Source organism: Neomonachus schauinslandi, chromosome 4 (assembly GCF_002201575.2).
Source record: "Neomonachus schauinslandi chromosome 4, ASM220157v2, whole genome shotgun sequence".
NCBI classification, from domain to species: domain Eukaryota; kingdom Metazoa; phylum Chordata; class Mammalia; order Carnivora; family Phocidae; genus Neomonachus; species Neomonachus schauinslandi.
Genome location: NC_058406.1, coordinates 75,266,784 through 75,410,962, shown reverse-complemented (window position 1 = coordinate 75,410,962; position 144,179 = coordinate 75,266,784). Strand labels below are relative to the sequence as shown.

General features: G+C 36.0%; 1 protein-coding gene across 1 annotated transcript; it reads left to right on the top strand.

Moving 5' to 3' along the window:
- The first annotated feature begins 30,715 nt into the window (after window positions 1–30,715).
- HFM1 (helicase for meiosis 1) lies at window positions 30,716–140,702 on the top strand. Its single transcript, XM_021690122.1, has 38 exons — window positions 30,716–30,799; window positions 34,569–34,681; window positions 35,922–36,234; window positions 43,406–43,671; window positions 44,260–44,307; window positions 51,200–51,270; window positions 51,747–51,879; window positions 52,531–52,682; window positions 53,248–53,325; window positions 53,541–53,699; window positions 57,679–57,879; window positions 57,963–58,051; window positions 61,626–61,669; window positions 61,777–61,878; window positions 62,279–62,424; window positions 63,337–63,431; window positions 64,068–64,201; window positions 65,434–65,481; window positions 68,435–68,515; window positions 82,127–82,218; window positions 83,627–83,733; window positions 83,833–83,880; window positions 93,864–93,961; window positions 94,044–94,175; window positions 96,689–96,774; window positions 97,005–97,088; window positions 97,238–97,395; window positions 98,849–98,952; window positions 100,419–100,565; window positions 121,612–121,692; window positions 122,004–122,119; window positions 124,956–125,035; window positions 126,044–126,147; window positions 132,652–132,765; window positions 134,214–134,304; window positions 138,873–138,984; window positions 139,079–139,233; window positions 140,585–140,702. The coding sequence occupies exons 1-38, from the start codon at window positions 30,729–30,731 to the stop codon at window positions 140,652–140,654; spliced, it is 4,323 nt and encodes a 1,440-aa protein (XP_021545797.1). The 5' UTR covers window positions 30,716–30,728; the 3' UTR covers window positions 140,655–140,702.
- The last annotated feature ends 3,477 nt before the right edge of the window (window positions 140,703–144,179 follow it).

Sequence of the window (144,179 nt, the reverse complement as noted above, 5' to 3'; positions counted from 1 at the left end):
CTTTGGCCAGGAAGCATGTGCCTTCGGCTGGGAAGGAACCAATCAAAAGGATTCAAAGAAACAGGGCTAGGAATAATGCCCATGCCCCACCAATAAGACAGGAAAACCTCAAGGTTTAAAGGGGACTAGAGAGTATATAAAAGCTATTTGCTTTAATAGTGGGGCATAATTAGCTCTAAACTCAACACTACTCTGCTTCTGTCTACCAATCTTATAAGCAGGACACAAAAAGATTAAATTGTTTCCAAGTAATTTAGCCTGTGTCCTAGAACAAAGCCCAGCAATATTATGGAAATACAAAAATATCTAGCATCCAAAAAGTTAAAATTCACAATACACCCAATCTAATATTACCAGCTATATAGAGAAGCAGGAAGATATGGCCTATAATAGGGAGAAAAGTAATCAATTGAAACTGACCCAGAGCTGACAAAATTAGAATTAGCAGACAAAGACATTAGAACAATTGTTATAATTGTATTCCACATCATCAAAAAGTAAAATGGAGACCCTGAAGATACAAAAAGGCCCAACTCTAACTTCTAGAGATGAAACAGTATGTAAAATAAAAATATACTGGATGGAATTACAGTGGATTAGGCAGGCCCTGCGAAGAAGAAATTAGTGAACTCAAAGATAGTAACAGAAACCATCTGAAATGAAACAAAAAGAAAAGAAAATTTTAAAAAGTCCATCAGGAAGTCTAATATACATGTAATTAGAGTTCTGAAGGATAAGAGAGTGAGGAACAGAAAAAATATTTGAAGAAATAACAACCAAAAAATTTTCAAATTTGATGAAATGTATTAACCGACAGAACCAAGAAGCCCAGTGAAGTCAAAGTACAAGTAACAAAGAAAATTACACAGAGGACCATCATATTCAAACTGCTCAATCCCAGTGACAAAGAGAAAAATCAAGAAGGAGCCAAAGCCGAAAAAAAAAGATACCTTACGTACAAAGAAACAAAGACAAAGATTACAGCAGACTTCTCACTGGAAACAGTACAAAAGAGAACACGCTGGAGCAACATCTGTAAAAGGGGAAAAAACTATGATCCAGAATTCTATACCCAGTGAAAATATCTTTCAAAAACAAAGGCAAAACGAGAACTTTTTTAGACAGACCAAAGCTGGAAGAATTCATCACCAGCAGACCTTCACTGCAAGAACTGCTCAAGGAAGTTCTGTAGGCAGAAGGTCAAAGCTACAGCTGGGAAATACAGATCTGCACAAAAGAATGTAGAGCAGGCGGAAAGGGCATCTCCCCTGGAAAATATATGTTTTTTTCCTTATTATTTGACCTCTTTAAAAGATAATTGCTATGCAAAAATAATAATATATCATGGTGACTATAAAATAAGTAGCAATAAAATAATGGCAGCAAAAGCACAAAGGCTGGGAGGGGAGAGGTGGAAATACAATATTCAAAGTCTCTTACACTGTGTGAAATGCCAAAATATTGCTTGAAGGCAGACTGTGACATGTTAAAGATGTACACTATAAACCCCAAAGCAACCCTAAAATAACAAAAGACAACCAATAAGCTAACAAAGAGGTAAATTGTAATAATATAACATGTGCAATTAATACAAAAGAAGGCAGAAGGGGAGGGTAAAGGGAACAAAAAATAGATGGAAGAAATAGAAAACAAATAGCAAGATGATAGATTTGAACCTTATCATATCAATAATTACATTGTAATTTCTTACTTGTTATGACAAAAATCTTAAATAATATGGTGATTTTCTGCTGTATATCCTGCGAGGAAAAATAAGGAAGGATTGAGTTAAGTCCGTCTATCTAAGTGAGGAAGAAAATTAGGGGAGATTTTAAGCAATGATGTTCTGAGTTGATGTTCAATAAGGAGCTCTAGAGAAAACAGGGCAGAAGTTAAAAGCAAGGCAGCTGCAGAATGGTGCAAGAAAAAGAGGAAGTGGTGAAGATTTTTTTCTAAAAAAAGTAACTTGGGATGGGGTAAGTTTAATTACAAGTAAGAAAGAAAGAGCCAAGAGTCAGTATATTAAAATTTCTAGATAATATTGTAAGGGTAAGCTGGGATAGTGCTTATCATTGACATGTAAGATTTTTTTTTCTAACTTGTCCTTTGCTTTACTCTGGTTTTATAGCCTTGTTAGGCTGATTCATTTCATTTAATTATCAAATTTATAGAATATCATTAAAATAAAGAGTATTAAAAAGTGTGATATGACCTTCATTTGGCTCTTTCCAGTAGATAACTTATTACCTCTGATGACAGCAAAATGCATTACAGAGTAAAATTTAAAAGCCAGAGGAAAAATTAAACTATTGTTGTTTAATCCAGAACCTTAGAAGGATTGAGTGGATATTACATAAAGTCTCAGGATTTTTGTTTGTTTGTTTTTGCATTTCCCCTCCCAGTGCTAGTCCTGGTTCCATATATGTGTAAATATACAATAAATTATTTTTGATAATTTAATGTTGAAATCTGATGCTTCCGTATATTCTCTAGAAAATGACAGGTTTCTCATGTTCTTCATATCACATGTAAAAATGCTAACTTAGTATAGACACAGAAGTTACACCTTTATAAATATATTAACACTTAAGTTTTGTTCTTCTCCTCTGACACTTCAGACACTTGAAAATAATGGTAACAACAATACTGTTACTGAGCTTTCCCACTGCAAGTTACTGAACCAAGCTCTATGTAGGTGATCTCATTTCTTCACCGACACTTTTTAGAGGTAGATATTACTTCTTCCATTTATAGGTGAGGAGAGAGAGGCACAGGGAGGGGCAGTGATTCATCTGGGTGCACTTGGTGCGCACACAGGTCTGGGTAACAGCAAAGCCCATGCTCCTCGCCAAACCCCATGCTCCTCGCCAAACCCCATGCTCTTCTCTGCCCCTCTCCCAGTAAGAAGTACAATGACGAGTTTGAAAGTCCAATTTCAGAGTATAGTAAGTAAAGAAATCAGATGCTCATTAAGCAGAATTATTTCAGGTCTGTGAGAGTTTCAAGGATTACTTCGGCATAATAATAATTCTGTGGGTAGAAGAAGGAAGAACCTCCTGATGGCCTCAAAAGAAAGTAATTGATGTGAATCTGGCAAGCTCCTACTATGCTCAAACCTTGTAAAACACTATTGCAAGTTACAGTTTTTCCACAACGTAGCTGAGTCTATTTAACTTTAATTTGTAAGAAACCCCCAAACTATGAACTTTTCAGTCACCAAGATTATGGATTTTCAAAGCTTTTCTGTTGTATTGCTTAGGCCAAAACTAAGCTATAATAAGGTTTCTGCTTATTTTTCATTCACTTTCAATAAGAAAAAAAAGGTTGAGGATTTATAAGAAAATTATTTTAAAACCCAGGATAGAACAAAGAAGCACATTCAGAGAAAATCTGCTTTACCCCTAAATCCAACAGCTTGTCAGAAGTATACAGAAATCTCAGCAGGCAAATGTGAAATGTTTTTGCCATACCCAGCAGACCATGTGCTGAAACCCTGAGACATAAAGTAACTCATCAAAGCAGGAATCATCGAGAGAGAGGAAAATAACCAGTATATCACTTAAGGCATTGGGTTTAAAATATTAAAGATGAGGCAATACTTTAGAAAGGACTCTGTGGCTATTGTTAAAATGGAATTTGCTCGGGGACTGTGGTTTAGTATTCCAAAGGAGCTAGTTCCCTGAAGCTGTTCTAGTCTATCCCCACTCTTCTTCTTCTGTTCCAGGAGCACTATGATTAAAGGGCTGCAGAATCACAGAGAACTTTGGACCCTGTTTATTTCTCTTAACCCTTGAAGTTCTATTTCCAGTGAGCATCACAGTATACTATGGCCAGGCAAAAAAAACAAAACAAAACTTTTGCAGCATTAATGATACACATTTTGGTGGTTTTTAATTTTGAATTGAATAAACAAGTGTTATTACCGAATTCTTAATTATACTTAACAAGGACAGTAATTTACCCACACATTGTTATGAAACATTTAGTTGATTGATATGATGTGACGCGTTTTTCTTTTTTTTTCCTTTTTTTTATTCTTATGTTAATCCCCTACATTACATCATTAGTTTTAGATGTAGTGTTCCATGATTCGTTGTTTGTGCATAACACCCAGTGCTCCATGCAGAACGTGCCCTCCTCAATACCCACCACCAGGCTAACCCATCCTCCCACCCCCCTCCCCTCTAGAACCCTCAGTTTGTTTTTCAGAGTCCATCGTCTCTCAGGGTTCGTCTACCCCTCCGATTTCGCGTTTTTCTTTTCTATTATTCGGCATTGGAATTATGTTTACTCTTTTTTTCTTAATGATAATAAGATTTCATATTCATTTCAGATTATAAAAATGACGAAGAAGATATGCATACTTTTCATATGTGAAGAAGTTAATGTCTTCTATCAGGAATTAATAAACACACTTTTGGAAAGGCATTGTATTCTTCCCTCTATCACTAATAAGTCTTGCAGTGTAATAATACATCCTGTGGCTCTGGGTCTGGCCAGAAGTAGCAGGAAGTTTAGAACTCATTTCCTCTCCACTGGTTTGAGCAGAAGGGATGTCAAATCTTTCTGCGAACTGTTATCAATTCAAAATACTGATTGTTCCTTGTTTAAAACTAAAAGGTAACCTTTCATCTGTGATAAGAGTGTTTTGATTTCTTCTGACATGTTTGCTAAGCTTTTGAATGTTCTTTGCTATTTGTCAAACTTTTACCTATTTCAGTATTCTGTCATCAATCCTCAAATGACGTATCAGGCTTTTAAAAATATTTAAACTTAAATTTCAGGGCGCCTGGGTGGCTCAGTCGGTTAAGCATCTGCCTCCAGCTCAGATCATGATACTGGAGTACAGGGATGGAGCCCTCCCTGCTCCCCCAAGTCAGGCTCCCTGCTCAGTGGGGAGTCCGCTTCTCCCTCTCCCCCTGCTCCTTTTCTCTCTCTCTCTCAAATAAATAAATAAAATCTTTAAAAAAAATTAAATTTCAGCATTTCACCTGTGATGTGATTGTTTTCTTTACATTCGGATTCCTTTGCATCCTTTTGAACATAATTTTTACTTTTATAGTCTTAAGATATTGTGGTTATTCTTCTATCTGACTCATTGGCATACTGGTCTGTGTTAGATGATAGATTCAGTGCCGAGATCAAGACCCAGATCAACAATGGCTTAACAAAGGCAGACATTTGTTTCTTCATTTCTTCTTATGAAACAGTCTGGCTGTTGGTGTTCTAGGTCTAGAAGAGTAGCTTTGCTCTATGAGGTTGTCCGGGAATCCAGACTTCTATCGCCACAAGGTATTTCCCATGTACATATTGTCCCAAATTACCTAGTGTAAGTATCACTTTTACATTCCGGTTGGCACAAAAGTGTATGGAGGGCATTCCCTTACCTTTTAAGTCCAGCCCAAGAGGTGTGTTTATTACTATCCCAATTCCATGCGTTAGAAGTCAGTAGAGTGACTACGCCTAGCTGCTCAGCAGACTGAGAAATGTAACTTTTATTGTGAGCAGCTAAAAATCAAAGGTTTCAGTACAAAGTGAGGAAGGGGAGAATGGATACTGGATAACAAGCCTCTACCAAACAGCCTTAATTGCATGTTTCTAGGCATTGGTAACCAAAATACTTCCACTTCATACTGATGAAGTCATTCTGGATCATTTCTAAGCAATTTCATCTTCAGGGTTGACGTAAATCAGATTTGGGGCTCTCGGTTGTATTTAGGGAAAATGGGAAAAGGATGTGGCTATTGTTCACGTTTCAGTGAAAGCCCAGTTTCTAAGATGCACGAAATCTGGGCATGGTGTGGCACTAAGGAAACTCAAGTTGCCATTGGAGCACACTCTGATATTCTGCTATTCTCATCTGCTCAAATCCTGATGAGCTTGGGAAAACATTTTAATAAAGAAGGGTCATTGTTTTCAAGGCTCCTCTAAGGATTTCTCCCTCTTCCCCCCCCACCTCTTTTTTCTCCTCTTTCTCCTTCTTCTTCCCATACTAACAGTTATCACTAGAGATGTGGATTATCCTGCCCTGAAAATCTTTCCTAGAAGCTCAACAGCCTTTTGATTGAGTTGGCTTAGACATAGTTGATTTAGTAAAATATGAAGAGGGTCAGTATGAAATACAAATAAAAGACTTCCCATCTAAGTTCTGGAGATGGTGGCAACAGGGAAACCTTACTTAAAGAGGAGTCCAGACTACAGCTGAATGTTTTCTAATGAAAACAAGATACTCATTTTTAGAAAGATAGGACTCCTTCATAGATAAGGGTCAACTTTTCTTAAAAATAAAACAGGGTCAGAGGTCAGAATTCTTTAATAGTGAAAGATTATTTAAAAGAACACTTCTTTAAAAAGACTTATTTATTTGGGGCACCTGGGTGGCTCAGTCATTAAGTGTCTGCCTTCAGCTCAGGTCATGATCCCAGGGTCCTGGGATCAAGCCCCGCATCGGGCTCGCTGCTCAGTGGGGAGCCTGCTTCTCCCTCTCCCACTCCCCCTGTTTGTGTTCCCTCTCTCTCTGTGTGTCTCTCTGTCAAATAAATAAATAAAATCTTAAAAAAAAAGAGAAAGATTTATTTATTTATTTTAGAGAGAGCGCAGGAGGGAGGGGCAGAGGGAGATAGAGAGAGAATCTCAAGCAGACTCCCTGCTGAGCGCAGAGCCTGACCTGGGGCTCCATCTCATGACTTTGAGACCATGACTTGAGCCGAAATAGAATTGGATGCTCAACCAAACTGAGCCACCCAAGCACCCCTAAAAGAAAACTTTCAACTGAATATGCCCCCTGACTATCTTATCTATATTTGATGATGTTGGGGAAAGGAAGTGTTTTCCCAGAAGGAAAACAACAATATTATCATCAAATATTACTTTAGAAACATCCCCATGTACACATATCGGTGTCCAAAATACAAAATAGAGTGTGTTCAACAGAATTAGATCCTGCCTTCTAGGAATTTAAATGTCGACAATGGTATTATTGACTCAAACTAACAAGTAAACCTAAAAAAGAGTATCCTACACATTATCAGAATAAATTGCAAAATATTTATAGTTTGCATAAGTTCAGTGACCAACTTTGAGCTTTGTGGTCTGGAAATAAGCCATATTTTTCTGACTCCCACACTGGAGTCTCTTCACAGAGAATTAGCTCGTATTTTTAAGACTGTGATGTCTTAAAAGCTTTAAAAAATAGCTACATTTGTATAACCTCAACTCCAAGCCGTTAAACTATCTTGAGCTGAAGGCAGACGCATAGCGACTGACCCACCCAGGCGCCCCGAGGCTAGAGTTCTTACATGAAACTAAGAGTAATAGAATTAAGAAATGTTGGCTGAAACTTTACAAATAATGTGGCTCTGCTACAGCTGTCTCTCAATAAAGAGTTTTATGAAATATATTTTAGAATAAAAGAGACATTCAAATTGCAAGTTTTAAAAAGGGATGTGCTTGCAAAAGAAGTTTGAAGTACAATGTAGATGACATGAGTTATATTTTAGATTTACTCATGATTGCTTTGAAAATGGTTTTCTTATATGAAAATTATAAGTAATATTAGTTTTTTCTGTTTCTGTGAAATTATAGTGAAGAGTTGATCAATTAAATATTCATTTGCTCCTCTCTGTGCCAAGGACTATACTATGAAATGACACAATTCCTTCAAGGGGCAGATATGTAAGCAAATGATAACTGTACCGTATGGGATGCTACAAGCTAGCAGAGAAGTATGTGTGGGCTGCTAGGGGAACAGAAAGGAGGGAAAGCCCCTTAACTCAAGAAGGTGGAGTCGTGGGAGGCATTGCAGAAGAAGCCTTCCCAGAAGTGGTGAAGAATATTAAAGAGGAAAGAATATTGAGGAGAAATTATTTACCAATAACTAGGGGAGAAAGGGGCATTTAGCCAGAGGATTCAGGTAGTGTAAGAGCTTGGGACCTTAGCTCTCATGGCGAGTATGAAGAAATAAGTGATGAGTATGGCTGGGCTAAAGAAGCTCTATACTGAGAAGTTGGTGATTGATTCCATTTTGTCCCTCATCCTCCACATCTACATTTATCAACAAGTCCCCTAGTTTATACCTCAAAAATATCTCTGGAATATGGTTAATATCTCTAATTCTATCTCTACTGCTCCAGCTCAATCCAAGCCACTATTATCTCCAACCTGGACTGTTACAGTAGCTTCCTTAACAGGTGTTTCTGCTACAACTTTTACTCCCACTAAGAATAATCTTAAAAAAAAATAAAATCAGATGGAATTACTTCTTACCCTGGATCTGGTAAGTGTGGCTTCTGTTGGTCTACTGTTTGTGTTCTTCTTAACATTTATCTTAATTATCTTAATTGATTAGTTAGTTAAATTTTCATTTTCAGTTTTTCTCTCTAGATTTTTTTAAGGAAAAGCCAAGCTTATTTATATGCCTAATGTTTAGCACAGAGAAGAAACAAATAAATAAGAAAAGAAGAAAGGAAAAGGAAAAGGAAAAGAAAGGGAAAGAGATAAAAACAAGAGAGAGGGTGACTAAATAATATGGTATGCTGAGTGAAATCCTGGAACAGAAAATAGGCAAAACAGGAAATCCAAATAAAGAATGGGCTTCAGTTGTTAACAATGTATCAGGGCACCTGGGTGGCTCAGTTGGTTAAGCAATGACTCTTGATTTTGGCTCAGGTCTTGATCTCAAGGTTGTGGGATCGAGCCTCGTGTTGGGCTCACTGCTCAGTAGGGAGTCTGCTTGAGGTTCTCTCCCTCTCCCTCTGCCCCTTCCCCTGCTTGCACTCTCTCTCTCAAGTAAATAAATAAGTCTTTTACTTGATAGAAAGAGAGAGAGAGCACGTGCGCGAGTGAGAGAGAACACGAGTTGGGGTAGGGGCAGAGGAAGAAGCAGGCTCCTGGCTGAGCAGGGAGCCAGATGCCGGGCTCCATCCAAGGACCCCGGGATCATGACCTGAGCCAAAGGCAGACACTTAACTGACTGAGCCACCCAGGTGCCACAATAAATAAATCTTTTATAAAAAATAATGTATCAATATTGATTTGTGAACTGTGACAACTGTACCATACTAATGTAAAATATCAATAAATAAGAGAGTAAGTTTTCACTGGGATCAGAGTATGTGGGAACCCACTATACTATCTTTGTAATTATTCTGTAAATTTAAAAATATTCTAAAACTAAAAGTTTATTTTAAAAAATGTAGGAGGAAAGAAAGAGGAAAAGTAGGCCATATGCAGCTGCAGAAGTAGGCGGGGTTAGTTAAGAAGTTCCTCATATATTGTGCTATAAGATTAGCACAGAAAGCTCAAAAATGTTAAAAGATTTTACCCTGCAGCCAGAAATGCAATGTATGTGACATTTTGAAGTCAGAGAAGACAATGGTTAGCCATTGGTTTATTTCTTAGAAGGAATAAAACAGCACTAGAAAGGATGTCCTTTCCCATTAAATACCTCAGGGTGTAAATAGTGCCCCCCATCTTGTAAAGAGGGGGATGATGGCGTGCCTGGCTGGCTCAGTGGGTGGAGTATGAGATTCTTGATCTCAGAGTTGTTCGAACCCCACATTGGGTGTAGAAATTACTTAAAAATAAAATCCTAAAAAAAAAAAAAAAAGAGTTGGATGATTGAGGTTATCAATTATAGTTAATGTGCATACATCCATTTATAGTTCACAAAGTTCTGACATGATACATCATGTCATTTGATTCTCACAACATTTCTGAGGTGAGGAGGGCAGGTATTATTATTATATCTGAAGTAAGAAGTTAATTCAGTGTCATACAGACAGCAAATTTTGGTTTCCCAGTTCAAAATTCCCTAAATCTTGGGCTATTTCCTTTTCACTGTCTCTGAAGTTGGATCAGAGAGCCGTGACAGTGTGTGGCCCCTGCAGCTGGGGCGGTCAGCATGACCAGAAAGATAAAGATGAGATTAATGAAGTTCTTAATTAGGCAGCCAGGGTGGCCTTACAGTGGTCCTTGGAGGGCAGATGGCCAAAGAGAAAATATGGCCTTGAGAGCAAAAGCAGAACACAGCATGGGCAGAGATGATAAGAGTAACTGGACCCAGAGCAGTGTGAAGAAAACTGTGGCGTGCAAAGAGATAAAGCAGCCATGTCATGAATGTTGTCCAAGGGAGTAGGCGCCAAACTCACCAGTGCAACAGTTACTTGCAGAATTTGTTAGCAATGCAGCTTCTCCAGTTCCAACTTAGGAGTCTTCTGATTCAACCATTCTGGGACAGGGGGCCACGAAGGACCCCCCCTCACAACTCCAAGAAGTCTGGTGGAGGATGTCCACCAAATAATCCAGAGGATAAAAGCAGCAGAAAACATCTGGAGAGATTTTTGATGTTAGGATAGCAAAGTGTTGGCAAGATAATAATTTCTATTTTTAAGAAACAGAAGAGAGAGTTTGGGCCTCTTTTAGAAAATAGTGTAATAATTTTTTTGATGCTGGCCTTGTGCACAGTACCAGGCCAGGTACTGGGGGAATAGAAGTGAGTAAGAAATTCAGATATGCTTGGTCCTTGTCCTCACAGAGCTTACATTCTAAATGGGAGACCGATATCAAATAATATATAATATTGCATAGTAATTAGTATTATTGTATAATAGTAAGTAGGTAAATGTTAAAAAAGAAGTGCAGGATTTCATAACGGGGGACAGTTAACAGGGGAGCCTGACCCACGCTGAGAGATCAGAGAAGGTTCCCTTGAGGAAATGGCATATGATTTCAGATCTGAAGGATAAGTTGAATTGACCAAGAAAATGGAGAGAGGAGGATAACAAAGCCATTCTCAGTAGAACATTAATTAGCTTCCTTCAAAAAATATTTATTGAGAACCTACAGTGTGCCAGGTATTCTTCTAAACTCTGGGATATGGCAGAGTTTATATCTCATGGAGTTTATATCCCAGTTTATGAGACAAAGAGCATTTAAAAATAAATTGATAAACAGGAAGTCATCTGATAATAACAATATCGTGGGGCACTTTGGTGGTTCAGTTGGTTAAGCATCTGACTTCGGATTAGGTTGTGATCTCGGGGTCCTGGGATCAAGCCCTGAGTCGGGCTCCCCACTCACTGGGGAGTTTGCTTGTCCCTCTCCTTCTCCCTCTGCCCCTCCCTCTTCTCATGCTCTCTCACAAATAAATAAAATCTTAAAAAAAAATAACAATATTGTAAGAATTCAGTTCTCTCCACATCAATCTATTGATTCGATGCAAGGCCAATCAAACTCCCAGCAAGATTTTTTGGTAGAATTTGACAAGCCAGATACCATTAAGAGGGTGAAAAGGTAAGTCATAGAGTGGGAGAAAATATTTGCAATATATGTAACTGACAAAGGACTCATGTCTGTAGTGTATAAAGAATGCCTACACATCAGTAAGAAAGGTGGGTAAAAAACTGGTACAGGCATTTCATATACATGCACACACACAGAAGATCATATAAATGGCCATTAAAAATATGAAAAGAGGGTGCTTGGGTGGCTCAGTTGTTTAAGTGACCGCCTTCGGCTCAGGTCGTGATCCTGGAGTCCTGGGATCAAGTCCCACGTTGGGCTTCCTGCTCAGCAGGGAGTCTGCTTCTCCTTCTGACTCTCCCCCCTCTCATGCTCTCTTTCTATCATTATCTCTCTCAATAAATAAATTTTTTTTAAATCTTAAAAAAATATGAAAAGATGCTGAGACTCCTTAGTAATAAGAGAAATACAAATTAAAACTACAGTGGGATAATACTTTACACCTGTCAGAATGGTTGACATTAAAAAAATTAGCAATACCAAGAATTATCTAGGATGTGGAGCAATTGGTGGGATTGTAAATTGGTACAACCACTTTGAAAAATGGCTTGGCAGTACCTACTAAGATGGAACATGTGCATACTGTATGGCCCAGAGATTCCACTCCTAGTTATGTGCCAAATGGAGATACATTCATAAGTACATCAAGAGACATGCATATGAGTGTTCATAGCAACACTATTTGTAACAGCCCCAAATAGAAACAAACAAAATGTCTGTTAGTCTTTTCAGGCTACCATAATGAAATACCATTGACTGAGTGGCTTATAAATAACAAACATGTACTTCTCATACTTGTGGAGGCTGAGAGTCCAAAATCTAGGTGCTGGCACATTTTATGACTGGGGGTGAGGGCCAATTCCTGGTTCAATGTCCATCAACAGAAAGATGCTTAAATAGATTCGGTGTATTCTTTTTGTGTGTTTTTTTTTAGATTTTATTTATTTATTTATTTGTGGGGGAGGAGTAGTGGGGGAGGGGGAGGGGGGGGAAAGAAGCTCAAGCAGACTCTGCATTGAATGTGGAGCTGACGCAGAGTTCAATCTCACTACCCTGAGATCATGACCTGAGCTGAAACCAAGAGTTGGTTGCTTAACTGACTGAACCAACCAGGTGCCCCCTAGACTTGGTGTATTCTTAAAATGGAATACAAATCTACTATATGCAACAACACGGATGAATCTCATAAACCTGGGCGCCTGGGTGGCTCAGTCGGTTAAGCGACTGCCTTCGGCTCAGGTCATGATCCTGGAGTCCCGGGATCGAGTCCCGCATCGGGCTCCCTGCTCAGCAGGGGGTCTGCTTCTCCCTCTGACCCTCTTCCCTCTCGTGCTCTCTGTCTCTCATTCTCTCTCTCAAATAAATAAATAAAATCTTAAAAAAAAAAAAAGAATCTCATAAACCTAATATTGGGCAAAAGAACTCAGTCACATAAGAATGCATATTATATGACTCCATTTATTTGAAGTTCGGGTATAGGCAACACTAATCTACAGAAGTTACATTTGAAAGGAGATAATTATATAATTTCTTGATCAGGGGTTGGTAATGCAGGTGTTCACTCTGTAAAAATCATGAAGCTGTATAGTTAGGAGTTTTGTATTTTTCTGTATGTATGTATGTATGTTATAGTTCAATTAAAACATTTACTTAAAGAATTGAAAACATCCTAATATCTTTTTCTTTTTCTCTTTACTGGGAAAATATTGGTGGTTACAATCTGAAGAGCAACCTACTAAGAAAAATTAATAGTAGAAATTACTAAAGTTAAATATTTCATAAAAAGTGCTTAAAATTTATCTGTTGTATGATTTAGTTATTTTCATATAATTACTTTGATTTTAAAGTCTTAATTAGAGGATATTCAGGTACAACTGAGGAAAAATTACTTGGTTTATTAGGATAGGTTCTGCTATGACATAATAACAATGTTCCTCCCCCTCCCACATTCCCAAATCTCAGTGGCTTAAAATAACAAAAGTTTGTTTCTTGCTCCATGAGTCTAATTAGATGTTTGGCAGGTGATGTTTCAGGGACCCAGGCTCCTTCTGTCTACTGGCTCTGCTTTCCTCTAAGATCTTGAGTTCCTCCTGAACCCTCTCCATCTGACCAGCCAAGGAACAAAGAGAAAGACTGCAGAGAAGGCATACTGTCTCTTTAACCCTCTTGGCCCTGAGATTCCTTCTAATTACATAATGAGAGTTAGTCACTTGGTCCTATAAAATACAGTGTGGCTGGGAAATGTAGGATGCTCTGTGCTAAGGAAGAAGAAACTATTTTAGTTATGCTGCAGCCATCTCTGAGACCTGGGGCCCAAGACAGATCATAGGTCACTATAGAAGTGCTCAGAAAGGAGCTGCTGGGGAATGGGACTTCTAACAGGAAGAGTTACAAAGTGGCATCTTAATCAGGAATCCTATTTCATTCAAAGATACAAAAATAAAATTGGAAAAAGAAATATCCTTTCATGATTTTAGAGAAAGAGGTTGTTGTAAGAGAGGTATCAATTAGAGGAAAAATTAAAATGGAAACACTATTGCATTGGAGGAAGGTATGTATCGAAGTTAAGTATTGGAAATAGACTCTGGGAGTTTAGTCAGTTCGGAAGATATTGTACAGGTCAGTGGGTCTTTAAGATGAGACAGACAACACAGGGAGACAAAGCAGGCAGTACTATGGAATATTTTGCATTCTTTTGTTCTCAAGTGTAAGCTAAGCCAAGAACATGGTACAAATTTAATCAAGAAGAATTCAATTCTCACAAGGGAAGCCGAAACTTAACAGCCATCTCTCTCTTTCTTTTTTTCCTTGAAGAAAGGCAGGCTGCCACGTGCAGCGCCTCATTTGGATGTGTCTGGAGTCTTGGAAGCTTGACTACCCTACCTTCTCCTACAAATGGACCTTGAGAGCTTGTTTGGAGGTTCTAGCAGGGGAACGCAGCTGCTCATATACCCTTGACGGAAGAACGGTCCTCCTCTATCGGGGAAGGTCGTCCTCTTCGACCAAGCGCGCAGCTTCGGGAGGGACGCTCAATGGAGCGGTGAGGGAAGAAGGGGACACCCGCCTAGCCAGCCAGACCAGCCGAATCAACCCTGGCAATCAATGGGGTGACAGATGTCGCAGCCAGATCGCCCTCCCATCCTTTACAGCCATCTCTTAATGTCCTAAGCATTGGGACCTGAACTTCATGGTAGTAACATCATAATAGGGAAAAAACACTTGTAGGAAACAGTAGTTAGATTCTGATATGAATGGCAGCTTCTGGGGTTGTTGAAAATGCTGCTCCTGAGCCTCTTAGCTTTACTTTGGGAGAAGTCTGGGGAGAGATTGGGCAGGTTCCTGCCAGAGACAAAGAATGAGGTCAGGAGGGGAAGAATGTGAGTTATTTTAAGATAGTTAATTTTAGCTCTCTTATTTAAGAGAGCTTCTGGGAATGAAGCATGTCTGTTATTTCTTATGTTGACCTTGGTCAAATTTCTGTAGACAATAACTTCTGGCTACATTGTTCTACTGCCTAATTAGCTGGCATAGCTGCCTGGAAAGAGTCTCATGCTTGGAATGACAGGTGCTCTTTCTTCTCGTGCCTTGTGTAAAAGGGAGGAGGGCAGAGCAATTGTAGAATCTGCTGCTTCGACTGTTCTCCCTACCTATACTATTACCTAGAAGACTTGAGACCAAATCCAGAGCATATTAATTAGGAAAGACTGACCTATTGAAACAAAGACACCTAACATTAATTCATTTTCTTAAAGAAGCTAAACATTTACTCCTCTCTCATGTAACAGTCTGCTTTGAGTGTTCCAGGTTGGCAGACAGCCTTCTGGTTGTGATCATTTAGGGACGCGTGTTCTACCGACCATATTGTGCTATCATCCTGTGGCATTGTTGCCATCTGCATGGTCAAAATTGGGTCACTCTGGGTTCTAGCTGATGGGAAAGAGAGTGTATCTTAAGGTTTGAGTCAGAAGTGACACACTTGACTTGCATCACATTTCACTGGTAGAACCTCAGTCATGTGGCTACATTTAACTACAAGTGGGAGTCACCAATGTTGTCCCTAGCTAGATAAGCCCAGTTATAATTTTGTTTGTATGGAAGATAGGAAAAATGGATCTTGGTAGGCATGAAGCAGTATCCATCTAGGGAGAGTGGAGGTAATAAAACAGAACCAATAAAATTATTTTACATATAGTATTAAAACAACATATATGTGAACTTTGTTCATATCAGAGTTACATATATCATTTGTTGTAAAATATCCTCAAATTCTGAAAATAACAATTGTTTTGAAACTACCAATGTACACTTTCAGAGTTTTATTCCCATTTCTGACTTATCTTTAAATAGCTAAGGTTTTTAAATCTATATCTTTAAAATTTTTTTGCCCCTTCCTTTCCAAATTCAAATTGTTAGTCATAAATAAGCAAATACTTTGAATGTTAGAAGAGGTGTAGTTATTATTAAAAGAATGAAGGTAGGAGTTCCTTTTTAGAATAACTCTCTAATGCAATCATCATGAAAATTTTGTTTTGAAACTTCACATTAATATACCAAAAGTGTGAGAGTGTTAGTATAGAATGTGAGATTTTTGTGATTTGAAGTACATAGAGTAGCTACAGAAAAATAATCTTACTATCTGGCTTTGGGTTGTCATTAACTATATCCTAAGAAAGTTTTAAACAAATCTCAGTGTATGCAAGGAAATAACATATTTGGGCCCAATATTTTAGTCATCTGCAAGATTTAAAATGGTACGTCCTGGTTTGCTTCTGGTATAGAGAAGTTGAGTATCTAACGAACCAATCCTCTCACAAGTAACAGTGTAAAATTGGACAGGATACAGAAAAGCATGACTACCTGAGGATTCTGGAGACTGAACAAAGGCAGAAAGATTTTGGAGGCAAAATTCGGACCATGCAACTAGAACAAACTTTTCATTCATTAATTCATTCATTTATTTATTCTCAGCTTTATTGAGATACAATTGACATATAACATTGTATAAGTTTATGGTGTATGACATGTTGATTTGATACATTTATATATTGCAAAGTGATTACCACCATGGCATTAGCTAACACTCCATCCTATCACATGATTACCATTTCTTTTTTGTGGTGAGAATATTTAAGATCTACTTTTTAAACAACGTTCAACTATACAACACAGTATTATTAGCTACAATCACCAGAATGTGTTTATCTTATAACTGGAATAAACGTCTCCATATTTTTGATGCTTTATTCCAAGGCCCATGCAGTCACAGTGTAGGCAGATGGTATAGAAGTGGCTAAAACTTCCTTAGAAAATCTTCCATCTCTCTGGCTAGAGAATTCAGGATAGGGATCCTGAGGTAACTAGGGCTATAGTAGAGAAAGGTGTCACAGCCACGAGAATGCATTTCATAGACAAGTTGCTACATCTTGCATCCCCTACCATTGCTATTGCCAACTTAAGGAGATTCTTATTAGATACAGAATTACAAGCTTCTAGTTCTTTTCTTTCAGCACCTGAAAAATTTTATGACACTTATTTTTGGCCTCCATTGGTTTTGATAGGAAATCTGCCGTCATTCACATTGTTTTCCATCTATTGATTATATGATGTTCCTTTCTGGCTGCCTTTAAGATTTTCTTTCTTTGTCTTTAGTTTTCAGAAGTTTGATTATGATGTGTCTTGGAGGGGATTTATCCTATCTGGGATTTTCTCAGTTTCTGGAATATGTAGGTTTATGTCTTTTGCTAAATTTGAGAATATTTCAGCCAGTATTTCTTTGACTACTTTTTCATCTCTGCCTACTTTCACCTCTCTTTCTGGTACTCTGATGACTTAAATACAAGATCTATTATAGTTCCCCAGGGTCCTCAGGCTCTTTTTTCTTTTCTTTTTTTTTTTTTTTTAATATATTTTCTCTCTGTTCTGGTTGCTTAATTCTATTGTTCTATCTTCCAGTTCACAGTTTCTTTCTTTTTTCCATTCATTTTGCTGTTTAGACCATCCATTGAGTTTTTTATTTCAGTTATTTTATTTTTCAGCTCTAAAATTTCTCTTTGTTTCTTCTTTATCTTATATTTCTTTGATGAGAATTTCTATTTTTTCATTTGTTTGCGTTCCTTCACCTCTTGTTCTATTTGGGTGGATTGAATGATGCCTGACCACATTGGTGAAGATAGCTCTTCTTTACTCAGACTACTGAATCAAATGCTAATCTCTTCCATAAACACTCTCACAGACACTAAAATAAGTTTTACCAGTTACCTGAGCATCCCTTAGCCCAGTCAAGTTGACACATAAAATTAACCACCACAATGGATATATTAGAATGGAGATGACAGAAGAGTAAGTAAACTAGAAGATAAGCCAACAGAAATTATTAAATCTGAAGAAGAAAGAGAGAAAAAAAAAGATTGAAAAAGGCTGAACAAAATCTCAGGGACCTGTGGAACAAAAACAAAAGTTCTGATATACATTAATTTGAGTCCAAAAATAGAGGAGATAAGTAATGGGGCAGAAAAACATATTTGAAGAAATAATAACAGAAAACTGCTCAAGTGTGAAGAAAGACATGAATTTATAGATTCAAGGAGTTTAGTGAACCTTAAACAGGATAAATTTGAAGAAATCTAAGTCTAAACACATCATGGTCAAACTGCAGAAAACCAAAGATAAGGGGAAAATCTTAATGCCAGAAAACAATGACATGTTACATACAAGAGAACGATGATTCAAATGATTACAAACTTATCAGCAGACACCATGGTGGCCATATTTAATGTAGTAGCATCTTCAAAGTGCTGAAAAAAACCTTGCAAACCCAAAATTCTATATCTATTGAAAATATTCTTGGGGTGCCTGGGTGGCTCAGTCAGTTAAGCATCTGCCTTCAGCTCAGGTCATGATCCCAGGGTCCTGGAATTAAGCCCTACATTGGGCTCCCCGCTCAGCGGAGAGCCTGCTTCTCCTTCTCCCTCTGTTGCTCCCCCTGCTTATGCTCTGTCTCTGTCAAATAAGTAAATAAAATCTTGAAAAAAAATTCTTGAAAAATAAAGGTAGAACAAAGCTATTTTGAGATACAGAAACCTAAGAGAATTTGTCCCCAACAGACCCGTAGTGCAAGAAATGCTGAAAGAATTTCTTCAAGTCGAAAGAAAATGATGCCAGAGGGAAATTTGGCTCTTTAGGAAGAAATGAGGAGCATGAGAAAAGCTCAATATACAGGTAAATGTAAAAAACTATTTTTATGTTAATTTCTTTAAATTCTATATGACTTCAGAGGCACTTGGGTGGCTCAGTTGGTTAAGGGTCCAACTCTTGATTTCGCCTCAGGTCAAGATCTCAGAGTTGTGAAATCAAGCCCTGCAATGCTCCGCACTGGGCATGGAGCTTGCTTAAGATTCTCTTCCTCCCTCTCCCTTTGCCTCATGCCCTGCTCACCCGCATGTTCTCTCTCTCTTAAAAAAAAAAGTCTACTAAAAATCATTAAAAAAATAAACTATATATGACTTTTAAAAGCAAAAATTAGGGGCACCTGGGTGGCTCAGTCAGTTAAGCATCTGACTCTTGGTTTTGGCTCAGGTCATGATCTCAGGGTCATAAGATGGAGCCCCTCATGGGGCTCCACACTCAGTGCAGAGTCTGCTTGAGATTCTCTCTCTTTCCCTCCTCCATTGCCCCTCCCCCCACTTGCACACTCACTCTCTTAAATAAATAAATAAAATCTTTCAAAAAATAATAAAAAATAAAAGCAAAAATTAGAACATTGTCTTGAGAAGTTTAAAATATATGTAGAAGTAATACATAGAACAATCATAACATAAAGAATGGTAAGGATAAGAGTAAATGGACCTATATAGCTGTAGGATATTATATTAACTCTAAGTGGACTGTGAAAAGTTTAATATATATTGTAATACCTAAAGCAACCACTAAAAATTTAAAAGGTATAGTTAAAAAGCCAAGACACAAGTTAAATGAACATCTCAAAAACATTCAAATAATCCAAAAGAAGGCAGGAAAGGAAGCACAGAGAAACAAAAAATTGGGATGACAACAGACTACTAATAAAATAGTAAACCTAAATCCAACTATAACAATAATTACATTAATTTACTAAACACTCCAATGAAGAAACAAAGATTGTCAGAATGGCTTCTAAAGCAGACCTAACCATCTGCTAATTACAAAACCTGCACTTTAAATATAAAGATGCATTGAAAATAACATATAGATAAGATAGAAATACAGATAAATACATTAATGGAATTAGAGAATCCATAAATAGAACCACACATATATATGATAAACAATTTTCAGCAAAGTTGCCAAAGCAATTCAATGGGGAAAGGAAAATCAACAAACATTGCTGGAAAACATGGATATCCATGTGAGAAAAAAAGAACATCAACTCTTACCTCACATAATTCTCCAAATTAACTCAAATGCATCAGAGGCTTAAAGCTAAAACTGTAAAACTATCTGGCTTAGAGTGGACAAAGATTTCTTAGGACACAAAAAGCATGAATCATAAAAGAAAAAAATTATAAATTGGACTTTATCAACGTGAAATATTTTCTCTTTTGAAAGACACTATTAAGGGGGCTCCTGGGTGGCTCAGTCGTTAAGCATCTGCCTTCGGCTCAAGTCATGATCCCAGGGTCCTGGGGTTGAGCCCCACATCAGGCTCTCTGCTCTGTGGGAAACCTGCTTCTCCCTCTCCCACTCCCCCTGCTTGTGTTCCTTCTCTCGCTGTCTCTCTCTCTGTCAAATAAATAAATAAAATCTTAAAAAAAAAAAAAGACACTATTAAGAAAACAAAAAAGCAAGCCACAGAATGGGAGAAAATATTCTCTATCAAATATCTGATAAAAGACTGACTGGTATTTAGAATAGATAAAGACCTCTTCATCTCAATGATAAGGAGATAACTCAGTAACACCTCATGGAAGATATTTTGTGTACATGAAAAGCCACTCAAACTTAATAGTCACCAGGGAAATGCAAATTAAAACCATAGCACGATACCATTATACCCATTATAGGGGGTAAAATGAAAAAGACCAACAATAACAAGTGTTGGTGAGGATGTAGATTAACTGGAACTCTTATACACTGCTGGTGGGAACATAAAATGGTACAGCTACTTTGGAACACAATATGGAACTTTCTTAAAAAGTTAAACATACATCTACCATATAATCTATTCATTCTACTTTTACATATAACTCAAGAGAAATGAAAAAACATGTCCACATAAAAACTTTTACTTAACTGTTCATAGCAACTCTATTCATAATAATCTAAAAGTGGAATCAACCCAAAAGTTCATCAGCTGGTGAATGGAAACAGATGTGGTGCATCCATACAATGGAATACTATTCAGCACGTAAGAAAAATGAACTATTCATATACAAAACAGTAAGGACAAATCTGAAAATTATTAGGCTGAGTAAAAAAAAAAAAAACAGACATAAAAGAATACATGATATATGATGCCATTTATCTAAAATATGAACTACTATAAAGTAATAAAATGCGTATCAGTGGTTGCTTGTGGCCAAAGGCAGAGGGAGAGAGATTGGCTATAATGGGGAGGAATCTTGGGAGTTTTGGAATGTTTTGTATTTTTATTAAGATGGTAATTTCACAGATGTATACAACTGTTGTAACTCATTGAACTGTGTATTTTAAATGGATGTAGTTTACTGTATGTAAGTCATTTATCAATACATTTGATAAAAAATGGAAAGGCCTTTTCTGTATTACTCTTCTACCCTAATTCTGTGGTCCTGGTTCTGCCCAATGAAACCATGCCTAGAAAATTGTGAACAAATTATTTATTCCACTACAAGAGTCCCTCAAATACTTGAACACAGCCTGTGTATTCCTCTTAGTCTTTTCCCCCCATATTATATATTATTCCTGTCCAACCTCCACCCCTTGCCTGTTTCTTTAGATACTCTTTAAGTCCTAGGCTTTTTAACCTTTCTGTTTTTCCATTTTTGAACAAAGTTTAGTTTGTAAACTTTCCTAATAAAACGAATCATCCAAAACTGAATGGAACACTCTATGAGTAATCTGTTGTCTTATTCAAGGGAGAAAATACACTTTGTGGAAAGAGCAGGGGACCAGGGATAGGGAAATATGAGTTCTCTGGATCTGCCAGTGAATGACTAGCATTTTGATCTTAAGCAAAGCAGTCATTGTAGATTTCTCAGTATAATGAAGGAGCTGGAATTATTTATTTGGCCTATGATTTTTATTCATTTTTAGCATCCAGAAATGAAAGCACAGGTAAAAATCTCCGAGAAACTTTCTCAATTAGGGGAAATATAAATCAACTGAGACACTCTGCTTACAAATGACTGAGGCTTAAAAAAATGTTTTGTGACTTGAAAAGAATTGTTTAGTTTTGTATCAGATTTGTGTTTGGAGGTTTGTACATTTTTCCATTTGCGCATGGATCAATGACCCCTAACTTCTGATGTTAGAGATTTTCCAGTCATGTGCTTTAGATCATGCAGTTTTGTGACTTGCTATGTAATCTCTGTGAGTTGGAAAAATTCGAAACATATGGCAGCTCAGATGTTAGCTTGGGAGAAATTAAAAATTTAAAAGTTTCAGAGCCTCCTAGAAGATGCATTGCTATAAACCTATATTTTATGTGATTTGTATATCTGAATATGTTGAGAAAGATGCCATTTGGGAATGAAATCTAAGGAAAGATATATCTTCTTTATATTTTAAGTCTGCTCTAGTTTACAACAGATGTTGCAAACAAAATGGGAATTTGTTCAAAGCCAAAGGGAGTTGCTGCTCCCTCCGTGGGAATGAGTCTTCCTTGGAGTGCCCAGATTTAAAAAATATACATTTTCTAATTGCAACATTTATACAACAACAACAACATCAACAAAAATCAGCAACAATTGCTGTTCAGAGGAAATAGTATGGTTTGTAGAAAGAGCCAGGGACCAGGTGTAGGAAAATGCAGGCAAAATTACTTCACCATGTTGGATATGAAATACTAATTTCTAGGCTATTTCCTGATTTGGGGAAATTTTCAGCTAAATTGTGCAAACAGTATTTTTATCTAGGAAAAAAATAATTTCTTTTTCTTTTTTTTTTGGAAAAAAATAATTTCTAATTCTTCAGTATTATAGGTCAGGGCCTACAAAATAACTTATTTAGTCAAAACTTCCTCAAATGACTTGTGATACAAAGCATCTTGCTGGAAAAAGCAATTTCCTACTGGTTACTTGCCCATTTCTATACACGTGGTTGGAAGAGGAAGTGTGAACACAGGCTGTGGGGTTTGGCAGGACTTCTCTTGAGAGTTAACTCTGTAATTTTTTTCCCCTAGAAGAGCATATTTTAAGTGTTCTGTTAATCAGGAAATACATAAAATAGGTGAATAAAGTTCCTAATGTTCAATGAGAACTTACAGTTTGACGGCTGCTTTATTCCACGGGTATCTGAAAAGGTTCTAACAGTACACGTCAGCTCATTTCACTTTCACATTTATCACTCTCTTATCTGACTTGGTGTTTCCTAGGCTGAGGGTTTTAATTTCCTTCCCAGCCTCCACGTATTTTCTTAAATCCATAGCCTTCACCTTTTGGGGTATGTTCCCGGCCAGAATGGTTTCACTTGGCCTTGTTTCAACCCACATGTCTCTATTGACTAGGGTAAGGATAATATTCCTTCCACTTAAAAATATAATTTATTTTCCATCTACTTGGTTCTACTCCCCTCCCCATAACACACACATGCAATGCATCTACTCTCTTACCCATTCACTCAGGCACGTACACACACCGTTTGTATGAATTCTCAGACATTTCCCCCCTCCAATTAAATGAATAAATATTTGTAAACTGTAGAGTGCTATGTAAAGTTTGTTGTGACACTGGTGTTTTCACAGGTCACTAATCTGAATTAGACAAAGCAAAGTAACGATGTATGTAACTCTTCCCCCACCAAAGACAACAAAACACATTATTGCTCTGAAATGATGTCCCCTCATTGTTGGAATCCAGCTTCTCTGACAATCCCCACCCAACAGTCTCCAGATGACAATTGGAGGGCGTGGCTTTATAAACTCCCCTAGCTTTTGCAATCAGTCTTATTAACCCTCACAGTTAGCGTATACTTTTCATAAGCCAGGCTCACTGTCCTGGCTGATTTCACAGCTCCTACTTTAGAGTTGCCTACTTTAGAGTGGTCACAGTTCTGCCGCTCATATCACAGCCTCTGCCTGGGCAATGCGTTGTTCTGAGGCCAGCAGATCTCTCCCAAGGCAGGACCTTTCACTCTGGAAGGCTTAGTGGGGGCCAGACCCTGTGAGCTTTGCTTAGCTGCCTCTCCTCTACAGCCTAGTCCCTGTGGCTACTCCTGCGGCTTCTTGCTGAGTTTGCTGCTCCCTCCGTGGGAATGAGTCTTCCTTGGAGTGCCCAGCACTGGTGCTGAGGGGGGCCCTAACCTCAGCACGGAGCTACTTTTGTCCCTTGTGTACTTCAACATGCCTACTCTTCCTCCAGAAATCTATCTTGTATTCCCAGAACTGGCAGGAGCCATGAACAGCCAGGATTTCTAGAGAATATCTTCAGATTTAGTTTCTTTCCTTCTCTGGCAATTATTAATGATGGTAGCTGTTGTGAGAAAATGGACTCGCCTATTTCTCTTTGCAGTGACTTCAGATTTTGGCCAGACATGGACACAACACTCTCAACTTTGTTCCAGGGATCATCCAAAATGTTAAAATACATGCTATTATGTGCGCTGTGCTTTCTCAGTGCTTTGACATACTTAAACATGAGATTAACCCAGGCTTCAATGCATCATAACTTGACATATATCACAAATGAATAATTATGTGCCAGTTGCTATAGCATCTCTTACCAATTCCCCCAACACATTCCCTTTTTGGAAGGGATTCTAGGCAGATGCGTTATTCCTGTTTCCTCATGGTGTTTCTTATTTAATTCTGTCCATACCCCAGATCTGTCCAGTATCTTAACTGATTACTTGTATCATTGTAAATCTCTTTATTAACTACAAAATTATATCACCTCTAGAAACTATCTTATTTTTAAACAACATATAAACAATATTAATCTTTGATCACATTCCTACAAGATCTTGCCAATTATTTTTTTGTCTTTAGATAAAAAAAACAAAACAGAGGGCCGCCTGGCTGACTCAATCAGAAGAGCGTGCAACTCTTGATCTTGGGGTTGTGAGTTTGAACCCCACATTGGGCATAGGGATGACTTCAAAATAAAACCTTAAAAAACAAAAAAACAAAGAATGCCTGTTCTTAAAATTGGTTTTATACTCTGATTCCTGACATTTAAATATCTTTAAAAATGTTACAATGGCTTTTAAAAATTCCTTCAAATAATCTTTTTGCAGGTATAATGTATCCCATGTTTCATTAAGGTAATATAAGATTCTGGATGCCAGAACCTTGATTATAACAGTCAGGTAAAGTCTACCACATTCAGATACTAACCATTTGAAGGAACGTGTTAATTCCTATTTACCTGGAGACTTTATAATGGCAGATTAAACCTAGGACATACTGCAAGAAAAAGTATGTATACAGTTTATTATGCAAATTTAAATACAACTACTCATAGAGACTATACACTGGTTACCATCTTCCACTTACTCCTCCTGAAGTAACTGGTATTAATTTTAATTAGGAAATCATTCTATTCCAGTGTGGAATACTGCTCGTTGTCCCTAAGTTTCTGTGCTGAGATGGTCACTTCTTACTTCAGGGATCATGTTACCATATTTTAGACACTATGGTGCAATTACATAAAAAACAATTATTGGATACTGAATCTTTATCAACTGATTTCTATGGAAGGCTAATATTCTTTGTAATAATACTCTCTGGCTGGACGTGTCAATGGGATGCTTTGGTTCAGGGTCTAATTGGAGCACCCTGCCTGACAGTCCCATTAGAATCAATAGTCTTGGCTTGGAGAACCAAAGATATTTTAAATTCATTTTAGCTGGATGAGTCAATTTCTGCTGAAAAACAAACAAATCTGAAATACGGGTACTAGGGTCTTGTACATCATCATTAAACATACTCCTTAGCAGCTGCAGTCAAGGAATTATTCTTTTTTTTAATTAAAAAAAAATTTAATATTTTATTTATTTGAGAGAGAAAGAGAGAGAGAGATTGAGAGAACAAGTGGGAGGAAGGGCAGAGGGAGAAGCAGACTCCTTGCAGGGCAGGGAGCCCAATGCGGGACTTGATCCCAGGACCCTGGGAACATGACCTGAGTCGAAGGCAGATACTTAACCAACGAGCCACCCAGGCACAAAAGGAATTACTTTCTAATCAATTTATGTTTACTATTTTCTTGGTTACACTGAGACTTAATAAATCTTTCCCTAAAGAGCAATTATCCATCGATTTGGTCTTCATTCATTTATCATTTTGCTAGTTATGCACCTACTAAATGCATAGATAGCATTGGATTCTCCTATACAGAATTGTGCATGACTCCCTAACGTTTTCTTTCTCCCCAAGGATACCATCATACCAGACTACATTTGTTTCCTTTCTTCCCCTACCTCTCTCTTCCCTTCCCTTCTCTTTCCTTTTCTCAGACATTAATTCTACAATTTTCAGATTCTCCCAAATGATCTCTTTACCTCCTTTTCCAAGTCTGACAATAGCACAACACATTTCTGGCTGTCACCCAGAGAAAAATAGTCCTGAAACATTTCTTGGTTCCACCTGCTCTAGAGCCATAAGTACTGACTTTTCAAAATCAATTCCTCTTGATCAGAATTTAAACAGAGTGGAGGTTACAAAGTAGAAAAAAAATTGGTTATGGTAATTTTTGAGCCAGAACCAATGGCATCAGTTGTATTAGCAGAAATATATTTTGTTCTTGTGTTATGAACACCTATTATTTGTCTCTCAAGTTCTTCCAGTCTTTCTGGAAACTATGTCCCCCCTCAACTCTTTTATTTGAAATGGGCCCCTCTAGTAACCCTAATCCACATGAATAAAATTTGTTGGTCTATTGGACCAAAATGGATCAAAGACCTAAACTTAAGAGCTAAACCTATAAAACTCTTAGAAGAAAACATTGCAGAAAATCTTTATGGCATAGGATTTGGCAATGACTTCATGGATATAACACCAAAAGCACAGGCAGCAAAAGAAAAAAAATTGGTAAGAATTTTTGTGCGTCAAAGGATACTATCAAGAGAACAAAAAGACAACCTACTAAATGGGAGAAAATGTTTGCAAATCTTATGTCTGATAAGGGACAAATACCCATAACATATATATATTTAAAACTCCTACAATTCAATAATAAAAAGATACATAACAAAAAATTGGCACAGGATTTGAATAGATATTTCTCCAAAGAAGATACTCAAAATGGCCATTAAGCACATTAAAAGATATCATTAGTCTTTAGGGAAATGAAAACCAAAACCACAATGAGATGTTACTTCACATCTAATAGGATGGCTATAATTTTTTTAAAAATGGAAAATAACTTGCTGGCAAGGATGTGGAGAAATTTGGGCCCTCTTGCATTAATTAGTGGGAGTGCAAAGTGATACAGCAGCTGTGAAAAACTGGTGGTTTTTCAAAAGGTTTAACTTAGAATTACCATATAACTCAGCAATTGCACTCCTACGTATATATCTAAAGAACTGAAAGCAGGGACTCAGATATTTGTACCTCACTGTTTATTTCAACACAAATGTCTATCCACAGACAAATGGCTAAACAAAATGTAGTACATACACACAATGGAATATTCAACTTTAAAAAAGAATGAAATTCAAATATATGCTACTAATGATGAACTTTGAAGACATGCTGAATGAAATAAGCCAGACACAGGACAAATACTGTATGATTCCACTTACATGAGTAACCTGGAATAGGCAAATTCATAGGGCAAGTAGCATAGAAGTTACCAGGCGCTAGGGGAAGATTAAGGGCTTTATTTAATGAGAATAGGCCACAGTATACTGGGAAAGCAATACATTCAAACCTAATTAGCAACTTTTGGAGGAAAAAAGGTGAAGCGGGAAGGGAGAGGTCGGAGACCCCGCCGATCCATTGCTTGGAGCTCGCTTAGCCAGGCTGGGGGGGTGGGGAGTGGTGTCCTCGGAGGGGCCGGTGAATAGGCGCTCCGCTCCGAGAACTAGGAGTCCCGCTGCCGGGTGAGGAGGGGGGCCGGGCCGGACGTCTAGTGGGGGGAAGTTGGGACCGGAGACCGGGGATCCCGCGGGGAGGCGGGGACAGCCGACCTTCCGGGCGGTGGTCGAGCTTCGGCGCTGAGCTGCGGTCGGGAGGGCGGACGGGCGCGGTGAGTTGAGGACAGCTCGCCCCGGCCCGTGCCGCGCGGGTCCTCAGAGCGTTTCTGTCAGAAGCGGGGCGAGGCCTGAGGCGCTCGGGGCGGGGCGGCCGCTCGCGCGGGTGGGGCTGGCGGGAGGACGGCGGCCCGCGGAGCTGACGGAGCTGGCTGACTCGGGTTTTGTTTTTGGCCGTTCCCGGACCCCTTGTGTTTATTTCTAGGTGTGTCGGGCTCTCTGAGCGATTGCAGGTGGGGCGTGCGTGTACCGTAACCACGTTGTTTTCCAGCGGTGGGAACGAGATGTCAGGGGAGGAGCGACCGGCCCAGCGCTCGGGGCGCGGGCCACATGCGGGTCCTGAAGGCTTCTCCCTTGCTCCTGGGAGTGTGGGGTGGGTTTTGCTTGGAATTCGGGTATTCCCCAGGAAGCCGGAGGGTATTTTTGCCTCAGGCCCTGATTCGGTTCCCGGCTTGCCCCGGGGTACCCTAGGGAAGGCGATGGAGATAGGCCCCCCCCCCCCCCCCCCCGGGGCCCCCCCCCCCCCCCCCCCGCGTCCGAAGCTCGGAGACTAGGGGTAATTTGCTTATTTATTCTCTTACCGTGTCAAATTCCCTGCGGTCTTTGTGATGGTTTTTCGAGTGAATGTTGGTCTCGGCTTCCACTCACTACCGATTTCTGGCAAATCAATACTTTATATCTGGGTTTCGGCACTTTTGAAATTTGGAGTTTATTTCTGAGAGTACAAGTCGTAAGGAAGGACTAATAGATCAGAAAAATTTATATAATAAACATCATAGAAGATAAGAAAATGCTAAATTGTCACTAAGATAATTAGATAAAGCGCAGGCCATCTCAACAGACAAGAAATTATGTAGTCACACAGTTTTCTACTTAAATTCTGAGGTAGCAAAGCCATATAAAAGTGGTCCAGGGGCGCCTGGGTGGCTCAGTTGGTTAAGCGACTGCCTTCGGCTCAGGTCATGATCCTGGAGTCCCGGGATCGAGTCCCGCATCGGGCTCCCTGCTCGGCAGGGAGTCTGCTTCTCCCTCTGACCCTCCCCACTCTCATGTGCTCTCTCTCATTCTCTCTCTCTCAAATAAATAAATAAAATCTTAAAAAAAAAAAGTGGTCCAATGAGTTTTAATTTTGAAAACTGTCTTTGTTGCTTAAAATTATAGTTTTCCTAAGATGAGGAAGGGAACATTTTGTTTGTTACTTTTTAAAAAGTGATTTATTTATTTTGAGAGAGAGCCCCTGCCAGTGAAGGAAGGGGGGATAATGGAGGGGCAGAGAGAGAATCTCAAGCCGACTCCTCGCTGAGTGCGGAACACCCACCACCTTCCATCTCAGGACCCTGAGATCAGGAGTCCAAATCAAGAGTCAGCGGCTTAGCCTACTACTGAGCCACCCAGGTGCCCCTATTTGTTACTTTTTGGATAGTATAGCAACATGATTAGCATTTTCATTTATACTTTATCAGGTAATTATTTTCAAGTTCTGAAATTGTTTACTTAGATAAAGATGTTAAAGACTCCTTTAGCATATTTCTGAATGGCTCCCTTCTGTCTCTCACCCTGTTATGTTAGGTTTCTATTATTTAGTATAGTCAATTGTTTTAGACATTTATAGAACCATGCTAATATGTTTCAATTTCACCATTTCTTTTTGTTGGTGACTAAGTGATTGATAAATTAAAAAAAAAAAAGAGGGCAATTAAGTTAAACAGATGGAAGGGAGAAAAACTCAATAACTAAAACAATGAAAATTCCTACAGCGTCTGGATAACTAAGAACAGTCCTAAGATATACATAGATCCAGCCCTCTTACCAGTAGTATTTTGTCAAGGGGTGCATGTAGAAACATTCCTCCCTCCCCCACATACTTCCACGTGTATCTCATCCCCACATCAGGGAGGACTCAAAATTGAAGGGACATAATCTGACTTGATAGTATGGATTTCTCCACAAGATGGCACTCATATAGTTTCTTTCATTTTAGTTTCTATCCTAAGGAAAGATTTGCAATGTATTAACTATCACAGAATAAATAGAAATGTGACTTATGTTTTATGATTTGTGCATCTATTTCTTGTTTTGTCATATAGAATTTTTTATCATGTTTCAGAATTTAGAAAAAAAATTGGGATGTAGTGTTGTTATGCAAGGGAAAGAATGGCAATGTGAATGGAACAATGTATGTGTCTGTAGAAATGGTTCTTCAGTCTCCTGTCAAACTTGAGGCTTTGTTCAGCCCTAGAATTTTATTATATTCTCATATGGCCAATGCTGAATGTTTTTATCCTTTATATTTAGATACCATCTATGAATGTAAAAACTGTCTTTTTAAAAAGGAATGTAAGCATTTCTATATACATGTTATGTAATATGAATGTAAACACACATATATATGTTAAACTTGCAAAATTTTTTTATTTTGGAAAAGTTCAAACATATATACAAAATTGACAGGACATTATAATGAACTCCATGTACCTATTATATAGCTTTAGCAATTATCAACTCATTGCCAGTCTTGTTTCATCAGTATCCCTTTACCTGTCTCCATTTATTTTGAAGCAAACCTCTGTATATGTATCTGACATATTGTTAGAGACACACACATTCGTGATAAAATGCATTATCCTAAATCAAAAATAATGGTATGAACAAAGTATTAAGAGCCCAAAAGGAGTGATTAATTCTGCCTTGGAGAACAGGACAAACTCAGAGAAGCCTTTGAAGAAGAAATGACATTTGACCTATACATGAAGGATGTGTAGGGATCTGTCAGGTAGAGAATAAATGGAAGAAAACACATTCTAAGCAATGGTGCAGTATGAAGAGAGGGGTACAGATGTGAATATGCATGATTTAGTGGAGAAAAGAGAATAATGTATTTGAATATTGAGGCACTTTGGAGGAAGCTGCAGAAGATGCAGCTGGAAAGATAGTCTGTGGTTATTCTGGGAAATTAATGATTATAGTTTATGTATCCAGAAATATTTTTCTACAGCTTTATGAATAAAATATGAACTACTTTTTCTGTATTTTGGTAGATTTATGACACAATCCAGTCTTTAACAATGCTGAAATCAAATGACTCCTTGTTTTCTTTGGATACTTTGTTTTTTGAAAAACAAGATGAAGCTGAAAAGTAAGTCTGCCTTAAAGAATGATAACAGAGTATATTGTTTTAGAGATTTTTTATTTTTAAGGAGTTTTAATTTTCTCTCTAGAAATATACAAATAAAAAATGAGGGATCAACAAAATGATGTTTCAGGTATATAGCTGGTAAACATGGAATTCAGATACGAGGGAGTAACTGAAGTTTAACATGTTAAATGTTATAACTTAAAAAATAGAGTAGACTCTTGCTTATTTGGCTTTCATTTATTTACGTTTCTGGTTTGTTCAAATTATTTTTGGCCAAGGTAAATACTTGAAGTAATGGTCAAACAGTAGCCATGGACAAGGAGTGATGGCACCTTTTGGAAACAGAATGGGCAGTGTGCCAAACACCGAGTGTGATGGGCAGATTCATTGTAGGCAGGAAGTAGGGGTGGAAATAAAGATGCGGCACCAGAGGAAGTAAGAACAGAGAATAATCCATTAAATACAGGTTTTTGGATTTTCACATGTAAATTGTTCTCAATTCTAAGTTTTCTATGTATTCTATTGTATTATCTTTTTTTTTTAAGATTTTATTTTTAAGTAATCTCTACACCCAATGTGGGGCTCCAACTCACAAGCCCAGCTGGCAACCCTGTATTATCCTTTTTTTAAAAAAGGAAGCATTGAGTAAAATATTTATTGCTTCATTAATTTTTTCATTCATTCAAATATTAATTCAGATATTGATTGAATGCATAAAGGGATATAAGAAGGATGAAACAGACTTTTACTTCAAAAGAACTTAAAATCTATTTGAGGAGATTAAGCACACATATGGAAAGGTCATTAATAAATAACATAATTATGTAATTAATCATCCAGACTTGGATACTTTGAGAGTGAAAGAGTGCATCCAATTTGCACAACATGTGTTAATCAGGACTGGCCTGGGCAAATTGCAACATATGGTTGCCTTTCTAACAATACGGAGTTGAAAAAAGGTGTGAAGGGAATGATAAGCATACATTCATGCAATCAAATTTCAGATTTGGAGGGAGACCTGGTACAGACTGATCAGGTTAGGCTTTATGGTAGTGGGGAGAGAGACTTCAGGAGACTTTGAAGGATATGATAATTTTAATAAGCAAAGAGAAGAGGCCATTTGAAGGCAGAGTTTAACAGCAAGAAAAAAGAATGGAGGTGGGACAATTCGCAGTACTTGTAGGAGATAGTATATAGAGACGTTTCCTGGAATAGAAGATTCATAAAGGAGAAACAGTGGGACATAAAATTAGAAAAGTAAACTGAGGATAGATTGTGGTGGATGTTGAGTGCCAGAATAAGGATCTTGGACGTGACTATGTGTTAAAAGCCATAGAACTGAATCAACAAACATTTATTGACTAATATGTCTAATTATGTAAAGCACTGTGCTAAGTATTATAGATATGAATGGAACTGGAAACAAACCCTTATGTGTTTATGATCTGGGGATGGTAGCAGACTGATCTATCATCAGTCTATTATCTATATGTAATATATAATATATACATATTATCTACATACAGACACACAGTATAAGAGAACTGTGATAAATATTATAGGTTCAAATAGTACTTAAGAAGAGGGAAGGATTTAAGCTTGATTTTGAATGAACATAAGCTCTAGTGGCTAGAACAGTTCCTGGAAAATAGTTCTCAGTAAATAATTGTTGAATAGATTAATGAAGGAATGAAACAGTGGAACTTCTATAGGTAGATATAGGATAGGGTCATGTACAGTGGCAATCAGAGTAAAGGAAATATTTTTGAACAAAGATGAGGAGGGACAGAATGTATTATATATTTGGTATGCAAGTAGTTCACTTTGGCCTGGACTGTAAGGTAAGTAGTGTAGGAGAGTTAAAACTGTAAGGTAACCTAAGGCCATTTGGACGTTTGACATTGTTTGGAAGCCACTGAAGTATTTTGAATGGAATATAATTATGATGAAAACAATTCTAAATTAATGTGATAGGAGTGTGTAAAATATATTAGAGAAAGCCAGAGGCAGTGAGGCCAGTTAAGATGCTATTGTTCTTAACCAGACATAAATTGATTAGAGCTTTGATTGGAATAGTGACAGTGGAAATACAAGGAAATGAATTCAAGAATCATTATAAAGAAGATGCAGTAAGACCTGGTATATGTCTGGATATAGTAGGTAAAAGATTATGCTATAATTTGAATTCTAGATGGCTGAGAGAATGATGACACCTCTGGAAAATAGGAAAATCGTAAGGGAGATTTGATTTTATGGGGATGCTGAATAATAGAATTAGATGTGTGCTTTTTGTATCTTTTTTAGATTTCCTGAAATAGTCTCTGTGTAGAAGAGTTAATACGTCAGGCCTAAACTGCTGTTCTCGAAAAGGCCTGGCTTGTAAGAATGGCCCCTGGCTGGAGTGAGAACTTTAGGAAAGTTCCCACCATTAACTGATAGGAATGGCCCACTGCCTTAACTGTTTATACAGATAATATGGTTTATGCTGAATATCTGCTTTTCTTTTGGGAATCTAGAATTTAGTTATGTGCTAGACAGGGGATGCCTACATGATTAGTCCCCAGTAACAACCCTGGGCATTGAGTCTCTAATGAGCTCCCTCATTGACAACACTTCACACATGTTGTTACAGCTTGTTGCTGAGGGAATTAAAGATGTCCTGTGTTACTGTACTGGGAGAGGAAGTTTTGGAAGCTTGTGCCTGGTTTCCCCTGGACATTGCCTCATAGTCACAAATAGGACTATATGTTGAGTCCTTTGAATCAGCCCAGGGAATCATCAGCTCTGGGGGTGATCTTGGGGACCCTTTGACAGTCCCAAATTTCAAATGCTTTGGCCTATTATCAGACAGTCTGTCAGACATTGTCAAATAATGTGTTGTAGATTTTTGATTTGAAAAACATAGCTGTAGTAGCTATGAGTTATGTGCTACGAAAGGCAGTAAAGTAAAAGACTGGGTCTCTCACTTTCCAGAGTTTAAAATCTTAGATGAAGAGATTAAAAAACAAATCATAAAATCCTTGCCACTTGGCATAGACAGTATATGTGGGGCTCTTCTTAAGTTTACTTCCTGTCACCTAATACTTATCTTTTTGTTCTAATGAAGGGCAAATCAATTTTCATTGAAAAGGAAACATTATAACATTATATGTTAATAGGATCATAGCTGAAAGATAAGGAGAGGTAGTTCACAATGCCAACAGGGTGGCAAAATTCTCAACAACTACTGTAAGTTTACAAAGTGTCAGTTTCAACTGGTTTCTTGGATTTTCTGTGGTTTGTAGGTGGTTCTGGATCAAGAGTATTTGGGTTAGGACATTAATTTGTAATAATGTTTTAGGAATACTCTAGAGAATACCAGTAGTGGTGTCATTTACACACTGATGACCCATGATTAGTTGTGAGATGTGTCATAAGTAATTTGTTACTTGTGATAGTAAAGATGCTAACGTTTCAGAATGATTTACTATCTTTTTTTATATTGGAGCAGATTTAAGATTCTTGTCACAAGTGTTTGAATTGGAGAAAAAGAGACGGAGTTATAGCCATTATTTAGGTAGCATATCTCACATAGCAGTGTCATTAATCCTATGACACACAAGGGAAAAAAGATTGAGAACACTGCTGTGTAGGGAGATACATCAAAGTCACCATAGAAAATTAATTTATAGGATGTTTATCTAAGAGTCTATAATTGAGTAATGTTTAATTAATATTTTCTGTTGTAACTTTATTAACATATATATTCACCCTTTTATATTTTATATAGCTATCCAGACAATGAAAAATCATTGGATTGGTTTCTCCCACCTGCTCCGTTGATTTCAGAAATTCCAGATACTCAGGCATTAGAGGAGGAAATAGGAAGTCATAAACTGTTAGGTAAGCTATCACATATTTGTTATGAAGTTAAACCCGTGCAGCTCATGTTAATGTAAAAAATCTAGTAACACATTAAAGTGTTAATTCCTTTATTTTAATGGAATAAAATGATAGAGATTTATTTTACTCAAAATAGTGCTCACCAAATCTTAAAATCAAAAACATTTTTCCTCTCCATACATACATACACATACATAAGCATACTGTATGTATACAGTACACTATTACAAACACGTTCTATTGTTGTATGAATTTGTTTCCTCTTATTATTAAAATTGTCATTGCCATTTAGTTTTTGTCTTGCCTTTTACTAAAGATAGGATCCCCTGGCTTAGGAAACCACATTCCTAAAAAAAAACAAGGGGCAGAATATTATATATAGTTTGGTACCATTTTTATGAAGTTAAAGACAAGCACATTCAAACAATCTATGTGATCTTATGTGATATTGTTGATAAAATTTTGATTTTTAAATTTGGTGGTAATTCATGTATGTTATCTTATTAAACTTTGTAATTTGTATGTATTTTATTCATAAAAATATGCATTATTTATATTCTCGTATATACTAATAATATATAGAATACACAAGCTTATATACACAATATATATATATGTATATACATAGATGGTAAAACAAATTTAAGCCCTAACAAGAGCTCCAGATTCCTCCCAACCTCTCAAAGATGCTTATAAAGTCTCTGTAAAGAAACCTTTAAAATTTTGTCACCCTGATGAAAGCATTTTTTTATCTTGATTTTAGAAGCAATATTATAAAGTTAAAAGCTTTGTATCATATATTTTAATACTGAATCAAATTGAGTAACATTTTGTATGATTGGTCATTGTATTTCTGTGTGTAAATTGGTTATATAAATTTTCAAATCCTCCTAATTGTATAATTATATCATTTGTAGTAGATAAAATACTTAAAAGGTATGATTATGGTTATTTCTGTGGGTCAGAAATTAAACCTATTTTATGATGTAGGTTTTATATAAATTTCAATAATTCTTAATTAATTTGAGTGCCCTTCACTGATATAATGTACAATAGCAGTACCAATCACCTATAGTTCAAAATCGTATATGGTGTTACAGATCATTTTGTTATTGTATGAATAACTTTCATGTTTACCTAGGTAAACTGTTTTGAAAATTTTTATTAAATTTTTCATGGTCATTTTGAAAATTTATTTTCATGGAGAATATATATTAATTAATATATTCCATTTTTGTAGGTCAGGAAGAGAGGCCAAAAATGTTACCATCAAATTTAAAGATAACTAATGAAAACACAAATTATATTTCACGAACACAAAAATTCCAATTTGCCTTTTCCTCAAATAAATATGAAGCAGGTGATCTGAATTTAGGAGGAGCAGGTAACAATGACTTATCACATGTTCCTGGCAAGCTGACATATGGTTCTTCTCAGAAATACAAAAATCACATTGGCAGTGAGATAGCACCTGAGAACAGTATTCCAGATAATACAAAATTAGTTAATTTTGCAGAAGATAAAGGAGAGAGCATATCAGCCTTCCGAAAAAGGTAATTAATTAAATGAAATACAGAATATTCAGTGATAAAGTTGAATATTTATGGTATGTCTAACTGTATGAAGTATGATAGAATCTAATGAGAAAAACATCAACAACAAATAAGGTTTACTATATACCAGATGCTCTGTTAACTCTGGGATTCTAGTCATAGGTTCTTGCCTTCAGAGAGCTACAACTTAATGGGGGAAAGACAACTAAAAATAATTGATTAAATACTTTATAGTACAACAATTATTTTGATGAAGTATATAGTTAGAGCAAAGGGTCTCAAACTTTTCAAACTTTTTATTGTCAGAACCCTTTACACTTAAAAATTATTGAGGATTCCCAACAGTTTTTGTATATGTGGGTTATGTCTATCAATATTAGAAATCAAAACTGAGGGGCACCTGCGTGGCTCAGTGGATTAAGCGTCTTCCTTCAGCTCAGGTCATGATCCCAGGGTCTTGGGATCGAGCCCCACGTCAGGCTCTCTGCTCGACAGAGAGCCTGCTTCTCCCTCTCCCTCTGCTTCTCCCTTTGCTTGTGCTCTTTATCTCTCTCTGTCAAATAAATAAATAAAATCTTAAAAAAAATAAAAACTGAAAAAATTTAGAAAGCAAACAATGCTTTAGTAATATTATGAAAATTGTTTTGATCCTACGAACTCTCTGAAAGAGTCTCAACCATCCTTTGAGAATTGCTATTACAACATATCACATGGGGACCTAATCTGTTCTGGAGCATCAGGGAGGGCTTTCCTGAAGAAATGGTATTTAAACTTAGCCTTGGGGCGCCTGGGGTCTGCCTTCAGTTCAGGTCATGATCCCAGCATCCCAGGATCGAGTCCTGCATCAGGCTCCCTGCTCAGTGGGGAGTTTGCTTCTCTCTGACCCTCCACCCTCTTGTGCTTTTTCTCTCTCATGCTCTTTCTCTCACAAATAAATAAATAAAATCTTTAAAAAAAAAAAAAAACACAAAAAAAACTTAACCTTAAGGAGGAATAGAATTAAACTAAGGACAAATAAAGGAGTGTTCCAGGCGGAAGGAATAGTAAGTGCAAAAGACCTAAAGGAGCACAGAGCTTGGCCTATTCCTAGAAAATTTCCTTTTGTGTAAAATCAGAGAGAATGTGGAGAGGTAAGGTTTGGAGAGGTCAAGTCATTCAGAATCATGTAGGCCATGATGAACTTTGTGCTTTTTCTTAAGGCACTGTTCTTAAATTGTGGCCTGTGGACCCACTGTATCAGAATCACCTGGAGTACTTGTTAGAAATTTGGATTCCTGGGTCCTACCTTAGGCCTGTTGAATCATAGTCTAGATAAAGAAGGGGAGGGGACCCAGGAATTGTCATTTTTAACAATTTTTCTAGATGATTGTTATGCACACTAAAGTTTGAGAGCTAGTGTTCTAAGGTTCTGCGTTTTAAGTAGAGGAGTAAAATTACATATTTTTTAATTCAAAGTCTATTTTGGCATCAGTAAGATGAGTTAGAAGGAGCTAAATACATTGTGAAAGGTCACTTAGAAGGTTTTTTTATTAATCTAGGTGAGAGAGAATGGGAGACTGATGTAGCAGACTGTGGTAGCAGAAATGAGAGAGTTCAGAGTGATTTATGAGATAGAATCCCATAGGACCTAAATGATTATTAGATATGACACGTGATCCCTAGTTTTCTGACTTGAGCCAGAATGACATCCAAAGACATGTTGAGTTTGAGTACCTATAAATTGTCCAAATAGAGAACTGGATGTATGGGTTTAAAGATTCAGAAGAGATCTAATTGATAGATTTTGTTTTCTCTGTGACATAAGAGGTGAGGTCATTTGTGGAGTTTGAGGGAAAAGGTGGGGGTATTGAGCAAGTATGAGAAGAGTGGAAGAGATTATAGAAAATGGAAAGCAGTCCAGTTAGAATAATGGTAGGACTGTTGGGCACTCTAAAGGGCCCAGTTGAGGTTGATGTCCATTAATTTTTTTATAACAGTTCTATTAAGATACTACTCGGGGTGTCTGGGTGGCTCAGTCAGTTAAGGGTCCAACTCTTGGTTTTGGCTCAGGTCATGATTTCAGGGTCATGAGATTGAGCCCTGCATGGGGCTTCTTGCTCAGCATGGAGTTTGCTTGAAATTCTCTCCCTCTTCCTCCCCCTCCGCCCCTCCCCCTGCTTACACTCATTCTCTCAAACAATAAAAAAAGAGATATAACACATATAAAATTCACTCTTCTAAAAAAATAAAAAAACAAAAATAAAATTCACTCTTCTGAAGTGTAAAATTCATTGGTTTTTAGAATATTCAGAGTTGTGTAATCATCACTACTATCTAATTTTAAAACATTTTCATCTCTCCAAAAGAAACTCTATAATATTCATTATTGATCACTCCCCTCTTCCAACTCCTCATTCTCCTCCCCTCTCCCCAGCCCCTGGCAACCGCTAATCTTTCTGTTTCTATGGATTTACCTATTCTAGACTTTCATATAAGTGGAATCATATAATGTCTGGCCTTTTATGTCTGTCTTCTTTCACTTAGCATAATGTTTTCAAGGTTTATCCATATTATGTCGTGTATCAATACTTCATTCTTTTTATGGTCAAATAATATTCCATTGAGTGGACAATACAACATTTTGTTTATCCATCTATTAATTGTTGGGCATTTGAATTGTTTCCACTTTTTGGCTATTATTTTTTTTTTTTAAAGATTTATTTATTTATTTATTTGAGAGAGAGAGAATGAGAGAGAGAGAACACATGAGAGGGGATAGGGTCAAAGGGAGAAGCAGTCTCCCCGCCGAGCAGGGAGCCCGATGCGGGACTCGATCCCGGGACTCCAGGATCATGACCTGAGCCGAAGGCAGTCGCTTAACCGACTGAGCCACCCAGGCGCCCCTCACTTTTTGGCTATTATTAATAATGTTGCTGTGAACATTCATGTACAAGTTTTTGTGTGAATATATTTTTTAAATTCTTTTGGAGTTATACCTAGAATTGGAATTGCTGGGTCATATGGTAACCATATACTTAACTTTTTTGAGAAACTGCCAAATTATTTTCCAAAATAACTGCACCACCTTATAATCCTACAAGCAAAATGTGAGGGTTCCAATTTCTCTACATCCTTGTCAGCAGTTGTTATTGTTCATCTTTTTTATTGTAGCCATCCCAGTGGGTCTGAAGTGGATATGATTAGCATTTCCCTAATGACTTATCTATTGGGCATCTTTTCATGTAATTATTGGCTAGTTGTGTATTACCTTCGGAGTAATATCTGTTCAAATCCTTTGCCTGATTTTAATTGGGTCTTCTGTCTTTTTATTGTTGAGTTGTAAGAGTTCTTTATATGTTCTGATTAAAGTCTCTTATCAGCGTATGATCTGCTAATATTTCTCCCATTCTCTGTGTTGTTTTTCACTTTTTTGATAATGTCCTGAGCAGCACAAAAGTTTTAAATTTTGATGAGGTCCATTTTATCTAATTTTTCTTTTGTTGCTTGGGCTTTTGGTGTCATATCCAAGAAATTATTGCTTAATCCAAGGTTGTATAAAGATTTACTACTGCATTTTCTTGTAAGATTTATATTGTTTTAGCTCTTATATTTAGGTCTGTGATCTGTTTTTTTAAGGATTTTATATATTTATTTATTTTAGAGAGAGAGAGAGTGCACGAGTTGGGGGCGGGGCGGAGCAGAGGGAGAGGGACAAGCAGACTCCATGCTGAGTGCAGAGCCTGACAGGGGCTTGATCCCAGGATCCTGAAATCATGACCTGAGCCAAAATCAAGAGTCTGATGGTCAACCGACTGAGCCACATAGGCACCCCTGTTAACCTTTGAAGCTCTCTGAACCCCCTGTCATATAGGGGTTTTTCCTTCATGGTAGTTTCATTAGGTAGGCATGATTGATTAAATCATTGGCCATTGGTGATTGAACTCAATCTCCATTCCTCTTTCTACCTTGGATGTCACAAATGAGTCTGAAAGTTCAACCTTCTCTAATTAGGGTTTATTTTTTTCTGGCAGTTAACCCCCATCCTGGACTATATAGGGGTCCTACAAGAGTCACTTTATTAGCATAAATTCAGGTATGATTGAAAGAGGTTTGTCATGAATAACAAAAGATGCTTTTTATCACTACTATCACACAGGAAATTCCAAGGGTTTTAGGAGCTCTGTGCCAGGTACTGGGAACAAAGACCAAATGTCTATTTCCTATTATACTAACTAGGAATTTATCTACTAAATAAAGGTTTATTTCTGGACTCTCAATTCTATTCCATTGACCAATATATCTCCCCTTATGCTTTGCATAAGTACATATCCCACACTGTCTTGATTGCTGTAGCTTTGTTGTAAAGTTTTAAATTAGAATGTGTGAGTCCTCCAATTTTGTTCCTTTTTTCAAGATTTTTTTTTTTTTTGGCTTCTCTGGGTTCTTTGCATTTTCATATGAATGTTATGATAAACTGGTAAATTTCTGCAAAGAAGCCAGCTGTGATTTTGATGGGGATGGTGTCGAATCTGTAGATCAACTTGAGGAGTATTGCCATCTTAATACCATTAAGTCTTCTAGTCTATGAACATGGGATATCTTTCCATTTGTTTAGATTTTCTTTAATTTCTTTCAATGATGTTAGATTTTCAGTGGACAAGTCAAACTTATTTTGTTAAGTTTATTTCTAAGTATTTTATTCTTTTTGATGCTTTTATAAATGTAATTAAAAATTTTTTTCAGATTGTACATTGCAAGTGTATAGACATCAGCAATTGATTTTGGTATATGATCTTGTGTCTGCAATCTTGCTGATGATGACTCTCAATTTATTGTTCAGAGTGTTGTATCATCTACCTAACTGCTTTTTCCAGTAGTGTTCCCCTGCCTGGCTGCAACTATTTAAAAAAGTAGATAGATTCATATAGGGTTGAGGTTTTGCAAGATAAGGATGTTAAAAGGATAAAGAGGAATTGGAGTTTAGAATACTAGTAAAAGAGTGGTCAAAAAGATAGTCCATGGGATCTAAGTCCATTAAAGGTAGATAAGAAAAGAGAAGGGAAGATAGTTTGGGAGAAAATAAAGAGGTTCATTACAGTAAATTTGTTTTTTGACCTCATTGGTAACTTGTGTAAACAAGCTATAAGGATAAGAGGCTGTGGTCAGAGAATGATATATTGGAATGATTGATTTGAGAGGAGGAGGAGTTCTAGATAATGACAGTGTTTAAGATGAGAGAATAGGTGAATGAGATTGTTTGAAGGAGAAAGCCACTGTAGATGAATGCCTAAGAAATGGACGGGAGGAGGATTTTGAACAGCTCATCTATGTGAAGTTGAAGTAATGCAGAGGTGGCTGAATTTGGAATTGAGAGGAAAAGATTCTAAAGTGACCAGAAGTTGATATGTGATATATGCCATGAGGAGGGTTACAAGGTGCTTTAACTAGTCGGCACAGATACTTCTATAAGAGAACGGAAGAATAACGATGTAGATTTGAGTTGGAGAAGGCACAGACTCAATCCTCAAGTACATTGGATGTGGACAAATTAACAATTTCCACTTAAGTTTAAGAAGCAAGAGTTTTTTAGGGCAATGCAATATTTTTGTTAAGACCAGGAAGTAACTATAACAATCAGTGAAAGAAGTTGAGGACCTAGGGGAGTTTATGGAGTGGGAGTTCCAGAGGAACTAGGAAGAATCTGAGGTCCAGAGAATTTAGGTAACTAGCACATGGATAATATTATTATAGTTCACAAAACTTATTTCAAACTCTGAAGTCACACAACTAGAAAGTGGAGAAGCTTTGGATTTAAACCCAGGTTTGTCTGTTTCCAAAGGCCATGCTTTTAACCTATATGACAGCATATAGCAAGGAGTCATCCTGTGGCATAAGTTGTTTTTCTTGTCCTCAGTACCATTTCATAATCAGATTCTACTATATTATCCAAGGCTAATCATCTGCTTTTGAATTTTCTGAAAGATAGAACTGCTGGCATTGGAGAATGCAACCCTACAGTTTGTTCTAAAGTGTATTTCTCATTCTATAGTGTTTTTAAAGACTCCTGCTTTCTTATATAGAAACATGTCATTAAAAATTAATAGTAAAAATAATTAAGAAAGTGTTCTGTATTTGCACAATACTTGTTTGGATGTCATTTCTTATAGAATTCTTTAAGACTGATATCTTCTGTCATCCCTATTACTTATTTTGTAAGACACAAGTGTTGTATTAGGAACTTTATTTTTTTTTATTTTATTTGTTTTTTTGAGGGGGGGGGTGAGAGTGCGCACATCCATATGTGCACAAGCGGGGTTGGGGAGGGGCAGAGGGAGAGGGAGAGGGAAAGAGAGAATCTTAAGCAAACTCCATACCCTACATGGGGCTTGATCCAAGGACCCTGAGATCATGACCTGAACCTAAATCAAGAGTTGGACGCTTAAACGACTGAGCCACCCAGGCACCCCTGTATTAGGAACTTTAATGGTCACTTCATCCCTTAAGGCTATGGTGAACAAATTAGTCTGATGGGTTGTCTTTTGATCAGTTGAATATAATAAATTGCAATCCTAAAGAGGGCCTGTGTTTTCTAGAACTTTGCAAAGAAAATACTTCTTTGCAAAGTGTTCTTCTTGACATCTATACTTATTTAGTATTTCTTATACTAAAGTGATTATTGAATAATGTTTGGGAGGTTGATGCTATTACTGACAAGATGCCACAATACCTGTCTACATGGGCCTCTCCATATAGTTGCCTGTGTATTCTCATGATATAGTGGCTAGCTCTTCTCTAAGTGTGAATGATCCAAGAGGCCATGCAGAAGTGACAGTATCTTTTATGACCTTCCCTTGGAAGTCATACACTGTACTACCTCAATACTCTGCTAGTCATATAATTCTGTCCTGACTCAAAGTCCTAATTTGAAAAGGGTGTGAATAGCAGGAGACAGGTATCATTGGGGTTGTCTTGGAGGTTGGATTCTACAAATGGGTTTGAGTTTCTGAAAAGTGAAAAGACATAATTCAGTGGTAAATTCGTCAAATCATATTTTAAGGGAATGCTTAAATTTTATATTTGAATAAACCACAATCTATGGGCATTTTTAAAGGGACCAATTTTATGCTAGTTTTTCCCATTCTTCGCAGCTCTTACAAGTGCAAACATGTTTTGTTTTGTTTTGTTTTTGCAGATTATTTAAAATATCTGACAATATACATGAGGGTGTTAACTCTAATGACACTACAAACTTGGACTCTCCTATTGGCTCAGTGAAAATTGCCCCAACAGAAATGAACAAAGGGGAATCATGGAAATGTAGCAGTAGTAAGCAGAAACATCAATATTCAGACATTAACATGTTTACAGCAAGCAATACTTTTTCTGCTTCTGAAATCAGAGAAGACATATTCAAAGCACCAACTTTTTCAGTTGCATCCCAGCCTCATGAAGTTCAAGGTTAATTCCTTGCTTTTTCAGTTGGTATTATAACAAAACAAACTAGTCTGTATTTCTCAGCATAAGGAAGAGTTAAAAAAATAATAAATTTGAGTAGATTATCTGTGTGCAGTTTCTGCATTTCTTGATCATATTGCATTTTAAGATTTTATTTATTTATTTGACAGAGAGAGAGACAGCGAGAGAGGGAACACAAGTTGGGGGAGCGGGAGAGGTAGAAGCAGACTTCCTGCCGAGCAGGGAGCCCGATGCGGGGCTCTATCCCAGGACCCTGGGATCATGAACTGAGCCAAAGGCACACGCTTAACCGACTGAGCCACCCAGGCGCCCCAATCATATTGCATTTTTTAAACTATGATCTAGGGTGCCTGGCTGACTTAGTTGGTAGAACATGTGACTCTTGGTGTCAGGGTTGTGAGTTCAAGCCCTGTGTTGGGCGTGGAGCCTACTTAGAAAAATAAAAAATGAAATAAACCATGATCTAATATTTAAGTGTGCTCTTAATAGAAAGTTATGCTAGTTTTATTGAAGCAGTTTGTATGGAAGAGATTAAAAATACCTATATAAATATGTAGAATTTTTTTTTAGGGGTAACAGAAAATGATTTAGATTCCTTGAAGGCTGTCACAGAAATCCGTATCCTTTAAATTATTTTACTACAGCAACTTTATATTTGAATTCATAATTTGTAAGCATGTTATTTCATTGTGTCTATGTTTATTTTACTGACAAAGAAAAAGAAGGAAAAGTGAATCTTTTGGGTCATGTAAGAGACCCAGTGTGTGTGAGAATCAGTGCTGTTCAAAGTGTGGTCTGCAGACTGGTGCCAGTTTGTGAACTGCTTGTTACCAGTTTGTGACAAGATAAGTATAGAAATGAGATTTGTATTATTGGCTGAATTCTGAGCATATTTACTTAGATACAGATAATTTCTTACACTTTGGGTAAGGATAGCATATTGGGATAAACATGGATAGGGGAAATAAATGAGAATGGGACATTCTGTGGATTGGGGATATTTTTACAAATCTAGCATTTTTTGAATGAAATTTGCAGCTTATACCTATGATCTGATTTACATGTCTGGGCATTTCCAATATAAATATTTTGAGTACATATATGTGTTCTGGAGGTAACATCCTCTTTGCTTTTTTGATACTTCATGTATGTCTATAACAGTGTACTCACTGTTTTTTATTATAATCCAGCAACTGTGACTATTATGTGACCATTTCCCTAGGACCTATTAAAGATTTTAATTTATTTATTGAGAAAGATAGTGATAGAGAGAGAGCATGAGAGGAGGGGGAGAGTCAGAGGGAGAAGCAGACTCCCTGCCGAGCAAGGAGCCCGATGCGGGACTCGATCCCAGGACTCCAGGATCATGACCTGAGCCGAAGGCAGTTGCTTAAACAACTGAGCCACCCAGGCGCCCCGACATGACATATTTTCTAATTCTTTTATAATATTTTACTATATTTGAATCCTCAGGACAATAGAAGCTTGGTCAGATTGATTTTGCTATAGTAATCTTATAATTTTCAATTCTGCAGACATTTTCCTACCTGTTATAACATATAAATGCAGTGACATTGCTGAGAGTTTGTTGAACGAAAGGAAAAATTTGATATCAAGTGTTTATAGTGATGATAAATGATGTTAGTAGTTGAGTCTTCTCATGAGCTGGAAAACTAATTCTACATCTACTCTGAATCAAAGATTCATTTTTGTGAGTGTAAATTGATATGGAACCACCTAATGAGAGAAAAACCAGCATGATGGCCCACTTGTGGGCTTGTTACAAATAAATATTTTATAGGAAGAGACATATTTTGAAGGAAAAATGAAATTCTTTCAAAAGCTTGATGGATTGACAAACTCAAAATTACACTTTTGTTTTGGTACAAATATTCTGATACTCTGTATAACTGAAAATAAAATGAAGATTTGTATATTATCTGCTTGATTTAATAAATGCAAACCTGTATTAATTGAGTGCTTACTGTGTGCCAGGCACTGTTCTAGGTATTTGGGATATTTCAGTTAAGAAAACAGATAATGAATCCTTGCCCTTGAGGAGTTAACATTCTTGGGATAGGGGTGGGGAAGAAGACAGATCTGAACAATTGTAACAGTGTATAAATAAGTCATATAGTATGTTAGAAGGCAATGAGTAATATGCAAAATGAAAAAGTGGAGCAGAGTAAGGGAGATTAAATTGGGGATGCTAGAATTGAGGGTTTAAGATTAGAATTAAGTAGAGTAATTTGGGTAGGTCTTCTTGTGAAGGAGAGATGTAAACAATTGAAGGAAGTGAAAGAGCCAAGGCAATTAAGGAGGGAAGCAGTCTAGGCAGAGGGAAGGCCTTACAGCAGGAACATGGCCGCTGCTTTTGAAGAACAGAAAAGAATCCAGTATAGCTAGAAGAGATTAGTCAGAGGCAAGAATAGTAGGACCTGAGGTCAGAATCACAAAGATGGAGGGGAGAGGCAAGATCATGTAGGGCCATGTAGTCATATGCTTTGAGAGAAAGTGGGCAATTTGAGCAGAGAAGTAATATGTTCTCATTTAACCTTTTAACAAGATCACTTACTACAGTCCATCAGTTTTTGTATATGTTCATAAAAATATAATTGCTTAAATAATTATGTATTTGTATTCTCAGATATATTGTTTTATGTTTCCTAATAGATTATAACAGCCTCCATTGTAAGAACTCATTTTTTTCTTTATAGCTTCCCACAGCTTTCTAAATCCAGTAGTGTATTTTGCATATAGTATTTAATAGATGTAGTTGATAGATGTGACTCAGACTGAGAATACCATGTAAGTACAGGTATCTCCCAAACTGACAATAGACTCTCACCTTGGAGAGGGGGCAGTTTATTCTTCATATCTATTAATATTTTTGAGATTTCTTACAGAGGAAGGACAGTTTAAGTTCTTGTAGAGCCAATATGCTGATAATTGCAATTAAATCCACCACTTAGTACAACCAAATTATTGAAAACAAAGGGATTCAGGGTTAGGTGACCAGAAACACATATCAGCTAATGAAACACAACCAAAGTTAAAAAGTTAAAACAGTTAAAATTTAAAAAGTGAAATTGGGAACTTTAAAAGAGATATAAAAATCAAATGGACTAGTCAACATGAATAAGAAAACACTCTGCAAAAGATAAACTATACACTTAGTTTTGATATACTGGCACATACGCAACTTTCTGCATCTTTTCCGTCAGATTTAATTGTCAAATTTTAACCCTTATATAAACCTTGTTTCTGCATAGGGACTTTACAAGTTCTTTTCAGAATATGAACTGTTAATGGGGACTGTAATAATTTCTATTAATTTCTCCCCCTCCTGGCTTTATTGAGGTAAAATTGACAAAATTTTAATATACTGTATCGCATGTATGACATGATAATTTGACATACGTATGCACTGTAATAGGTTGCCACCATCAAGTTAGTTTCCACCCTCCATCACCTTCCATGTTTACCTTTTTTTCAATTATATAATTCAGTACTAGCAACTCTAGTCACCACGTCATACATTAGATCCTCAGACCTTACTAATTTTACAGCTGAAAGTTTATACCCTCTTACCAGCCTCTTTCTATTCCTCCCATATCCCCATCCCCTGTCAACCACCATTCTACTCTCTATTTCTATGAGTTTGACCTTTTGTGTTTTTTTAAGAGTCCACTTATAAGTTATACTGTGCATTATTTGTCTTTCTCTTTCTGGCTTAATTCATTTTGCATAATGGCCTTCAGGTTCATCCAATTTGTCAAAAAAGGGCAGAATTCCCTTCCTTTTTAAGGCTGAATAATATTTCAGTGTGTGTGTGTGTGTGTGTGTGTGTGATCTCACATTTTCTTTATCCATTTGTCTCTTGACAAACACTTAAGATTATTTCCATACCTTGATTATTGTGAATAATGCTGCAGTGAACATGGGAATACAGTTATCTGTGTGAGATACTGATTTTGTTTCCTTTGAAAATGTACCCTAGGGGCACCTGGGTGGCTCAGTCTGTTAAGTGTCTGACTCTTGATTTCAGCTCAGGTCTTGATCTCAGGGTTGTGAGTTCAAGCCCCACATTGAATATGTACCCAGAAGTGAAGTTGCTGGATCATAAGATAGTTCTATTTTTAATTTTTGAAGGAACCTCCATACTGTTTTCCATAATATCAAACTATACCCCTTTACATTCCTACCTACAGTGTACAAGGGTTCCCTTTTCTCCACATCCTCATAGCATTTATCTTTTGTCTTTTTGGTAAATGACATCCTAACAGGTGTGAGGTGATATCTCATTGTGGTTTTAATTTGCATTTCCTTCATGATTAGTGAAGTTGAGCACTTTTCATGTACTGTTGGCCATTTGTGTTTTCTTTGGAAAAATGTCTATTCAGGTCGTTTGTCCATTTTAAATTGGGTTATTTGGTTTTTGCTATTGAGTTGTATGAGTTCCTTGTATATTTTGGATATTAACCCCTTATCATATATATGGTTTATAAATATTTTCTCCTGTTCCATAGGTTGCTTTTTCATTTTGTTCATGGTTTCCCCTGCTGTGCAGAAGCTTTTTAGTTTGAAGTAGTACACTTTTTTACTTTTGCATTTGTTGCCTTGCCTTTGGTTTTAAATCTAAAAAAAAAAATAATTGCCAAGACTAGTGTAGCCGAGTTTACCCCCATGTTTTCTTCTAGGAGTTTTAGGATTTCAGGTCTTACATTCAAGTGTTTAATCCAGTTTGAGTTGATTTTGTATATAGTGCAAGGGATCCAGTTTCATTCTTTTGCATGTGGATATCCAGTTTTCCCAGTACCTTTTATTGAAGAGGTTATCTTTTCCCAGTTCTTGGCTCCTTTGTTGAAAATTTATTGACCATATACAAACGGATTTATTTCGAGGCTATCTATTCTGTCGCATTGATCTAGGTGTCTGGTTTTTATGCCAATACCATCCGGGTTTTTTATTACTGTTGCTTTGTAATACAGTTTGAAATCAGGAAGTATGATGCCCCTGGCTTTGTTCTTCTTTCTCAAGATTGCTTTGGCCATTGGGGTCTTGTATAATTCCATATGAATTTTAGGATTGTTTTTTATATTTCTCTGAAAAATGCAGTTGGAGTTTTGATAAGGATTGAATTGAATCTGTAGATTGCTTTGGCAATTTATAATTTAGCAATATCAGTTCTTGAATCCTTGAACATGGAATATCTTTCCATTTATTTGTGTCTTCAATTTCTTTCATCAGTGTCTTACAGTAATTGGTTAAATTTATTCACTAGTATTTTATTTTTGATGCTATTATAAATGGGATGGTTAACTTTATTCCTTAGTATTTTATTTTTGATGCTATTGTAAATAGGATTGTTTTCTTCATTTCTCTTTTTGATATTTTGTTAGTGTATGGAAATGCAGCTGATTTTTGTATATTGATTTTGTATCCTGCAACTTTACTGAATTTGTTTATTAGTTCTAACAGTTTTTTGGTGGAGTCTTTAGAGTTTTCTATATATAATATGATGTCATCTGTGAATAGAGACTACTTCTTCATTTTCAATTTGGATACCTTTTATATCTCTTTCTTGCCTAATTGCTCTGGTTATGATTTCCACTACTATTAAAAGTGGTGAAAGTGGGCATCCTCGTCTCTTTCCTAATCTTAGACAAAAGCTTTCAGCTTTTTGCCATTGAATATGATGTTAGCTGTGGGCTTGTCATAAATGGCCTTTATTATATTGGGGTACATTCCTTCTTTAGCCAGTTTCTGGAGAGTTTTTATCATGAAAAGATACTGTATTTGTCAAATGCTTTTTCTACATCTATTGAGATGATCATATTTTTAGTTTTAATTTTTTTTTTTTTTTAAGTAAGCTCTATGCCCAATGTGGGGCTTGAACTCACAACCCTAAGATCAGGAGTCACATGCTCTACTGACTGAGCCAGCTAGGCACCCCTGATCTTTAACTTTTTAATGTGGGAATATCATGTTGATTGATTTGTGGGTGTTAAACCATCTTTGTATTGCAGATGTAAATTCCATTTGATCATGGGGGTGTGACCCTTTTAATATACTGTTGAATTTGGTTTGTTAATATTTTATAGATGATTTTTGCATCTATGTTCATTAGGGATATTGGCCTGTAATTTTCTTTTCTTGTAGTATCCTTACCTGGCTTTGGTATCAGTGTAAAATAAGTCCCTTAAGCTATCTTCATTTTTTTGTTCATTCTTTTTTCATTTTGCTCCTCTGACTGGATTAATTCTATTGCCCTGTCTTTGAGTTCATTGATTCTTTCTTCTGTTTGATCTGTCTGATGTTGAATCCCTGTGATTTCTGTTTGGTTCTTTTTTATATCTTCTATGACTTTGTTGAAATTCTTATTTTGTTTATGCATTGCTTTCCTGACCTTGGTGAGCATTTCTATGCATTATTTTAAACTATTGGGTAAATCACTTATCTCTATTTTGTTAAGTTTGGTTTCTGGAGATTTATCTTGTTCTTTTGTTTGGAACTATTCCCACTTCTTTGTTTTCCTTAACCTCTGTGCTGGTTTCTACACATTGGATAAAATATCCACCTTTCCCAATCTTCACAGGCTGGTCTTAGGAGATGAGCCTCATCAATTAACCTAGCCCAAGCTCCTAGTTGCCTTTCGAACCTTTCTGATTGCCCAACTCACTGTCTTTGTTCTTAATGGCTTCTAGTAGTTGTGCTAAAATGTATCAGTGTCCCAAAGGGGAGAGTTGTAATTAGCACCTATGTGCAGGCTCTTTAGAAGCCAGAACCTGAGGTAGCAGCTGAGAAAATACGCAGTGAAATCCTTTCCAGGTAGAAACTGGAGATGAATATTTTTGCTGCTCCCTCAGCACTGAGTATACCTGCAGCGAAAGGGGGGTTTTCCTGTGCCCATTTAAGAGTTGCTTATTTGTTTGCTATCGTCCTGTGGGTCTCGTGAATTCAAGCCCTGTTGCATTACAGAGTTGGGTGTTTTGGGGACTTATCCTGTGGGTGGGAGCCTTAAAGGTTGGGACTCTAGATGTGTGGTCCAAACTCTTTGCTCCTCAGGGAGAAGCTGGGGTTTGGGAGTTCCTTCCCAATTGTATGGTGCTGTGTCAATGATGGGATTTAGGGTAAGAGTTGTCTCAGCCTTCCCTACCCATTTTATTGTGGGTATTTTCATTCACCCAATGTGTAGGAGTCACTTAACTAATTTCTGGATTTTTCTTAGAATTGCTCCATGTGTAACTATATATTTGGTGCATCTGTGGGAGGAGGGAAAGTTCAGGAGCCTCTTATGTTGCCACGTTGGTCCCTCCCTCTATATCTATTAATTCCTTTCTTACGATGTTAAAATAGCAAGTATTAAAGCCTCATCATTAAATATTATCAAAGTTAATATTGATTAATTGAATTTTTAAATTAAAAGTAACCAATAAATAAGTAAATTAATTAAAAGTAACCAATTCTTAAAATTCTGAAATATTTGACTCCTTAATGCTATTCTAAGCGGCGAAATTTAGAAGTATTTTCAAGGAATTCCCATATTTCAACTATATACAGTCCAAAGCCTTTGATGATGTAAGTATTTTATTATGATTTTTACTTATCTACCTCTTCTTATTTTATTGTGTGTTCTCTAAGGGCAAGGACTAGATCACATTCATCTTTATGTTTCCAATGCCACACTCAGTGACTGGTACATTATAGGAACTAAAAAAATGTTTGCTAAATAAATGCATGTGACTTTCATAGGTTGGTTTGTTTATATTTATTAGATTTATACAATTTCTCTGGAAGCTAAAGAAATTATTTTCTTCTAGGTCTAACATATTACTTTCACAAAAAACACAAAATGATGAATTATTAATAGTGGTGGGTTTTTTTTTTTTTTGAGGGTTGTGGATCTAGGGCAAGGTTAGAATTTTAATAATTTTAGAGGTAAAAATAATTTGAATTATTATTCCAGAGAGTCTTTCTTACATATTTTCTAACAAATTGAGAGTGTGAATGAAAAATTCTATATATTCCATGATTGATTAAATTGTATTTTTTAGCTTCTTTACACAGATAGGAATTTTGTGATTTGTGCTCCAACTGGTTCTGGGAAAACTGTAGTGTTTGAACTAGCTATAACAAGATTATTAATGGAAGTCCCATTGCCATGGTCAAACATTAAAATTGTTTACAGTAAGTATTTATATATTATAAGAGTAATTAATTATAATAATGAAAAACCATTGAGGCAAAAGTAAGAAATAAATTAAAGTTCAAGCCATAGGAATTAATATTTGGTTCTCCATACATTTTTAGTGAAGACCTATCACATTTGCTCTTGTCTGTTACATTAAATTCCAAACACATTTTCCCAGAGTTGTAAATAAAAAGTAATATTTAAATTGAAAATTTGACCTTTAGTTGTTTATTTTTTAAAGGACAACAAGAACAATAAATTCAAACATTTTGTAATTCTAAAAAAATTCCATAGGAACATCTACTCTCTTAGGTATATATATATTTAAAATTTTTCATTAAAGTAATTTATATACATGGTTAAAAAAATAAATTATCACAAAAAGGCTTATAATGAATAAGCAATAATCTCCTGCCTTACCTGTCTCTGCTCTTAGTTACAGTTCCCTGAATAATTACTTCTTTTTCTATTTTTAGTTCAGTCTGGTGATTATATCTCTAGATAATATGCTTATATTAACTCTTTCAATTTATAAATATTAGGCAGCACCTAGATGTGTAGTTTTATCTTAATTTTATTAACAATGTTTGTGAAAGTAATTTTAAAATTGCACTGACATTCAAAATATATATCTTATGTTGTTGTAGTGGCACCAATAAAAGCCCTGTGTAGTCAGCGTTTTGATGATTGGAAAGAAAAATTTGGACCAATAGGATTGAATTGTAAAGAACTCACTGGAGATACAGTAATGGATGACCTGTTTGAGATTCAGCATGCCCATATTATTATGACAACTCCAGTAGGTGTTATTTATACTCTATTATTTCCTTGGTTTATTAGAAAATGTTTCTCTTCACCAAGAATAAAAGTTAGAAGAAAATACAAAGTAGAAGAATATATTTGCAATGTAAAAAACAAACAAACATAAAAAGTACTATAAAGAATACTTACTAATCAGTAAGTAAAAGACAAATTACCAAATGGGAAAAATAGACAAAAGATATGATTAGGCAATTTGTTATTGAGGATAATTTGTAATCTTACTTTTTGCTTGTATTCTTTTATCTAAGTATTATGTATTGCAGAGGGAGGACCTTGGTAGGGCTTAAAAAAGGTAATTAGACTATAATTTTGTATGTTTTTGGTTAAACTCAAAAATAAATGGGGGTTTAGTTTTTTAAGCACTTGTAAGTCTATCAAAATCCTTTAAAATTTTTTTAATCTTTAAATCTTTTTCAGGATACTTTTAAGATGTGAATTAAAATATTGCCTGTCGTTTGTATCATGTTAAGATTTTTATTGATATCTTAATAACATTTATTATAATTTCTTATCATGTTAAACCACATGCATTTTTTCTTTAGGAAAAATGGGATAGCATGACTAGAAAATGGAGAGACAACTCTTTGGTCAAGCTGGTTAGACTCTTTCTCATTGATGAGGTAGTGAACACATTACTCATTTTCAGAGATAAACATAAAATGATGATTGGAATGGATAGAAAGAAACAAGGCATTTTCAACCAAACTATATGTTTGTTTTATCCCTTCAAGTGGAAAGGCTTATTTTCTTAAGAGTGTTAATATTATTATGGATTTTAATTGATTAGTTTTTTATTTTTATAGTTAATCATTTTTTTTCTTGATTTCCTTCTTAGGTACATGTTGTAAAAGATGAAAATCGTGGACCAACTCTTGAAGTTGTAGTTAGCAGAATGAAAACTGTACAGTCTTTATCTCCTCCTTCTGAAAATAGCAGCACAGTTATTCCAATGAGATTTGTAGCTGTATCTGCAACAATTCCAAATGCTGAGGATGTAAGTTAGAATTTCAGTCTATTAGATTTTTTTATGACTAGTGAAATATTTTGTCATTTTAATCTTAGAGGAAAGTGAGGGTTTTTTTCTGTAAATCCCATAACCGATTTAGTAGGAAAGTATGTTATAGAAATAGAAAATTATGGTTAGATTTCATAGGTATGGCAGTATTAGGCCTTAATATTTGGTTGATTTGGTTTAATGAAACATTTTTGGTATAAGTCTGTTGTTTACTAGTATCTAAATGTCTTGGTTTTTATGGGTTTCAGGTACCTCATTATGACTAGTAATTTGTTATGGTTGTTGTAATCAGCTGACTGTAGTTGTATAGCAAAGTATGGTGGAGAATAAAAATAATTGCTTAGGTGATTACCACCCACCTTTTCACATTCTATGTGACTGGCATTATGGAAAGCACTAATAATAGATACAAAAGTGAAAACATATAGACCCTGCCCTTGGGGAGGATCTCATGGTTAATGGGGTACACAGACAGGTAAAGAAATAATTGTACATAGTATTATACTTGTCCTAATTTTTTTTTCATTGTTTGGGCAAACTTCTTGAAAAATAGTATGGTTTCATTGTTCCTCACTCTTATTTCCTTCTCAGCCTACTATAGTATGACTTTTTTCTCCTACTACTTAGAAATTTCACAAGTAGTTCCTATATTGTCTAATCCAATGGAAAATTTTGCCTGATTTATCTTTAATTTGGCAAAATTATTCATTTTCCAGTTCTTAAGTTAACAACTTGTTCATATTCAAGAATAATAGAGAAAATTTTTAAGTATATATAATCAACAGAAACCCAGTGTTTGTCTTTCCAGATGTATAGGTGGAATCACTATGTGTGCTCTTTTATGACTTGCATGTCACCTACAGACATTTCCATGTCATTAGAAATTCTTCTTTAATATACTTTTTGTGGTTTTATTATAATTTATTTATCTAATGCTTTAATGATGGAAGATTATTTCCATTTTTGCTGTTGTAAATGGTGCTAAAGTTAATACATCTTTGAAAACATGATTATTTCTCTAGGATGAACTTCCAGAGTGGAATAACTGAGTCAAAGGATCTATAAAACTCTAAGGAAACAGTGCTTTCATAAAATGGTATAGTCATGTATACTTCCACCATCAGCCATTTCTCTGTATTCTAGCACTGGATATTATAATAAATTATTGTTATTATTACATTTAAATAGTTTTCAGGGTGCCTGAGTGGCTCAGTTGGTTAAGCGTCTGCCTTTGGCTCAGGTCATGATCCCTGGTCCTGCAATCCAGGCTCTTTGCTCAGTGGATAGTCTTCTTCCCCTCTTCCCTCTGCCCTTCCACATATAAGTGAAGCCATATGATAATTTACTTTCTCTGCTTGACTTATTTCACTTAGCATAATCCCCTCCAGTTCCATCCATGTTGATGCAAATGATGGATATTCATTCTTTTTGATGGCTGAGTAACCATTCGTCTGTTGAAGGGCATCTTGGCTCCTTCCACAGTTTGGCTATTGTGGACATTGCTGCTATGAACATTGGGGTGCATGTGCCCCTTCTTCTCACTACATCTGTATCTTTGGGGTAAATACCCAGTAGTGCAATTGCTGGGTCATAGGGTAGCTCTATTTTTAACTTTTTGAGGAACCTCCATACTGTTTTCCAGAGTGGCTCCACCAGTTTGCATTCCCACCAACAGTGTAAGAGGGTTCCCTTTTCTTCACATCCTCTCCAACATTTGTTGTTTCCTGTCTTGTTAATTTTTGCCATTCTAACTGGGTGTAAGGTAGTATCTCAGTGTGGTTTTGATTTGAATTTCCCTGATGGCTAATGATGTTGAACATTTTTTTCATGTTAGCCATTCATATGTCTGCCTTGGAGAAATGTCTGTTCATGTCTTCTGCCCATTTCTTGACTGGATTATTTGTTTTTTGGGTGCTGAGTTTGAGAAGTTCTTTATAGAGCATAGATACCAGCCCTTTGTCTGTTATGTCATTTACAAATATCTTCTCCCATCCTGTGGGTTGCCTCTTTGTTTTGTTGACTGTTTCCTTTGCTGTGCAGAAGCTTTTTATCTTGATGAAGTCCCAAAAGTTCATTTTCCCTTTTGTTTCCTTTGCCTTTGGAGACGTGTCTTGAAAGAAGGTGCTATGTCTGATGTCAAAGAGGTTACTGCCTATGTTCTCCTCTAGGATTTTGATGGATTCCTGTCTCACGTTGAGGTCTTTCATCCATTTTGAGTTTATCTTTGTGTATGGTGTAAGAGAATAGTCGAGTTTCATTCTTCTGTATATAGCTGTTCAATTTTCCCAGCATCATTTATTGAAGAGACTGTCTTTTTTCCATTGGACATTTTTCCTGCTTTGTCGAAGATTAGTTGACCATAGAGTTGAGGGTCCATATCTGGGCTCTCTATTTGTTTTTGTGCCAGTACCATGCTGTCTTGGTGATCACAGCTTTGTAATATAGCTTGAAATCAGGCAATGTGATACTTTGTGTGGAAAACCCAAAAGACTCCACCCCCAAATTACTAGAACTCATATAGCAATTTAGTAACATGGCAGGATACAAAATCAATGCACAGAAATCAGTTGCTTTTCTATACACTAACAATGTAATTGTAGAAAGAGAAATTAGGGAATTGATTCCGTTTACAATAGCACTAAAAACCATAAGGTACTTTGGAATAAACCTAACTAAAGAGGTAAAGGATCTGTACTCTAGAAACTACAGAACAGTTATGAAGGAAATTGAAGAAGACACAAAAAGATGGAAAAATATTCCATGCTCATGGATTGGAGGAATAAACATTGTTAAAATGTCTATGCTGCCCAGAGCAGTCAATACTTTGAATGCCAACCCGATCAAAATACCAATGGCATTTTTCAAAGAGCTGGAACAAACAATCCTAAAATTTGTATGGAACCAGAAAAGAACCTGAATTGCCAAGGAAATGTTGGAAAAGAAAAACAAAGCTGGGGGCATCATGTTGAAGTAAATATTTTTAATATATCAATCAATTACTTTAAGTTATTTTTTTGTACCTTGTCAGGTCATGTTCTTTACCCTTTTTTTCATATTGGGATAATAAACTTTTCTTATTGATTTGTAAGCTGTCATTAAATATCAGTACTCTGTAATTCTTGAAATTCTTTTGCCCTTTGTGATAATCACTACATCTGTGAATGCTACTTTCCTGTCTCTGTACAAATCTTCTTTCTCAATTTTCTCCTAAATTAAGGTCTTCACTCTTGGCCTTCTTCCCCTTTCAAATTAAATTCTTGTGTGATCTTTTTTGTACACATGGTAGCCTTGAAAATGTTTTAATATTTCCTTCCCCTGTAACTAAAAACTCATTAATCCATCTTCCTGTCAAAGCAATGGTCAGTTTCAGAGCAGGCATGAAGCCTAATTACTAATCAGGTTATATGAAGATAAGGATTGCTCACCATAGCTTCAGAAATTAACAAGTGACTCAGGTATTGAGTCTGAAATGTGCTTTCGGCACTGCCATCTCTCAAGTGTTTATTTGCTCTTTGTTTAAAAATTGTCAACCCTTGCCAATCTAAGCCAACCATTACTTTGCTACTCTTTGGCTATTATTTAGCACAACTCAAAAGATCTGTCATGCATATCTAGGCATAGTTCTGAAAAATAGGAAGGTTATAATGATAGTGAGAAATTCAGTTACTCTGCCAAAATCAATTTTAATTTTATTTTGGACTCTTGGGAAGGAAAATAAAGCAAAATAATAATTAATTGGGAGTTTACCATGTTGAAAAGTGGGACTAATCTTAAAATACTGCTACTGATAATACCTACCAATATATAAATAGAATAGTGTCACTGGAATATGTAATACTGACAAAGACAGCCTAATTATTTTTATACCTTCTCTTTAAAAGTGGTCTATTATTTGGTTATGTTTAGCCATAAAACTTGACTAGAAAAAACTTTTAATGTGTGTTTCTGTTATTTAAAGATTGCAGAATGGCTTTCAGATGGTGAAAGACCTGCGGTATGTCTGAAAATGGATGAGAGACATAGGCCGGTGAAACTTCGGAAAGTGGTCCTTGGATTTCCCTGCAGAAGTAACCAAACCGAATTTAAGTTTGATTTAACCCTCAACTACAAAATTGCCAGTGTTATACAAACATACTCTGATCAGAAACCCACACTTGTGGTATGGATTGTTAGTTGCTTATTTTTGAGTGTGATGTTCAGCTTTTAATATGATTAATCCAAGAATTACTCATTTATTTTCAGTTTTGTGCAACAAGAAAAGGTGTACAACAGGCTGCTTCTGTTCTTGTGAAAGATGCTAAATTTATTATGGCTGTCGAACAGAAACAGAGGTATATTTTTTCTTTTTTGTTATTGGAGATAGGAAGACTTTTAGGGATTATCTAGATGAGATGAGAAAATTAGGTTTTTTCCTTCACCTTTTCAAGTTAATCAGCCTCTCTAAGCCTTAGTTTCCTCATCTATAAATTAAAGATAATAGTAATTTGGAAGATTAAGTGAGAGTGAATCTTAGTGACATTATGATCCTGTCTTCTTTATTTCATAGCCATGTTTCTTGAAAGGTTATTCATATTGCTGTCTTCATTTTTTTTTTTTTAATCCACTTTGAATTTGGCATCTGTTGTAATCTTTCACTAAAGCTAAACTTGCTGTTGATCTCTCAGGAGCTTCTAATACATTTGATCCCTCCCACCTTATTTAAAAACTCTGGACTCTGTGCTTCCGAGATCATCCTCTACCAAGTTTCTTCCTACTTTGCTGGCTGCTCATTCTCAATCCTCTTTTCACCTCTTCTACCCAACTCTGAAGTGTTGACATTCTAGAGGTTCTCTCCAAGGTTCATTCTTTCTAATTCCACACTCCTGGGTATTTGTATCTATCACATGGGTTCAAAGAATATATGTATGCTCATATTTATATATGTCTGTGAGTTCCTAAATTTATAACTCCATTCTGAACTCTAGTCTATAGTCTATGCCTAACTGACATCTCCAATTGCATATGTATGAGCATCTCAAACTATTAGAAACTAATAGTGATTTGAACTAAGGAGGTGGCAGTGTTGATAGAGATAAAATGATATATTTGAGATATAATTAGAAGTAAGAATAAACAGGACTTGGTAATTGTTTGCCTATGTGGAGGAAGGTGAGAGAGGTGTCAGTGATAGGTTTCTGCCATGAGCAACCAGGGAGTGTTGTATAATTTAGATGGGCGAACACTGGAAGAGGAGTTGGTTTGAGAGAAAGAACCATGATTCTGTTTTGGATATATTGAGTGAAAAGGAATGGAATGCCATTTTGAGTTGGTGTAGACCAGGAAAAGAGACTGATGCTTACCTCAATTCCCCTTTGACCACTCATGTTCTAACAATTACTACAAGACTTCTTTTTGCTAATCAAGCCCCAGATTCTGTTACTATGGTTTCTCAATCTAACATGTTCAGCTATTTTGTACTCTGGTTTCTTTAGCTTTTTATTAAATACCTCTTCTTTGTATCATGCATTCAAATAACAAAATATTTCTATATTTTGGAATGTCTTAGTTAACTTCAAGAAGTTAATTGGTAGTATTCTCATAATAAGAATGTTTCCCAAGCTTTTTTTTTTAAGTTTTTATTTTAATCACCTGGTCTGAGCCTTTGGTTTTAATCCAGAAAACTTCTTGGCTACTTATGGGCAATGATCAAGCATATTGGGAGAATGTATGCATCCATTAGGTCATTTTGCTGGCAAAATCCTTTTCTATAATCAAATCACAATTGATAGTTTCCATACCAGCTGCACTTGGTTTTTTAGCATTCTTGATTATTAATTTTCTAAATGTTTTTAGCAAAGATGGGGTTTCAAAAACCAATTGACCAGGTCATTATAAAACTAGTAATAGTATAAATGTGAACTGGAATTTTTAAAATAAAGTGTAGCTATAGAGTAAGGAGACTGTAAGTAGCAAAGAGTAATTTGGAACTTTTCTACTTGGGTGAATAAACTAGTTGATCAAGTTGGGCCATGTGACTTTTAGTCAGAAACAGATGTGGTTGTCAAGCAATGAGGCTTATTTTCTTGCTCAAAAACTAACTCTGAAGGAAATTTTTAAAAACTTATAGAATTCATAAGGAATGGTTATATGACCTCCCAAGATGAATACTTAATAATTAGCATTTTGAACCTGAACCTATCTATAAGAGTAAGGAACTGAAATAGCTAACCTGTGTGCATCCTTAAAACTAATTTCCATTGCATCCTTTCCCTTTTACCCTGTTGTCTGCTGCACCCAAATTAGCTAATTTTGTTTTAGATAATTATTTTCGTACACAGAAGCATATATCATGTTTCTCCTTTTCTTACTTCCCGCTCTTTACGTAGTTACTCAAGGAAGATTTCTTTTTTTTTTTTTCTGGTGATTGGAATACTTTCTAATATATTTTATCACGAAAGGTATGAGAAATATAAAGCATGACACAAATCTAAGTTTAACTGCAGAATAGAAGGACAAAAAGTACACTTCATAACCATAATTTTAGTATCACCTTTTCCCCATGGATTATTTCACCACTTTGACACCACACAGTATTCTTATTCTTTTTTAATTTAATTTTATTATGTTATGTTAATCACTGTACATTACATCATTAGTTTTTGATAGGAAAATTTCTCTTGTCTTTCAATTCTTTTTTCCCTCTTTGTCTCTCCTTCCCCCCCCCCTTTTTCCCCCATTTTTATTCCTGTTTTTCCAGGAATGAAATGCTGGTATTAGAAACAACATGAGAGGCTCCTGGATGGTGCAGGCTGTTGAGCAACCGACTCTTGGTTTTAGCTCAGGTCATGATCTTGGGGTCGTGGGATGGAGCCCCCGTCAGGCTCCGAGTCTGCTTAGGATTCTCCCTCTCTCCTGCCTGCCCCACACTGTTCTCTCTCTCTCTCAAATAAATAAATAAATCTTAAAAAGAAAAAAAAAAAAAGAAACAGCATTAAGTTAGAGACCATGATTTGGATTGCAGTGCTGCCACTTTACTAGCTGTGTACCATTGGGCACATTACTTCTGTCAGTTTCAATTTCTTAATCAGGGTGGGATAATATGGGAATCGACTATCTATATTACCATATTATTACCATTTTGGCTAATTTCACTTAGCACAATGCCCGCTAGCTTCATCCATGTTGTCGAAAAAGGCAGAATTTCCTTCTTTCTTAAGACTGAATAATATTCCATTGTGCGTGTGTGTGTGTTTGTGTGTGTATATCAAATGTTCTTTGTCCATTCATCTGTCTCAGACACTTAAGTTGTTTCTATATGTTGGCTATTCTGAATAATTTTGCAGTCAACATAGGAGTACAGGTATCTCTTTGAGATATGATTTTGTTTCCTTTGGATATAATCCAGAAGTAGAATTGCTGGACGATGTGGTAGTTCTATATTTAGTTTTTTGAGGAATCTTCATATTGTTTTCCATAGTCGCCGTATTAGTTTACTATTCCCACCAACAGTGCACAAGGGCTCTCTTTTCTCTACATCCTCACCAGCATTTGTTATCTCCTGTCATTTTAATACTAGCCATTCAACAGGTATGAGGTGATACCTCATTGTAGTTTTGACTTTCATTTATCCCTGATGATTAGTGATGTGGAGCATCTTTTCATGTATTGTTGGCCATTTGTATAACTTTACTGGAAAAATGTTTTTTAGGTCCTTTGCCCATTTTTAAATTGTTTCTTGTTTTGCTGAGTTGTAAGTTTAGGGACTTCTGAATATGAAAGTTAGATATTCTGTACTTCTTAAAGGTGATTTTCAAACAATGATATTGTGAAAACGTTTTGATATCTATAGCTTCAAAATGATTAATAAACTAAGAGTTTTTATGTTAATGGAATAACTCTTAAAGATTTATGGTATTTTTAAAATAGGTTACAGAAGTGTGCATATTCCGTAAGAGATTCAAAACTGAGAGGTAAGTTTAGAGATTATTTTTGAATAGCATTTTCAGCTACACATAAAAGAAATCAATTATGGATGAAATATTAACAGCATATAACAGATTATATATTTTTATTATAGATATCTTAATACATGGTGTTGCTTATCATCATGCTGGTATGGAGCTGTTAGATAGAAAAGTAGTTGAAGGAGCTTTCACTGTTGGAGATCTACCAGTTCTTTGTAAGTAAAACATATTCTTGTGGCTATTATATTTTGGAAAACTATCTGTTAAGAGAAAAAAAGAAAAAGCTCAAGTATTCTGACTTATTTCTGCTTTTCTTCCAAGAATCTAAAATTATGTAATTACCCATGCATATACATGCTACAGTAAACTCTGGCAGTTTTAGTTCTTTATCATGCTACTGAACAGTGCTACCTGAAAAGTAAGAATTTAATAGTTTTTTGGTTTTAAGATGTGTTGTTATTTTACACTGTAATGTTCTTTTCCTCTTTGTTTTTCCTAAGTTCCCTATGTATGAATTTTTATTGTATTTATAAGAATATATATTTTATAAAATGATGTCTACCTGAGGCAATAAAATTATATGGCTTGAAAGTATTATTTCTTAATCTGATGCAGTTACTACCAGTACTTTAGCTATGGGAGTAAATTTGCCTGCTCACCTAGTAGTTATAAAATCTACGATGCATTATGCTGGAGGAATGTTTGAAGAGTATAGTGAAACAGATATTCTACAGATGATTGGTAGAGCTGGTCGACCTCAAGTAAGTGACAATATTTTATTTTTGTAACTTGTTTTAAAATAAGGTAAAAAGCAAAAACTGTTTTTTGTGTACTTTTTGTTAAACAGGAGAGTAACATTTCATATTCAGATTAGGTTTAAAAATAAGTGCAACAGGAAATCTACTTTAATGGAGACATAGAAGTAAAACAAGTCTCGCCAAAGGAGACATGCTGCCTCTACTCCCTCTGAGTTTCCCTTGGCTGATGGTTGGGCTGATGAATGTGTATATACTGTCAAAAATTTTTTGGTTTTTTTTTTTTTTGGTTTTGAGGTTTTTTTGTTTTTTGTTTTTTGTTCTGAATGGGGATGCTATTTGTATTTTAGATGGGACAGTTTTTCATTGTGTAGGACTGTCATACATTGCAGAATGTGTAGCATCCCCGAGTCTTAGCACAAAATGCCAATAGTGGTCCCCAGGTATTGTGACAATTAAAAATTAGCCCATATACATTACAAAACATGTCCTACCTCTAGCAAATATTCAAATAAGTCATTCATATAGTTAGGGAACATTTAGGAAGAGTATCTTTTCAAAGAAGTCAAAATATTATGTTATGTAAGTCATAGTTTTTATAAGATCAATTAGATTATATGTAAACTACACCAATCTTATAACTTTTATCCAGGTGCCTAAGTTTGTTTTGATTTTACTAATACCGAAATTATGTTACATTGAAACCAAAGTAATATTTTTACGTCTATACTCTTGGAAGGTTTTTAATTAAATTTTCAGTGAACATTCAAATTCAGAAACAGTTTTAAGGCATTTTTGACCTGTTGTTTAAGTCAGGGACTGTTTAATATAAAATGAAACTCATGAGTTCTTGAAGAGGACTGGTACCAACATGTACTCTTTTTTACTACATTTCTCTGTGTTTATTTTTTTTTCCAGTTTGATACTACAGCTACTGCAGTTATTATGACTCGGTTAAGTACAAAAGAGAAGTATATTCAGATGTTAGCTTGTAGTGACACTGTAGAAAGCAGGTAATACAGAAAATATTCTAAAAAGATGTTAATACCGCTTATATTTTTCCTTTTCACATATTAAAAGGAAATTTGATTAGGAGATTTTCTAAGGCCATTGTCTTGAAACTTTTCAGTAATCTTAAGTAGAAAGTTTGTGTCCTTTTAAGAAATTTAATAGTTAAAAAAAAGGACAGCATAATATTTTTATTCAGTAGTTTCCTAGCATGTGGTGGCATGTATCCTTGTTATAAAAGGCCAAATTAGTAATAAGACTATAATTTTCACATCTCTTTACATCTTTAAAATTTGTTTAATAATAGAGAGATAGGCAATCTGGAAGCTTTTAGTAAAGCATATGATTGTAATACTCTGAGAGAATATTCACCCTCACTCTTTTTAAGTAATAATGTCTTCTGGAGCCATGGGATAGAGAAAAATCTATAATTTTTTAACAGTTGAACTGATTTTTATGGTTTTCTCTTATATTTTTGAAAATTAAGTTATTTTTCATGAATTAATAATATAGCAATGAGTATATTATTCAATTATATTCAGTTGTTGAATTATTCAAAATATTATTGCAGTTTAAAAAGTAAGGTTATGGCATTGAAATACATATTACTAATACAAAGGTTTTGTTTTTTTTTCTACTAGTTTACACAGACATCTTATCGAACATTTAAATGCAGAGATAGTGTTACATACCATCACAGATGTGAATATTGCTTTGGAATGGATACGATCAACTTTGCTTTACATCAGAGCCTTGAAAAATCCATCTCATTATGGTTTGTTACTTGATTTGAAAAAGTAGTAAATGTTTCAAGCCAGTTGAAACTATATTTATGCTATTAAGTCACAGAATAGATTACAGACACTAATAGGTAACAGAAGTAAAAAATAATATTCATAAATACATTAGAGGCAAGAGTAGACAAATATGAGAAATCTTTATCTGTTTTACTTCCAGTCTTTTAATAAGGTTTGAAATCACCATTAAAAATAGATCTTTTAAAAAAAATTAACTCAAATAAAAATAATAAAAGTGACTAAAATTATTTTTTAAAAGTTAAAAAAAATTCTTAAATTTTGTCTGAACTAGTGTTCAAATCAAAGGATATAGTACTGCTGTTGCTGCTGGAGTTTGCATCCTGCTTCTAAAGCTAACACACATGTGGTTATATTGCTTCTAGAAGGTTCTTTCATATGGTACGGTCATAAAGTAAAAATACTTGGAATTGTGGGGTGGGAAGGATGGGGTGACTGGGTGATAGACGCTGGGGAGGGTATGTGCTCTGGTAAGCACTGTGAATTGTGCAAGACTGTTGAATCTCAGATCTGTACCTCTGAAACAAATAATGCAATATATGTTAAGAAAAAAAAAAAAAAGAAGAAGAAGAAGGTAGCGGGAGGGGAAGAATGAAGCGGGGTAAATCGGAGGGGTAGACGAACCATGAGAGACGATGGACTCTGAAAAACAAACAGGGTTCTAGAGGGGAGGGGGGTGGGAGGATGGGTTAGCCTGGTGGTGGGTATTGAGGAGGGCACACTCTGCATGGAGCACTGGGTGTTATGTTATGCACAAACAATGAATCATGGAACACTTCATCTAAAACTAATGATGTAATGTATGAGGATTAACATAAGAATAAAAAAAAAATACTTGGAATTGCTGAATATCAAATTATATCAAATTAAAACCTGATTTGTTGCAATACTATTCTCATGTACACAGGTTCAAAACTTTAAGATCTCCAAGGGGAAAAAATACAGTATGCATGGTCATGGTTGTACAGTAAAAAAAGCAAAAGATAGCCAATTGATATTGAAAGGATTTTATAGCAGTGGTTATTTTCTATAGATAGCTAAGCCTTGTTTTAACTCATTAAGCTATTTTTCCCCCTATTTAAAATTAAGTTAGACTACTCTTTTCTAGTTAACTCGGGTATAAACTGAGCCTATAAAAATGAGTTAAGTCCTTTCTATTTTAATTTTTTATGAATTTTCATAACTTTTACAGGTTTTGCATCTGGATTGAACAAAGATGGAATTGAAGCAAAATTACAAGGTTAGATGCATTTCCTTGTAAAAAATTATATTTTATAAATTTTAATGAAAAAGGTCAGTTAGTGTGAAAGTAAGAATACTCTTTGGTAAATTATTTCTTAAAAAAGTAAACTTGTTTCCAGAAAAAAATATGTGAAGTATTCCTTTTTCACATGCAAATAAAGTTTAGCACATACGCTTTTTTACTGAATTAATGAATTTTTTAATTCTATCAGAATATCTTCCTTTTTATAATATGTTAACTTTGTTTTTATTTTAAAAATGACCCTCATCTTTGAAAATATTGCCTATAGATATACAACTCTTCATTTTTCTAGTAATTACTTGAATATATAAGCCTACCTTGATTATGGGCTTCTTATCCTAATCTGTGCTAATGATATATTCCCATCAAATCCCAGCTTAATTTTTCAATTAATTAATACTTCATTACCTGTCTTTTCAAATATCAAAAAATTATTGAGCATTTATTAGGTTAGAAATTATCAGTTCTTCTTTGTATTGAGATTCTCTTTCAGTGAAAGAGAAAATTTTAGATCCACTAAAAATATTTAGCCAGTTTTGGGGTACCTCACTGTCTCAGTTGGTAGAGCATGCAACCCTTGATCTTGGGGTTGTCAGTTTGAGCACCAGAGCCTCACATTGGGTACAAAGATAACTTTAAAGGGGGAAAAAAAGGATCAAGGAGTAGACGTCCATCTACAGAGCAGCACTCCTAGTCTAGACCCTCACTTGGTTAGATCTGAAAATATTTAGCCAATTTTAATTTATTCTCTACTTGGATATACACATATGGCATATTAAAATGCAGAGATAAGGATGAAGCAGTAAAATTATCTTGATTAAAGAATAAATATATTGCTGAAGCAAGGTGCTAAGCAATAGCATATATTCATAATGGTGCTATTGAGAAACAGATCTATAAAAGAGTTGTATTATCCTTTATTTACTGATCAATTTTATAATGGAGTTTTTAAAACATATTTTTTGATCATAATGATCAAATACACCAAGATAGTCCAATATAGTCTTGCTATATTCTGATAATTGTAATGATTTAACCTTTGTTAAATTAGCAGAACCACAGTTCATATTTGCCTTATCTTTAGTCATTATAGGGTAGCTAAGTTTTACCTATAAAGAATAGCCAAGCTTATTATATAACTGAATATAATATTTTGGTATCCCTGGAGATCTGCTTTAAATCTCTTAGGAAGGATCCGTAGCATTTCTAAATTTGGTTATACTTTCTTGCTCAGGATCCACCAGTAGTTCCCTTATCACTCTTAGAATAAAATGCAAACTTTCACCAGAGCCCACAAATCCACCTTGATATCTCCTTGCCTATTTCTCTGGCTTCATCTCTTGTCATTTTCCCGCTCTTTCATTCTGTTTTTCTAAATCGGATCTCTTGCTGTTCCTAAAACACCAAACTTGTTTCCACATCAGGTCCTTCCATTCTTTTCCTTATTCCTAGAACACTTCTCACATATTTTACTTGTGGTCTCCACCTTCATTTCATTCAGATCTTTGATCAAATATTAACTCCTCAGAGAGGCCTTCTTGGACTACCTTAATTAAATCTACCTCTTCAGAGAGGATGGTAAAACAATTTTTATGATATTATTGCTGTTTTCCTTTTCTTGGAAAGGTGACATGCTTATGTTGAAAATTAGGATGAATATATCCTTACTATACGAGATATTACATAGCTTTATATCAGAAATACATAAAAAGTTAAAACCTAAAGAATTCTTATTTTCTAGGTCCTTTCTCTCAGCTTTATTTTCTTTCATAGTACCTTTCAATGCCTGAAACTTTATTATTTATTATTAAATTCTGTACTGTTTTCTTCCATAAAATATAAGTTCTGTAGAGAAGAAACCTTGACTTGCTTACTGCTGTAAACCTAAAGCTTAGAATAGTGCCCAGCATATAATGTAGTAAGTATTCTTCTTTGACTGATTAACTTATTGCGTGTTAATAGTGGGTAATTAAGAAAATTGGCAAAAACTTCAAAAGCCTTACTTAACCAAAACTTAAAACTTTATCAAGCTGCCTAAGCAACGTTGCTTAAACTGAAGTTATTTCTCAAAGAATTTTGCCTTTTAAGGGCTGTGTTTTTGTGAGTGGCTCCTCTATTTAAGATTGAACAGGTTGTGGCATTCCCACTCCCTGCTCTGAATTACCTTCAATCTTCTGGGCTTTATAGCATAGAACAATGGGAGCACTGTGGGCAGCAGGCTACTACAATTGCTCTGATCTTCATCAGTCAGTGAGAGCTGAACTTGCATTACTTCCTGTTCAGAGGTTCCTTCCAGGTAGCAATAGTAGCATGTTAGAGATGCTCAAGTAAGTACTAAAAGCATCAGCTGAAATAGTCACAAGTGGTTGCCTCAAGAGTGTGGCAAACTCAGAGGAGGGAAAAGACTGGTGTTTTTTGAACAATCTTTGTAGATCTATTTGAATATACTTTGTGTGTATATATCTTTGATAAAAGTTAAAAAAAAAAAAAAAAAAGAAAAAGAAAACCAGGCCACATTGGATATCAGATAGCAGGGTGGTTACATAGACCTGGAGCAAGTAACCTAGCTTCTCTATTTCTTTGTTTCCTAACTTGTATATGAAATAATATTAGTACCTACCTTGTTGTGTTATTATGAGAATTAAATGAGGAAATACAAATATCCTCATTTAAAATAAAAAGTTCCAAGTTGTAAATGTTATTTCATAACTTATTTTGATAATTTATATTATTGTTACTACTAGAAAATCTTTTTAGCCTATTAACTGGCTCTTTTATTTAATGAATATTTCCTTACTACTTAATTAGCGACTATAGTTTTTCCCACAGCAAATATATAGAAACAGAACTTTAGCATATTTGATTATAAACTCTATTTTGTGCTGCTTCCTTATCTTAATAAAATAAAAATATGTTTATTATTGGACAGAATTATGTTTGAAGAATCTGAATGATTTATCATCTCTGGACTTGATAACGATGGATGAAGATGTTAATTTCAAACCAACTGGTAATTTTTTTTTAAAGATTATTTATTTATTTGAGAGAGAGAGAGAGAGAAAGCACCAGAGAGGGGAGGGTCAGAGGGAGAAGCAGACTCCCCACTGAGCAGGGAGCCCGATGCGGGACTTGATCCTGGGACTCCAGCCAAAGGCAGACGGTTAACTGACTGAGCCACCCAGGCACCCCCCAACTGGTAATTTTTACATCAGTTAGTAAATTTAACAGTTGCTTAAGACTAAGACTAAATTTTAAATAGTTAATATTAAAAGACATTCAAAAAAGAAAAAACAAATAAAAAGACAATAAAAGACATTCAAAAAACAAAAAAGATGAAGTAATTTTTTTCTGATGTTTATTAAATAATAACTGTCAGGGAAAAAATTTTTAAAAATATGTTCTACTAAAATTTAGATGATACTAAAATTAAATTGTGGTCTCAGTTGTCTCAGCAGGGTATCATCATTGTTAGCATGATATATTTATGTAAGAGTCCTATTTATAAAACTATAGAGCTTCTTTTTGACAGGTCCTTTGTTTTCACTGATTCTGGTGACTTTTGGCAGAGAATTGAAATATTCAGATCTTTGGGTCACTTCAAACCTCTTATAATTCTTGTAGATACTCTTTTGCCAGTTCTTAATTATTCAAACATTGGTTATCCAGATGGTTACTTCGGCTCCTTTTCTTTCTCTCTTTCTCTATTTCATTCTAGTTAGAGTACAATAGAAGAGATAAAGAATGGTTTGTAGTTTTTAGCACTCATGATTAGAAGTTTCTTGGGGGAGCATTTATTTTGGGGGGGAGGAGCAAGATGGTGGAGGAGTAGGAGACCTAAATTTCGTCTGGTTCCAGGAATTCAGTTAGATAGTTATCAAACCATTCTGAACACTTACAAACTCAACAGGAGATAGAAGAAAAGAATAGCAGCAATTCTATGAACAGAAAGTCTACCACTTACTGAAAGGTAGGACATGTGGAGAAGTGAATCCGAGTCAATATTTGGGAAGATAGACCATGTGGGGAGGGAGCCTCCATCAGCCGGCTACCAGCAAGTGATAGAGCAGCGGAGCACAAAATCAGAACTTTTAGAAGTCTGCTCCAGTGAGGGACATCACTCCAGCAGCTAAGCAGGGAGTGGAACCCTCACTGGGACAGTGTGATCTCAGGACCCTCGGGGTCAAAGAAAGACAGGGGGTGCCTGAGTGCAGCAGAGCTCCCAGGTATTGGAGCAGGGAAGCCAGCTGCAAAGACGGAGCCGAGGAGTGAGCTCTCAGCTCGGGGTTGCCAAAAACCGTGATCCATGGCACAGTCAGGCCCCTGCTCTTTGAGCAGGGACCCAACAAAGGGCAGATCCGGGGAGACTCCCCTTCCTCCCACAGGAGGAGCAGCATGGGCGCTCACCACAGTAATCTGCTGGGTTTGGAGACTCCAAACGGGATCATGTGCCAGAGATAGAAACGGTTGGTCACAAACCAGGTGAGCACAGAGTGCAGCTGGGGACCAGGGAAACAGGAGTGATTGACTGCTTTTCTCTGAGGGACCACTGAGGAGTGGAGCCCCAAGCTCTCGGCTCCTCTGGGGCGAGAGATTGGGAGGCCGCCATTTTCAGTTTCATCCTCTAAAGCTGAACAGAAAGCTTTCGGGGAACAAAAGCTATCGAGAGCAAACCCGAGCAGATTACTTAGTCTGGCTCCTGGCAAGGGCAGTGCAATTCCGCCTGGGGCAAAGACATCTGAGAATCACTACAACAAGCCCCTCCCCCAGAAGATCAGCAAGAACATCCAGTCAAGACCAAGTTTACTGATCAATGAGAACTGCAAAACTCCAGTGCTAGGGGAATACAGCACATAGAATTCATGGGGGCTTTTTTCCCCATGATTCTTTAGTCTTTCAAAGTTAATTTTTTAAATTTTCTTTATTTTTTCTTTTTTTATTTTTTTAGTTGAATTTTTCTTCTTTCCTTTTTCAACCAACATCTTACCAATCCCTTTTTTAAAATCTTTTTTAATTTGCATTTTTACAGTCATATTCTATCCCTTCATTGTATTTAATCTTATTTTTTGTATATATATAAGTTTTTCTTTCCTTAAAGTTTTGGGACACAGCTTCTTATAACAGACCAAAATATACCCTAAATCTAGTGTATGGCTTTGTTCTAGTCTCCTGCCTGATCACATTCTCTCTCTCTCTCTTTTTTTTAAATTTTTTTTCTTTCTTTTGCCAACCAGCTTCTTATCTCATCAATTCCTCTTTTAAAATCTTTTTTAATTTTCATCTTTACAGTCATATTCCATCCCTTCATCGTATTTACCCTTATTTTTGTATATATATGTTTTTCTTTCTTTAAAATTTTGGGAGGCAGTTTCTTCTAACAGACCATAATACACCCAAATCTAGTGTGGGGCTCTGTTCTATTCACCAGCCTTATCATATTCTCCCCCCACCACCCCTCCGGTTTCAGGTCTCTTCTGATTTGTTTACTGTATATTTTTCTGGGGTCGTCATTACCCTTTTAGCATTTTATTCTGTCATTCATCTGTTCTTCTCTGGACAAAATGACAAGATGGAAAAACTCACCTCAAAAAAAAGAAAAAGAGGCAGTACCAATTGCCAGGGACCTAATCAATACGGATATTAGTAAGATGTTGGAACTAGAGTTCAGAATGATGATTATAAAGATACTAGCTGGGCTTGAAAAAAGCATAGAAGGTACTAGAGAATCCCTTTCTGGAGAAATAAAAGAACTAAAATCTAACCAAGTTGAAATCAAAAAGGCTGTTAATGAGGTGCAATCAAAAATGGGCTCTAACTGCTAGGATAAATGAGACAGAAGAGAGATTTAGTGATACAGAAGACCAAATGATGGAGAATAAAGAAGCTGAGAAAAAGAGAGATAAACAACTACTGGATCACGAGGGGAGACTTCAAGAGATAAGTGATACCATAAGATGAAACAATATTAGAATAATTGGGATCCCAGAAGAAGAAAAAAGAGAAAGAGGGTCAGAAGGTATATTGGAGCAAATTATAGCAGAGAACTTCCCTAATTTGGGGAAGGAAACAGGCATTAAAATCCAGGAGGCACAGAGAACCCCCCTCAAAATCAATAAAAATAGGTCAACACCTTGACATCTAATAGTAAAACTTACGAGTCTCAGAGACAAAGAGAAAATCCTGAAAGCAGCTTGGGACAAGAGATCTGTAACCTACAATGGTAGAAACATTAGATTGGCGAGAGACCTATCTGCAGAGACCTGGCAGGCCAGAAAGGACTAGCATGATATATTCAGGGCACTAAACGAGAGAAATATGTAGCCAAGAATACTATATCCAGCTAGGCTGTCATTGAAAATAGAAGGAGAGATAAAAAGATTCCAGGACAAACGAAAACAAAAGGAATTTGGAAACACGAAACCAGCACTATAAGAAATATTGAAAGGGGTCCTCTAAGCAAAGAAGAGAGCCTAAAAGTAACATAGACCTGAAAGGAACAGAGACAATATACAGTAACAGTCACCTTAGAGGCAATACAATGGCACTAAATTCATATCTTTCAGTAGTTACCCTGAATGTAAATGGGTTAAACACCCCAATCAAAAGACACAGGGTATCAGATTGGATAAAAAAAACAAGACCCATTGATATGCTGTCTGCAAGAGTCTCATTTTAGACCCAAAGACACCTCCAGATTGAAAGTGAGGGGGTGGAAAACAATTTACCATGCTAATGGACACCAAAAGAAAGCTGGGGTGGCAATCCTTATATCAGACAAATTAGATTTTAAACCAAAGAGGTGAGGAAGAGACTATATCCTACTTAAAGGGTCCATCTAACAAGAAGATCTAACAATTGTAAATATCTATGCCCCTAACATGGGAGCAGCCAATTATATAAGCCAATTAATAACAAAAGCAAAGAAGCACATCGACAACAATACAATAATAGTAGGGGACTTTAACACCTCCCTCACAGAAATGGACAGATCATCTAAGCAAAAGATCAACAAGGAAATAAAGGCTTTAAATGATACACTGGACCAGATGGACTTCAGAGACATATTCAGAATATTCCATCCCAAAGCAACAGAATACACATTCTTCTCTAGTGCCCATGGAACATTCTCCAGAATAGATCACATACTGGGTCACAAATCAGGTCTCAACCGGTACCAAAAGATTGGGATCATTCTCTGCATATTTTCGGACCACAATGCTTTGAAACTAGAACTCAATCACAAGAGGAAAGTCGGAAAGAACTCAAAACATGGAGGCTAAAGAGCATCCGACTAAAGAAAGAATGGGTCAACCAGGAAATTAAAGAAGAATTTAAAAAATTCATGGAAACAATTGAAAATGAAAACACAACTGTTCAAAATCTTTGGGATGCAGCAAAGGTGGTCCTAAGAGGAAAGTATAGAGCAATACAAGCCTTTCTCAAGGAACAAGAAAGGTCTCAAATACACAACCAAATACACAACCTAACCCTACACCTAAAGGAGCTGGAGAAACAACAGCAGATAAAGCCTAAACCCAGCAGAAGAAGAGAAATAATAAAGATCAGAGCAGAAATCAATGAAACAGAAACCAAAAGAACAGTAGAACAGATCAACGAAACTAGGAGCTGGTTCTTGGAAAGAATGAATAAGATTGATAAACCCCTCGCCAGACTTATCAAAAAGAAAAGAGAAATGACCCAAATAAATAATATCATGAATGAAAGAGGAGAGATCACAACCAACACCAAATAAACACAAACAATTATAAGAACATATTAGGAGCAACTATATGCCAGTAAATCAGATAATCTGGAAGAAATGGATGCATTCCTAGAGATGTATCAACTACCAAAACTGAACCAGGAAGAAATAGAAAACCTGAACAGACCTATAACCACTAAGGAAATTGAAGCAGTAATCAAAAATCTCCCAACAAACAAGAGCCCAGGGCCAGATGGCTTCCCAGGGGAATTCTACCAAACATTTAAAGAAGAATTAATACCTGTTTTTCTGAAACTGTTCCAAAAAATAGAAATGGAAAGAAAACTTCCAAACTCATTTTATGAGGCCAGCATTACCTTGATCCCAAAACCAGACAAAGACACCACCAAAAAGGAGAATTACAGACCAATATATCTGATGAACATGGATGCAAAAATACTAGACAATACTAGACAAAATACTAGACAATAGGATCCAACAGTACATTAAAAGGATTATTCACGGGGGCGCCTGGGTGGCTCAGTCGTTCGTTAAGCATCTGCCTTCAGCTCAGGTCATGACCCCAGGGTCCTGGGATCGAGCCCTGCATCGGGCTCCCGGCTCAGCAGGGAGCCTGCTTCTCCCTCTCCCACTCCCCCTGCTTGTGTTCTCTCTCGCGCTGTGTCTCTCTCTGTCAAGTAAATAAATAAAAAATCTTTAAAAAAAATAAAAAATAAAAGGATTATTCACCATGACTAAGTGGGATTTATTCCTGGACTGCAAGTTTGGTTCAACATCCGCAAATCAGTCAATGTGCTACAATACATTAATAAAAGAAAGAACAAGAACCATATGATCCTCTCAATAGATGCAGAAAAAGCATTTAACAAAGTACAGCATCCTTTCTTGATTAAAACTCTTCAGAGTGTAGGGGTAGAGGGTACATACCTCAATATCATAAAAGCCATCTATGAAAAACCCACAGCAAATAATCATTCTCAATGGGAAAAACTGAGAGCTTTTCCCCTAAGGTCAGGAACATGGCAGGGATGTCCACTATCACCACTACTATTCAACATAGTACTAGAAGTCCTATCCTCAGCAATCAGACAACAAAAAGAAATAAAAGGCATCCAAATCAGCAAAGAAGTCAAACTCTCACTCTTTACAGATGATATGATACTTTATGTGGAAAACCCAAAAGACTCCACCCCAAAACTGTTGAACTCATACAGGAATTCAGTCAAGTGGCAGGATATAAAATCAATGCCCAGAAATCAGTTGCATTTCTATACACCAACAACAAGGCAGAAGAAAAATTAAGGAGTCAATCCCATTTACAATTGCACCCAAAACCGTAAGATACCTAGGAGTAAATCTAACCAAATAGGCAAAGAATCTGTACTCAGAAAACTATAGAATACTCATGAAAGAAATTGAGGAAGACACAAAGAAAGGGAAAAACATGCCATGCTCATGGATTGGAAGAACAAATATTGTGAAGATGTCAATGCTACCAAGAGCAACCTACACATTTAATGCAATCCCTATCAAAATACTATAAACTTTTTTCAAAGAAATGGAATAAATAATCCTAAAATTTGTATGGAACCAGAAAAGACCCCGAATAGCCAGAGGAATGTTGAAAAAGAAAAGCAAAGCTGGCGGCATCACAATTCCGGACTTCAAGCTCTATTACAAAGCTATATCATCAAGACAGTGTGGTACTGGCATAAAAACAGACACATAGATCAATGGAACAGAATAGAGCCCAGAAATGGACCCTCAACTCTATGGTCAACTAATCTTTGACAAAGCAGGAAAGAATGTCCAATGGAAAAAAGACAGTCTCTTCAACAAATGGTGTTTGGAAAATTGAACAGCCACATGCAGAAGAATGAAACTGGACCATTTCCTTACACCATACACAAAAATAGACTCAAAATGGATGAAAGACCTAAATGTGAGACAGGAATCCATCAAAATCCTTGAGGAGAACACAGGCAGCAACCTCTTCGACCTTAACCACAGCAGCTTCTTCCTAGAAACATTGCCAAAGGCAAGGGAAGCAAGGGCAAAAATGAACTATTGGGACTTCATCAAGATAAAAAGCTTTTGCACAGCAAAGGAAACAGTCAACAAAACCAAAAGACAGTCGACAGAATGGGAGAAGATATTAGCAGATGACCTATCAGATAAAGGGCTAGTATCCAAAATCTATAAAGAATTTATCAAACTCGGCACCCAAAGAACAAATAATTCAATCAAGAAATGGGCAGAAGACATGAACAGACATTTCTCCAAAGAAGACATACAAATGGCCAACAGACACATGAAGAATGCTCCACATCTCTTGGCATCAGGGTAATACAAATCAAAACCACAATGAGATACCACCTCACACTGGTCTGAATGGCTAAAATTAACAAGTCAGGAAACGACAAATGTTGGCGAGGATGCAGAGAAAGGGGAACCCTCCTACACTGTTGGTGAGAATGCAAGCTGATACAGCCACTCTGGAAAACAGTATGGAGGTTCCTCAAAAAGTTGAAAATAGAGCTACCCTACGACCCAACAATTGCACTACTGGTTATTTACCCCAAAGATACAAATGTAGTGATCTAAAGGGGTACGTACACTCCAGTGTTGATAGCAGCAATGTCCACAATAGCCAAACTATGGAAAGAGCCTAGATGTCCATCAATAGATTAATGGATAAAGAAGGTGTTGTATATATACAATGGAATATTATGCAGCCATCAAAAAAAATGAAATCTTGCCATTTGCAATGACATGGATGGAACTAGAGGGTATTATGCTAAGCAAAATAAGTCAATCAGAGAAAGACAATTATCATATGATCTCACTGATATGAGGAATTTGTGAAACAAGACAGGATCATAGGGGAAGGGAGGGAAAAATGAAACAAGACGAAACCAGAGAGGGAGACAAACCGTAAGAGACTCTTAATCTCAGGAAACAAACTGAGGGTTGCTGGAGGGGAGGGGGGGTTGGAGGGTTGGGATGGCTGGGCGATGGACATTGGGGTGTGAATGTGCTATGGTGAGTGCTGTGAATTGTGTGAGACTGATGAATCACAGACCTGTACCCCTGAAACAAATAATACATTATGTGTTAATAAAAAAAACCCACATATTTATTTGGGGGAAAAAAAAAGTTTCATGGTGGAAATATTGACTTCATTATTTCAAATTAATCCTTAATAGAAGTTGGGAGCTATAGAAAAGTTGTTAAGAAATCGGAATCCTACTGTTAGCATTTGACTTGTATCCTTCCATTTTTTAATGCATTTTTTATATATTTGCAACCATAGTTTAGAAATGTATGACTTTGTATCATGTTTTTACTTGTATTTAATATAAGGTTTTAAAATTTTTTCTTTATCTCTGTTTTTTTGCCATTTTAATTACTATGTGTCTTGGTGTGGACCTCCTAGGGTTGAATTTTTGGGAGGATCTATGTGCCTCCTGGATCTAAATGTCTGTTGCCTTCCCCAGATTAGGGAAGTTTTCAGGTATTATTTCTTCAAATAAATTTCTTCCCCCCTTTTCTCCCTTTTCTTCTCAGGTCCCTATAATGCAAATGTTATTACACTTGAGGGAATCACTGAGTTCCCTAAGAGTATTCTCAGTTTGCATAATTTTCTTTCCTCTCCTTTGCTCAGTTTGGTTACTTTTTGTTACTGTCTTCCAGGTTGTTAATTTGTTCCTCTGCTTCATCCAGCCTATTTATTCCATCAAATGTATTTTTAATTTCATTTATTGTGCTCTTGATCTCTGATTGGTTCTTTTCATCTATTTATATAAGGTTAAGTTTTTAAAGCAAGTTATTGCCCTTACTCTCGGCCCTAGATATATAACTGTTTTTTCTTTCTCCCATGGTCCTTCTGATAAACATAATTTTGTTTGTGAAAATTATCTTTTGTGTATTCTAGAGTGTCTCATTAGAGGGGGCATGAGAATCATTAATGTAACTTCATCTATTATTCTTTAGGTACTTTCACTCTCAAGAATCTAATTCCTACTATCGTTCCTTCCCTGTGGAACTTCTTGAATACACGGATACCATTCCTTCTACTCTTGAATATACCAAATAAATGATCTATGATGATCCTTCTCCATCATCAGTGACTATTACCTGACTAATTTTCTCTTAGTAATCTTTTAATTTTCCTCTGCTTTAGCGATCTCTCTTTGCTGACCATTTTGCTTTACTGTGGGTTTCTTGAAGTTGCAGACCTTGGACCTTCATTCCCAGTTTATGATTATTTTCTTAAAAACATGGTTTACCTTCAAGCTTCAGCTACAGTCAATACATAAATGAATTCAAAACTGTAATTTTGATTTTGGTTCTCACCTTCTTTACAAAATTTGTGCTCAATTTTCTTTTTCTTTTTTTTAGATTTATTTTATTTGTTTTTTTTTTAAGTTTTTATTTATTTATTTGAGAGAGAGAGTGCAAGAGTGATAGCAAAAGCAAGAAGAGGGAGGGAGAGAGACAAGCAGACTCTACTGAGCACAGAACCCATGCAGGGCTCGATCCCAGGAAACTGAGATCATGACCTGAGCCAAAATCAAGAGTGGGACGTTTAACTGCCTGAGCCACCCCGGTGCCCCAGTGCTCAATTTTCTGTTGGAAGTCTTTACTTACATAAATAACATGAAACTTGACATCCAGAAGCATGTAACAGTTAATTTGACTTGGAATACTGTGAAATGGAATGAACATAAAAGTTGGGTTCCAAAACCTGGATTTCATTCCCAATTCTACCACTTGCTAGCTGTGACCTTATGCTCACTGAACCTTAGTTTATTCATCTGCAAAACAGGAATATATTATGTGTCCTACTTACATTATTGGGTTGTTGTGATGATCAAATGGGATAATCAATGTAAAAAATTTTTACTATAAACATGAGTTGTTGCTCTCTTTTGTCCAAGGTTAGAAAGTATATCTCTGTCTATATATTTGCCTATCATTCTCAATAGCATAACCATTTTGCCAAGCTTGAGATTATGAAATATTTGATATCTTTGATTTCTCTTTAATTCTTCTGTCATTCCATGTCCAGGCTATACATATACATGCATATTATATATATATGTGTGTGTATATACATATATACATATATACACACACATATATATATATTTACACACACACACACACAAAGTTGATAGATGATAGCTAGCTAGCTAGCTAGGTAAATAAAATTTATTGTAAGTAGTTGGCTCACATGAGTATGGAGGCTTAGAAGTCCCAAGATCTGCAGTCAGTAAGATAGAGGTCTAGAGAGCCAATGGTACAGTTCTAGTCTGAGTGTGAAGGCATGAGAACCAGAAGAATTGATGGTGTAAATCCCAGCCTAAAGCTGGCAGTCTTGAGACCCAAGGAGAGCCAATGTTTCAGTTCAAGTCCAAACTCAAAAAAAGACCCATGTCCCAGCTCAAAGCAGTGAGGCAGAGGAATTCGTTCTTACACCAGAGGGTCAGGCTTTTTATTCTGTTTAAGTCTTCAACTGATTGATGAAAATCATCCACATTAGGAAAGGCAATCCGCAGGGCACCTGGCTGGCTCAGTTGGAGCTTGCAACTCTTGATCTTGGGGTTGTAGGTTGGAGCCCCACATTGGGTGTAGAGATTACTTAAAAATAAAATCTTTCAAAAAAAAAAAAAAAAGGCAATCTTTACTCGGTCTACTGATTCAAATGTTAATCTCATCCAAAAACATCTCCACAGACACATCCAGAATAATATTTGACCCAATATAGAGGTACTCTATGGCCAGTTGACAGTTAAGTTGACACCTAAAATTAACCATAGCAGCTTAACATAAGCTACACAAATCTAGCTGAAAGTAGCCGAATTCTCAGAATAATACAGCACTGCACATGATGCCCTTTTACCTGGTCTTCTCTGGGCCCAGGTTGGCCATGTACTGTGCCTTGAAAGTACATATTACCCAATGTCCAGTCTCTGAACATATTGTCTTTTGTGTTTATAATCGGTAGCCTCAACTCTTATTACACCTTACACCACTAAGTTATTTAAAAAAAACACACACAAAGTGTTTATGTATGTATGCATGCATGTGTCTATGTATGTATGTATAACTTTATGAGGAATGTAACATGTCTTTTAAACTGTGTTAGTATTTTTATTAGGATAATTATTGAGGTTAGTGTTCTTTTTATGAGGTTACATGAATTGTTTAGTTGTTTGCTTCAAAGAAGGAAAGAAGGAAAGAGAATTTTAACCTAAAATGCAGTGCTAAGGCCATTTAGCAAAGCTGATGGAGGATCTTTAATTCAAAGTTCCCTATCCAAGGAGTTCTTGTCTTATAGGCCTACCTTAATATTCCTGCCATGCTTAGTCATTGGTTTGGAGCAGAGCATCTCATGTGAAGTATGATCTTGGTATAAACATAGTGATAGATTCAGAGTATAATAGCTGGAGCCATCAGTCAGTCACTTCTGGTAGTAAGAGATGTGGGAGGTGTATTCCCATGGCCTCTATTTCTACCCCACCCCCCAATCCTATGGCCTTTACTTTGAAATATACTGAATTTGCTATTATAAGAATATTCATCATTCAATACCATATTGATTAAAAGTTGCATCTTTATTTCCACCTTCACTTGCAAATCTTTTAAATTTTTTCCAATCCTTCTATTTTGACTCAATGAAAATTGAGTGGGGCTCCAACCTACAACCCCAAGATCAAGAGTTGCAAGCTCCAACTGAGCCAGCCAGGTGCCCTGCAGATTGCCTTTCCTAATGTGGGTGATTTTCATCAATCAGTTGAATGCTTAAATAGAATAAAAAGCCTGACCCTCTGGTGTAAGAAGGAATTCCTCCTTTCTAAGTTATTTTTATACCTTACCTAGGAATCTTTCATCCTTTCTAAAGACTTTTTTTTTTGACACAGAGAGAGACAGCTAGAGAGGGAACACAAGCAGGGGGAGTGGGAGAGGGAGAAGCAGCCTCCCGCTGAGTGGGGAGCCCGATGGGGGCTTGATCCCAGGACCCTGGGATCATGACCCAAGCCGAAGGCAGACACTTAACAACTGAGCCACCCAGGCGCCCCTCTTTCATCTTTTCTAATAAGCCAGCAAGCATCAAGTCTTTTCTCAAACCTTTCATTTTCTCTAGCAGGGAGAAACCTTATATTAATTTATAAACATCAAGGATAAGAGGAGCATCTTTAAATATATCCTAAAGGTTAACATACTTGTTCCCATGGTAACCATATTCTCTGTATCTCACACACTGCTCTCAGAAGCTGCCTTTTATGAACCACTGCATCACCCGCATTTTGTTTGAACATATCCACCAGGATCTTAATTGATAAAGTGGCTTTTAAGCTTCCCCGGCTACTTCTCTTCCTGATTCTTAGTTCTGTCAACTCTACGATGTCCTTGATGCCTATATGTCTGATGGAATGTCCAATTCTTCCCTTCTTCAGCAAAACCTATAGCAGCAGTATGCAATTTTTTCTTCCCAGCTGTTTCCTGTGTGTGCTCACAAGGCTTGAAATTCTTTATAATGTTTTTGACAATTTGTAATTGAAACCAGTAACTTTTCAAATGAATTTCATCTTTTGCTTACCCCTGCTTTACCCATACTGCTACTTCCAGCCAACTCAGTGTTCTATTTCCAAAACAATTTGTTTTCAAATGTCAATTTAATTAAATATTGCTCAAGAATTTTAAGTGGTCCCCTGTTATTTTATAAATCAAATCCAAAATCTAAACTCCTTTGTTAGCATTTCAAGGCTCTTTCAGGCCCTCATAGTCTATTATTCATCATGTTTTGGTAATAAAAGTAGGCAACATTTATTTACTGTTAGGCACTGTGCTAAGTACTATACATGTAATATTGCATTTAATCTTCACAACAAACATGTGACATATATACTTCTATTATCCCCAAATTACATTAAGAAACTGGTAAAATAACCTGCAAATGATCACCTACCTACTAAGTGATGGAGCAGTGACTCAAAGCAAGTCAGTTTCACCTGAACTCATAGTCACTATCAAGCCATATCTCTCACTAAAGTATTCTAAAGATAGTCTTTTTAAAAAAAATTTTTTTAGAGAGTGGCAGGAGAGGGAGAGAGAGAATCTTAAGCAGGCTCCATGCCCAGCTCAAGCCCAGCATGGGGCTCAGTCTCATGACCCTGAGATCATGACCTGAGCTGAAATCAAGAGTCAGATGCTTAACTGACTGAGCCACCCAGGCGACCCTAAAGATAGTCTTTAACTTTGCTGTTTTGATAAGTAAGTCTTGATTTTTTTACTGAGGTCATGACCGCTTTTCTTTTCTGCCAAGGCATATTATTTATTTTTAAATCCTGCTCAAGCCCCATTTTCTCTACTAAGGCATCCCACACTGACCATTCTCTTAGGTTTAATTTCTTCTGTACTTAAGCTTGTATATGTAAATATATTTTTTAAAGATTTATTTATTTATTTTAGAAAGAGAGAGAGTGTGTGTGCACAGAGTAAGGAGGGGCAGAGGGAGATCGGAGAGAGAATCTCAGGCAGACTCAGGCTGAGCACAGAGCCCAATGCCAGGCTCCATCTCATGACCCTGATATCATGACCTGAGCCAAAGTCAAGAGTTGGATGCTTAACCAACTGAACCACCCAGGTGCCCCTTGTATATGTAAATATTGTCATTAACTGGATTTTGTCCTCTAGTCTGGCTATTTTTCATATAGTTATCTCCCTCGCCGACCTATAAATTCTAGAAACTGTGTCTTCTAGATTTTCTGGTGTGTCTTTTGTACCTGATGCTCTTACAGGCATAGAATAGATGTTAAGGAATGTTTGTTAAACTGATGAAAAAGCAAGTTGTTTCAACTGGAGTGAATGTTTCTTTTTTATCTTTTTCCACAGAGGCAGGAAGATTGATGGCTTGGTATTACATTACATTTGAGACAGTGAAGAAATTTTGTACCATCAGTGGAAAAGAGACTTTATTAGATCTGGTAAATTAGTTGTCACTAGAAAATAAATATGTAATGATATAGTATGAAATAATAGTGGGGAAACAACTAATTTGCATATCTCATGCAATTTAAGAATGAGTGAGCAGACAAGAAAGCATTTTCTAGTAGTGCTGTGTCTCTCCATCTTATATACCTTTGATCATGAGATATGGAATATTACTCTTTACAATAAATTTTCAATTGTATCTCTGTATCAGGGCTAAGAAAATTTATATACATACCCAAAGTGGGGATGGCAACTACCTTTCAACTTAAGTGATAATGGCAATTACCTTGGTAGTGGCTACCAAGTATACTTTGTTGAGAAAGACCAGGATGATGTGGCATGATATATTAGGCAAGTCTGCTGTGAGTGATGGACAATGTTGGACATGTGTGCCACGTACTTGCAATTCTTCCCTAAATCTTTTGCATCAGAATAATAGTAGAAATAGGTTAGTATTGGTGATAGACCAGAAAAAAGCAGTGATTATGGAGAAGTGGGAGTGAAAACAAGGTTATACTAAGATATCAACAGTGAGGGCAACTTTACAGCTATAGCAGTAAATAGAACGATTGTCATGTTGTTGATACCTGAGAACTGTAGTGGTCCTTTCTCCCTTTATAGGGGACATGAATATGCAACAAGATATTTATTGTTATTCTCAAATTTAACCATTAATTTTTATTTAAAATATCTAAGTTGATTTTTGTAATGAGATTATTATACAAAAATTGCACAAAAACTGATGAAAACTAGAATGCTTGTCTTTTTATGTAAATATTATTCTTAACTAAGGGAATCGAGAGTAGAAAATCCCTGATATTAACATTAACTAATCTTATTTTAAGTTCAGTGAGTAAGAGGATTAGAGCGGTTGTTAGTTTCATGTTACAGATGTGAGAAACCAAAGCACAAGGAGTGCTTTGCTCAAAGTCATCTGGCAGAACTAGGCTCTGTAATACAAATTTCTTAATATCTAAAGCATTCTTTCCATTACAAAATTCGTGTCATTCAGGATAATGATTTGCAAACTACAGAAGAGTGAATAATAATATAATAGTAGAAATGACAGCTACATTAATTGAGTGCTTACTGTGTGGTAGGAACAAGACTGAATATTTTAAATTTTATTTTGTTAATCTTTATGATCTTATTGGTGTAGTCCCAGTCTCTAGCATAATGTCTGGCATATAACAAGTGTTTGTAAACACTTATTAGTGAATGAGTGAACCCTTAAAGAAGCAAAATGTATAAAGTGAATTTTTAATTCTGTTACACATTTTAAATGATAAAGCTGTGATATCCCAAGGCAGCTTGGAAAATAAGTAAATACAGAGAAAGAAGATGAGAGGAAAGAAGTAAAGAAGGGATATAAGTAAATGGGCAAATGATGAAATTTTATAGGTCACAATGATAGCCAGCTGCAAGGAATTTGCAGATGTGCAGTTAAGGATAAATGAAAAGAAAACACTGAATACTTTGAACAAAGATCCAAATCGGGTAACTATCAGGTATGGAAATTAAATATGTCTTAAATAATTTTTTAAAGGTTCTGTTTAGTTAAAATAAGTAGTAATAATAAAAGTTTTGCCCTGTGTTTTTATTTATAGATTTCCAATGGAAGGAAGAATTAAAACAAGAGAAATGAAAGTAAATTGGTAAAGATGATTGTTAAATGTCTTAAAATACTACCATTTGTGATTCATATTTATAAAACTTTTTTTAGTTTTAAAATTTATTTTAAATTTGTTTTCCTTAATATAAAAAAGAACACATTTACATAAAAATAAGGTGTCAGAATATAGATGTGAAACTAATGTCCAAAACCCTAACTTCAATTAAAATAGATGATTTGTGAATTTTTTAAATCAACAAACATTTTTTGAGAGTGTGTTCTGCTAAAGCAAGGTAATGATAGAAAAGAAAGTTAAGTTTGTCATCATCAGGAGTTTTCAAGTTATGTTGAATGAGAACCATGTGTATAAAGATAATGGACAGTATGAAAACACATATAATAGATGTATATTAAATGATAGTGGCATTCTGGGAGAGACAAATAGTAAAAGTAAAAACATGAGTGAGAGAATGCATATATGACAGTGGAATGTCTATTCTACCGAGAATGGGAAGTTTGTATGAGGAATAGTAATTAGAAGATTAAACTAAGACTACATTGTAAATTGTGACTTTTACAGTTTGCCATCACAAATACAATGATATTCTTTTCTGCTTGCCTTAGTGGTTGATTTTCTGAGTATTTAGGTCTTACTGTTAAACTTTTTGACTTAGATGATGTGATTTCATGTGAGATGACTTTTTTATGTACTTCAATAAAACCTGTTATCCAAAGAATTTGTTTTTCCTCCTTAGGTAGAGGAGGTCACTCTCTCCGGGATACTTCCTTACATTCCATTGAATTTTATCTCCCACATGCCTTGAAGTCCTGGAAACAAACTTCTCACAGTTGTATACAGCTCAACAGGCAGATCTATAGCTTGGACAACAGAAGTTAATGTTCTGTTTCTTAGCTATATTTTTCTAGAAATTCAAATACCCTTAGAGACTATATAGTCTAGTCCTTTCATTTTACAAATGAAGTAAGTAATGCCCAGATAAGCTGTGATTTTCCCAAGATTTTATTGCAATATTAGAGACTGAGCTAGAACTAGAACCTAGGTCTCTTGCTTCTCTCAATGATTTTTTTCCCATATACTCTGTTGCATCAACTATTGGGTCAAATTAAATCAAGGTATATTTCCACAAGCATCTTCTTAGGAACACTTTATTTGCAGCTTTAATGCTTCCATTTACCTTCCCTTAAATTGGGTCATACATTCTTTTGATTGGGGCTGTCAGATTTTAGAATTGATGATTTTATAATTTTTTATAAATATCATAATTTAGTTTCCTATTATAATTTCCCACCTTTCTGCATCTACTTGAATGTGACCAGGAAGAGAGAACTGTGTGGAGTCTTTTCTTAATCCAAAATGTACAGTTTTTTGGTAGGTGATGATGGCTAATAGTTACCACTTTCATGTGTCTCTCAGATCCCTGTTACTGTGCTGAATTTCAGATCTGTTTTTTTTTTTTTTTAAGTAGATGTTAATCTTCTTAGTTTTAAACTTTTATTCTTCCAAGTTTCTGACCTTTAATTTAAGGCTGTTTTTTATTTTTCATAACTTTAATTCCCAGATCTTTTGTACTCAGCAGTAGCTCTGTTTGTTTTAACTGGTATTTTTCAATTGACTCATAAGATGTATTTTCAAATCAGTGATTTCTTTTCTTCTTCATTTGTTTCTTGTTATTATATAAGTAAGGCATAGATTAATTTTTAAAGAGTCAAAAATTTATAAATCAGAGAGTAAGTTCTGTCTTGACCTCCCCATCTTTCTTCCCCAGAAGTAGCTATTATCAGTAATTTGCTGTGCATCCTTCCAATTTCCTATTTATTTAGCACAAATATGTGTGCTAATAAACCTATGTAATGTCTACTACCAAAAAAATCGTAATTATTGTTCTTGTTGTGCCATGAGGACCATAGGGGAAGGGAGGGAAAACTGAATGGGAAGAAATCAGAGAGGGAGACAAACCATGAGAGACTCTGGACTCTGGGAAACAAACAGGGTTACAGAAGGGAGGGGGGCGGGGGAGGGGGTAACCAGGTAATGGGTATTAAGGAGGGCATGTGTTGTGATGAGCACTGGGTGTAATAACGTGACTAATGAATCGTTGAACACTACATCAAAAACTAATGATGTGGGGCGCCTAGGTGGCTCAGTCGTTAAGCGTCTGCCTTCGGCTCAGGTCATGATCTCAGGGTCCTGGGATCGAGCCCCGCATCGGGCTCCCTGCTCCGCGGGAAGCCTGCTTCTCCCTCTCCTACTCCCCCTGCTTGTGTTCCCTCTCTCACTGCCGCTCTCTGTCAAATAAATAAAATCTTTATAAAAAAAAACAAAAAAAACTAATGATGTACTATATGTTGGCTAATTGAACATAATAAAAAAATAAAATAAAAAGATTCTATATCAGTATATATACACGTCAACCTTATTTATTTTAACGGCAACGTATACTTTAATAGCAATGTAGTCTATAAATATAATTTTTAACCACTCCTTTGTTGATGAAGAATTAGATGGCTTACAAATTTTTACTATTACAAATAGTGCTGAAATGAGCTTCCTGGTGTTTATATCATATTTTTCAAAGATTTCTGGGTGAAAATGTATATACATGAGAAGATTTAATATATATTGCCAAATTGCCTTTGAAAAGGCTTCTCTGATTTACAATTCCCACCCATAGTGTAAAAAGAGTGACTATTTCCACACATCCTAATACTTGTTTTGTATCTTTAAAGTTTTGTGAATCTAATGGGTGACAATTATATTTAAAAATTTGCAAATCCCTGATTATTAGGAGGAAATATATGTATTATCTGGTTTTATGCAGAAGTTTTAAATAGTTATAAAATCATACATATTAATCTTTTCCTTACAAGTTCTAGGTTTTGTCTTTTAGGAAGTTTTTTCCTATCCTGTATTTCTTAGGATTAGGTTCATCTGTGTAAAACTATGTAATAAAATGAATTAACAATAGCTTGAAGAGGACAGGCTACTTTTCTTCTATTTCAAGGTCACCTTATTGTCCAAAATGACTGTGAGGTCTTCAGCTATTACATTTGAGTATCTTCTCTCTTTTAGTAGACTTCTTGGAAGTCCTGATAACAGTTTGCACTAGTTATATGACTACCCCTAAGTGCAAAGGAGACTGGGAAATATCTTGGCAGTAGTGTGCCTAGATTAAAATTGGGGTTCTGCTATTAAGAAGGAAAGAGAGTGAATGTTGGGTAGGCAAAGCAGTCTCTGCCACAGAGACTTCTCCTATCATTTCTTCTAATACTTGCAAACCATTTTATTTTTACCTGTAGTCTTCTTATAAGGCATCTGGAGTTAATTTTTTATATGGTATAAGTTAGGAATTTATATTTTGTCCCTGAAAGGTAGTCAGAAGTGTTTGATAAATATGTTGCTATTTTCTCTTTGCCTACTGTTTTGTTTTTTTTTTTTTAAAGATTTTATTTTTTGACAGAGAGAGAGACAGCGAGAGAGGGAACACAGCAGGGGGAGTGGGAGAGGGAGAAGCAGGCTTCCTGCGGAGCAGGGAGCCAGACGTGGGGCTCGATCCCAGGACCCTGGGATCATGACCTGAGCTGAAGGCAGATGCCTAACGACTGAGCCACCCAGGCGCCCCTCTTTGCCTACTGTTTTTTTTTTTTTTTTAAAGATTTTATTTATTTATTTGAGACAGAGAGAATGAGATACAGAGAGCATGAGAGGGAGGAGGGTCAGAGGGAGAAGCAGACTCCCTGCCGAGCAGGGAGCCCGATGCGGGACTCGATCCCGGGACTCCAGGATCATGACCTGAGCCGAAGGCAGTCGCTTAACCAACTGAGCCACCCAGGCGCCCTTTGCCTACTGTTTTGAAATGCCACCTTCTCATAAACTAAATTCCTAATGATCTGTTTCTGGACACTTAACTGTTAGTCTAGTCTATTTATTTTGTTGCTATGACAATACCACATTGTTTTACTTGCTATTCTTTTATTGGAAGTTTTGTGATATGATAAGCCAAGTTCCTCCTTTTTGTTCTTCTAAAAATGTTTTTGGCTATTTTTCCTCCCTGTGAATTTTAGAATCAGCTCATCAAGATCTGTAAAAAGTTCTGTTGAAATTGGTTTTATAGATTAGTTTTGGAAGATTCTTGTTTTTACAGTTCTGAATCTGTCTAGGAATATGGTATCTTTCTCCATTTATTCAGGTTTTTATGTCTTTCTGTGACATTTTGTAATATATCATTTAGTTTTGTATTTCTTGGTAGGTTTATTTCTTGGTATTTTATGGAGTTTGATATTGTGAACAGAAGAGTCCTTTTTAAAAATTGCATAACATTGTATTTTGTAATCAGTTATGGATGGTATATAAAAAGGCTACTGGGTTTTTGTTTTTGTTTTAAGGCCACTGGTTTTTCAATTTTGATTGTTTTATCTATCTTACTGAACTCTCAAGAGTACTGGAAGTCCTTCATTTGGTTTGCAGGGATTTCCTAGATAGACAATCATATCTGTAAAGAGGGATAGTTTTATCTCTTGATTTCTAATAGTTAAAACTCTTTTTTCTCCTTAACTTGTAGGTGAAACTTCTAATATACTGTCCTTAGCTTGAGAACAAACATCCTTGTCTCATTACTGTTTTTCAGGGTCTAGTATCCAGTGTTGCACCACCAAGGAATTCCTCACACTTTTGGGATTAGGTTCTGGGATCTATTATCCTCCTTCTCACTTGTATATAAAAACAGGTTTGAGTTCAGGGTAGAGAGCAACCTCTTTTGGGTTGTCATTGTCGTGAATCTGAAAGTGTCTTTTATGTTCTTTGTTTTTGCAGGGTTTCTAACTTTTCTTGAATCAATTTTTGCTAACTTATATGTTCCTGAGATAGCATTAATTTCATCCAGCTTGTCTGTTTGACATATTTTGTTCTCTAATAAGTTAAAAATTCCCTCTGAAAATGTAATGTCAACTTTCTAATTCCTAATATTATTTGTGTCATCTCTTCTTTTTCTTAATTGGATTTTCCAAAGGTTTCTATATTTTGATCTTTTCAAGCCATTTATTTTTCTATTTAATTAATTTCTGATTTTATCTTTATTTTCTTCCTTTTACTTTCTTCTTTTTGTAATTTTTTTTTTACTATATGTTTGCTCCATTTATTTTGTTTTTCTTGTTTTCCATAAAATATTTAAGACTACAAATTTTCTAGTAAGTACCACTTTGGCATTGTTCTATAGATTTTTAAAATCTATTTCTATTCTTTTTCAGGGTAATTTTAATTTTAATTTCCTCTTTAAGAATTATTTAAAATTGTTTTTTAAAATTCTTAAAGTCATTCTTTTATTGTTATTTTCTATTTTTATTGGGTTGTAATTAGAGAATGTGGCCTGTCAGTGTTCTGCTTTATGATATATATTGTGATTTTACTTGTGGCTTAGTACATGGTTAATTTTTATGATTGTTCTGTGTGAATTGTAAATGAATATATGAATGATGTGTTTCCTAGGCACTAAGTTGTATATTTTGCCACTAAGAGTAGTTCGCTAATTGTGTTACTCAAAGTGAGATATCTCTCATTTTTCATGTAGAGTTTTATTATTCAAAAGAGAAATTTATTATATTGTTTAAGGAAAATATAGTAAGATTATATAATGGATCTAGAAATGTGACATCAGGTGATTCAAGGGAATATATACATCCCTAGAACATTTGGAAAAGCAGATAAAAAAGGAATAGGTATGCAGTAGGCAGAAGAGTGACATATTGTCTAGTTAGGTGTGGACTGTGAGAATGACTATAAAAGTTTAGTAAGAGTTTTGGAATAAACAAAGGAGCAGATCATAAGGAAATCGTCTTAGAATTGTGCATAAAAGGAGTTGTACTAGGGGTGCCTGGGTGGCTCAGTCAGTTAAGCAACTGAGTCTTGGTTTCATCTCAGGTCATGATCTCAGGGCCGTAAAATCAAGCCCTGTGTCTGGCTCTGTGCTCAGCAGGGAGTCTGCTTGAGATTCTCTCTCTCCCTCTGCCCCTCCCTCTGCTCATGCTCTCTCTCTCTCTTTCCCCCTACCTCCCTTTCAAATAAATAAATAAATCTTAAAAAAAAAAAGAAGTTGTACTTAACCTGTATATTTAGACATATTTTAGATACTACAGAACAATAGGCTCACATGTCCATGTTGCCTTTCTTGTCCTATCTTGTCCTATCTGCTGCTAGATGGAAAGGAGCTGGGTAGATGAGTCAACTAACTGTCCTATTGAATACTTTTTGCTTTTAATTCTATTTTGTCTAATATTAATATTGCTAGTTTTATTTTGTATATCTTTTTTATTCTTTTTTCATATTGTTTTATTTTAAATATAATTTGTATAGATAACATATAGCTAGATTTTGTTACTATTTTTTAATCCGACCTCAGAATTCTTTTGAGGAATTCAGTACATTTACATTTATTATAATTACTAATATGTTTAGATTTACTCTTATTTTATGTTTTCTTAGCGTTATTATTGCTTATTTATTTCTTTTTTCTCACTAATTTTTTTCTTTTGCCTCTTCTGCCTCTTTTTGGATGTATCAAGTTTTCTTTGTTTTTGTTCTTCTAGCTAGCTCTTCCTTTAAAATTCTATATTGCATATGTAGATTTGTATTTTTCCACCAATATCTATAGAAAATGAACATTTTAAACTTACCCCTTGTGAGTCAAAACCTTATCACATTTTCACTTCCCTCCTACTTCTTGTTCTCTTCCATGTTTATTCAGATCTTTGGGATTTTAGTTCCAGTTGTTACTTCAAAATATTTTAGTCTGCATTAAAGATTATAGACTTACCTAATTTTTTTTCACTAATTTCTTTGCTTACTTCTTGCTTTTTAAAATTTCTGCCTTCCTTTTTGTTACATATACAGTTTATTCTGCTGGGTACATTCTTAAGTAATTATTTTTTTAAGATTTTATTTATTTATTTGACAGAGAGACACAGCGTGAGAGGGAACACAAGCAGGGGGAGTGGGAGAGGGAGAAGCAGCCTTTCTGTGGAGCAGGGAGCCCGATGGTAATTAACATAACATAATAAAATTTAAAAAAAAAAGAAATACCACCTGTGGGGGGAAAAAAAAGAATACAACATTTCAGTAAATTGCTCAGACAAGTATCTCAGGACTCTCTCTCCTTAATCTGTTGATTTTTTTTTTATAAGGAACGAGTTTTTCAAAAAATTGAAGTATAGTTGACATACAATGTTGTGTTAGTTTTGGGTGTACAACATAGTGATTCAACAATTCTACACATTACATGATGCTCACCATGATAAATGTAGTTACCCTCCGTTGCCAGTTATTACAATATTATGTCTATTGATTCTTCTGCATGTGTTATGGATAATTTCCTCCAGTTTTATTTTTCTCATAGATTTGATCCTCTTCATAGATTTTATTTCTAACATTAAACTTTCTGGTCTACCAGTGGCATGCTTTCTGGTTTTCCTGTAGTTTTATGGATGGAGACATACACACATAAACACACATATACGTATGTCGGTCCTTTCAGGGAATTTGAAGAAGAGTAAGTATACAGAAGGCTCCATGTGCTATCTTGATCCTTTGTCTCAGGTGTTTCTTTGGGCATTCTTATTTTATGCTTAAGCAGAAAAAAATGGCTTCAGAATAACTCTTCCCCTCTCAAAAGTGTTGTACAGCTTCATAATACACCTTTAACTTTCCTTCATTTGCAGGATTTCTTTTGTTATTGTTCTTGTTTATAGTCTTTAATTGAAATGATGAAAGAGGAAATAGATCTATTTAAAACAAAACCAAATAGCTACTTTGGTCTAGATTAAGATGTGGTACCTGAGTTAGGATTCATTTGAGGGATTTCTATTCTTTATACACAAATCTTTTTGGAAAAATCCTTCCTTTACTAAGTTGGCCAGGATACAGAAGTCTTTTGGAAAGTTCTTGTATCATTTTTATTAGTTTGCTAACTAATCTTAGTAACAGGGCTGTATCTAGCTACAAAGTTGAATGAGAAATACAATCTTCGTGTATAGGTAAGAACAGATAATGGGACAGTCAGCTAGCAGTTTCTGTCATAGGTATGCAAAGCATCTAATGTAGTGCCTGGAGCTAAGTATTCAAGAAATGGTTATTAATAATTATTATTATCTTTGGCTGAGCCATTTAAGATCTCTCCTGGCTGCACCAGTTTGCATTCCCATCAGCAGTGTACGTACAAAGGGTTCCTTTTCCTCCATATCCTCACCAGCACTTGTTTCTTGTGTTTTTGATTTTAGATGTTCTGACATGTATGAGGTGATATTTCACTGTGGTTTTGATTTGCATGTCCCTGATGATTAGTAATGTTGAGCATCTTTTCATATGTCTGTTGGCCATCTGTATGTCTTCTTTGTAGAAATGTCTATTCATGTCTTCTGCCCATTTTTAAATTGGATTGTTTGGTTTTTTGATGTTGAGTTGTATAAATTCTTTATATATTTTGGATATTAACTCCTTATCAGATATATCATTTGCAAGTATCTTCTCTCTTTCAGTAGGTTGTCTTTTTGTTTCATTGATTGCTTCCTTTGCTGTGAAGAAGCTTTTAATTTTAATGTAGTCCATTAGCTGTTTTTGCTATTGTTTCCCTTGCCTTAGAGACTTACCTAGAAAAATGTCAGAGAAATTATTGCTTGTGTTCTCTCCTAGGATTTTGATGGTTTCAAGTCTCACATTTAGGTCCTTAATCCATTTTGAGTTTATTTTTGTGTATGGTGTAAGAAAGTGGCCCAGTTCTATTCTTTAGCATGTGTCTGTCCAGTTTCCCCAACAACATTTATTGAAGAGACTGTCCTTTTCCCATTGCATATTCTTGCCTCCTTTGTCAAAGATTAATTGACCATATAATCATGGGTTTATTTCTGGGCTCTCTGTTCTCTTCCATTGATCTATATGTCTGTTTTTGTGCCAGTTCCATACTGTTTTGATTACTGTAGTTTTGTAGTATATCTTGAAATCTGGGATGGTGATACCTTCAGTTTTGTTCTTCTTTTTCAAATTGCTTTGGCTATTCGGGGTCTTTTGTGGTTCCATACAAGTTTTAGATTATTCTTTACAACCATCTCTTAATAGATAATATAAAATAACTTTCAGAAGATACACTATAGCCAAAAGAATTAAATAGTCTATAGTTTCAGCTATATGCATCCATTCTGAGGAGTTGGTTACTACCTTCTGTTTTCACATACTGTTTGCTAAAACTAAACCATGAAATATAACTATTATTCTGCTCTCTTTGTATACCTGACTTATCAAGAGACCTTCAAGAAATTAATATAAGTCGATAATTTTAGTTAGATCCATAGGGTGAGTTGCACATCATTGTCTGGTTAGAAAAGTAAACAGGCAAAATGGGATATAGTAGGTACAACGTACGCTAGTTCCTTTTCTCCCTTCTTACCACCCACTCCTCAAATTTTGTAGCCAAGCAACTGCTAGTTTCTAATAATCAACTAATATGTTACCAACCTTCATATATTGAACAGAATCTTCAGACCTAATACTCTGCTTGTCACTCATAGGCACTTAATAAATATTTGTTTGTTACACAAAGTGCCTTGCTTTTCTATAATAACATATATGTAGAGCTAAAAGAACTCTATTGGAGGAGAATATGAAAACAATTTTAGATGTGTTGAGGTTAAAGAAATAGTCTAAGTGAGAGTGCCCTGTAAGCATTTGAAATTTATCAATCTAGCGATTATAATGAAAGTCTTGAGAAGAAATGAGATTTTTGAGAAAAGGAGAGGTTGAGGGAATGAAGAAGAGTAGAGAAATAAGAAGGGGACTTTTAGAGGTTGGAAAGAAGTTAACAATGACTTGTAACAATAATGATGCAAGATATAGAATCATCTAGTGTCACAGAAATCAAGGCAGAGAGGAATTTTAAGAAGAGATACTTCAATCAATGATGTCAAATACTATGAGATAATAGTTTTTAAAAGAAAATCATGAAATTTCTTCTTTCCTTCATTCAGTCTTATTCAGGCTCAGCTAGGATGCATTCCCATTCAGGACTTTGCTTTGACACAAGATACCGCGAAGATTTTCAGAAATGGCTCACGAATTACAAGATGTATGTTATAGGATTAATGGATTTTCAATATTTTTCCCAGTAAACTATTATACTAGATTTAACATTGGAAACTTTTTTTTAGGGTTGTCAGATTTTGTGGCTGTTCAAGAAAAGAAGTTTGCTGTGCTATTGAACAGTTTGATATTAGCTAAATGTTTTAGATGCAAACTTTGGGAAAACTCTCTACATATATCCAAACAGCTGGAAAAAATTGGTAGGTACTGAATACAGGCAGGCAATTTGTCAATGTCTGCAGTTTATTTTGTTTTTCATTGTTAGGAAAATTATCCTATGGTGTTTATAGACCTTAAGAAAAAAATGTGTTTGTAGGTATAAATAAGGTACTGAACTTTACTTCTCTTGAAAATCTGATTTTCATTTTCTCCTGCCTGAAGGATTCTATTTGAAATCAATTGGGAAACTAATAAAAATGAATGCTCTTTTTTTTTTTTTTTTAATTTTTAAAAATTTTATTTGAGGGTTGGGGCAGAGAGAGGAGAGAGAGAGAGAATGAGCAGGGAGGAGGATCAGAGGGGAGGGAGAAGCAGACTCCCCACTGAGCAGGGAGGCCTGATGTGGGGCTCCATCCCAGGATCTTGAGACCATGACCTGAGCCAAAGGCAGATGCTTAACCAACTGAGCCACTCAGGCGCCCCCTAATAAAAATGAATACTCTTATTTTTAAATTTGTTCTCAAACCAAGAGTGAAAGTTTGTTTTAGTAATTAGGTAACTATGTGTTGCTCTCTCTTCCACTTTTATGATTGTTTTGCTCTCAATGACAAGGTACAGAGCTAGCAATCCTAGCCATTCCTAATTCATTACAGAGAATTATGTCACTTATTTATATCTTAACTTTTTTCTCTTTTTTTCAGTAATAGGACAGTATTCGCACTGATCTTCATAGAGATTCTGTAGACAAAAGATTGTACCTAATTATTTCCTATCTATTGAGATCTAGCTGAAGTTATGTACTGAAACAGTCTAGAGGGTGCCAGTTACAAAGACTGGGGTATAACTAAGTACTCTAGAGTTCTCCAGTTTGGTGCCTTTGATTTTGTGATCCTATTCCTCCTTCTCTCTAAGAAGAGAGTTGTTATTCCATGACTGACAGCTTTGTTAGCTTTATAATTTTATATGCATCTTGGGGACATTAAAAAATTATGTAGTCGGTTATTAGGGATTGTCTCATTATTCCTTAGAACAAAGATCTCCAACTATTTTGTGAGGAAGTGCTTTTTTATTTCCTTGAAGTTTGAAATCAGTGGGATAGCAGAGAACTGACCAGTCCTGGGAACTGGGGTGAAGATGGGGATTAGATGGTGAAAGTAAGGTCAAATTAGAGGAGGGATTCTTGACGTTAAGACTCACCTTTCTACTGAAGTCCTAGCGAACCAGATGCTGCACCCATCTCAAAAAGATGAGTTCTAAAGTGGGAAGGAGGTTCCATACAACATTTAGGAAATAACAACTTACAGAAGTTTAGAAATTAAGTTAAATGATTATTAAGAAAGTTTTCATTGTATTTGAAAAAGAGTCTTTCTGACTTTCTAGAATATTGTCCATCAGGCATCATTTGCATCCTATCCCTTCCAAATTGTCGAACACCAATGTGTTTTTTACACTTACTCAGTATGGCTGAAGAAAAAGAAGCAAAAATTGCCCACCAAAATTCATACACTAGAAAAATGGGAGAATCAAAATAAAAAAGCAAATCTAAGTTCTTCCTGAGCATCAGGAAAAAAATAATGAATACAAATTGATTTTCAGCAATGTTTATAAAAAATTAAAATTCAAGAAAAGTTTTGAGGGAAAATGAACATGAAGGAATTATTAATACTAGGAGTTGTATCTTAAGAATGAATAAGAGAAATTCCCAAGGATAAATGTATGGAAAAAGAAATAGTGTAATATCCCCACCAGTAATATATGTGCCTTAGGCAAGATTGTAATATCTTGGAATTTTATACTTCTGACAGTATCTCCTATTTCAGGGTTTGGTTAAATTCATTTGTGAGTGTAAGAATTTTAAATTCAAGTTTCTTAAAGCATAAAGAAACAGAGACAGTGCAAAGATGGAAGTGAACTTGATATATTTGAAGAACAAAATTAAAGCAAATGTGGCTAGAGAGTGGTCAGCAAGAGGAGACTGGTAGGAAATTAAATGGGACAGGTAGGCTGTGGTCAAGTCAGATAGGTAAGGGAGTTTGGTCATGGTAAGAAATTGTCACTTTATTCTAAATGCAATGGAAAGGAATTGGAAATTTTAGACAGAAGAGTAAAATTATCTGATTTCAGTACAGAAACCTAGAACTCTATTTCTAAGATGGAAATAGAGAGCCATAGCTTTATGAAGCAGTATTCCCATCCATAAATCATGTTGTCTTTTTTTCAAATATGAGTGTAATACGTAACAGTAGGAATCGCTTGGTACTTTCTCCATGGATGACATATGATAAAAATAAGAGTTAAATCATCATGTGGACCAAAGAGTTCCTCTTTCTTCTATTAAGCAAATACATGTTTTATTTCAGTTTGAAAAAATAAATATGAACAATTGAATGTCAGAGCCCAAATAATTGAACTGAAAACTTTTTTATAAAACTTCAAAAATTAGTTATTAATCTGGATCTTTAAAAAAACTTTTTACTAATGTCATTGAAAAGTTAAGTATAGATTTAGTTTAAAATGGATTGTTTAAAACTGCTATTTGATTAATTTTCCACAGGTATAACATTGTCAAATGCAATGGTAAATGCAGGTTTGACCTCCTTTAAAAAAATAGAAGAAACAGATGCAAGGGAACTTGAACTGGTATTTAATATTCACTTATTCCTAATGTTACCTGAATTTTACCTAAATTTTAAAGCCTACCTTTTATATCTTTATTTCTTCTAAAAAATTGTTTTTCTCATCATAATCATAAGTATTTTAATTTAAGGTTTTGGGTAATAAGCATTATTAAAACTATTGATGCTAAAAAGTGTTTTACTAAAAGAACTTCTAGTCTTGTGGTAAGAATATAATGATATAAATGTTTTTAGATTTTAAATAGACACCCCCCTTTTGGAACACAAATAAAAGAAACAGTGATGTATCTACCAAAATATGAACTTGAAGTGGAACAGGTAAATATTTTTTGGGTTTTGTTTGTTTGTTTGTTTTTTAGGTATTTTCATTGTCTTTTCAGCAATAAAGCTATCCATAGCTGACTTGGAGCTGAATAAGAGTAGTAAGGTTATCTTTAACACTTTTTATGCCTATCCTTTTTTTAAAGATTGCAAGATATAGTGATACCATGGCGGAAATATTAGTGACCATTATATTAAGAAACTTTGAACAGCTACAAACTAAAAGAACAGCACCAGATTCTCACTATGTTACCTTAATCATAGGTGATGCAGATAATCAGCTGGTTTTTAAGCACAAACTTATGTAAGTGTACAATTTCCATTTGATTTTATTTCTAAGCATATACTATGAAAGAAAAATTCTGCTGAGAAGCAGTACTAAAATCACTGTGGGATTAATTAAATTACATTTTCCTTTCCCTGAAATGGAGTAGTTTCTTGTCTGTTAAAGAAGTATTCACATTGGGTCTGTTGTCAGTACTCAAATGAACGAAGTGTGAAATCTATCACCAAGGTTTGAAACAAGTGAATAAATGACCTTTAGGAGTAGCTATACCCCACTGTTGTTGAACTTTCTTATTTTGTTGCTTTTCTCCAGTCATTCACAACCTTACTACTCTTTCATTATCTTCCTCCTGCTCCTTCAAGATATACCTAATATTTCCAAATTAAAATCCAACAAACTACTATAGCTCCATTGTAAGATCAGGCAACCAGTTCAAATATATAAAGGAGCTACCTTCCCTTACACCTGATTCTCTAGCATGCCATTCTATGATTTTTACATCAGCCTTTTTTCTGATACTGTTATTTTCTCCCAGGATGCCATAGGCAAACTCTAAAGTTAGCAGTTATAGGTATAGCTAATATTTTTTGAGCTCTCTGTAGGTTCCAGATAATGAATTGTTTAATCTTTGTATAGACAGATGCTATCATTATCTAAATTTAATAGAGGAAGAAATTGAGACCGAGAGTTTAATTAATTTGTCTAAGGTCATATAGGTTTATAGCAAAGTCTAGATTTTAACCCAAGCAGTCTTACTTCAGAGCCTATCCTCCTAATCATATTATTTTACTTGTGAGTTCAGGATTAGCAGTGACTCTGAAATGGGAATCTCATTGTTGCCAGAGCATTGGAAGATACCTTCCCCAAATAGTCTATTCAAGGTTCCTAAAGGGACTATGGTGCCTAATAGAACATCCCTTTCACTGTTAACCACTTTACTGCACCTAGCTGTGACACATTTATAGAGAATATGTCATTGTACAAATCTTTGTTCTCTGTGACAAGTCTGAAGACAGTCTTGACTATATAAAGCTAAAATAAGTTCAATCACAAAATTGGTTGCTGGTTTGTGATGTTATTGGATATAGACTATTTTATATGAATTTTAAAGATACTATTCAAGTTCTCACAAATTCGTGTATCCTATATATAGCCATTTAAAAGTGGTAGTGATTTAGGGGCAAGCTCATGGGTTGTTGATGTCAACTATATTTTTAGGTGGGCCTAAAATGAGGCAATGCAACTTGGAATCAGCTGTTTGGTCAATGTGTAGTTAGAAAATTATTATTGCAGTAGCCCCATTGACACTCCATTTCTCCCTTCTCAGAATTTGCAGCTAGTAGTTTTCAGTACTGACTTCAGTTTACTACCAGATAGGACCTATCTAAGGGTCAATCTGCCCTTGATGATTAATGTATTATTTCATTTAGTATTTGGATCACTATTTAAATGGTATGTTATTCTTTTTCAGGGATTCTATTTTGCTAAAAGCTGGAAATTGGACTAAAAAGATTGATGTGAAGAGAGCTTTTAAATCTGAAGATCTTAGCTTAAATCTAATTAGTTCTGAATATGGTCAGTTCATTGAAGTAATGAACACATAAATGTAAAGAATATGATAACATTTAAAAATTTCCTTCATGCTGAAACAGAAAAACAATTTAAATGATATTGTGTAAAAATAAGTTATTTAAATAATATGAATAATTTTTTTTAAATTTTTTTATTCTTATATTATCCCCATACATTGCATCATTAGTTTTAGATGTAGTGTTCCATGATTCATTGTTTGTGCATAACACCCAGTGCTCCATGCAGAATGTGCCCTCCTCAATACCCATCACCAGGCTAACCCATCCTCCCACCCCCCTCCCCTCTAGAACCCTCAGTTTGTTTTTCAGAGTCCATCATCTCTCATGGTTCGTCTACCCCTCCGATTTCCCCCCCTTCATTCTTCCCCTCCTGCTACATTCTTCTTCTTCTTTTTTTTTTTCTTAACATGTATTGCATTATTTGTTTCAGAGGTACAGATCTGAGATTCAACAGTCTTGCACCATTCACAGCGCTTACCAGAGCACATACCCTCCCCAGTGTCTATCACCCAGTCACCCCATCCCTCCCACCCCACCCCCCACTCCAGCAACCCTCAGTTTGTTTCCTGCAATTAAGAATTCCTCATATCGGGTGCCTGGGTGGCTCAGTTGGTTGAGCAACTGCCTTCAGCTCAGGTCATGATCCTGGAGTCCCGGGATCGAGTCCCGCATCGGGCTCCCTGCTCAGCGGGGAGTCTCCTTCTCCCTCTGACCCTCCCCCCTCTCATGTGCTCTCTCTCTCCTCTCATCCTCTCTCTCAAATAAATAAATAAAATCTTTAAAAAAAAAAAAAAGAATTCCTCATATCAGTGAGGTCATATGATACATGTCTTTCTCTGTTTGACTTATTTCACTCAACATAATACCCTCCAGTTCCATCCACGTCGTTGCAAATGGCAAGATCTCATTCCTTTTGATGGCTGCATAATATTCCATTGTATATATATACCACATCTTCTTTATCCATTCATCTGTCGATGGACATCTTGGCTCTTTCCACAGTTTGGCTATTGTGGACATTGCTGCTATAAACATCGGGGTGCACGTACCCTTTCGGATCCCTACTTTTGTATCTTTGGGGTAAATACCCAGTAGTGCAATAATATGAATAATTTTAAAAGAAGTTTCATGTATTTAGATATGTAAAAGATGGCATGGACTAAGATAAAAAAATTAAAATTGTGTCTGTTCATTTATAGGTATTTTATTTTCCAAGATAATAAAATTTCAATTGTAGGAACATTGATTTTTATTTTTATGATGATAGATGTATAAATTTTAATTTGTTATTTTTTTAACTCTTGTTTTTTTTACATTTTTATTTCCTGGACTTGTTAGCTCTTTCATTTCAAAAGGTGTAGAAGTATGAGAGATAATAAAAACAAATAAATGATCTCATGGCTAGATTTATATGCCTTAAATCCTTGTATACTTTTTTCCTTTTTTCAGTTGGACTTGATATTCAGCAGAAATTTACAGTCTTTTACTTAGGACCCAAGAGGCTTGGAAGTCAAATAATTATGCGAAAAAAATCAGAAACAGAGATTTCCCATTCGAAACATTCAAATAGATCTACGGTATCAGGACCCAATAAAGGTAAATGGCTATATTTATTCCTGTATTGCATTAAAGCAAAGTTACGGCTAGGGAGGAGTATCAGTGTTATAGTACTGCTCCATTCAGATGTAGATACTTGGGAATTAGATATTTAAGCTTCATAATAATTACATTAACAATATATAGTAGGAATTCTTTCTTATAACTAATATTTGTCAAACTGGGGTGATATTTGGAGCACAAATTATTTGACTAGTTTTTGATATACAGTGCCCCTTTTTCATACCCACTCTATTCTTATGGCCATTGTTGGGGAAGAGCAAATGATATATAAGACTTTATAGATTTGATGAGGCAAACCAGGTGACAGTGAACTTTAATTTTTTTTATTATGGAATATTTCAAACATACACAGAAGTAGACAGACCTGTGTAATGAACCCTTATGTACTCATTACCTAAATTAAACAATGATTAACTCATGGCTTATATTGTTTCATCTATACCTCTCTTCAGTTTTCCCCTTCTATATTTTGAAGAAAATTGGATATCATATCATATCCTCTGTAAATGTTTCAGTATATATTTGTAAATGGTAAGGATTTAAGAAAAAACATATATTACTCTTACACATAAAAAGCTAATAGTAACTAATATCATCCAATCCTGAGTTAATATTCAGATTGCTAATTACCATATAAGTAAGGGGAGCAACTAATAGGTACTGAGGAATGTGAAAGCAGTGGTTCCTACCAAAGTAACCTAGACAGTTATGCTTTCTGAATTGGTAGTTATAATAAATAGTAACTGCAGTGAAAGAAGGCAGGAAGAGCACATATAGAATTATTCTGTGAACCCATGAACACTCATCTCCTCCTCTTTAAAGAACACAGAAGAGGGTGCCTGAGTGGCTCAGTTGCTTAAGCATCTGCCTTTGGCTCAGGTCGTGATCCTGGTATCCTGGGATTGAGCCCCGTTTTGGGCTCCCTGCTCAGCCGGGAGTCTGCTTCTCCCTCTCCCTCTGCCTGTCCCCCTGCTCATGTCTCTCATGTGCCTCTTTCTCTCAAATAAATGAATAAAGTCTTAAACAAACAAAAAAAGAGCACAGAAGAGCTAACATTTCTGGGTAGAATGCAGTAGTTTGTGGCCGGCCAGTGCATTCACAGTAACAACTATAAAGCCTACCTAAGTAATAAATATTATAATTTATAGGACATCTGTGAAAGCAGACTAAAGGTACTAAAATTCTAGAGGGAGAACCATTTCAGGACTGAGGAGTCAAGGACCTGTAGGCTCTTAATTAAAAGCCTGAGTATGCCGTGCTCTCAGAAGGGGTTTATGTGATCAACCACTCACCATGTTTGCCTGACAGAGGAAAAGGGAAACCTTCTTTGGTGGAAAATATAATCTGGAATCTACAGACACAATGTCTGCCATACAAAAAAAAATGATGAGACCTTCAAAGAGGCAAGACCATATGACTTATAATTAACAATATAAAGAAATGAAGCAGCTCTGTACATGATTCAAATAAGAGAGCTAGCATTTAAAGATTGTAAAAAATAACTATGATTAATATTTTCAAGAAAATAAAAAAATAAATGTATGAAAGGCTGGGAAATTTCACCAGAAAATTGTAATCCATACAGAGATTTAAATGGACTTTCTTGAATTGAAAAATACATTATCTGAAGTGAAAAATTTATTGGTACGTTTAATAATGGATTGGATATAGCCAAACTCAGGATCTGTGAACTGTTAAACATATCAGGAGAAAATATTCAAATTAAAGCCCAGAGATAAGAGAATGGAAAGAACACACAAAAAAAAACGTAATACTCAAAAGTTCTAAAATATGCATAATTAAAATCTCTGAAGCACAGAAGAAAAAGAATGGGACAAATGCAATATTCAGAGACAATGGCTAAGAACATTCCAAAATAATGAAAGACATCAACTCATAGATTCAGAATTTTAGCAAACCCCAGGAGACTAATGCACAGAAAACCACAACTGGGCATGTTATAGCAAAACCCTGAAAATCTTAAAAGCAGACACGGAAAAACTACATATTACCGTCAAAGGAGCAACAGTGAAACTGATAGCTGATTTATCAACTATGATGATAGAAACAGAAGATAATGAACCAACAGCTTCAAAATGCTTTAAAACGCTGCCAACCTAGGTTTCTGTGCCCAGTGAAAAATATCTTTAAAAATAAAAGTGAAATAGAGACACTTTGAAGAAAAGCAAAACAAAACAAAACTGAAGCACTCCATCACTATTACTAAATTTATTGGCCTGCAGTAAAAGAGATACTAAAGGGAGTTCCTTAAAGGAAAATGACCACAGATGAAAGTGCAGAAATGCTGGAGGGAATGAAAAACTGTAGAAATGGCAAATAAATGGCTAACTCTAAATCAACTATTATAAAACAGTAATTGAAATGACTTCTAGAGTTTTAAATATATGTAGAATTAAAATGCAAAAATGTTCTTACCTTAGGACTATAGCACATCAAATATGAGGAATATAGAAGGACAGAAATAATAAAGAGAAAAGCAGAAGTGAATGAAATATAGAATGTAAATGTACAACAGAAAAATCAACTAAGTTAACATTTGGTTCTTTGAAAGGATGAATAAATTTAAAAATCCCTTATCAAGACTGATAAAGAGATAAATACAAATGAACAATATTAAGAATGAAAAAGGGGATACCACTACAGACATCAAAAAGATAAAGATATTGTGAATAATTTTATACCAATAAATTTGACATAATTTGGGTAAAAATGAACAAATCCTTCAGAAGCAAAACTTACTGATGGAAAAAAATAGAAAATTTTAGTAGTCTGTTACTAGGAATGAAATTGAAGCAATTAAAAATCTTTCCACAAAGAAATCCTGAGGGTCAGGTGATTTCACTGGTGAATTTCCCCAAACATTTAGGAAAAAATAATATCAAACTTACCCAAATTTTTCAGAGAATGGAGAAGGAAAGAATAGTCTACTGATGTAATTTTTTTGAACAGAACCAACATGGGGATCTTGATTTCAAAACCTGACAAAGACATTAAAAGAAAGGGAAATTATTCACCAGTGTACCTCATGGAAATAGATCCAGAAGTTCATAACAACGTATTAGCAAGTAGAATCTGGCCATATATTTAAAAAGCATACTACAGTACAATTAAGTATGGCTTATTTCATGTATGCAAGAGTGCCTTAGCATCCAAAGATGGATCAATGTATTTCACTACACTAACAGGAAAAAAAAAAAAGAAAACCATGTGATCCTCTTGATAGAGGTCAAAGAAGTTTGACAGAAATTTAGTGTTCATTTTTTATTAAATATATATATATATAAAACAAATGTCATGCACAGTGGTGAAATCATTTAAAAACTTTCCCATTTAGATGGAGAATGATACAAGAATGTTCTCTATTACTATACCTATTTAACATTGTGCTAGAAGTCCTAGTCAGGGGCGCCTGGGTGGCTCAGTCGTTAAGCATCTGCCTTCGGCTCAGGTCATGATCCCAGGGTCCTGGGATCGAGTCCCACACTGGGCTTCCTGCTCAGCAGGAAGCCTGCTTCTCCCTCTCCCACTCCCCCTGCTTGTGTTCCTGCTCTCGCTATCTCTCTGTCAAATAAAAAAAAAAAAACTAGAAGTCCTAGTCAGTACAATTATATAATAAAAAGAAATAAAAGTGATAAGGATTGGGAAGAAAGAAATAGGCTCTCATTACTTGAAAGCAACATGATTACAGGGACACCTGGGTGGCTCAGTCAGTTAAGCGTCTGCCTTTGGCTCAGGTCATAATCCCAGGGCCCTGGGATCAAGTCCCGCATCAGGCTCCTTGCTCCTTGCCTGCTTCTCCCTCTCCCTCTGCCTCCCTTTCACCCTGCTTATGCTCGTTCTCTCTCTCTCTCTCTGTCAAATAAATAAATAAAAATCTAAAAAAAAAGAAAGCAACATGATTATATACCTAGAAAATCCAAAAAACTCTATAGACACATTTTTAGAATTAATATATAAATTTAGAACTATCGCTGGATACAGTCAGTATAAAAAAACTACAATAGTACTAAAAAGAATAGAATATTTAAGGATACATTTAATAAAATTAGTGCAAGATGTGATCACAGGAAACTACAAAACACCACTGAGAGAAATTAAAGAAGACATAAATAAATGGAAAGATATCCTATTATAAATCTTAATATTGTTAAGGTGGCAACATTTTCCAAATCAATCCACAGATTCAATGCAATCTATCAAAATCCTAGCTCTGCTTTTGGCAGAAATTCACAAGCTGATTTTAAAATTCATATGGGAGGAGGGAGGCAAGATGGTGAAAGAGTAGGAGACCTTGTTTCATCTGGTCCCTTGAATATAGCTAGATAACTATCATACCATTCTGAACACTTATGAATTCAACCTGAGATGTAAGAAAAGAATTGCTGGAATTCTACAAATAGAAGAGCAACCACTTTTTGCAAGGTAGGAGGTGCAGAGAAGTGAATCTGAGGGAATGTATCAGATGATAAATGGCAGGGGGAGGGAGCCTCCATAAGCCAGCTGCCGGAAGTTGATATAGTCCCAGAGTGCAAAATCAGAACCTTTAGAAGTCTGCCCCAGTGAGAGACATCCCTGCCTGATAGGTGCTCAGTTGGCGAAGTGGGGCAGAATTCTAGGTGGGACAGTGTGGTCTCAGGATCCTCAGGGTCACAGAAAGAATGGGGGTGCCTGAGCCAGCAGAGTTCCCAAGCACTGAAGTAGGGAAACCAGTTATGGTCAGTGAGCCCAGGAGGGGGCTGTCAGTTCTGTTTGCCATGAACTGAACCACAGCACAAAAGGGCAGAAATGCTACCACCCCTACCTTCCCCTGGGAGGATCAGTGCAGACGCGCACTGCAGGAGTCTGCAGAGTTTGGCACACACAAAAGTGAAAACTGCTTATCCCTGAGGGTTTACTGAAGAGAGGGAGCTGTGATCTTTCAGCTCTGGGGCTGGAGATCAGGGCCTGGCCACTTTTATTTTCATCCTCTAAAGAGGCATAGAAAGCCTTCAGGGAACAAAAGCTACATAGAGCAACCAGAAGCAGCTTACACTGAGCCTGGCCCCCTGGCAAGGGGCGGTGCAACTCCGCCCAGGCAAAGACACCTGAGAATCAGCGCAGTAGGCCCCTGCCCCCAGAAGACCACCTGGAACAACAAGCCAACACCAAGTTTGCAGAGTGCACAGGACTGCAAAACTCCAGCACTAGGGGAAAATAGTATATAGAATTCAAGGGTTTTTTCTCATGATTCATTTATCTTTCAGTTTATAATTTTCTTTTTCTTTTTTTCTTTTCAACTAGTTTCTTATATTATCAACTCTTTGTTTTTAAGTCTTTTTTGACTTTCATTTTTACATTTACACATTATAGGTATATTCTTCATTTTTGGCTTCCTTTCACTGTATTCAATTTTATTTTATATCAGTTTTGCTTTCTTTACAATTTTGGGATTTAGTGTCTTCTAACAAACAGACCAAAATATACCCAGGACCAAGTGGATCACCCTGTTTTGTCCACCTGGGAGATTATATTCTCTCCCCCCTCTTTTTAGTTTTTTCTTTTTCTTTTTTGGTTTCTGACCTCTACAGATTTGTCTAATGTATATTTTGCTTGGATTGTGGTTGATATTTTTTATTTTGTTCTCTTGTTCTCTATTCTTCTCTGGGCAAAATGACTAGGAGGAGGAATTCACAGCAAAAGAAAGAACCAGAGGTAATACTCTCTGCCACAGATCTAATTGATATGGATATAAGTAAAATGTCAGACCTGGAATTCAGGATAATGATTATAAAGCTACTAGCTGGGCTTAAAAGACATTAGAGAATCTCTTAGTGCAGATATAAAATCTAATCAGGCTGAAATTAAAAATGCTTTAACTGAGATGCAGTCTAAATTGGATGCTCTAACAGCTAGGGTAAATAAGGCAGAAGAGAGTCAGTGACATAGAAGACAAGTTGATGGAAAGGAAAGAAGCTGAAGAAAAGAGAGAAAAACAACTAATGGACCATAAGAGGAGGCTTTGAGAAACCAGTGATACCATAAAGCAAAACAATTTTAGAATTATTGGGGTCCCAGAGGAAGAAGAAAGAGAGAGAGAGGGACAGAGGTATATTTGAGCAAATCATAGCTGAGAACTTCTCTAATCTGGGGAAGGAAACAGGCATTCAAGTCCAGGAGGTAGAGAGGACTCCCCTCAAAATCAATAAAAATAGATCAACACCCTAACATATAATAGTGAAGCTTGCAAATTTCATGGGGTGCCTGGGTGGCTCAGTTGTTAAACGTCTGCCTTTGGCTCAGGTCATGATCCCAGGGTCCTGGGATCGAGCCCCGCGTCGGGCTCCCTGCTCCACGGGAAGCCTGCTTCTCCCTCTCCCACTCCCCGAGCTTGTGTTCCCTTTCTCGCTGTGTCTCTCTCTGTCAAATAAATAAAATCTTTAAAAAAAAAAAAAGTGAAGCTTGCAAATTTCAGGGATAAAGAGAAAGTCCTGAAAGCAGCTCAAGACAAGAGGTTCTTAACCTACAGGGGTAGGAACATTAGGCTGGCAGGCCTATCCACAGAGACCTGGCAGGCCAGAAAGGGTTGACATGATATATTCAGGGTACTTAATAAGAAAAACATTGCAGCTAAGAATACTTTATCCAGCAAGGCTGTCATTCAGAATTGAAGGAGAGAATAAAGAGCTTCCAGGACAAACAGAAACTAAAAGAATTTGTGATCACTAAACCAGCCCTGCAAGAAATATTAAAGGGGATCTTGTAAGTGAAGAGAGAGCCCAAAAGTAGCATAGACGAGAAAGAAACAGAGATAATCTACAGAAACAGGGACTTTACAGGTAATACAATGGCACTAAATTCATATTTTTCAGTAGTTACCCTGAATGTAAATGGGCTAAATGCTCCAATCAAAAGACACAGGTATCAGATTGGATAAAAAAGCAAGACTCATCCATATGCTGTCTACAAGAGACTCATTTTAGACCTAAAGACACCTTCAGATTGAAAGTGAGGGGGTGGAGAACCATTTATCATGCTAATGAACATCCAGAGAAAGCTGGGGTAGCATTCCTTATATCAGACAATATAGATACTAACCAAAGACTGTAAGAAGGGATGAAGAGGGACATTATATCATACTTAAAGGGTCCATCCAACAAAAAGATCTAATAATCATAAACATTTATGCTCCTAACTTGGGAGCAGCCAATTATATAAACCAATAAATAACCAAATTAAAGAAACACATCAATAATAATACAGTAATAGTAATAGGGACGTCAACACCCCACTCACAGCAATGGACAGATCATTTAAGCAGAAGATCAACAAGGAAACAAGGGCTTTGAATGACACACTGGACCAGATGGACTTCACAGATATATACAGAGCATTCCATCTTAAAACAACAGAATACACATTCTTCTCGAGTGCACATGGAACATTCTCCAGAATAGATCCCATACTGGGTCACAAATCAGGTCTCAACTGGTACCCAAAGATGGGGATCATTCCCTTCATATTTTTGGACCACAATGCTTTGAAACTTGAACTCAGTCACAAGAGGAAATTTGGCAGGAATTCAAACACTTGGAGGTTAAAGAGCATCCTACTAAAGAATGAATGGTTCAACCAGGAAATTAAAGAAGAATTTAAAAAATTCATGGAAACAAATGAAAATGAAAACACAACCTTTCAAAACCTTTGGGATACAGCAAAAGCAGTCCTAAGAGGGAAGTACATAGCAATACAAGCCTTTCTCAAGAAATTAGAAAAGCCTCAAATACACAGGCTAACCTTACACCTAAAGGAGCTGGAGAAGGAACAGCAAATAAACCCGAAACCAAGTAGGAGAAAAGAAAGAATAGATTAAGTAGAAATCAATGAAATAGAAACCAAAAGAACAGTAGAACAGATCAATGAAACTTGAAGCTGGCTCTTTGAAAGAATTAATAAGATCAATAGCCAGACTTATCAAAAAGAAAAGAGAAAGGACCCAAAGTAATTAAATCATGAATGAAAGAGGAGACATCGCCACCAACACCAAGGAAATACAAACAATTTTAAGAACGTATTATGAGCAACTATATGCCAACAAATTAGGCAATCTGGAAGAAATGGATGCATTCCTAGAAACTTAAAAACGGAAACAGGAAGAAACAGAAAATTGAACAGACCCATAATCAGCAAGGAAATTGAAGCAGTAATCAAAAATTTCCCAACAAACGAGTCCAGGGCTAGATGGCTTCCCAGGGGAATTCTACCAAACATTTAAAGAACTACTACCTATTCTTCTGAAGCGGTTTCAAAAAAAATAGAAAGGGATGGAAAACTTCCAGACTCATTCTGGATTACCTTTTTTTTTTTTTTTTTAATTCCAGGCCAGCATTACCTTGATCCCAAAACCAGACAAAGAGCCCACCAAAAAGGAGAATTACAGACCAATATCCCTGATGAACGTGGATGCAAAAATTCTCACCAAGATACTAGCCAATAGGATCCAGTAGTATATTAAAAGGATTATTCATCATGACCAAGTGGGATTTGCTGCAAGGATGATTCAACATTCACAAATCAATCAGCATGATACATCACATTAATTTAAAAAAGGACAAAAACCATATGATCCTCTTAATTGATGCAGAAAAAGCATTTGAGAAAATACAGCATCCTTTCTTGATTAAAATTCTCCACAGTGTAGGGTTAGAAGGAACATACTTCAATATCATAAAAGCTACGTACAAAAAGCCCACAACAATTGACATTCTCAATGGGGAAAAACTGAGAGCTTTTCCCCTAAGGTCAGGAACACAACCAATGCCCACTCTCACCCCTGTTGTTCAACATATATTACTAGCCTCGCAATCAGATAACAAAAAGAAATAAAAAGCATTCAAATTGGCAAATAAGTCAAATTCTAACTCTTTGCAGATGACATGATACTTTATGTGGAAAACCCGAAAGACTCCACCCCAAAATTACTAGAACTCATACAGGAAGTCAGCAACGTGGCAGGATATAAAATCAGTGCACAGAAATCAGTTGCATTTCTATACACTAACAATGAGACAAAAGAAAGAGAAATTAAGGAATCGATCCCATTTACAACTGCACCAAAAACTATAAGATACATAAGAATGAACCAAACCGAAGAGGTAAAGGACCTGTACTCTAAAAACTAGAGAACACGTATGAAAGAAATTGAGGGAGACACAAAGAAATGGAAAAACATTCCACACTCATGAACTGGAAGAATAAATATTGTTAAAATGTCTATGCTACCCAGAGCAATATACACATTCAATGCAATCCCTGTCAAAATACCATCAACATTTTACACAGAGCTGGAACAAATAATCCTAAAATGTGTATGGAACCAGAAAAGACCCCAAATAGCCAGAGGAATGTTGATAAAGAAAACCAAAGCTGGTGGCATCACAATGCCAGACTTCAAGCTCTTTACAAAGCTGTAATCATCAAGACAATATGGTACTGGCACAAAAACAGACACATAGATCAATGGAACAGAATAGAGAACCCAGAAATGAACCCTCAACTCTATGGTCAACTAATTTTTGACAAAGCAGGAAAGAATATCCAGTGGAAAAAGGACAGTCTTTTCAATAAATGGTGTTGGGAAAATTGAACAGCCACATGCAAAAGAATGAAACTGGACCATTTTCTTACACTGTGCACAAAGATAAATTCAAAATGGATAAAAGACCTAAATGTGAGACAGGAATCCATCAAGATCCTAGAGGAGAACACAGGCAGCAATCTCTTCAACCTTGGCCACAGCAACTTCTTGCTAGACACATCTCCAAAGGCAAGGGAAACAAAAGCAAAAAATGAACTATTGGGACTTCATTAAGATAAAAAGCTTCTGCACAGCAAAGGAAACAGTCAACAAAACTAAAAGGAAACCTATGGAATGGAAGAAGATATTTGCAAATGACATACCAAATAAAGGGCTAATGTCCAAGATCTATAAAGAATTTATCAAACTCAACACCCAAAAAACAAATAATCCAGTTGAGAAATGGGCAGAAGACATGAACAGACATTTCTCCAAAGAAGACATACAAATGGCCAACAGACACATGAAAAATGCTCCACATCTCTTGGCATCAGGGTAATACAAATCAAAACCACAATAAAATATCACCTCACACTGGTCAGAATGGCTAAAATTAACAAGACAGGAAAGAACAAATTTTGGTGAGGATGCGTAGAAAGGGAGACCCTCTTACACTGTTGGTGGGAATGCAAGCTGGTACAGCCACTCTGGAAAAGAGTATGGAGGTTCTTCAAGAAGTTAAAAATAGAGCTACCCTAAGACCCAGCAATTGCACTACTGGGTATTTACCCCAAAGATACAAATGTAGTGATCCAAGAGGGCACCTGCACCCCAGTGTTCATAGCAGCAATGTCCACAATAGCTAAACTGTGGAAAGAACGGAGGTGTCATCAACAGATGAATGGATAAAGAAGAAGTGAGATATATATATATATATATATACACACAACAGAATATTACTCAGCCATCAGAAAGGATGAATACTTACCATATACATCAATATGGATGGAACTGGAGGGTATTATGCTGAGCAAAATAGGTCAATTAGAGAAAGACAATAATCATATGGTTTCACTCCTATGTGGAATATAAGAAAGAGTGCAGAGGATCATAGGGGAAGGGAGGGAAAACTGGGAAGTCATCAGAGAGGGAGAAAAACCATGAAAGACTCTTAACTATAGGAAACAAACTGAGGGTTGCTGGAGGGGAGGTGGTTGGGGGGATAGGGTAATTGGGTGATAAGCATTAAGGAGGGCACATGGTGTGATGAGCAGTGGGTGTTATAAGCACCTGATGAATTACTGAACACTACATCTGAAACAAATGATGTACTATATGTTGGCTAATTGAATTTAAACAAATAAATAAATAAAATTCATATGGGAATGTAAGGGATCTGAATTAGCCAATCAGTCTTGAAAAAAAAGAAGAACAAAGATAGAGGACTCACAATTCCTGATTTCAAAACTTATTACAAAGCCACAGTAGTCAAAACAGTGTGGTACTGGCATAATAATAGCCTATAGATCAACGGAATATATTTCAGAGTACAGAAAAAAATCCCATACATCTGTGGTCAATTGATTTGGGACAAAGATGTTAAAACAATTCGGCGGGGGGAAGAATAACCTTTCAACAAATAGGGCTGGACAACTGGATAGTCAGTTGAATTAATTACATCATAATTACTTCATACCATATATGGTATTACTTCATACCATAAATACCTCATACCATATGTAAAAATTAACTCAAAATTTGTTAAAGACCTAAAAGTAGGAGTTAAAACTGTAATACTCTTAGAAAAAAACATATCTTTATGACCTTGGGTTAAGCAGTGGTTTCTTAGGTATGACACCTAAAGCTCAAGCAACTAAAAAAAAAGATGAATTGGACTTCATCAAGATTAAAAACTTCTGGGGGCACCTGGGTGGCTTAGTTGGTTAAGCGTCTGCCTTCGGCTCAGGTCATGATCCCAGGATCCTGGGATCAAGTCCCACATTGGGCTCCTTGCTCAGCAGAGAGCCTGCTTCTCCCTCTGCTTGCCACTCTCCCTGCTTGTGCACTCTTTCTCTCTCTCTCTCTGACAAATAAAGTCTTTTTTAAAAAAAGATTAAAAACCTTTGTGCTTCAAGTAACACTATCAAGAAAGTGGAAAGGCAACCCAAAGAATGAGAGAAAATATTTGCAAATCACGTATCTGATAAAGGACTAGTATCTGGTATATATAAAGACGTTTTACAACTCAACAATAAAATAGCAAGGAGCCAAATTCAAACTGGTAAAAGGATATGAATAGACATTTTTGCAAGGAGGAACTACAGATGACCAATACACACATGAAAAGTTGCTCAACATCATTAGTCAAGATAGAAATGCAAATCAAAACCACAGTGTGATACTACTTCCCACCCACTTTAGTAAAAAAGATGGACAATAATAAGTGTTGATGAGGATGTGGAGACATTGAAACCCTCATAGCACTGCTATGGGAATGCAAAATTGTGCAGCTGCTTTGGAAAACAGTTTGCCAGGTCCTCAAGAAGTTAAACATAGAATTACCATGTGACCCAGCAGTTCCTTTTCTGTGTTCATATCCAAAAGAATTGAAAACATACAAAAACTAGTATGTGAATGTTTATAACATCATTATTCATAATAGCCAAAAAATAGAAACAACTGAAATGTTCACCAATGATGGAATGGATAAGTAAAATGTAGTATAACCATATAATGGAATATTCAGCCATAAAGAAGAATAAATAACTGATACATGGATGAACCCTGAAAACATTATGCTAATGAGAGAAGCCATTCACAAAAGGTCAGATACTGTTAGATTCCATTTATATGGAAAGTGTAGAATAGGCAAATTTATAGAGATGGGTGTAGGAAGGAAGATGCAGAGGCTGGGTGTAGGAAGAAATGAGTAACTACTAATAGGTATGTGATTTTTTTTTTTTAAAGTGATAATGTTCTGAAATTAGATACAGTGATGGTTACACAACCTTGGGAATATACTAAAAACCTACGAAACTGTACACTTTTTAAGAGGGTACATTTTATGGTATGAATTATATTTCAACTAAAAAATTTGAAAAGCAATAGTATTACTATATACCAGCAAACAAAAAAGAGATAGAAATCATAATTTTTAAAATGCCATTTACAATAGCATCAGAAATCAGTTTAAGAAAGACAATTTAGAATTAGAGCTGCACGAAGATAATATAAACTCAGAGCCATCAGCTGGCCATCCTTTACCACATGCAGAAAGGATCACAGACAGCAGAGTTTGGGAAGAGAAAACTAAAGCAGAGGTACAGAGAGGTGCAAAGGTGAGAATGCCAGAGCTGGGATTATGATGACTTCCCATTTCTTGGTTTCAGTCCCTTCTGATGCCTCGCTGAATTGCTGCTTTGGATTCTGTGACATATCTGTATTCATGTAACACATTTCCCCCCACTCACCAGCTGTTTTTGTTTAAAGTAGCTTGTTTGTTACTTAAAATTGTAATGAGAAGTTGGGATGTTTACTATACTTCCTGCTAGTATGAGCCTTTTATAAGAGCAAAAGTTCCCTACATATTTTGCACAATCCTGTGAAAATGGGTAAAAGATGCTTCCTATCAAATAATATTTTATTACACATACACACACACACACCCTTCACATACATATACATACAACCATTCCAAATCTTTTTTTTTTTTTCAAATTTTTATTTAAATTCCAGTTAGTTAACATACAGTGCAATATTGGTTTCAGGAGTAGAATTCAGTGATTCGTCACTTACATACCACACCCAGTGCTCGTCATAACAAGTACCCACCTTAATACCCATCACCTATGTAGCCCACGCCCACCTACCTCCCTCCATCAACCCTCAGTTCTCTATCATTAAGAGTCTCTTATGGTTTGTTGCCCTGTCTCTTTTTTTCCCCCTTCCCATATGTTCATCTCTTTTGTTTCTTAAATTCCCCATATGAGTGAAATCATATGGTATTTGTCTTTCTCTGACTTATTTCTCTTAGCATAATACACTCTAGCTCCATCCACATCATTGCAAATGGCAAGATTTCATTCTTTTTGATGGCTGAGTGATATTCCAGTGTATGTGTGTATGTGTGTGTGTGTGTGTGTGTGTGTATACACACATACATATACCACATCTTCTTTATCCATTCATCAGTCGATGGACATGGGCACTTTCCAGATTTTGGCTACTCTTGATAATGCTGTTATAAACATTGGGATGCATGTACCCCTTCGAATCTGTATTTTTCAACCATCCCAAATCTTATGAACATTCCAATTATATAATTCAGTTCTTATATGCAAATTCATATATCCCCAAATAAAGATACACAATTATACCTTTAAACATAACATACATATCCTATCTGCACCTTTCTCAATAAGCGACACAATGAAGGGGTCATAGATTTACCCTACTAAGTTTGTGACAACAAAATTTGGGCTTTTCAAAACAATCCAAATTTCAATTTTTCTGACCTCCTGTCAGACCATGTTATTAAATGATACAAACATATTCAGTTCAGAGACTGCTAAATAATTGTTTCTCAATGTGCTTGCAAGTTCAACACATACCTTAGTATTATAATATCAAATTATGGGGCCATATATAAAAACAAAGTATGCACCTTAATTTACATAATATAACTAAAAATTATTTTCATGCTTCTTGTGTTTGAAAACATTCTTTTAGCAATAGTTTCTCATCTATATAGTCCAATAGATAACATTTTTGTAAAATTTAAAGAAAAATATTTTTGCTATTTTTAAGGTATGACAGTGTGAAAAATACAATATTTTGGTTGTAAAATATTTAAAATTTTTCAGGTCTATTCTTAATACATAAGGTTTAGACGTTTAAACTTTTGGTCCTTTAAATAGATTCTCAGTAAGAAGTATGGACTTTGGGGGTGCCCAGTGGCTCAGCTGTTAAGCGTCTGCCTTCGGCTCAGGTTATGATCCCAGAGTCCTGGGATCAAGCCCCACATCGGGCTCTCTGCTAGGTGGGAAGTCTGCTTCTCCCTCTCCCACTCCCCCTGCTTGTGTTCCCTCTCTCTCTGTCAAATAAATAAATAAAATCTTAAAAAAAAAAAAAGTATGGACTTTAATTTGAAGAAAATTGATTTGACATTAGTAAATTCATTTGCATTTGCTGTGCCATTCTGAGTTGAAAATTTAGTATATTTGAAAAATGAAAAGATAGAAGAAATGCCTGAGCACTGTGGAAGTGTGCAGATTTAAATACTAGTCAAAACACAGTTTGGTTTTCTTTATACTTTTTGGTGTATAAATGCATTAAATTGCAAAACCAAGGACTCCCAATTCATTAGTGTTACCTTTTTCTTGATAAATAACAAAATGATACGATATTTGACAAAAAAATAAGATGAGATGCTCTCTCATTTAAAAAGTAAAGTCATATGGGGTGCCTGGGTGGCTCAGATGCTTAAGCTTCTGCCTTCAGCTCAGGTCATGATCCCAGGGTCCTGGGAGGGTGGCTCAGATGCTTAAGCTTTTGCCTTCAGCTCAGGTCATGATCCCAGGGTCCTGGGATTGAGCCCCACGTCCGGCTCCTGGCTCAGCAGGGAGCCTACTTCTCCCTCCCCCTTTGCCTCTCCCCCTGCTCATGCTCTCTCTCTCTCTCTCTATCCCTGTGTCTCGAATGAATAAATAAAATCGTTTAAAAAAATAAATAAAAAGTAAAGTCATAAAGTGCATAAATCTGATTAACATAAATCAGGAACTGCAAGTCAAAGTAATATTCTTTTAGAAATACTAATCCCGGGGGTGCCTGGGTGGCTCAGTCAGTTAAGTGTCCGACTTTTGATTTTGGCTCAGGTCATGATTCTGGGGTTGTGGTATTGAGCCCCAGAGTCGGGCTCCCCCCTCAGCCAAAGTTTTTTTTGGAGATTCTCACTTTCCCTCTCCCTCACCCCCCCCCGAAATAAAGAAAGAAATCTTAAAAAAAATATTAACTTCAGTAGCTAGCTTATGCAGAGACCAATTATTTAAATTTATAATTAGGATGCAAGGCTAAGTGTATCAGGGGTTATGTGCCTACTATTATCAGTTTTTCTTAGATTTTTTTTTTTTAAGATTTTATTTATTTATTTGAGACAGAGAGAATGAGAGACAGCATGAGAGGGAGGAGGATCAGAGGGAGAAGCAGACTCCCTGCCAAGCAGGGAGCCCGATGTGGGACTCGATCCCGGGACTCCAGGATCATGACCCGAGCCAAAGGCAGTCGCTCAACCAACTGAGCCACCCAGGCGCCCTCTTAGATTTTTTTTAAAGCAACCAACAGCTGCCCCACAGCCATTACTGACCCTGTTAAAGTAATTTTAAATATTTTCTTTAAATACAATTCTAGTTGACATTAATGAATTTATTTTACTTTAAGTACTTAGAATTGGGGGCTTTAAAAACATGCAAACCTATATGTGACAAAACTTTGAAAACGTATGCATTTCAGATTATTGTAGTGATGGGAATATGGGATCTATTAACTTTAAATTATACCTAAGAGTACAGCTTAGGTCAATTTTCTTTGAGAACCTAATTTTTCCAATTATCAATCTCTGTAAGCTTATATTTGTTAATAAGACAAATTCAGACAATTCTCAGGATATGGGAAGTGGGGTGAGGATGGGGGAGCACTTATAAGTACCATTTCTCACAGAAATAAAAAGTTTTTGTCACTTAGGTAATTAATATCCATATGCTAATATTCTATAAACAAACTTGTATACAGTCTTCATTCCCAACAAGACTTGCCAGCTCTGCCTTGAAATTTGTGGAAGTCCCCAGAATCTAAAATTCAACTCCAGGTGGTAGGTAGTTTTCAACCACTGGGAATAAATGTGTGTAGTCATTGTGCGCCATCTTGTGGTGATGTTTAGAAATGCACCTATTAGGAATTGGATTAGGGAACAAAGCAATTCCTTATCCCTTATTGCAAAACAAAAACCTACAAGGCATTTTCCCCTCGTCTTCCCATCCCCAAATCCTCTGATTCCCTAAATAAATTAAATGCATTATTTGGGGAGAGAATTAAGGTAGCTAGTATAACTAGGGAGGCGGGGTGGTTGAGAGATCAGGCTCTGGAATTAGACTACCTTAAGTTAGAATCTCAGATTTGCTATTTCTTATCCGGATAGTCTTGATTCTCTGGAATTAGACAAGGAGACAGAAAATATAAGAGATAAAGGGAAATCTAGGAGTCTGATAGCTGACTAATAAATGTTTCAGAAAGAGAGAACAAACAAATCAGAAGAAATAATTTAAGAAAATTTTCTACACTTGGAGATACAGATCCGCACATCAAAAAGGCTTAGTCAGTGCTAATTAGGATGAGTGAAAGAATATCTACAAAGGAGGAATAATTGCAACATTTCAGAACATCATGGATAAAGAGAAAATCATAAATGCTTCCAAGGAACAAGAATTGAAATTTTGTTAATCTTTATCAGTAGCACTGGATGGTAGAAGACAATAGACTTAAAGTTCAGGGAAAATGATTTTCAACCCTGTGTTCTATACCCAGCCAAACTATTAAGTGTGAAAGTAAAGTAATTTTAATACATTCAAGGATTTAGAAAGTTGAACTCACACACATCTTTTCTGAAGCAGTTGCTTGAGTATGAGCACAATATAACAAAGCAATTAACCAAGAAAGAAAATGTCAAAGAATCCAAGAATAGTGGATTCACTCAAGAAGCTTAATGAAAGGAAGTTCGGGATGACAACTGTAGGAGAGGCCACATTACGTTAAGAGGAGGATGGAGGGCTCAAGAAAGGAAGTATCTATGAGGAGGGAATAAATAGGTGGTGTCTCCATGTATTTATTTTTGTCTCTGAAATATTAAATACACTTAAATTTAAGATAGATAGTACTAGACTAAAAGAAAGGCAGGAAAACTTCAGGGAAAATATAGCTGCTCAAGAAAGAAAAGCACTTGATTCAGTATTAATATTTTTATTTTTTGTATAGCTCTCAAATCAGCCCATTCTCTGACTCTACTACTGTCATCACTCTAGATTGAGTTACCATCATTTTTTTTGCCTAGACTCCTCTGGTAGCCTTTTTTCAAAATGCAAATTTAATTATGTTCCTTCCTTGATTAAATCACTATAGTGTCTTCCCCTAGCTCTTAGAATAAAAGATCCAAATCATTAACATCCCTACTAGGTTCCACACTGTCTCGTGGTCAGGCAGTTCCTAAGCAGCAGTGAGATGGCAGCTGCTAGGTAGTCTTGCCTCACCTCCATAGAATTGGCTGGTAAGGACACAAGAGACCTAAATGGATCTAGACAGTTTATTACTTACAGAGATGGCAAAACAAGATCAGCATGTTATCAGTTGCTTGCATTCCTAATCCCACAGGATAACACTGACCAGATAACACAAATAGTGGGTTGCTTTGTTTTTGAGGCATCAACTATAAGGTGCAACTAAGTGGTTTTATGGCCTTCATCTGTACCTTGGAAGAGGCAAGGTAGAAAGTCCAGTGCCTTACTGGAACCAGAGGCAGATGAGAAACTGCTTCATGGCAATGCCATGCAAGATAGGGAGCCTCTTGCAAGCTAAGGAGGCAGATGAGAAATGGCTTTTAGCACCTCCTCACAAGACTGCCTATCTTGACATGTCCCAAAGAGTATCAGAGGGCATTCTATAAATAGTTAAGTCTTGGATATGGCCTATATAGAGACATGGAATTGCTAGGGTACCATGGTGGAGCCATTCTCCTACAAATATAGCCTGACCTTTCTCCACTAATTTCATCTTGTGTGCTCTCTCTTACTTGCTGAACATCAGCCACACTGACCTTTCAATTTCTCCGATACGCCATGCTTTCCCTTGTCATAGATATTTTGCATATGCCATCCTCTCTGCCTGAGGTACTCTTTCTCCTGCCTCTTTGCCTTCTTAATTCCCATTCTTTCTTTAGTCTTCAACTCAGTTGTTGCTTCTTAGGGAAACCTTCCAAGACATTCCTAACTAGAACAGTGCATCCAATTATCACATAGCATTGTGCTCCTCTCCTTCATAGCATTCTAAACAATTTTAATTTTATAGTTACTTGTATAATCCTTAAGTAATAATAGTAAAGATAATACATGCTCTAATATATTATTTTATCACTTAATTTGAAAATGCTTTCACATACTTAATTTCATTTTATCTTTTCATCTCTGTGAGGTGAACAAAACAGGTATTATTTTTAATCTGTTTTTTACAGATAAGAGCCCATATTAAAACTTACGTTTTCTTACTTTAAAGTGCTCTGTACTTCATCATGTGTTTCTCATGTGAATATATAAGGCAGCATGCAGTGAATAAGAGGGACAAAGAAAATGCCATAGGGGCTTAAAGAAGAGAGAAATCATTTCAGATGGGGTGATAAGGATAGATCTCCATGATAGAGGTACCATTTAAGGTGGCCTTGAAAGTTGATAAGCTTCTGATAGACAAGTGAGCGGCTTCTAAGACAAGACGTAATATCAAAGGTACAATCATAGAAAGTCTTGAGACTATTTGAATAATGGCAAGCAAATGTGTTTTTGTTTTTAAAGATTTTATTTATTTATTTATTTATTTATTTATTTATTTATTTGACAGAGGAGAGGGGGAGAGAGAGAGCGTGTGTGCACAAGCAGGAGGAGAGGCAGGCAGAGGGAGAAGCAGACTCCCCACTGAGCAGGGAGCCCAATGTGGGGCTCCATCCCAGGCTGAGATCATGACCTGAGCCGAAGGCAGACGCTTAACCCACTGAGCAACCCAAATGCCCCAAGCAAATGTGTTTTGTTGGATTAGGGTTACTATGGGTACCAGAAAGGGAGGCTAGAATTACATTGTGGAGGACTTTAAATATGAAATTAATTTGCTGGCACGGGAAGTAACTAACATTTCTAAGTGGGCAAATGATCTGACCAGAGTTGAACTTTAGGAGGACTAATTAAACAGCATGTAGAATAAATTGTAGCATGGTAGGACTTGACAAGGAGACCAGGTAACTGAGATGAAATTATGAGCTAGGGCAAAAGATCACAGCTCTCGTAGAGCTGTGGGTTATCTCTGGGGGTTGGGAGAAGCTTATTTATAGGATTTTAGCTTGTGCTGGTGATTCTTAGCAGGGTTTAGGGAGGGCAGAGGTCAATTCTAGATTGGATACTTTAAAAAAGTGAAGTATTGGGTATTTTGGTGTATCTTATCTTGGAGATGGGAAGATTAAGGAAATAGTAGTCATTTGTGTTAACCAGAAGAGGGGGATGTTTAGTTATTTTTGTGGTTCTTAAATGTCCTTTCCTCAAGTTTCAGAGATAATTACACAGTAGTCTTATTTCGATCTTTACTATAGTCACAGAATGGCCTTACTGAGTGTTGTTTATATTCTACCAAAGTTGTTTATATTCACTTGGGAACACTGTGGTTCATCCTGTCAGTTTCCAGCTGCCAGGGATGTTTCATTACTTTATCACTACCCAATACATTGATCTGCTTAGCCCCTAAGGCATCTAGCCAGTTGCCTCATAGGGTGAGCATACTATACTGTTTACTCCAGGTGCTATACAAATATTATTGTTATCTAAATGTGCCATGTCTTGAAAAGAGTTGACTGAGCAACAGCACTGAAAATGAAGACTAAAGGACCAAAAAAAGGTTATAAAGGTTTTCAAAGCTCTTCACTATCTCCAACATTTCTAGTTCACTTAAAATCTACGCTCCAACAAAAATCAACTTATTTCTATTTCTACAGTTTATGGTTTGCTGTCTTTGAGTATATGCCCTCTACCTGGACCATCATGTCCAGATCCTATCTGTCAGTTTAGATGTCTCTCCCTTCCCCCATGTTACTAAGATCAAGAAAAAATCTACTTAAAATATTATGAATGAAGAATAAATTATGTATTTGGATATTCTAGCTTGGGGGGTCAAGCTGGAAGCAATCTCTTTTTCCTTTGAATTCATATAGCAAATTTCTTATACCCCTAAAACACATATTTCTAATGTTTATTAAATATGTATGGTGTCCTAAGTGCTAGAAACTATCACTGATACCATCAAAATGCTGTGATGTTTGCTTCTTTCCAGGTTCTTCTTAAGTGTAAGTATAAAGCAGCAGAGAAGTTTCTTACTCTTACCTCATTCAAGATAAGAGTTACTGATATTCTGTGGTATTTGGCTCTATGTCAGAGAGGTGAAGAGAAGCTTATAGGTGGGTCGATGCTCCTTGTGAAGAGCTGGGATTGGGCTAATAGCTGGACAGGGACTAGCTGTTGTCAGAAATATCATTTTAAAAATTACATATTAAATAGGCTAACATTTGAGGAAGTGAAAATCATAACTTTTTGTACTGTATGAAAGGAAATAAACTGTAGTAAAAATAGGTTTGTTTTTCTTATATTAATTTAGGAATGATTGCTTGCAAAAAACCTGGGAACCGAGAATGTAATCATCACTGTAAAAATAAACGTACATGTGGACATGACTGCTGTGAGTTCCATAAAAGAAGTTTATTTCAGGTTTTAAAAATTGAAAGGCCTTTGAATAGTAATGACATCCTAATTACCTACGTATGATATTTATGTTATGCAGTTTATAACTCAAATAATTTTCCTTCTTTGTGGGTAACATGAAAAAAATTAGATTAGAAATTATGAAGATCTACCCCTGAAACTGATAATACTATATGTTAACTAAATTGAATTTAAATAAAAAATTCAAAAAAAAAGAAATTATGAAGAAATTTGGCTTTACATGAACACTACCTAAAGTTTCACTTAAGCGAGAATTTCTTTTCATAGGTAAAACTGGAGTTGCACAAAAGTCAGAAATGAAAGAGCCAACAATCTCTTCATATTTATCCGATTTAAGAAACAGGAATGCTGTTTCATCACTTCCTCCAGTTAAACGTCTCAAGGTTAGTTTTAATAACATTTAGCCCTTGTTCTGTAATCTAATGTATATGAATATTCCTTTATTCTGTGTATCAGTTAGGTATCCGAAGTGAACTTTAGTTACTTGAGGGCTTGCCTAGGAGTATGGCCATTTTTCAAAATGTTGTTTCTAAAGGAAAAGATACTGTAGTTCTTTTATTTTTAAGATTTTATTTATTTATTTGAGAGAGAGTGAGAAAGAGCATGAGTAGGGGAGGGGCAGAGGGAAAAGGAGAAGCAGACTCCCCACTGAGCAGGGAGCCCTACATGGGGCTCAATCCCAGGACCCTGGGATCACAACCTCAGCTGAAGGCAGCCACTTAACCGACTGAGCCACCCAGGTGCTCCAAGATATTGTAGTTCTTAGTAATTAGTCTGTAAATCTACTTTTGGGACATAGTTCTACAGCCCCTTATTAGTCTTTTCTTTTTTTTTTTAACCAAAGAAGAAGGAAATGGAGAGGGATATGTAGTTTGGCTTGGTTCAGCAATTAAAACTAGGCACGCTTGCCCTTTCCTGGTTCTGTCTGTACTGGAGTGGTATGGAGAGTCTAAAGTTGATTTTGATTCATGTACCTAGATGAGTACTGAGCAAGAGGCTCCTTTCCAAGTCATGAAGGAATGGTTGTTCCTACCTTGATTAGCTGGTCACTAGCAGACTTATTCTAAGCCTACGTTATCATATCCAGGGCAAAATAATTGATCAGGCCACAGAAAAGAGGCAAGAAAATGGCAGTGTCTGCTTCTTTTCTAGGACTTTAGTAAGAATGAAGATTTTAAGTCATGAGGCTAAAACAAGGGGGATACTGGGAAACGAAGAGGTATGCACATTAAAACAGCCACCACCTTCTCTGAGATAATATTTTTTTAGTAGCCCAAGTTCTTCCTCCCTCCCCCCCTTCCTTTCTTTCATCCTTCCTTCCTTCTTTCCTTCTCCATTCTGTATTATTCCCTCTTTCCTTCCATATTCATTTTTTTTTAAGTTTATTTAATTGGGGCACCTGGGTGGCTCAGTCAGTTAAGTGTCCGACTCTTGATTTTGGCTAAGGTCATGATCTCAGGGTTGTGAGATAGAGCCCCATGTTGGGCTCCACACTGGGTGTGGAGCCTGCTTAAGATTCTTTCTCTCCCTCACCCTGTGCCCCTTCCGTCCCTTTCTCTCTCTCCCTCTCTTACTTTTTTTCTTTTTAAAGATTTTATTTATTTATCTGACAGAGAGAGAGAGAGCAAAAGCAGGGGGAGCGGCAGGCAGAGGGAGAGGGAGAAGCAGGCTACCCGTGGAGCAGGGAGCCAGATGTGAGGCTCGATACCAGGATCCTGAGATCATGACCTGAGCCGAAGGCAGATGCCCAACTGACTGAGCCACCCAGGTGCCCCTCTCTCCCTCTCTTAAAAAAAGAAAGTTACTATTTTTAGTAATCTGTACACCCAAAGTAGGGCTCAAACCCACAACCCTGAGATCAAAAGTCTCATGCTCTTCCAACTGAGCCAACTGAGTACCCCCCTTCCATATTCATTGAGCACCAGCAATATGCTAAGTACTATGATAGGTGCTAAGATACAGCAGTGAATAAGACAGTTTTAGTCCCAATCCTCGTACAGCTTATAGTTGGGTGAAGGATACAAATAACTAAATAGGCTTTTTCAATGTAGTATGATAGAGGATTCTGTGACAGAGGTGTAAGATAACTTGAACTTGGGTAGAAAGTGTACTCAGTCCATATTTGATAGGCCAGGAAAGGATTCCAAATAATCATGATTGAGACTTGAAGGATATCTAGGCATAAGCCAGGTATGGAGAGGTAGGCACTAGAGTAGTGGTGGAGACGGATAGAAAAGTATTCCAGACATAGAAAATATGAAGTGGTATAGAACTGAGAAAGAGAGAGAGCTTTTAAAACATTGAAGTTATACAGTGTGTCTGGAGTTCAATCACAAGTAAGGGAGTAGAGAGAGATGAGGCTGAAAAGGTAAGTAAGAGCTAGATAATGAAGGCCTTTTTGGTATTTTAAGGATTTAGACTTTATCCTGAAGGTATTGGGAAGCCACTGAAGGGCTTTAATCAGTGACATGATCAGAATTGCATTTTCTCAAGTTCACTCTGGATGCAATGTAGAGAATGGATTAGAGGATGATAGAAAAGGAACATAAGGACTCATTAGGTGGGTTTTACAATAATCTAGGCAAGATGATGGTCTAGTTTAATGTAGTAGCAGTAGCAGTGGAGGGAAGTGGCTAGGTTTAAGACATTTTTCAGAGATAGAATCAACTACCCTGGTACTTAATTGCTTATGAAGGGTGAAGTAAAAGGAGTAAAGATGATGACCAGCTTTCTGAACTGAGCAAGTAGGAAAAAAGTGAGGCCTCACTAGGGTGGAAACTCCAAAGGAAAAGCAAGTTTGGAGAAGTAAATACACAATAAGTTCAATCTGGAAAATACTGAATTTAGAAGCCTGCAAGATACCTAGGTAAAGATGTTCCACAGACAGTTGGATTAACTCTGAAAATCAGGAAAAGGATCTGAATTAGAAATATAGATTTGAGAGTCATTCACTTGTAGATGATAATTGAAGCCATGGAAGTAAATTAGATCTTTAAAAATGTGTAGAGGGAAAAGAGAAAAAGGCCTAGTAAAGAACCATGAAGAATCTCAACATTTAAGAAGGGCCTAAGAAGGAAATTTGATTTGAGAACTAGCCTGAGTTTCTCATAATCCACTGGTTTTGGGACTTTGTGTACCAGCAGGAATTTTGCTGTTTGGCTTGTTTGTTAAAAAGTGTTGCTGTGAAGTAGACAGTTGAACTGTTTTTCTCGTTAATAGATGCAAATGAATAAATCTCGAAGTGTGGACCTTAAAGAATTTGGTTTTACTCCAAAACCTTCTCTTCCCAGTATATCAAGGTACAGTATAATGTTAATATCCAAGGTAGAATAGTCATCATAAACTCTTTGCTCCTCCAAATAATCATTTATTCAGAGAAAGGTGAACATTGGCTACATTCAAATCATAGTAATCATTTAGTTCCATAATGAAGTAATAATATCATAAGAGTTTGGTTATCTAAATTTATTTAGAACTCTACAGTTATAGAATATTTTAACATTCACTGAATCATCTCTTTCTGGGAAACTACCCATCCTATATGTCATGACCTCAGGCTTTCTCTGCCTTCTAAATTTAACAGGTGACAAAAATATACTTTAAAAGAAAAGTATACTTTGAAAAGAAAAATCATGTTGCTGTACAAAGTCTAATCTTTCCCATTTAGGGGCCCACTCTATTAATAACACTTCATATTTATAAAATAATTTACATTTTAAAAATTGCACATCTGTGTATTATCTCTTTTGACCTTAACCACAACCTGGATCATAAAATGAGGTATTTCTATCCCATTTTATAGATAAAATAATCGAAGCTCATATTCCTAGTTATTAAGCAGAAGGCCCTAAATGATAACTCAGCATTCTTTTCCTATACCATGATGCCTAGAAGGTAATAGTATATGTCATTTCCCTTCCAGATAACGGTATTCTATATGCAGGGATGACATTTAATATACTTAACAAACAGTACAGAGCAGCCACTGACCAATCAGAACAGATGCCAACACTACTTCAAGAGATCCTAGTTTTTGTTATCTAATTGAAAGTAGCATTAGCAATAGATTTTTAAGGCTATACACAGATAGCAGATAACTACATATTTGGGTCATGTATAGATGACTAAGTATCTTGCTTCCAATAAACACCTATTTTTTTACCCTTTACTACCCTAGGCTAATGCATTTTATCATAGAAGTGTTGAGAAGATGAACCCTTTCTTTTTTATTTATATGAGTAAGTGGTTTTCAAATTCAGATTAGTTTTAATATTTAATATTTTATGGTTTTATTTATCTTTATGAAGGTCAGAGTGTTTAAACATACCTGAATTGTCTATAATGGAGCAGAGGGATCAGCGTGAAATCTGTGCAAAAGTTCAACAAGAACCATCAGAATATCAAGACAAAGGTGAATTACCATTGATATTGCCTTGAAAGAGAAAATGGTTTATCATTACTTCAGAATGACAATGTTATTGAAAAACCAACATCTGAAATTACTATGATTATTAACTTGCAACATTTTTCTCCTGGGTTATTGGGCCAATTTCAAATTCTTAGGTCTGTTATTTCAGATGGACTTACTATGTTTGTCACCTAGATTTTTTTTAAAAGTCTCTTCCCTACATTGTATTGACTATTTTTATTTAAAGATAATATGAGGAAAAACTGAGAAAATAAGGGACCTGGAGATATATAAAGTATTAAAATGCTGAACTATTACTTTTATATGTCTTTAAAATTATTTAAAATAATTTTATGTTTATGAAATTTGTCTAGTTTTACAAAACAGCTGTGTGATCTTGGAAAAATTATTTAACTTCTTTAGGTCTTAGTCTTATCTATAAAATTAGGGGATTAAATTAGGTTACCTTTAATACCTCCCCAGTTTCTAATATGGTTCTTACAAGTTCCTCTGATAATATGAGAATATAACCTAATTTGTGGGATATAGCTCATATGTAATTTAGATTTGCTTTTATCTGTGTCAATCACTTAATTAATGAGATAAAGCATATAATTCTTCAACACTGGGACCAGGTCATCATTACTCCGGATCCTGTTATTACTAGCATCATTTGTCTGGGTCATGCCATTAATAGCCAGTCTGTTAAAATGTGTGAGAAATAATCCTGGCCATAGAATTGTTTGTTTCTGTTGCTGTATGTAGAAATGGTAAACTTGGGGTTTTCCACAAATAATTTCATGTGTGTGGCCTTAGCATTGACAACTCTTTCCTTCATTCTGTCACTTTATGCTTCCTCTAGCCATAATTTAAGATCTTAAGTAGGCAAGGGCTGGAGTACCCACGACCTCTTAGGCTCAAATAAGAACAAGAAAAGTCCCCTAATCTCACTTAGAGTATCAGAGCATTTATCCAACTTGCCCAAAGTCTGATATCATTACAACGTGGAGAGAGGTGTTAGAATTTTCAACTCCTTAATTTTTATCTCTCTTCAACCTATAGCCCTCTAACTTACTCCTTGTTCTGCTGCTCTGTTCCCTGCCCTTCTACATACCACAGTTTATTCCTCTGCTTACTTTCATGCTGTCTTTTTTTTTTTTTTTAAGATTTTACTTATTTGAGAGAGAGAAACAGAGATAGCAAGAGCGAGTGAGAGCACAAGTGGGGAGGAGAGAGAGAAGCAGGCTCCCTACTGAGCAGGGAGCCTGATGTGGGGCTTGATGCGGGGCTTGATGTGGGGCTTGATGCAGGGCTCAATGTGGGGCTCGATCCCAGGACCCTGGGATCATGATCTGAGTTGAAAGCAGACGCTTAACTGAGCCACCCAGGCGCCCCCTTTCATGCTGACTTTACATAGTTTTCCTACTTTTATTTCTTTCCTATCCCCTATTCCAAATCCAATTTATATTTTGATATTAAAGTCTCATCTAGATACTTTAACCCCCAATGATAATTGTATCCCTGTTTTACTGAAAATGAGTCATTTTTTTTTTGAAGAAGAAGAAGCTGTGTAGTAAGTAGTTAAATTCACAGGATCTAGAATAATCTGTTTGGGGTGCCTAGCTGGCTCAGTTGGTAGAGCATGTGACTCTTGGTCTCAGGGTTGTGAGTTCAAGACCCATGTTGGGCTGGGAGGTTACTAAAAAAAAAATGCTTAGAGTAATCTGTCTAGGCTCAAATTCTAGCCATTTAGTAGTTGTGTCACCTTTTGTAATGTATCTATCCACTTTATCTCAATTCCTTCATCTGCTTATGTATTAGGGATTTTAGTATTAAATGAGATAATATACATAAAGCTCTTAGCATAGTATCTGGTACTATTATTAGTAGCAATCGAGTATATTCATTATACTTTTCACACATTAGTTTTTGGTGGCAAAACATACTTTGTATTCAAATATTGCTCTAGAGAATGTTTTAAGAAAAACATGCCGATTTTTATCATCTGTATTCCAATTTCAAGAAAGGAAAAAGAAGAAAAAAAGAAAAAATATCAGAAATTATATGAGAAAGTATGTTGGATCATAAAATTTAAATTGTAAGGGACCTTTGTGCAATTTCTCATTTTATAGTGAAAGAAACCAAGACTCTGAGAGATTAAATGACTCACCTAAAATCACATATCTAATTAATGGCAGGGCCAGAAATAGATTCTATATCTCCTGATTCCCAGTTCAGTGCCATTTCTATAAAATGAAATTGACTTTTAGTTATCAGTAGAGAATTGAAAATCGAACCTATATGAACTCTTTCAATTTTCTACCCCACAACTATATATTTCTGTCTCTGCATCTTTCCTTAAAGAAGAATTCTCTTTTCTTCTATTCAAGGTTTATCTCTCCACCTATAGTTTTAATGTTTCTAATCCTGCCTCCCTTGGGGCTTTAGGAGACCAATTACCCCTCTCCTCTTTTCCATATTTTCAATCTCTCCTCCCTATTTCTCTTTCAACATATAATTATGCTCAAGTCTCTTCCCTCTTCAGCTCCCTATCCTCATCAAGATAGTCATGACCATTTGGGTTGTAAGTGACAGAAATTCTACTCAAAGTGACTTAATCACACAAAAAAGGAGACCATTCATGTAAACTTATAAGTCCAGACATGCGTCTGGCTTTTATCTTGCTAGATCCAGATACTCAAATCATTTCAGTCATACCTCTGGCTTTGTCTCAGTCTTTTAGCTATGCCTGTTACTAATTGGCTTTATTTTTGTCAACAGGATTTTTCACATGGCAGGTAGCCCCTAACTCACATCTTCCCAATTGAACAGTCTCAGTAGAAATACAGTCTTCCCTGTTAGCTTTAGCAGAGCAGAGTTCATCCTAAATGGCCTCAGTTGAGTCTTGTATTCATCCCTCCATTAAACCCTGTAACCTGGGGAATGGGTCATGCATTCCTCTGCTGTAGCCCTGGAGGCTAGGGTACCATGAATGACATCCTCACCAGGTCACATGGAATGGGTAGAGGCAGTTTCCCCAAAGGACAGGAAAGATATTCCTATTAAAAGAAGGGAAAATATGTCAGGCAAAGAACAGAATCACAGAGTCTTTATATACTTTAATGTCTTGCTCTCCCATCAAAACAAAAATTCTTCAAAGGGCAGTTTATACTCACTGTGCTCATGTCCTTACCTCCTAGTCATTTTTTCATTCACTAAACTTTGGGTTCTTACTCCTTTTTTTTTTTTTTTTTAAAGATTTTATTTATTTATTTGCGAGAGAGAGAATGAGAGACAGAGAGCATGAGAGGGAGAAGGGTCAGAGGGAGAAGCAGGCTCCCTGCCTAGCAGGGAGCCCGATGCGGGACTCGATCCCGGGACTCCAGGATCGTGACCTGAGCCGAAGGCAGTCGCTTAACCAACTGAGCCACCCAGGCGCCCGGGTTCTTACTCCTTTGAAACTGCTTTTGCTTAGACCATTTAGTGATCTCCTAAGTACTGAATTCAGTGAACTCTTTTCAACTTTTATTTTCTTTGACCATTGTAGTATTTGACACATCTGGTATTTCCCTCCTTTTGGAAATCTCTCTTTTGGTTTCAATTAAACCATTCTGTTGGTTCTCCTACTACTTCTTGAATTGCTTGGGCTTTTTTTCCTGTTGATATTGCAAAAGGATTCTTTTTTGCTTCTTTATTCTTCTCACTTTATAAACTTTTCTTTTATAATGTCACCCAAGTCCATGTCTACAATTACTACATCTGCATTTGCCATCTGTTTCTTTCTGTCTAGCCCCTGACCCATTTATACAGTCACCTTTCTGGATATATCCACCTAAAAGTTAATATATCAGCATTTGAACTCTTTCTATCTTCTCTGTATCTCACACTGCTCCTTTTCTTTTCTCCTTAGGTCAGTGAATGAACCCTCTTCTTTTCCAAACTGCTAAAGGCAAGAAAAGAGTCATCCTAAATATCTTAACTTACGGGTGCCTGGGTGGCTCAGTTGGTTAAGCGACTGCCTTCGGCTCAGGTCATGATCCTGGAGTCCCTGGATCGAGTCCCGCATCGGGCTCCCTGCTCGGCAGGGAGTCTGCTTCTCCCTCTGACCCTCCCCCCTCTCATGTGCTCTCTCTCATTCTCTCTCTCTCAAATAAATAAATAAAATCTTAAAAAAAGAAAAATTTAAATATCTTAACTTACATGCAAGTAATTGCCAAGTCCTATCTGTTTTGCCTCCTAAGGATCTCTTATATCTGTTCTTCTCTGTCCCTTCTGCTGATGCTCTAGCTCAGACATTCATTGTCTCTCATTTATTGCAATAGCTGTCTTACTTTTCTCTTTGCTTCCAGTCTCATTATCATCCCATCCATAACTATTCTGGGGAATCTAACAGGTATCTCTGATCATGTAAACCTCTTGCTAAAATATCTTCAGTAGTTATCCATTGCCTATAAGGGGGGAAAAAAGCGAATTCCTTAACATGGAAATTAAGCATCAACATAATCTGGCACTTAACTTCCTGTGCAGGCTCAATGAGCCCTTCTTCTCTTGCTTTGTGCTCCAGAAATCCTGAAAACATATAGTTCTCCAAACATTCTCTGGTCTCCCATACTGCCATGTCTTTCACATCCTGTCCTCCTCTCATGGAGTATCTTGCCTTTCCCCTTGCCCTGCTCCACAGTCACCGTTCTACCAAGCTCAAATTCCATGATACCTTCTTACCATTTTACCATCTTAGAGCTGTCCATTCTGACTTCCATTGTAGGTTTAGGTCCTGTTCCCTTTGCATTCCCATTACACTTTGTACCTGCTTCTGTTTTTAGTATATATAATGTGTATATATCAATGAACAAAAGTAGAATAATATGAACTGGAGTTGTAGGTATAATTGAAGGATAAAGTACGATTTGGCTAGGTGAAGAAAAGTACAGAGAATATTTTAAATGAAAGAAACTCAGTGGTACACCTGGAGCAAGCTTGTGCTGACTTGTGAGAGATGATTATTAAATTCTTGGTAATCTTTCAGCCATTATTAAAAGTTTATGTAAACTTTCAATGAAATAATTAAAAACAAAGACTGTAAATATTCAAAACTAATCACTTCCTAATTGTTCTACTACGTATTACTGTTATCTGTGTTCTTGAGATTATTTGCCTTTTTATTTGTATCTATATGGTGGAAATGCTATATAATGGTGTGCTACTATGCATTTCTTCTCAACTTCGTGTTCAGAGATGTCACACTGGTAGCTTGAAATTAATCATAATGGGAATATTTATACCATGGAAATCAGCAAACACTGCATATTAGGACTTGATTTATTGCTTAGACTTATGAAAGTGATGAAAAAATGTTAATAGTGCAGATTAAATTTAACAGTATATTGTGCCTATAGCTATTACATTGTGAATAGCACAAAAAGGTGAGGAAATATTCTTCTAGTATTTGAAAACTATTGTCTAATTTAGCAAAGGAGTTGCCTAATGAATGAGTCAAGTCCCAGTATCTTTCTGTGTTATTTTACTTTCATCTTAGTTGTTACAGTCAACAAGAATATCAAGCAACATTCATGTGAGAACTATATTCATTTGTTAATTGCAACCATAGGTTGGCTACAGATACAAGAGTTTGGCAAAACTCAATGGAAACATTTGGTGAAAATCAAATATATGGAATTTACAATTAAGCATGCTATATATTTTATTATTATTTGTAAATTGTGTGCTACATATCCTTTACCTATAATAAATACATATAATAAATGCAAGTATATATATGCATACATTTTTTGGAGAAGCAGTTATTAAACATTTATTAGCACACTACTATGGAAAACTGCAAAACTAAAGGCATGTATTCCCTCTAACAATCTTAGGAAGTAGATACTATTATTATTCTCATTTTGCAGAGGAGAAAACAAGGCTCAGAGACTTTAAATTACTTGTCTAAGATCATACAACTAGTAAGTGAGAGAAGTAGAATTTTCACCCCGGTAGTCTGGTCCTAAGCCCAGGCTATAAACAATGGATAACACTGAGGATTTTTTAGCAGGGAGAAGAGCTGGAAGAAGGAAGTCCATTTTAGAAATTATAAAATTCATTTTAGAGTAAAGTTATTCTCATATAGGAATTAAGAGGGAAAATTAATTATCTCTAAAAGAATCCACTGAAAATTAGATTTAATGCAACTATCAATATATGTAATACAGTAAATAGAATTGGTTGAAAACAATATTCAACAATGCTTGACCCAATACTTTGAAAACTACTATTCAAACTTCAGTTTAGTAGTTGAAAGATGTATTTGATATATCAATGGAAAATGATGTTAATGATTTAAAAAGTACCTTCCTCTTTTATACATACACATGACAGATTTCTCTAGATGGAACTATCCTACAACTTCAGATGAGAAAGCCCCTCAAACAGTGCTATTCAACAGACATCTTAATGCATCTGGAAACCAGAATTTGACAGATGTGGATAAAAATAATGCTTCATTCTCAGAAGTTTTGAATGTGAACTTTGAATTGGGAGATGAAATTTGGGATGATTTTGATGATGAGAACTTATTAGAAGTGACCAGTTTTTCAGCCAGTACTGAGAAGACAAAAAGATCAGGTAAAATTGTCTATTAGCATGAAATAATTTCATGAGGAATTCTTTGAATATTTTTCAGTTCAGTTTCTGGGACTAATTTTCTTTGCCTTTTTTATGTGTTTGCTTAATTAGCTTTGGTTTGTTAAGATTGTGATTTTTTAGCAAAACTGAAAATGTGACCCTTCCATAAATCACATTTCCTCCTAAGGACAGAGGTCAAGGTTATTCCATTATAATGATACAGTATATGACCTTTTTCTCTTCTATTCCTCCCCTATCTTTTTAAAAACTCTAGGGACGCCTGGGTGGCTCAGTCGGTTAAGCGTCTGCCTTCGGCTCAGGTCATGATCCCACGGTCCTGGGATCGAGTCCCACATCGGGCTCCCTGCTCCACGGGGAGCCTGCTTCTCCCTCTGCCTCTGCATCTCTCTCTCTGTCTCTCATGAATGGATAAATAAAATCTTAAAAAAAAAAAAAAAGTAAAAACTATTTAAATAAAAAATGTTTATTGAATTTTCCCTCATAAAACAGACTATCCAGCTTTCAATTCTGTGATCACACATAATTTGCTTATGTTTGTGAAGGACAAAATTATTCCATTTTTTTAAAAAGATTTTATTTATTTGAGAGAGAGAGAAAGAGAGTGCATGCACATGCATGAGTGAGGGAGGAGCAGAGGGAGAGGGACAAGCAGACTCTGCAGTGAGCACCGAGCCCCACACAGGGCTTGATCCCGTGACCCTGAGATCATGAGCTGAGCCAAAATCAAGAGTTGGATGCCCAAACAACTGAGCCCCCAGGCGTCTCTAAAATTACTCCCATTTTTAAAAAAGTATTCATCTGCTATCAGGAAAATGAAAGATACCTTTTATTTCTCATAGACATATTGATTTTTTTTCAGGCATAAATAAACAATAGGAAAGGATTAGTTTCTATACTAGATATTGTATTTAAGTCATTTACAACCCCAAAATAGTGGGACTTAGTTTCTGAATTACTGGCAGATTTACTCTATGTCATTAAAACAGAAAACTAAAATCCTGCTAAGTATATGAGAAGACAGCAAATTGGAGATACTCTGTCCCATGATGGCTGACAGGAGGAAATCAGTACCTCAGAATTATAGTTACCTCTTAATATATCCCACCCCAATGCTCTTTTAAAAAATCTTTTTAAAGGAAGCAATTAGAAGTTGAAATATTATTGTTTCAGGATTCTAAGAAATACCTAAAGAGCTATTATTCCTTCCAGAAGGAATAGGATTTGACCACCTTCACAAAGTAGGCCAGGAAATCTATGATGTGGAGTCAGTAGGCACAATTTCCTATGTCAATGGACAGCTACTAGTCCCTACCTCAAAGTTAAAAGTCATTGGGTATAGCAATTTAAGAGGCAGTTTGTACTGATTCTTTGAGGTAACCTAATCTGTTTCCTGGCATTTAATTTCAAAATGTTATCTCTTTACATAGGATTTGGAAACACTTTGTGTTCAAGTACCAGGGGAAGTAAGATATTCCTCCAAGAGTCAAAGAGCAAATTCCAAGGAGAAATGGCAAAAAGGCAAGTTTTAGAATTTTGGTTTGGAACACTTTACAACTATATATCCTCCTGACACATAATTGGAGATGGGGATTAAATTATTAGATGTCAAAGAAGCTATAAGGTATTAGCCAACCTGAACCTTCTTATTTTTAGAGCTGTGTTTCTTAAAGTGCTATTAACAGACCACCTACTTCAAAAGTATTAAAATGTATTAAAAATGCACATTCCTGGGCCCTACACTAGACTTACCAAATCATGGTCTCTGGGGCTGGAGCCCAGGAATTTTTACTTTTCAAAAAACTTGAAAACTGAATAGGAGATTGACAGGTAGAAAAAGGAAGATAAGGCATTCCAGGTAGAAGAAGCATGTGTAAACGTATAAGGCTTGAAAAGGCATCTCATGCTCAAGGGTCAGTAAAGCATCAATATGGCCACAGCATTAAGGCTGAGTGCTGAGGTCTGATTCTAAAGAGCCTCGAATGTTGTATTTAGACAACTTTACCATATCCAGTAGGTAAGGGTTACAAACTCAAACTGCCTTCAGGATTTGGTGAGCCAAAGCCAACTGAAGAGTGTCCCATATAAAAGGCACAACTGTGGAGATAATCACAGTTCCAAATTTCAAGATATACTACAAAGCTATAGTAATCAAAATAGTATGGTACTGGCACAAAAATAGACACTGGACCACTTTTTTACATCATACACAAAAATAAAATGGGTTAAAGACCTAAGTATAAGACTTGAAACCATAAAACTCCTAAAAGAACATATAGGGAGTAATCTCTTTGACATCGATTTTAGCAGCATGTTTATGGATATGTCTCCTGAGGCAAGGGAAACAAAAACAAAAATAAACTATTTGGGACCAGACCAAAATAAAAAGCTTTTGCACAGCAAAGGACACCGTGAACAAAACAAAAAGACAACCTACTGAGTGGGAGAAGCTATTTGCAAATAATATATCCAATAAGGGGTTAATATCCAAAATATATAAAGAATTTATACAACATACACCATAAAACCAATTTGATTAAAAAATGGACAGAGGGCCTAAATAAACATTTTTCCAAAGAAGACATAGAGATGGCCAACGGACACATGAAAAGATGCTCAACATCACTAATTATCAGGGAAATGCAAATCGAAACCATGAGATATTACTTCGTGCAAGTCAGAATGGCTGATTTCAAAAAGACAAGAAATAGTAAGTGTTAGTGAGACTGTAGAGAGAAGGGAACACTCATACACTGTGGGTGGGAATGTAAATTGGTGCAACCACTGTGGAAAACAGTATGGAGTTTCATCAGAAAATTAGAAGTGGAACAATCCAGTAATTCCACTACTGGGTATTTATCCAAAGAAAACAAAAACACTAATTTGAAAAGATGTATGCACCCCTGTGTTTTTGCAGCATTATTTACAATAGCCAAGATATGGAAGCAATCCAAGTTGTGGGTAGCAATAGATGAATGACTAAAGAAGATGTGAGATATTTGTATATCTATAATACTAGTCAGCCATAAAAAAGAATGAAATCTTGCCATTTGCAACAACATAGGTGGATCTAGAGGGTATTATGCTAAGTGAAATAAGTCAGACATGTGATTTCACTTAGATGTGAAATCTAAAAACAACAAAACAAATGAACAAACAAACACAAAAACAGACTCTTAAATACAGAGAACAAACTGATGGTTACCAGAGGAGTGGTGGGTGGCAAAATATATAAAGGGAATTAAGATGTACAAACTTCCACTTAGAAAATAAATGTTATAGGGTTGAAAATTACAGCACGGGGAATATAGTCAATAATATTGTAATGACATTGTATGGTGACAGATGGTGACTAACTACACTTATTGTGGTGAGCATTGAGTAATGTATAAAATTGTTGAATCAGTAAGTTGTACACCTGAAGTTAATATAACATTGTATGTCAATTATACTTCAATAATAAAAAGTAAAATAAAAATAAATAAAAGAATCAACCACTACTCAGCTCTAACCAGTTGTTGCTGTGTAGGAAATAAGTGTCTAGCGTTGTCAAATATTCTGATTTTCAAAAAAAAGCTAGGAATCTAGAATTTGATGTGACATCTCCTGACTTTTAAATTTTAAGACCTAAATTTTTAAAATGTGATAAAATTGGGCATCTGGGTGGCTCAGTCGGTTAAGCGTCTGCCTTCAGCTCAGGTCATGATCCCAGAGTCCTGGGATCGAATCCCACATAGGGCTCCTTGCTCACCAGGGAGTCTGCTTCTCCCTCTGCCCCTCCCCCCACTGGTGCGCTCTCACTCTCTCGCTCTCTCAAAAAAATAAATATTTTAGTATATGTGCTGCCGAAGCGAGCACTCGCAAAGATAAATAAATAAAATAAAATAAAATGTGATATAATCTATAGCCCCCCTCCAGCTGTAGCCTAGTTTTTAATGTCCATGTAAGCAGTAGGAAGCTTTCCAGGATACTTAAGCACAGGATAAACAATTTGATAAGACAAAAATTATTCTAGTGATTTGTAGATGATATATACTGATATGATATGATATATAGAATGAGTTGCAGAAGGTGGGACAATGAGAGGCATGGTGGCCAGTACGAGAGGCAGGCTATGGTGAGGCCTAAACTAGAGCAGAGGTGTTGGAAACTGAGAAGTAGAGTTGGATTTTTGAAACATTTCATAGCACATACTAGATTTAGCAACTGATAGGATACAGTAGGTGAGGAAGAGAGAAAAATACATGGCAAGTGGGTAGATGAAGATGTTATCTGAGAATATAGGACACATAGACATTTGGAAAAGAAAATAGTAATTTAAAAAACGTTCAACTTCAGGCGCCTGTTTGGCTCAGTCGGTAGAGCATGCAACTCTTGATCTCAGGGTTGTGAGTTCAAGCCCCGCGCTGGGAGTGGAACCTATTAAAAAATGTAAAAAAAAATTTTTTTTTAAATGTTCAACTTGAAGTATTTTTGCAGAAATGCAAAGTGCATCTGGATATTGGACTTGATTAGAAGTCATGGAGAGGAATTATAGCCACAGCCAAAACTTTCCCCAGAAGAAATACTGACAACTTTTTGTTCAGGGTCTAATTTACTTAAGTATTATTTATTTCTCCTAGTTTAAAATATAAGAAATTTGTGGTGTCTTTTGGTAATTTTTTTATTGTTTAGTCATTTTGCTGATTATCAGCATGACAGAATCATAGATTTCAGAGGATTCCAGAGCTGAAAGGTGCTTAATTTAAGCATCGTTTAGTCTTCCCACCACCAGATATTTGAATCACCATCCTACATCACTGGCAGGTATTCATGCCATCTCTACCAAAGCAGCTCTAGTGACCAGGAGCTCATTCACTCCAACGTGCTTGTTCCATGTTTGGATCTCTCAGACCATTCAATAGCTTTTAAGAATATTGGCCTAAAATTTGTCTTCTTGCTATTTCTATTCATTGGTTCTAACGCTGAGTCATACAGAATAAACAGATGAGAAGCATCAAAGTAGAACAAAGCTGTGGGTGTAAAGCAAAAAAATTAGGTAGGAAGTAGGAAGATACAAGTAGGAAAATAACAAAGCACATAGACAGTTTTGTGAGCCATACCTTTAGAAACTATAAATAATTTAGGGAGAGTTTAAAAGTAATGAACAGAAAATAAGTGGATTTAAAAAGGAATCCTTATCAAGAAGTCCCTAAAGAAAAAATTGTGCCAGAAGTTGGTACTGGAAAGAAGGCCTGTAGGACCTGAGGACTGGGAGTGGAACGGAGTCATGCTTTTCATTTTACATCCCTTCTTACTATTTTAATTCCTTGCCTTTAATCAAAGACAAAAAGATCCAAGCCTATCAATACATGTACTTCTCTACTACCTGTACCCACTGCTTTTTACTCCCTACATGGCTGTCATATTTTAGCCTGTAAGTGTCAACTTAAATTGTCACCTCCACAGAGAGACATGCATTCATGACCACCTTTTTAAAGTGGGTTTGTGTCTCCACACTATTTCCTGTAATATTACTCAGTTAATTTCCTTCATATCACTTCAGGATCTATAATTATGTATATTTATTGTTTACTCATTGTCTGCTCCTCTACTAGATGCTAACTCCCTGGGGATTTGTTTACCTCTTTATACCTAGCTCCTAGTACAATATCTGGCATATGGTAGTGAATAATAAATGTTTTTTAATGAATGAATTTAATACAGAAGATTGAAGTGTAGTTTTACATAGGAAGATAAATCAAGGTATCTATATACAGTGAGACCAGAATAGGGAAAGGAGATTAAAAGTTAAGTAAAGTGGTATTTAGAAAAGATTTACAGACTGCTAGGTAATAGAAAATTAAGCATAAGACCCAATTTTAAAGAAAATTATTGCTTATCTAATCTGGAATATAAGAATTGGTGTTTTGTCTAAAGGAAAGGAGCTACACTAAATTTTCCATGAGTCTAAGAAACAGCATAATTTTTTTGGTAATAAATATGATAGACTTTAATCATATTCCCCAAAGAATCACTATTGATCTAAATTAGAATGGTTTGTTTCTCTTATTTGCCATATTTTACAAATAATTAATTTTGATTTTTAGTTTTGTTTCATCACCTGAGAAGCCAGATATTTACTTATCAAATTCTCCTGTGTTCAAGTTTGATGCATCTTCCTTGAAAAAATTACCTCAACAAGCTGGAAATGCAAATATTGTAAGAAGCACTTCAATGTTTTTCTTTTAAATTCTGTCTGAATAGTTAAACTTTCAATGATTGCCTTTTTTTTTCTGTTAACCTCAAAATATAGGTCCATTTACAAGAAAGAAAACAACAAAGTCTGTCACCAGAAATTGAAAAGTTGTGCTTTACTCACTCTGAAAAAATACCAAATTCTTCACATTTTGTTAAGAAAGTGGATTTCTTTATTAGAAACAGTGAATGTAAAGAGGAAATTGATTTCAGGTAAGAATTCTTTAAAAACATTTCAAGACTATAACAATAAGAACTTTCTATGAAGAAATTCAGCATTCTTTTTTCCTTGGTTTATTTTGTTTTGTTTCATTTTATTTTATTTTTTATAGGGATAGAGAATGAGAGAGAGTAGAGGGGAGGGGCAGAGGTAGAGGAAGAGAGAGAATCTCAAGCATGCTTTCTGCGCAGCTTGGAGCCCAATGCGGGGCTCCATCTCATGACCCTAAGATCATGACCTGAGTCGAAATCAAGAGTGAGCCACCCAGGGGCGCCTGGGTGGCTCAGTTGGTTAAGCAACTGCCTTCGGCTCAGGTCATGATTCTGGAGTCCCGGGATCGAGTCCCGCATCGGGCTCCCCGCTCAGCGAGGAGCCTGCTTCTCCCTCTGACCCTCCCCCCTCTCATGTACTCTCTCTCATTCTCACTCTCTCAAATAAATAAATAAATCTTTAAAAAAAAAAAAAAGAGTGAGCCACCCAGGCATCCCTTTCCTTGGTTTATTTTAAAGATCAGAATCTAAGCATTTTATTTACTTAAAAACATTGAATATTTAGACCCCTGGTGACCTAAACTCCTTAAGAGAATTCATAATATTAAGTATCTCAATTTTTGAGAACATATGTTTAGTATTTTTAATTAAAACATACTGTATTGGTAAACTTTGTTTCACTGATTTGAATACAACATATTGATAATATAAAGTGTAAAATGACTTAAATACAAATGAGATTGGCTAATTTTTCAGACGGTCAGTTGTATTTTATTTTATTTATTTTTTATTTTTTTTTTTATTTTTTTTAAGATTTTATTTATTTATTTGGGACAGAGAGAATGAGAGAGAGAGAGCACATGAGAGGGGGAAGGGTCAGAGGGAGAAGCAGACTCCCTGCCAAGCAGGGAGCCCGATGCGGGACTCGATCCAGGGACTCCAGGATCATGACCTGAGCCGAAGGCAGTCGCTTAACCAACTGAGCCACCCAGGCGCCCGTTCAGTTGTATTTTAGCCAACCAGTTCTTTTACAATTCTACAGGTTCAGTGAAAAGTCAGATTAAGTCTACTCAGTTCCGCCTCAGCTGGTCACTTCTAGGGATAACTGTAGCAGTTTTTCTCTCCCGTTTGAAGAGTCAAAGTTTATAGACTTGTTCACACACTGATTAAATGACATTACTTTTTAAAAACTTTAAGGAAATACCCAAGAGACTGGATCCCTACTTCTCACAGTTTATGAAGTCTGATTTCCTCCCCCCCAGACTTCTTACTAGGTTATAGCATATTGAAGTTCATTTGATACATTAGCCTCTCAGCAATCTATATATATTTCTATATTTGCTTTTTTCCCCAGTAGGTATCATCCTGATGATGAAGCTGATGAAATGAAATCTTTTCTGGGAATATTTGATGGTATTTTCTAAAGCAAACCAAAAAAATTCATCTCATATTAATAAGGCAAGGTATATATGCAGCCAATTACAAAGCATGCATTTTCTTTAAAAAAAAATAGTTCATAATTGTTCAAATTTTTTTTCTCTTGGATTTGATCAATTTTGTTGACTTATTTGCACCAATTTTTTGGATTGATTTATTTTCCTATTGTAACTTCATGAAAAGCACTTTTACAGTGGGTTTGTTTCAATAAGCTGAAAATTAAGTTGCATTTAGAAATTATTTGGTTATTAAATGCATCTCTATTGGATTTTGACAGGAACCAATAAAAATACCATTTTTGTATTAAGAAGAAAGGTATTCTATGAAAGCAAATAACGCTAGGTCAGTGAATCGATTTATTATATGGATTATTCACCAATATTGTTTTGTTTTACTAAAGATTTTTAAGAATCCAGTGGCTGTCAGAACCTGTTGTTTTATAACTTCAAATAATAATAAATGAAACATTAATCAATATAGATTATTGTTCTCCTTTGGCTTGTTTTCCAGTGTGGTGAATTCTAAAACCTTGTTACATTGACTTTTACTATGGCAAACACTATTTCATGTTATTTTCCCATGAATTTGTTCTCAAATTTATTTATATTTATTGATAAGTAGTATATAAGCAGTCTAAGCAGTGTTTATTATTTAATTTATTTATAGATACATGTGTAGTTGAAGCCCACTTAAGAAATTTTAGGAATTTTTCTTTAAGCATAAAAGCTTTAGAGACAAGAGAAGTAAAGAAGAGAAACTTCTAGATAAGATTGTCATTGTTGTCATTGGTAAACATTTATGAAGCATCATACATATTAAGCATGGAGAAAAAGCTTAAAACTAAGAAGCTTTATTATGTGTTGAAAAATAAGGGCAACCAGTTCCTTTATTTTAGTCATCTTTACAATTGGCATGTTTCTGCATCTGAATCAATCATGCTACAACCTTTAAAGGTTATTAAACACCATTAAAATGAAAAATTGGTACACTACAATCTGCTCATCTTGCATACATAAACTTTGATACTAAAGAAATAGCAATTTAATTCAGCAAGACTTATTATGATCTGCTAAGCAAAAAGCACTGTGCTTGGTACTGCGAAGGAGGCAAATGATAAAAACAGTTTTTCCTGTCATGGAGCCTATGTTACATTCTGGTAGAGAAACTAGGACATATAATAATGCAATAATAAAATATAGAATACACTAGAGAAGTGGTTCTCAAGCTTCAGGATACATTGCAGTCATCTAGTGGGCTTGTTTGAAAACAGATTGCTGGGCACCATATCCAGGGTTTCTAACTTGGTAGGTCTGGGGTGGGGCCTGAGAATGTGCGTTTCTAACAAGTGCCCAAGTAATGCTGATATTGCTGGCCCAGGGATCACGCCTTGAGAATCACTGCAATAGAGGTTTAAAGAGCTCTGGGAGTTCATAGGAGAGAGAACATAATCCTGACCATGGAGTCAGGAAAGCCTTTATAGTGAAGTTAAAATTTGAGCTGAGCCTTGAAAGATGAGTACAATTTTGATGAACAAATATATGAGAGAAGGACATTCTAGCAGAGGGAAGAGCTTGAGCCAAGCTCCAAAGGAGGAAAGTATCTATTTGGGGAATAATGAATAGATAATTTTAAACATAGGTTAATGTTATAGGAGATGTTTGTGTTTTTTTGTCTGTTTTTATTATTTTATTTATTTGAGAGAGAGAGAGCACAAGCAGGGGGCAGGGAGGGGCAAAGGGAGAAGGAGAAGCAGACTCCCCACTGAGCAGGGAGCCTGACACAGGGCTTGATCCAGGACCCTGAGATCAGGACATGAGCTGAAAGCAGACGCTTAGCCAACTGAGGCTTGATCCAGGACCCTGAGTTCAGGACCTGAGCTGAAAGCAGACACTTAGCCAATTGAGCCACCCAGGTGACCCTATAGGAGATATTTGAAATGTACCTTAAGGCCAGACTGTGGAGGACTTTAGATGCTAAGAAACCTGAGCTTTATTTGGCAGACAAATGTTTCCCAAACTTGCCTGATCATAAGAAACATGTGGAAAATATATTAAATATAAAAATTCCTAGGCCTTACCTAAGGGCTACTGATTCAGAATTGCCAAGCAGAGGGGAGTGGGAATTCTATAGTTCTAACAAGATTCCGGGGTACTCTTTATCAGGCCAATTTTGGAAACACATGAGTAGGTTCATTTCCTAAGTAATCAAAAAAAATGGCAAATGAACAGTTTTATCATAGACATGCCTTACTTTGTGTTTATCTGGAAAATTATGTGTAGAAGTCCTTGAGAAGTGGACTGACCACTTAAAGGAGTCCAGTCATTGGATATTCTTTCCATGAGTGAATAACCCTACAGTTTCCATTTTGTAACTAAAGTTTTAAATGTATTTAAGTGAACCATACAACAAAGCTTTTCACAGAAATCTTTGTTAGGTTCAATTTTTTTGACAGGTTTTGTTTTTTTTTCTTTTCAATTAAAAGGACCCTAATAGGGCTCCTGGGTGGCTCTCTCTGCCTCTCCCCCTGCTTATGCTCTCTCTCTCTCTCAAATGAATAAATAAAATCTTTAAAATAAAATAAAATAAAAGGTCCTTAATAGACTTTATTTTCCCCACCTCTAATGTTGGCATAATGGCACTTACCTCATAGGTATGGAGTGAGAATTGAATAAGCCACTGCATAGTAAGCTCTTAGTTTAGGGACTGGTGCATAATATGTGCTCATAAATGGTAGTTGTTCATACTAAAAAAAAACCCTATCGTTAGCAGTACTTTAACCCATTGGAAGGTGTTAAATAATACAGTACAGACTGTCCCCAACTTACAATGTTTGGACTTAAAGTTTTTCAACTTTACGATGATGTGAAAGTGATATGCATTCAGTGGAAACCATACTTCAATTGTGAATTTTTATCTTTCCCAGGCTAGTGATATGCATAGGTTACTCTGTTGCAATGCTGGGCAGCAGCAGGATGCTGCTCCTACCAGTCAGCCGGACCACAAGGGTGGACAACCCATACACTGACAATCATTCTGTACGCCTACAACCAATCTGTTTTTTACTTTCAGTACAGTATTCAATAAAGTACATGAAATATTCAATACTTTATTATAAAATAGGCTTTGTGTGACATGATTTTGCCCAGCTGTAGGCTAATGTAATTGTTGGGAGCATATTTAAGGTAGGCTAGGCTAAGCTATGATGTTCAGTAGGTTGTGTTTATTAAATGCATTATTGGCTTAATGGTATTTTCAACTTAGAATGGGTTTATTAGGATATAACCTCATCATAAGTGTAAGTCAAGGAAAATCTTTCCTTGCAAATCATATTTGAATTGCAGTAAGTTGCATAGGACTTGACAAATATTCGACTTTCCATAGATGTATCATCCATAGAAAAAATTTTCTCTTAGACCGCCCTCCTACATATACTTCCTCATGCTTTCAGGTAGATTGCTCTATCTCTGTCCCCTCTTCATCAGCACTCTTAGTTGTTTTATGGTTGGAGCATA

Bases quoted from the DNA above. Each gene is read 5' to 3' on its own strand.
- HFM1 (XM_021690122.1), top strand. From the start codon at position 30,729: ATGCTGAAATCAAATGACTCCTTGTTTTCTTTGGATACTTTGTTTTTT. The intron at 61,670-61,776 runs GTAAGTTTAGAG...TTTTTATTATAG, and splicing joins AAGAGATTCAAAACTGAGAG to ATATCTTAATACATGGTGTT. The intron at 63,432-64,067 runs GTAATACAGAAA...TTTTTCTACTAG, and splicing joins AGTGACACTGTAGAAAGCAG to TTTACACAGACATCTTATCG.